Source organism: Cenococcum geophilum (assembly GCF_001692895.1).
Source record: "Cenococcum geophilum 1.58 unplaced genomic scaffold K441scaffold_56, whole genome shotgun sequence".
NCBI lineage: Eukaryota > Fungi > Ascomycota > Dothideomycetes > Gloniales > Gloniaceae > Cenococcum > Cenococcum geophilum.
The window spans coordinates 192,759-336,937 of record NW_027137614.1 but is presented as its reverse complement, the minus strand read 5'-3'; the positions used below and the strand labels follow the sequence as shown (position 1 = coordinate 336,937).

Genomic DNA, 144,179 nt, shown 5'->3' with positions numbered 1-144,179 from the left:
CTAGAGAAGCCTGTTTAGGTAAAGGGCTATAACGGCCAAGCTAGTCGGCCTATTACCCACGTCTTAAAGTTATATATTACTCTTAACAGATAACGCTAATATAGCATCCCCTTTTGCATCCTAGACCTAGGGTCCTATAATATAATCCTTAGACGAAAATAGATGTCCTATTTTAATATTTGGTTAAACGTATAAAAAAGACGGTTTATTTAGCTAGAGGATAGACTAAGGTTGCCCTTCTTTATTAAGGAGATCCGAACTAACTACAAGACACTAGCTGTAAGGGGTAACCCTACCTACTAGCAGGATATCCGGGCCCGTAACCTAGCCTTTACCTAAGAAAACGCCCGCCGTAAAGCTAGAAAGAATTCTATACTAATAAAGATACTCTCCTAAAGCGCTACGTTTAAAGAGGACTCTACGTACAAAAGCGGGACAGATAATAACGTCTAAATTGCACAGATTTAACCGTTATGGAAAAGAACGTATTAATAGGATATAAGGGATAACCTCCGAAAGATGCAATAGAAACTAAAAGAAGTAATAATAACGCTAGTACCCCAGAAGTCCCTAAAGTTATATACGCCCCTATTATTAGTTAACCCCCCTACCGTAGAAATCGCCGTAATTAGCGCTATAGCGTTCCACTTTAATATATACTAGAAGGATAATGAGGTCTTTATAATAAGCCTATATAAGATTAACCAAATTATTAATAATAGAGAGGAAAGGCTAGATAAGGAAACTGATAAGGAACTAGTTAAACGCCTTCTTTCTACCATTTATATAGGCTATAAGAATGCATTTTTAAAGGCGGCCTTAAATAAGTTACCCCCCTACCAGACATACAATTATAAGATTTAATTAAAGGCCAATAACTCGCTAGGCTATAGCCCCCTCTGCTATTAATTAACGGATAAGCTAAAAGCAATAAAGTAGTACTTAATTAATAACCTAGATAAAGGGTTTATCGAGCTAAGTTAAGCCCCTTTTACTTCCCCTATCCTATTTATAAAAAAGCCTAATAGAGGCCTTTNTTTTTATATTAACTATTAAAAGCTAAACGCTATTACTTAAAAGGACCGGTATCCTATTCCTTTAATAAATAAGACCCTTACACGTCTAAGCCAGGCAAAGATCTTTACTAAACTTAATATCCGCTAAGCTTTTTACCAAATTAGAATAGACCCTGTATTTAAAGATTTAATAACGTTCTATACCTGCTATAGTTCCTATAAATATAAAGTTCTTTTTTTTAAACTAATAAACGGACTAACTACGTACCAAAGGTATATAAATAACGTTCTTTTTAATTACCTTAACAAATTCTATATGGCATACCTAGACGACATTCTTATATACTTAGATAACGAACTTAAGTATTAAGTTTATATTAAGAAGGTTCTAGAGAGGCTACGGAACGCGGGCTTATAAGTTAATATTAAGAAATATAAGTTTAGGGTAAAACGTATAAAATACCTTAGGTTTATTATAACTATAGAAGGAATTAAGGTTAACCCTAAGAAGGTAAAAGCAATCCGTAACTAAAAGCCCCCTTATATAGTAAAAGGAATCCAGTCCTTTCTTAGTTTTTATAATTTCTACCGCTAGTTTATCCGTAACTACGGAATTATAGCAAAACCTCTTATACAACTAACTAGGAAGGATACGCCTTTTATCTTTAATAATAGCTATATAGAGGCCTTTAAAGAGGTAAAGAATTGGCTTATCTCTTCCCTAATCCTTTATTACTATAACCTAAACCTTAAATTAATGCTAGAAATAGACGCCTCTAATAGGGTTATAGCGGGAATCCTATTACAATTATATCCAGACGGCGAATGGTACCCTATAGCTTTCTTCTTAAAGATAATAGACCTAGCTAAGTATAACTATAAAGTACATAATAAAGAAATGCTAGCTATTATTTAATTACTCTCCTAATAGCGCGTAGAGCTTAAAGGTACGAACTTCCGGATTAAAATATATATAGATTATAAAGCCCTAGAGTACTTTATAACTATAAAGCAGCTTATAGGGTAATAAGCCTAGTAGGCCAAAATACTCTCCTAATTCTTTTTTACAATTATATATCGTTCTGGTAAGTAAAACTCTAAGGCTAATACCCTAACCCAAAGAGAATAAGACGTAGGACCCTAAGATAAGCTAAAGACCTAATATTAGATGCGCGCCCTCCTCTATCTAGAATAGCTTAACCTACGGATCCTTAAGGAGCTAGACTCCTAGCAAAACGAGCTAGTACTAATAGAGGAGTCCTTAGAAGAGCTAATAGGGCTAATTAACTACCTCCTAACTATAAACCGCACGGCTAACGCCCTAAGGGCCCTCCGCGAATAAGCCGTAAAAGAAGACCCCAATTTTAAGATAGAGGAAGGATTGCTCCTATACTAGAAGCGGCTTATAGTCCCTAATATTAATAATCTATAAACCGAACTAATCTATAAAGCTTATTACCAAGTCTTTACAGCACACCCTAGCAAGAATAAGACCTGTAAAATTATTAACTGCCGCTACTACTAGCTAAGAATAGTTGCGGATATTAATTAATATATATAGAACTGCGAAGACTACTAGAGAGCTATAATCCCACGGGATAAGACCCCAGAACTACTTAAGCCACTCCTAATACTAGAGCGCCCTTAGTAGTATATCTTTATAGACTTCTATAAACTACCTAGGGACCGTAACAGATACGATATGGTTATAGTTATAGTTAACCGCTTTAGTAAACGCCCGTTTTTAATTCCATGTTATAAGAACATTAATGCTAAAGAGGTAGCCTGGCTATATATCTATTACGTCTACTAAATCTATAAACTACTAGATACTATTATATCCAATTATAGGCTATAGTTTATATTAGCCTTCTAAAATAAGTTTACCCGGATCCTAGGTATTAAGCTAAAGCTTTCTACGGCTTATTACCCCTAGATAGACGGTTAGATAGAGATTATAAATTAGTACCTAGACTAAAGGCTTAGGCCCTTTATTAACTATTTCCAGGATAACTAGTCTAAACTACTACCCTTAATAGACTACGCGCAAGCAACTCTACCCTATAACTCTATAGGGTTTGCCCCAATTTAGCTAGAAATAGGATACTTACCCCGTATAAGCTTTAACTGGAAAAGGCTAGAAGAACTCTAGACTATATAAGAGAAGCTATTCTATACTAAGGCCTAACAGTACGCCAAATAATTAGAGGAGGCCTAGATGGTAGCCCGTAAGAACCTAGAAAAAGCTTAAAGGTTAATAAAATAGTAGGCGAATAAACACCGTTAAGAGCCTAATTTTGCCCCTAGCGATATAGTCTAGGTTATAATAAGAAATTAGAGGACTAAACGACCTAGCTATAAGCTGGACTATTAAATAGTAGGACCGTATAAGGTTCTTAAAAAGATAGGCAACTTGTATAAGATAAAGCTCCTAGACTTAATTAGGGTTCACCCTATCTTCTCGCTAGATAAGTTATAGAAAGCTGTAAACGACCTATTACCTAGACAAAAGAATAAGCCTCCCCTACTAGTTTAAGTAAACGGTAATAACGAATAGAAGGTTAATAAAATACTGGCCTATAAGATAGTACGGGGAGCGCTAAAATACCGTATTTAATGGAAGGGCTATAATTCTAACCTAACCTAGTACCCTATATAGAACTTTATAGGCTGCTCCTAGAAGCTTAAAAAATTCTATAACTAATACCCTAATACGCCTAGACCCCTAAAGTACCTAGATAAATGGATGGAATGCTAGTATAATAAAGATAATAAGTTACCGGAAGAATATAGGGACAAAAACGCCCTAAAGCCCTAATATAGCTGTCTGCTAAATTCTGCCATATTTTACCGTTTTCTACCAGTACTATAAAATTTCAGATATCCAGGAACTTTAACCACCAGTTGAAGTTATCTAATTAGTTAGATCTGTGCCAAGACTTTTAGCGGCTACTCTTTCTAGCCTAGTGCTTCTACTTAGCCTATAATCGCCCTTTATACTTAGTTAGGATAGACTTATATCCCCTTTATCTCCTTATCTTATATTTTTATAATCCTATATTTATAAGCTTAGTACTACCCTATTTTTTCTAACTAAGCCTAAGGGCAGGCTTTCTTTTAAAGAGGGGGGTGATNTAACGGCGCTATCGCANNTTACCTGCCAAATTNTGCCATATTCTGCNGACCTGCGATTNGCCCGCCNAAAGCTAGCGCCTTNGCGGCTCACCCTATATATTTGTTTACATCGGTCCTAGCGACCCCTTTTCCTTCTCTTTAGCTTAGTATCTTTGTAATATAGCATTCGTTCAAGCTTTGGTTTAGAGGTATTTATTTAAGCCGTGACATATATTATATAGACAGAGATAAATCCTTAAGGGAAAAAGGAGGAGTCTGTGTGCGAGGTAGGAAGGGTTTTCCCTAGGTTGCCCTATACCTTATACCTATATAACTATCTACTTAGGTTTTACCTAATAATGCCCTCCCCCTTTAAAAAGGGTCGTCCCTAATCCTTTATATACTTAAGCCTTAATAAAACCCTATAAAAAACCCTAGTAAGGAAAAAATTTGGAGGGGAAAGAGCGTCTTAATTTTGCGTATAGAGAGATAGGTGGTACATATGCGCGGCGCGAAGATGTTAAGAAACTTTAACCGGCGGTTAAAGTTGTCTAATTAGTCAGATTTACCTTACTAAAACTCCCCTATATTTAACCGAGCTAGTAGCGATTTTATATACCCGGTATAGAAAATCCTAATTAGTCTATTTAATAGGTAGAGCTAGTAGAGCTTAATACCGTTACCTAAATTTAGTAGACTAGAAATATTCTAAAAGCTTATTTACGTAGGTAGGTCGCTAGTACCTCGCGGGTTAGTTATAGGTTATTTATATACAGCTAGATTTATAGACGGTAAGGCTATATACCTATTAAACCCGCTACTAACCCTGCTTTAGCCTTATGCTATACCGGTATAGCGCCGTATATACTTTATAGGTAGGTTATAGGTTACTTATATATAGCTAGGTTTAGGACGGCAAGGCTATATACCTGTTAAATCCGCTACTAACCTATACTTTAGCCTTACGCGTTATCTGTATAGTATATATATAGAATAGTATAAGTTATTAGTATAGGTTACTACTAGTGGGTTACTAGTAAGTTATAGACCCCGGTTAAATAGACCCTAGTTATAAACGGGCCTATTTTCTAATATATAAGTAATCTGCTTAGCTAATATAGAGTAACGGATTAGGTCTAAGAAGGGTGCTTTCTAAATTAAGCTTTATTGCCGGTATATGCCGTAGCCTTACCTATAAGTTACTAGCATCGCCAGGTTACATTAGAGTGTGGCTTATATAGGATATTAATAAATTAAAACTTTACCCTATATATACGCCGCAGTTCTTATAGTAATTGTTACTTATTCTTTAATCCCTTAGGACGTCCTTTACTCTACTTTAATATAGGTTATATTTTAACAGCAGCGCTTACTTTTCGCCTGCGCTTCGGCTATAAGGCTAGGGTGTTCCGCTTACGGTACTTATCTAATAGTTATTAATAATTCTTAAGTTCTATCTTGTATTTCTATTTATTATACTTATTTAGCCATCCTAGCTATTTAATAAGGTACTATGGTTATCTAGCACAATCCTAGTAGGCGATAATTACTTTTACTTCCCAGCTGCCTTCCTTAAGCTCTTTTACTGCTAGGGGTTAAAACCTAGGGCGTGACCTATAAGGCTCTAGTAGGGAGATATAGAAGACTAGATAGAGCTATGCTATAGCGGGTGGAAGCTCTAGCTTATATACTTGCTGCCTTACGCGCTCTAGGATCTAAAACGGTTCTATAAACTTATAGTTAAGCTTTTTATAGGGACGTTTTGTGCGGATATTCTTAAAGGAGAGTAGGACTCGTTTACTAACGGCGAAATGCTTGGCTAGATAGTGACGATTATAGTATTTTACCTAAAGCTATTAGGCGTGCATTATTAACGCCGCCGCTGCCTTATATATAATGCGCAGGCATTATAGATACGTCTTTACTAGTTTAACATTTGTTAACTTAAACTCTTCCCTACCTTACTAGGCGTCTTAAACGCCGTCTAGGACTTTGTCCGGGATATTTAGTAGCTAGCTATAGGCGAGCTTAATAAGGGAACGCTTTATTATAGTATGGACCTTAGAGTTATAGGTAAAGGCTACTTCTTTAAGTAGGGAGGCCTAATTAAACTGTTTCTAGTTCGTAAATATATATAGGTATACCTTAAGCTCCTAGTTCTAATGCTTTGTCTAACTATCTATTTGCGGGTAAAATGCGGTACTAAGTTTATATTAAACGCGGAGATAGTAGTATATAGTGCTTTAGTACTCGCTTGTAAATATACTACCCCTATTAAAGATAATATTATTTAGAGGCCCTATTTACGTAAAGACTCTAAATAAAAGTTCTGCGAGTTGCGTAGCATTAATTATCTTACGCATTAGATAGTAGCGTATTAGCTTTATAAAACGGTCTATAAGGATAAGAACGGAGTTATACTCTATGCTATTAGGAGTTTTAGACTTTAGGAAATCCATAATAAAGTTAAGTAAATAATACTACTAGGCTTGGGTAGGGGCCTAGAGAGGCTACAGCTTACTATAGGGTTTATAGCGGCGCGATTTAGAGCGTTAGTAGGTATTACAATTATCTAGGTATTTACGGAGGTCCTAGGTAAGGCCGTTCTAAGTATACTTTCGCGCAATTACCTTAAAGGTATAGTTAAAACCATAGTGGCCGCCTATAGGATTGTTATAATTCCACTTAAGGATCTCCTATTATAATAGTATGCAATTCGGCACCTAGACCTTATTATTTTACCTTAAAAGTCCTTAATTATTAAGGGTATAGTCCTTATTACCGGCAGGAACTCATTTTTAGGTTAACTGATTATATATAAAGCGTATAAAGGCGTCCCTTTTTTATACTCTATAAATAAAATTAACTAGTAACTTAGGGGGGTGTTCCATAAACGCCGTTTTGGCTAAAGTAGCTACTACTACCTTTTACCATGGCACAAGACTCTGTATAAAGTCGGTGCTAGCGAAGTAACATATAATACGTAGGTAACTCGCTAGGTTATTACGGGGGACCATAGCCTGGGCTAAGGGGTCTTCCTGTAACCGACTACAGTACCCTGCCAAAACACTACCTTGTCTTGTCTCGTATCACCATATACACCTTAACTCGCTCACCGACTCGGCCACTGACTTGGTTAATTACCCCTTATTTCCTATGCCTTCTTTATATATATATACCACTTAATTTCCATAGATTTACAATTAAGTCGCTCGTTTAATTCCCACACACTGCAAAGCTTACACTTCCTTAGGGTTAAGCGCCATTAGGCCAGTCGAAGTAGTCTTAAAAAGAATGGTAAGACGCTCTAGTCCGCTAGCGCTAAGTTTATAAGGGTCGCTCGTATACTACACGTATACTACTCGCTAGTATAATATAGTAGCACTAGGGCCGCCCATAAGGCCTATAACCCGTAACTTTTACTACAATATAGGCAGTATAATATTAAGGAGTATCCTCTTACTACTATTTTTAAAGCCTTTAGCATAATCTAGGCGCTAGGATAGTATATTAGCAGGATTTGCTTTACCTAGCTTATATTTAATCTTAAAATTAAACTTAGCTAGTTCCTTAGCGTATTAGGCCTAGCGAGCAGATAAGCTCTTAGTGGTTATAAAGTACCTAAGATTATTATAATTGTAGAGCACGCGTGTTATATACGCGGCGTATTTAAGGTAATAGCGCTACGTCTTAAAGCATTACACTATAGCGAGTAGTTCTTTATTATACGTATTATACTATACTTCTAGGCTAGTAAGCTTCTAACTATAATAAGTGATTAGGTGCTAGTAGAGTTAATCTTTTTACCCTAAAGGCTACAGAAGTATACCGCTATAGGTATAGTTAGAAGCGTTAGTAATTACTATTAGGGGTAAATTAGGGTTAAAGTAGCAAAGTAGAGGAGCCTATATAAACGTAGCGCATAGCTTATAGAATACCTACTACGCGTTATCAGGCTAGGACTAAGGTTAATACCATTTAGTAGGCCCTTTTAACTTATATCTCTTCTTCTTCTCCCTATCTAACATTAGGTTGCGATATGCCTATATAAGATATACGTATAGGGGGTATATAGTATTTAAGTAGTTCCAGATAAATCGCCTATAGAAGTTAGTAAAGCTAAGAAAGATTTAGATATCCCTATAGGACTTAGGCTTAGGCTATTCCTTAATAGCTTTTACGCGGTTAGGGTCTATTATAATACCCCTAAGGGTAATAATAAAGCCTAGGAACTTAACGTTCTTAGGATAAAAGATGTATTTTAATAGTTTGGTATATAGGCCCTAAGCGTAAAGCTGTCGCAGTACCTGCTTAATATACTCGACGTACTTATCCTCGTTATTTAAGTAGATAAGAATATTATCTAGGTAAACTACGTAAATAGCATCTACTAGGGTTTCTAGAGCTTTATAAATATAGCTCTAAAAAGTTATAGGGGCGTTAGCAAGATTAAAGGGCATTATTAGGTACTTAAAGTAACCGTAGCGTGTCTTAAATACGGTCTTCCATTTATCTCCCTTTTTAATATAAATTCTATAGTACGTATTATAAAGATCTAGCTTTATAAATATCTTCGCATAGTTAAGCCTATTAAAGAGTTCGCCAACTAGCGGTAGGGGGTACCGATTTTTAATTATAATCTTATTTAGGCGTCTGTAGTTAATATATAGCCGTATTATACCGTCTGCTTTTAGTATAAAGAGAATAGGCGCTCTAGTAGGCGACTTACTAGGCCTAATCTAGCCCTTTTTAAGAGCACTATCTAGGTACTCTTATAAAATCTATAACTCTTTCTATAAGAGGTTATAAAGGGGCATTTACGGTAGCGTCTTGCCTTCTTTTAAGTTAATTGCATAGTTATATTTAGAGTTCTATAGTAGTATACTTACTAGCTTATTAGAGAAGATATTAATTTCCTTCTTATATATATCTAGTAGGCTAGGGGCTATAGAGGTTAAAGCGACTATTATATAGTTGTATACTTCTAGAAGCTAGTAAAGAAAAGGGTGTAGCCAACATGCGTTTTATAGGTATACTCGCACTAAGAGTATATATAGCTCTACTATAGTATACTTAATAGTTTTGGGTTTTTAATCACCTCTCCCTTATATGTAGGTGATCTACGCCGGCACTAGAGGGTCTTTATAAATACTTGCTGCCAGTAACGGCAGGTCCTCTACTATATTTATAACCAGTATCTCTACATCTAAAGGGTCTGCACAGGTACTCGCTGCTAGTAATAATAGGTCCTCTATTATATTCATAACTAGCGTAAAGAGGAAGTCTTCTAGCTATAGCGAATAGACTATTTCGCTAGCCTTAATATCTACTAAGAGAGCGTTAAGGGTAACTATTTAGAGGCGTTTAGGGTCTAAAGTACCCTAAATAAACTATCTAGAACGGAAGCTAATTAATAGATCTATTTTCACAAGCTAATCCTATTTAAGAACTATATTATAACCATTAAATAAGCCGCCCTAAAAGGTCTGCGGGCTAATAGTGCAAAAGGTACCCTAGGAGTCGCTAGTGGTAACTATTAGATTATAAGTATCTTAGATTATTATCTAGTTGCTATTAAGGAAACGTATAATAGGTTTATATAAATATAGCGTGTGGTATATAGGTAGGTTAAACCTACGGACGATATCTTAATTAATAAGGTTAATTTAGCACTTATTATTATATAAAGCATATAGGCGGACTTCGCCCTAGGGCGTATCCATCGCAATATATACTATAATGCGTTTCTTCTCTCCCTCTATATTAGGCCCTAGTTGCAGTTAAGAGAGATACGCTACTAGGGCTTTAGGTTTTCTAAAGGCCGAGCTAACTTCTCTTTATTAGCCTGCTTTTAGTATTCCTTATAGTAGCTGCCTACGGTTCTTTAACTTACTTACGTAGCACTAGCGTTTAGGGGGTCCCCTAAGCCATCCAGCTTTTAGGTGATCTCCTTAGAAGTTTACTTAAAAAAGCGTCGCCCTTTTTAGGTTCTGTTCCCTAAGCCTAAGTCTATAGAGCCTATACTGCGACCGCGCTTTATACGCGATAATTTGCCGCTGCTACTTACGCAATCTTCCGCGAGCTTTATAGTATTAAGTAATTACTCTATATAGCGGATTTCGTTAAAGAGGTCTTTAGCGGTTCTTACCCGTTAGGCAAAGTTCTGGCGGAAGAGCTTTACTTATAGGTAGGCTAGGAGATATAAGAACTAAAAGTCTACCTATTATTTAGGATTAATAAAGGGGGTATATAAGAAGAGGTCCTCTAAGCTACGCATATAGGTTAGGAAGACGTTAAACCTTTAGTTCTCCTTTATAACAGCTGTATAGTATATTATAGCGTTATTAAAGTGTCTTACTATAGGGTTCCTAATCTAGTCTTGGACTATAGTCTTAAATTTATTCTATAGTAAAGGACCCTTATTCTTAGTGCCTAACCGGCGATAAACTAGTTAGGTAATTGTCTTCTTTTTTATAAAACCTTTAATGGCCTAGCGCGTGCGTTGCTTATAGTTATAGTTAGCGTTATTAACCTTAAATCGGTTCTTAACTGCGGCAATCTACCAGTTAAAATGCTGTTAAGTAGTACCGCTAATATTAGGTAGTAACTTCTTAACTAGGGCGTTGAGATTTATTCGGCGTATGCGTTTGCTATATAACTTATACTCTTTACTAAAGAGGCAACGGGAGGGCTTTATTAAATTAATAATGCTCCGTAAGTTAGCTATTTTCTTAGCTAGCTTATCTAGCTCCTTTATATTAGCGGTATTAGGTAGGACGCTAGTAATCTTACTAAGCTTCTATTAAGCCTAGGTATATAAGTTAAACTAGTCTCTAGCGTTTATAGATGTCTAATTATTTTAAGATTTAAAAAATGGCTTAGATGCTACTAGTATACTTTTAGCGGTTTCGTCTGCACTAGATCCTAAGGCGTTCTGCGGTTGCATTACTAGCGTATTACTATCGGGTACAGGCGTCGGTTTTCTTTTTAGAGGTATTATAGAAAAATTAAACCGGCTATCCTCCTAAGGGGATTGGTAAGGATTTAAATATAAGGTAAGGATGTGGATAAGGAGTCCAATAATAGAATAATAGGTATATTGTATAGACAGAGACAAATCCTTAAGGGAAAAAGGAGGAGTCTATATATAAGGTAGGAAGGGTTTTCCCTAGGCATATGTAAAGCACGTGCCTTACAGGCGAGTCACCCCTAGGTCGCCCTAGGGTCGCCCATACCTTACACCTATATAACTATCTACTTAGGTTTTACCTAATAGTTAATAAAAGAAGAAGTACAGAGGTTAATTAAAGGTAAATATCCGCGCTGCTAATTTTATTAAATTAGCTTACTAATAAATAATCGCCGCTATAACTTACCTTAGTAAAAATTAACCACCTTATATACGCTTATTTGTAACGCGTAAATCCTTTATAGTTAAGTTACTACTAATTAAAGTAAGTGGGCGCCGTCTAGTTAACTTATAAAGTAACATTAATATAGAATTACTACTTAATTAAGGTGCTAGAGAGGGGTTATAAGTAGATATTAGGTTTACTTAGTAAGCGGATTTCTTACTTTTAGAGTGCGCAGATATATCCTTTTGTTTTCTCTTACTATAAGGTAAATCTAATATTGGCTAAAAGGCTTAAGGTATAGTAGCCTAAGAAAAACGGATAATATCTAGTTAAGAGGATTATAAGACACTTAAACTAAATAGCTAATATAATATAGGTTCTATGGGTTTTAGGAGCTTTTAGTATAAACTTTAATATCTCTCTAGATAAGAATCTAATGGACTATTTAAATACGCATATAGAGATCGACACTTAACACCTAAATATTAATTAGAGCTCTACCCTAGTCTTAGTTAAGTTAATAAATAAGTAAAACGCCAAGGAATATTAAATATTAACCTGCTAAAGCTATATCATATCTAAAACTAAGGGTAGAGATTAAGCACTAGGCTATAGGTTCTAAGCTACGCCTAATTTAGAGAGCGGAGATTAAATATTAGACTATAAATTCTAAGCCGCACCCAATTTGGAAGGTGGGGATTAAACATTAGCACGTGAATTCTAAACTACGCCCAGTTTAGAGGGCGGAGATTAAGTATTAGCCTATAAACCCTAAGCCTTAAAGTTTCCTAGGAGCGGAGATTTAGTATTATAACTTAAATCCTAAGCCTTAGGTTTCTCTAGGAGCGGAGATTTAATACTATATTACGATTTCTAAATTTCTAAATTTCCTACTACCTAGGAACTAGTGCTATATTATAAATCTTAAACTTTAAAACCTTTCGTAATTAGAGATTTAGTGCTATATTACAAATATTAAACCTTAGGCTTATCTAAAAGTTAAGACTTAGTATTACACTATAAGCTCTAATACTTAAACTGCCCTAAGGATTTAGATTTAATGCTGTGCTATAAGCTTTAATATCCGGATTGCTTTAAGGGCTAAGACCTAATACTGCGCTATAAGCTCTAATATCCGGATTATTCTAAGGGTTAAGATATAAAGTTACCTTATAAGCTATAATACCTAGCCTACCCTAGAGACTAGTTTCTAATGCTATAGTATAGGCTTAGATATCCAGGAGCTATAGGGAGTTAATATCTATTATTATAGTATAGACCCTAATATCTAAGAGGCCAATACTTAATACCTAATAATAACTGACGCTAATTGTTGCCCTAGGGATGTTAATACCTAGCCTAACTTTAAGATCCTAGATATCCGCCCTATATTAAAAACTAAACCTAACCGTCACGTTACTAGGACTGGTATCCGTTATAGAATATTAGTATACTTAGCCTAGAGGTGTTTTACTAGCTAGGGTTTAAGCTAGCTAGCTATACGTTCCTGCTAGATATAGGCTAAGAAGGTAATAGTGTCGGCAGCCCCATATACGGATTTTCGGCGGATATCAATTAAGGTAGCTAGGCTACTTATATTTACAGACGTTAAGCTACTAATACTATACGCCTCTCCGCTACCCTAGACTGTGGTAATATCCGCTCTACGCTATTTTTTAATTTACTTACTAATGCTAATAGCTAAATCTCTACCTAATTTGCCTTTTTTACCTCGGCTTAAATAAAGGCAATAAACTTATTTAGATTATTACTAAGCTAATTATAATTTTAATTAGGTAGGTTTTTCTTAAGCGCCTTATGGCTAGTTATATACTAGGCGCAGCTATAAAGGGCGGTAATTTGCTTATTGGATATAACGTAGCTTAAGGTCGGATTCCAAATAGTATACTAATATTTCTTCTCCATCTAGTTATAGAACTAGTTTTTTATGCTTATAGTAAAGGCCTTTTAGTGCATTTTTCTTGGAATCCCCTCTATATACGGCTTACGGATATTAAACTCTTTAAAAGCCTGTAAAGTAGGATTATAGTTAGAGTAATAACCCTAACTACTAGTAGATGGAGACTATTCCTTATAGTTCTCCAATATAATCTTTTATAAGCAGCCCTTTTCCTTATTTATAAGAGTATATATATAATAGGAGAGAGCTGCTCTTTTCTTAGCTTTAGTCTTTAGGCGCTACACTAGCTTCTTTAGTAGAATATCCATAAGTAGAACTACGGATGTTCCACCCAGACTAAGCTCTTACCCTATATTAGATGCGGACGGATTAAAATCAGCATTACTATATATAGACACTTTTAAAGATATATTGCTAGTAAAATTAGTAGCCCTATCTTCTTATAATACCTATTACTTAACACAATATTTGCGGCTAAGTTGGCTTAGCTAAGATTGGAAGGCTCTATTAGTATAACCGCGATTTTTGGCTAGCCTAGTAATATCCTTATATGGACCTTTATACTAATCCTTAATTAAAAATATTGCCTTACCTATTTAACTACTACCACGAGCACCGCGTCTAAGTTATTATCATATTATATTAATGGACTTATCTTTATATATGCAATACTACGTAATATAGTTAATATTAGGAATATTAGCGCTATAGGTAAGCGCGTTAGAGGAAAGCAGAATATAGATTTCTGAGTTAGGTTTTCTAAACTCCTTATATAGTCTATCTTTATCTATAATAGCTAATAATGTATAATAAAGCTAAATAGCTCTTTTAGCTTACGCTTCCTGGTACCTATAATATACCAACTATAAATAAATTAAGTTCCTGCCTAGTAATATTAGGTCCTTTAAATTAAGAAAGATAATTATCTTTAGAATTTGGTGGGGAGTTAGCGTGTATTAAATTCTCTACTTAGTGGATATAGCGGTATACGCGCGGTTTATAACAAAATATAAGCTCTTAAAGGATTTCTTACTTCCCCGTTTAATGTATTCTCTAATAATTAATAGATCTGGCCGGTTAATTAATATCCGTACTATATTAATATTTTTTTAAAAGCCCGCTAACTCTTAAACAATCTTAAATGTTATATTGTTAAATATTATAGTATAAGTAAATTAAGGCTTTCGCCCTAATAATAACTGCACTTTCTATAGCTATATATACGAATTCCAGAATAAACCCCCCTAATTAGCTATAAGGTATACCTTATTAATTACTACTAAGCTAATATACGTATAAAAGGTAGGGTTAGTAGGAGTCTTATAGAACCTTTCGCCAACTAATAACTCTAGCGATATTAAAATATAGGTATATACTCTAATGCGGATTTCCCGTAAAAGATATATAGATATTATCTTGGCGTATATATAAACCGGCCTTATTTTAGGAAGCTCCTTAATCTTTACCTTCTACTCTATACTAATCGCATTAAGTAGTAAGATAATAATTACTACTAAGGCCCAAAGAAGACATAGTATTACTTATATTATTATACTCTTGCTAAATAAGGTTTTTATAATAAGTATTATATCTTTTTTCTTAAATAGTAGCTACCTAAGGGCTTTAAGCTGCTCCGCACGTCCGTAATATAGATATAAAAAAGCAATAGCCTTACTAACCTTGCTTAGCTACCGGGCCTTGCTCTCTCTATAAAGCGTAAAAAGCTAATCTTAAAGGTCCTATAGCCGTCGCTCTTAATCTATTTTATAACTCCTTTAAGTTTAATTATCTAACACCTAATACGGCCGCGGCTGCTCTAGCACCTTATTTAACTTCCTTCCTCTCCGCTTAGTAGGTTTTAGTGTCGGTATATAGTAGATTTGCTTAGATATTTATAACTTAATAGTTAGCACACGATAAGGTTTTAGTAGGTGTTATATACTATAACGCGGATGCTATATATCCGCTAGGCTATAATAGGTTCTTTAAAGTAGCTATTATAGATTTATATAGGTTTTATATATATTAGCTAGCGTTTAATAAAGTTATATATAGTCGCAGAATTGCTAATAACGCGTTTTTTTTTAAATAAAAATAATCATAAGACCTAAAAATACCTAAGTAATAAAAATAATATATTCTAAAAGCCTACGTTCTATTATATAATTGATTAACTTTTAGGGAAGGATATAAAATACTGGTGTTGAGTTATTTTAATATCCGCAACCTCCGCAACGCGGATATTGCTAAAAAACTAAGAAACGTTGGAAATGTGGCTTAGACGTAATTCTGGTGGTTTTGCATAAACGTAGTTAGTAAGCTTGCGGACTGATTGAAAATCCGCACTAATAGAATTTATCTCGGTCCCAGACGATCAACCAATTATAAGCTGCTTACATAACAGATTAATTATCTTATGTTGTTGTCGTCTAGTATACGGTTCGGAAATTTATTAGTCCCTCGCGCCGATTTGTATATAATTCTTATATAAACTCACGCGCCATACTAAATCCTTTAGCTATTAATTAACAACGAACTAACGCCTTTATAAATAATCGGCCAACGTTATGTTCTAGAACTTTATAGGGCAATTCTAATGCTACTAAAATTATTGCGAACGGCCTAGTGGTTACTACTACATTTTGCCTTAAATAAGCGAATCTCCTCTTTAAAGCTCTGCTTAAAACTCTACTACTATTAATTAATAACAAACTAACGCCTTTATAAATAATCGGCCAACGTTATATTCTAGAGCTTTATAAGGCAATTCTAATGCTACCAAAATTATTATAAACGGCGTTATGGTTACTGCTACATTTTACCTTAAATATTACCACTAAAATAGTAAATATTTAGCNAGAGCTATTAACCATTACCAATCCTTAACATTTAACCTCCTATATTAATATTTATAGTAGATAAATACCTAAATAGCTAATGTATTGTATCTAGACTAACTCTGGGCCTTATTACCTGCTTTATTGCTCTTCCGCTGCCTGCATAAACGCCTNCACGAAAGCCTGCACGAAAGCCTGCACGAAGCCTGCACGAAGCCTACACGACGTCTGCACGAACGCCTGCACGAATACAAACTCTATATAAAGCTCTGCACAAGGCTCTACACGAGGCTCTGCTTAAAGCTCCGGTCGAAGCTCTAGTCGAAGCTCTAGTCGAAGCTCTGGTCGAAGCTCTGGTCGAAGCTGTAGTCGAAGCTCTGGTCGAAGCTCTGGCCGAAGCTCTAGCCGAAGCTCTGCTCGAAGCTCTGCTCAAAGCTCTGCTCGAAGCTCTGCTCGAAGCTCTATACAAGGCTCTGCTCAAAGCTCTGCACAAGGCTCTGCTCGAAGCTTTACTCAAAACCTTATATAGAGCTTTAAAGCTCTACTAATACAGCACTAATATACTACGAAGGTTCTATAATTAGCTATATAACTACCTTATATAATTATTATTATTATTCTTATTTATTGGCCAAAGTCCCCTTTTAGGTCTATTAGGAAAAAGCCCTATAAGCGGGAAAAATCCTAAGTATTTCCTTTTAGCTAGTCCTATTTGGTTCCGCCTTTACCTAGCTAGTATATCTTTATATCTTCTAGTCTACCTTATATACTATACTTCCTAGGTATATTAGAAAATCTAAAAGGAGTAGTAAAAGGGTTTAGAAATTCGCTAGTAAGCCGCCTATAGCTAGGCGGGGGTATTTAGTCCTTAAGGGGCTAGAATAGGGCGTATTATTTAGTATCCTCCTATTAGATCTTATATGCTATTTAAAACTACTAAAGAATTCCTTAGCCTATAAGCTTTTTACTACTATTTATAAGCTCCTACTTATAGAGAGTATCTAAGTAATATTATTTTATCCTACGCTAGTAAGTAGCTAGTCCCTTATTAAGCGGTAGCTATAAAATAGTAGTATATAATATACTAACTAAATAGGCCACCGGTATATATATATTAAGGTAACTAAAAAGTAGTCTATATAGGCCTAATAGGGATTTAGATTAGACGTTAACTAATAAATAAATATTATTATATATTAAAGTAAGATATTTAGAATATAGATATTAGCTATATATTTAGACCTAGGACCTTTATCTATAGTAGAAAAACGGCTATAGATTTTACCCTCGTTAGTCCTTTATATAAAAAAAGAGCTAGTATTAACTATAGGGTATTGTTTATATTAACTTAATAATATAAGTGTAAGGGATATTATTGCGGACACCTTGGGTTACCCTTAGGATAACCCCCGGACGCCCCTTAGATGGTCGCCAGTCACGTGCTAGAGGTACGTGCCTGTAGTATATAGTCTTTACAATCCCAAAGGCCTTACCTCCTTAAGGATTCGTCTCTCTTACTAATCTATCTTGTTCTAATCGTGTCCTTATAGCCCCCTGTCTATAAGATCCCCTTACATTTAAATCCTTCCTACTCTTTTTTAGAAGGGCAGTCGGCTTTAAGGACCAGATTGTTTATTTATATTATTTATTTATAACTACTATCTTCCCTTAAAATTTCGCGATAACCTAAACGGAAACTCTACGGATACTTTATGGAAAGCTGTCGCGTAAAGGCAGGAAGGTCCCTCCGATAGCGAGAGATTGCGATAATATAACCCTCTGGGCAAGACGGCTAAATAAGCCCTAATACCCAGATGCTCTAGGAGCTTGAAGACTCTTATATACCTACGGTTACCGGTAACGCTAAGGAAAATATAGATACCCTTTATAACGGTCGTAATACTACTAAAAAGCAGCCGGAACCCCTCTGGCCCTACCTAAGCTAATTGGAAGATTAAGCGCCAGAGGCGACTTTAAGATCTTCCCCTAAGCCAGAAATGCCAAAGAAATACACTAATATATTTAACTAGGGAACCAACCAGAACCCTCCCGGAAGACCACCGGCCTATAATTGGCATAGTGGCGGTATATAGACTGCTTACGAGCTAAGTGGGCCTACCCCTTTAGGTAATTTAAGCTAATTACTAACTTAAGACCTAAGCCCCGTTAGGAAGCCTATACTAGCTACTAGTACTAACACTACCTTTATAGCAGGAGCCTCCCTAGGCCTAAGTTTGGAAGGTTAAGAGCCCTATACTAATCTTCTTTAAAATAAATATTGGGAAGCTATTATAAGGCTCTTAGAAGCTATACGGGAGGAAGCCACTAATAAATATATTAGAACCCTCTAAGGGTAAATTTAGATCTAGTAGGGTCTAATCTAAGCTAGACAAATTCTTTTATAACCTAGTTAAGGCTAAGGGCTTCCTAGGGGCTACCTAGTACCTACCTAAGAAGGTATGGAAGACTTAGAGAGGCACCTATATAATAAACGGAAAAAGGATATAGACTGACTGGCCAAGGCCTTTAATAGTCTAGAACTTCGTTATAGACCCAACGCCCAATAGCTGGACGATTGGGTTCGCGAGGTAGATAACTTCTTTAAGATGCTAATAATATGAGATAATACTAAAGAGCGTATACGCTAGATTATTAGTAAGATTAAAGACCGATTACTAAACTAGATCGCGCTTAATTAACTTAATAAAGAGTAAATTATAATATGGCTATAGCTATAGACCTTCCTAAAGGGTTAAACTTAAGATTTATATATTATATAATATAATAATATAGAATAATTCTGGAATGATACGCAGCTAGACCGTTAAGACTTCCGCTAGTTTATAAACTTTATAGAAACTCGTGCTTAATAAATAAATCTAGAGCCCTTTAAAAACAAGGACGGCAGCGTCTACAAGAAAAAGAAGATTGGATTTATCTAGGCTAGAATTAAGCTAGTAATTTATAACGAAATAAAGCGTATAGGAGCCCTACCGCGGATTACTGTATATGCGGATTTTAAATAAGCGGTTCTAAACGCTGAGGATACGGTAAGGAACCAGACCTCTTCTAGTAGGAAGCTAAGGGGTTACTAAAAGTATAGGCACTCTAGTAGTAACGTAGGGCAGACCTAACCTTTAAAGAAGCCGTTCTTAAAGAGAACTTTAAAAGGGTTAAAGTTAGGAACCTTAAATAACGGGAAAGACTTTTAGGGCTAACCTAACACCTATCTGGCACCTTTATGGGAATACTTTAAGAAGTTAAGAGAAAACTCCGAAGGTAGATCCTATTGGAAAAACAAGTAGGGCGATAACCGCACTAACAATCTAAAAAAAGAAAAGCCCTAGTTACGGACCTCTCCTAGCTATAACTAGGGTAAGATATAGAAGGAGAGACTCTCTATATTACTATTAAGCTAGAAATAACACTCCCTATAGGTAAAGTATAATAGTTCTAAGTATTATATAACAGCGGCGCTAAAATCAATCTTATATAATATGATTTGGTAAAAGAGTATAAACTTATCCCATTATAAAGGTAGCGGAAACCTATTGTAGGCTTTCTAAATAAGTATTAGATTAAACTATATAGTGCCTATAAGCTTATAGTATTAGTGGCCGACATATATAACTACACTAAGGTAGTTGGCCCGCAACCCTTCTAGGCGGCTGACTTTATAGGTTATAACCTTATCCTCGGATACCCTTAGCTAGCGGAAGTAGATTTTAAAATACGCTTTAAAACTAGAGCCTTTAAATAGTAGAATAATAAAGATTTAAAAGGGCGTATATTACTAATAAGCCTAAAGGATATCCTAGAGAATATAGCCCTAGGTAAAATAGTGTACGCTCTATACCTAAAGGAGTATTAGATCTAACCCTTATTTGGTAATAAGATAGGTATAGAGCCTAGTATAGGTAATAACCCCTTTATAATGGAGACCCTATAGGGAACTGCCGGACAGGTTACGGAGACATTATAGGAAGGCGGCGATCTTAAGGATCTTATGAGATACTTTAACCGCTACGGATTACTCTGGCTTAAGCAATATACGGAGAGTATGCTACGGCACCTTAAACGCTGCGTTAAGGAGTTCCCTACCCTCTACTAGCTACTGTATGAAACGGTTTAACGTATAGTGGTAACTATGTATAAGTAACCACTATAGCGTATGACGCTGCCTATAAGCATCCTAAGGGAGCTCCGGGACCTACTTGATAATAACGTAGAGGATAAACGCGACCCCGATTTATTAAATATCCCAGTAGGCCTAAGGGACTTACTAAGGGTATTTTTGGGTAGGAGAGTAAAAGTCCTACCGCAGAACTTGGAGTATGATTATGTAATTAATCTAGAAGAAGGTAAATAACCGCTGAATTTTTCTATCTACAACCTCTCGCGTAAAGAGCTTAAGATCCTATAGGAGTACCTTAATGGGTTACTGAAAAAGGGGTAGATCTGGCCCAGTAAGTCGCCATTAGGCGTACTAATCCTCTTCGTCCTAAAACCAGATAGAACTATAAGGCTATGCGTAGACTATCGCGGTCTTAATAAGATTACAATTAAGAACCGTTACCTACTACTACTAGTTAGTGAAATGCTAGATTGACTATCTAGGGCGAAGATCTTTACGAAGCTAGATCTATAAGACGCCTACTATAGGCTCCGTATCAAAGAAGGGGATAAATAGAAGACCGCTTTTAAGACCTAATACGGCCACTTTAAGTATCTAGTAATGCCTTTTAGGCTAGCTAATGCGCCTATAATATTCTAATTGTATATTTACAGAGCCTTAGGGGGACTAGTCGACCGCATATATGTTGTTTATTTAGATAACATCTTGATCTACTTAGAAGACGAGGATTAATACGAATAATATGTCCGCGAAGTGCTGGAACGTTTAGATAATTAGGGCCTCTACGCTAAGGCGTTAAAGTATGTCTTTAATACTAAGTAGGTCGAGTTTTTAGGTTATATTGTGACGCCTATAGGTGTAGTTATAGACCTAGTACGGGTGTAGATAATTTAGGAGTGGCCGGAGCCAGAGAGCTATTAGGATATTTAAGTGTTCCTAGGCTTTGCCAATTTCTATAGGCGCTTTATCTATAACTATTTAGACGTTGCCTAATACCTATCTAACTATATTATAAAAGCTTCCCGAGACCCGACCTAAGGAGCAAAAAGCTTAAAGGTGGTAAGGAAGAAAACTAAAAAGGGACTAACTAAATAGTATAAGCTATGGTTATAGCCCAGAAAGGTTTAAGAGGCCTTTTAAGAACTTCGCGTAAAGTTTATGAAAGCTCTATTGCTGCGGCATTTTAACCCAGATCAGCTATTAATGATAATTACTAATATATCGAATTTTGCCTTTGCCGGTATCCTGTTATAACCTAATAGGCATCCGGACGCTACCTAGCTCTATTAGAGACTAGTAGCATTTTATAGTAGAAAATTCCAGGGACCTAAAGTTAGGTATTATACCCATAATAAGGAACTGCTGGCTATAGTTAACTGCTTTAAATAGTGGCGACACTACCTTAAGCACGCAAGCTATACCACTCGTATACTCTTAGATTACTATAATTTACGCTACTTTATAACTATAAAGAAGCTTATACCTTAATAAGCCAAATAGGTAGAGGAGCTTGCGCGATTTAATTTTAAGATTAAATATAAACTAGGGGAAAACAACCCTGTTAATAGACCGTTACGACGGCTAGACTATACTAAAGGCTTTAAAATAGAAGAAGGAAAACAGATAATAGATATCTTACTCCCTATATTATAGAATAAGCTCTAGGTATAGGATACTTAAGCACCTATAGCTCTATGTACTAAGTCTTAGGCGGTATAAGCCCTATTAGTTTCTACTAATGTTCTAGCTAGTACCCAGTCCGTTACTAATAAGGGTTTAAATATACCTAAATAGGACGTCCCTAATATATTCTCGGAACCTAGTAATATACTATCTCTAATTACTAAGCTATCCCCTTAAATAAATAGCGAAGCTATAAAGTAATTGGAACTTAGAGCCCTATAATAACTAAAGGACTTTAACCTTATAGCGGCCTTCCTAATATATGTGTATTAAAGAGTTGCAAGATCTATAGTACTATCTAGTCTTATACTTAAAGCAGTACGGGATAAAATAGCTTTTACCTAGGAACTATCTAAAGGGTTAACGGATCTCATCTATAAGGTGTAACGGAGGGATGCTTCCTATGCTATTCTTAATACGGAAGTAGACCGGAAACGTGACGGAAAAAAAGCTATTAGGCGCTACTATTAGGAACTAGACCCAATAGGCCTACTACGTAAAGGTGGTAAGGTTTAGGTGCTATAAGAAGCAAATCTATAATAGAAGATTCTTATAAAGAATTACGATAATCCTCTGGGCGGCCACTATAGTTAAGTAAAGACAGTAGAATTATTTTAGCGTAAATACTATTAGCTAAGGCTTAATTAGGAAGTAAAGGAGTACATTAGCTATTGTAAGAAGTGTTAAGTATATAAGATCCGTAGGCATAAGCTATAGGGTCTACTTAAATTAGTTCCCCCTGCTAGTAAGCTATGGTAATATTACGCTATGGACTTTATTACGGATCTCCCGCTATCTAAAGATAGCCAAGGACAAACATACGATTCGGTCCTCGTACTTATTAATAGGTTTTTAAAGTACGTCTAATACCTTCCCGTTAATAAGACAATTAATGTATAAGAGCTCGCCAACCTAATTAAGAAGAAATACTTTCTTCGTCAGGAAAACGGGAGGGTGGTAGGGGCTAGCCAGGGGCTAGCCCGGGGCTGGCCCGGGGNCATTTCAGCTGGATCCGCTGATCTGCTTATGTATACTTATTTACGCTAGCCCGGGGCTAGCCCGGGGCCATATTAGCAACATTAGCACATTTTATACGTTTTGTACGTTTTATACATTTTATACGTTTTATATATTTTATATAATATTTCCTATAGCTGCAATATGTATAATTATAATAAAATTCAAAATTTAAAATTTAAAATTAATAGTAGCTATAAGGGATATCTCTCGCAGAGTCTCCAAATCGTCAATTGGCGGCGTTCCCGATGATCTGCCGGCCATGTACTGATTTCCTAACTAGGCCTAGTGCCTGTCCTACCTGTCCTGCCTGTCCTCCCTGTCCTACCTATCCTACCTGTCCTACCGTCTGACCGTCCTACTTGTTTGTGCCTACCTGTCTATGCCTGCCGGTCGTGCCTACTTGTCTATGCCTACCTGTCTGTATCTGTAATTCGGGGGAGAGATCGGCCAGATCAAAGGCTCTGCTTGATTTGATTGCGATTAATTATATTAATTCGAATCGTTCTCTCTGGGCGTTCGCTGGCTGTACGTTTGAACGGTGGTCGTCTGGGGTGCCTCCCTAAGAGGCCTTGATTCGATTTGATTTGGTAATGGGATGATATCGAGGCTCTAGTTCGATTCGATCGATCGATTGAATTGATCGTGGTGTTTGCTGGCTGGTCGTTTAAACGATTATCGTCTGGCTCTGGCGACGGTCGTCTGGTTCTGGCGACGGTCGTCTGGTTCTGGCGACGGTCGTCTGGTTCTGGCGACGGTCGTCTGGTTCTGGCGACGGTCGTCTGGTTCTGGCGACGTCGTCTGGTTCTGGCGACGGTCGTCTGGTTCTGGCGACGGTCGTCTGGTTCTGGCGACGGTCGTCTGGTTCTGGCGACGGTCGTCTGGTTCTGGCGACGGTCGTCTGGTTCTGGCGACGGTCGTCTGGTTCTGGCGACGGTCGTCTGGTTCTGGTCACAGTCCTCTAGCTACCGTTCTGGTGCCTCCCTAAGTAGGGAGGATGTAAGGAAGGAAGGAAGGGTAAAGGTGGCATTTAGGTGTACAAGGGGTATGCAAAGGCACGTGTAGAGGCTGTCGGGAATATAGCGGGGACCCGATGGTACTTCGGACGATTTAGATNATAAGGAAAATCAAAGTCCTGCTAGGAGCCTACTAGGAAGCCTGCTAGGAGCCTGCCCGGAGGCCTTTAGGATTTTAATACCCTAATAGCAATAAATACAATAATAGTAATAATATTTATTTTATAGCTATAAGCTAGCATAGTGCTAGCGTATAGCTCTAGGGCTTAGCTAATATGGCTAAAAGCTAGCCCTAGGCTAGGGGGGGTTAGCTAATATAGCTAAAAGCTAGCCCTAGGCTAGGGGGGGTTAGTTAATATGGCTAAAAGCTGGCCCCGGGCTAGGGGGGGTTGGCTAATATGGCGGAAAGCTAGCCCCGGGCCCTAAAAACACTTTTAGCGAAACCAAATTTCCTGCGCCACTTCCCGTTTTCCTGACGTTAAAGTAGATTAGCCGCACTCTATTATTACTAATAGGGGCAGCGTCTTTATAAGTTAGTACTAGTTGGATCTATACTTCTATTTAAAGATAGACTACCAGTATAGTATGGCTTTCTATTTATAGACGGATAGGCAAACGGAACGCTAGAACTAGGAACTGGAGTCTTACCTATAGATATATTTAAACTACCAGTAAGATAACTAGTGTAAGCTACTTTTATACGCGGAGTACGCTTATAATTTAAAGTAATATGCATTATATAAGTATGCACTAATCTAGATTACCTATAGCGTTTAACTATTTAGGTTTAATAGTATACCTAACGATTATTGGCTAAGGCCGTATAATTAGTTATAGGATCCTACTAGGAAGTTTAAGGATATTTATTAAAGAGTATAAGGATACCTTTAGGAATAGGAGGAGTAATAGAAGTATGCAAAGCAGAGCCTATAAGATGCCTAAGAGTAGTAAAAACTTTAGTATAACCGTAAGCACTAGGATAAGTATTTCGGAGTAGGCAATAAGGTTTTATTACGTTTAATAAATATTAAAACCCGTTGACTATTAAAGAAGCTCGATATAAGATACCTAGGTCCCTTTTAAGTTAAGGAACGAATTGGTAAGCTAGCCTATTGTCTCTAGCTACCCCTATCTATGGCCTATATACATCTAGTGTTTTATATAAACCTACTAGAGCTATAGTATAGACTACTACCAGAAAAGAACTTCCGTCTAGGTCTAATTAAACACCCTAAAGTAGTAGGCGAGCGGTATAAGGTTAAAGCTATACTACGCTATAAGTCTATTAAGAATAAGCTTTAATTTAAAGTTAAATGGCTAGGCTAGCCCACTAAGGACTCTATATAGGAACTAGAGGATTACCTTAATTATTATAAAGATATTCTAAAAGAATATTGGGACTAAGGTCCATAATCTATAAGTTATAGAAAGCGCTCTAATACTATGGTGTTATCGCGACCTATAAAGAAAGCTCGCAAAAAGAGTAAATAGGTTAAATTGGATATGGAATGGATAGGCTCTGGAAACTATAGGGATAGGGCTACAGCCTAAGGCAGGACGGGTCCTTAGCCTTTTTACATATATAGCATAGAGTTAATAGGGCATTTTGCTAGAATTGTATTCCTATTTATTAATCTATATTAGGAATATTATTTCTAGAGCTTCTAAGCCCTTTCTAAAAGCCTTATAAGGCCTTCCTAAGCACCTAATCGAGGTCCTTAATTGCTACTATATACAAGAACGAATCCTAAAAGTCTAAACCACAAATGCCTAACCTAAAAAGCCACTACGCCTTATTATTAGGAGTAGGATTAGTATCTATTGGGCTACTAAGTGATAGCTAACGAGAATGGGATTTAGATGCCTTAGTAGGTATATAAGTAGGTATAAAAACAGGGGCAGGATAATGAGGTGTAGCTAGAGTAGAGACTCTTAAACGCTTAATACTAATATTAGGTCTAAACCAATACCAACAAAGCTCTTACAGCGTAAGCTTATAGTTAATAAAGACACGCTTAAGCCTAAAATGAATAGAGACGTTAGCTGGCTGGCATAGTCCAGAACTACTAAGACCTTGCTACGGTAACTGTTAGTTACCTATTTGGTAGGTATCCGAAGGGTAACCTACCTAATAACGCATTATATTATGCTCTTTTAAAACTTGACGCGTATACGCAAACTCCTTCCTGTGGTAGACAGTAACCTTCTTCTTATTACCCCTATCTTTTACCCTATCCTTAGTATACTAACCTTGCTCTCGCATTAGGCATTACTAGCTAGCTTGCTAGGAATTATAGGCAGTGTAGATGGCCGTGGCATAGTCTTAAATTNNGNTAAGTNGTTTAGTATTTACGCTGGAATAAGAGAGAGCCCGGGCGATNTAGTAGTTAAGGANATTAAAGGAACGTNGCCACTTAGGCCTAGGCTATTAAAGCTTAAAGTTAGTAATGGAAATCTATTAAGAATAGAAAAGCTTACCTTAATATAACTGCCGCTCTTAGTACGTATGCATTGATTATAAGGACTGAAGGTATTAGATCTAACGTAGTACGTCTTATTATAAGCCTCTAGAATCCTATTATTAGATTTCTAGTTTTTTGAAAATATGTAGGCAAAATTATTTAGGTAGGACTAGCACCAGTTACGAGTTAGTGGAGGTTAGGGTTCTATATATAAAGGTAGGGCTAGGATACGCTGTAGAATCTGCTTAGAAGAGTAGTTAGTAGGAGAACGAAGAGGTATATTAAATTATTAATGGAAAAGAAGAAAATCTTAATAATATATTAAAGATACGTCTAAAATTAGATAAAGGTTGATGATAGGAAAGTGAGGTGTTAAGGAAAAGGAGCTGCTTAATAAGCAAAGGTGTCCTTATACTTTACTATCTAATACCCTTCTAGCGAATAGCCGCAACCTTGCTGATATAACTCCGTTATAATAGCGCTATTTAGAAGGAAGGAAATACGCGTATAAGTTATTTAACTATTACTTTCTTATAAAAACTAACTACGCGGCCAGGGGAAGGCAATTAAGACGTTAAATTAAAGACGTATATAGGTTAAATTAGACCTAAAATAATACTATAGTATTAAAGAATAACGTTATAGACGTTCTTGACAATTGTATAATAGCTATAATTGCTATCGCAAAATGTCCCTATTTGCTAGGTAGTAGAGCTACGCTAAATATACGGCACAGGACTATTAAATTTAAAACTATATACACCAAATCTTAAGAGACAAGTCTCTTTAACTAACTAATTAATACCTTAACCGCATTTAATAGCCTAAGGGCAAATGCGGGAGTAATGCGTTAGTGACGTAGAGGATTATAAGAAAAGGATTATAAGAAAGAATTATAGACTATATCTTAGTAGTTAAAGACGACGGCAAGCTAAGGCTCTATACGTTAAATCCTATACTAAAAGGTTTTATAGAACTATATTGGAACACCAAATTGCCTATAACACTTATAATTAATTATAGACCGGTATAAAGGCTTAGAAGCAGAGTTGTATAAAAATCCCTATATTAGCCTAGGTAGTTACTGGCATACTTCTAGTAGACTTCCGATAGGTCTCCTAGTAATCCTCGCGTTTTTTCTCCAGTCACGTTTTTCCCTTATTAAGGTTTTTCAGGAGTTTAAAGTAGGGGTTAGATAGATAGATGATATACAGCGGCATACCAACACCTCTCCGACATCTCTTTAAACCTCTTCCAGGACGAGCCCTTATAATCTCCCTACCGCAAGGTAATGCATCGGCAAAATATGGTACCCTACCAATGGCCTCAATGGTTGGTGGTTGACGCAATTGGCGTGCAGTTGAGGGCATTTGGCAACTCGTGTTTTTTTGACACGCAGCCTGCGCGCAGCCTGCGCGCAACCTGCCAGCAATCTGCGCATTTGGCAACTATAATTATATTTACCTCTTTTAAATAAATAAAAGCTACTTTAAGGCTATTTATAATGCTAGCAAAATAAATATTATTATTTTAGATAATTTAATATAATATAGCAATGGTTCTCTTCTACCTATCTACCTATTGACTTACCTACCTGCCTATCTACCTACCTGCCTGCATCGCGTACCTGTCTACATCGCGTACCTCTGCATTGCCTGCCTGTCTGCATTGCCTACCTGTCTGCATCGCCTACCTGTCTGCATCGCCTACCTGTTTGCATCTGCCTACCTGTCTATATCTGCCTACCCGTCAGCATCTGCCTACCTGTCTGCATCTGCCTACCCGTCAGCATCTCCCTGTTTGTGCCTACCTGTCTGTGCTGCCTTGATTCGATCGATCGATCGAATCGTTTATAGTGTTCGCTGGCTAGTCGTTGTCGTCTGGCTCTGGCGACGGTCGTGTGGTTCTGGTAACGGTCGTCTGGTTCTAGCGACGGTCGTCTGGCTCTGGCGACGGTCGTGTGGTTCTGGTAACGGTCGTCTGGTTCTGGCGACGGTCGTCTCGTTCTGGCGACGGTCGTCTGGTTCTGGTAACGGTCGTCTAGTTCTGGCGACGGTCGTCTCCTACCTGCCTGCCTACCTGCCTACCTACCCTACCTACCTACCTACTACCTACCTACCCTACCTACCTACCTACCTACCTAGCCTGCCTGGCCTGCTGCCTGCCTGTGTCAGTGATGATTCAATTTTGGGGAGGGGTCGGCCCGATTGAAGGCCCTGATTACATTCAAACGGTGGTCGTCTAGGGTGCCTCCCTAGGAGGCCTTGATTCGATTCGGTGACGGGCAATATTAAAGCTCGGTTCAATTCGATCAATCAATATATATTGAATCATTCGTGGTGTTTGCTAGCTGGTCATTCAAACGGTCGTCGTCTGGTTCTGGCAATGTGGCGATCGGGGGCCAACCGTAAGAAGGGGGGGGCAATGTAAGGGATATTATTGCGGACACCTCGGGTTGCCCTCAGGACACCCCCAGACGCCCCTCAGATAGTCGCCGGTCACGTGCCGGAGGCACGTGCCTATAGTATATAAGTCTCCACGATCCAGAGGCCCTTACCTCCTTATGGATTTGTCTCTCTCACTAATCTATCTTATTCCAATCGTGTCCTTATAGCCCCCTGTCTACAAGATCCCCTTATAATAAGTAAGTTATATCCAGGGGCACGAAATACGTATAGTATCGTATACTCTTTGTAACGGCGCTATTGCACGTTACCTGCCAAATTCTGCCATATTCTGCCGACCTGCGATTGGCCGCCCAAAGCTAGCGCCTTAGCGGCTCACCCCTATATTATTTTGTTTAATATTAGCCTAGTAACCCCTTTCCTTCTCTTTAGCTTAGTATCTTCGTAATACAGCATTATTTAAGCTTTGGTTTAAAGGCATTTATTTAAGCCGTAACATTATACTAAGCTCTCCCTACCTTGCCTGGGAATAATATCCCACCCTAAAGAAACTTCGTCTGCAACGACGTATTAACGCGCTATACTTAGACACTAAAACAACTCTACATTACCTGGGAAGGCCTAGATAATATCCTACCTTATAAGCCAGATAGGACTAGACCTATACCCCTAGAATTAAAACTAAAGCGTATAATACTAATAAACCTTAGGAAGCTAACGATGGCACCTAAAGCAAGCTTATTTAAGAGAGCTGCCTCTACCTAAGAGGAACCTAAGATCCAATTAGGATTAGAAATTAAAGATAATAATAACGTTATAGACGTACGCGAGCAGATTTATGCCCTTATAGCCAGCTAAAAAGCTAATTGTCTTAAAGTAAGAAATATATAAGAGACCCTATAAGAGATCCTAGAAAGCCTTACGGCCCTATAAAATAGCCTAGCTTCCCCTTCTTAAAGCCCTAGCCGACCTATTTACTCTACTAAATATAATATACTAGGGAGTACGGATACAATAATAAAGTAATTAAAGTCCGTTAAGCTCCCTAACCCCCTACTACTATTTAATAAAATAAACCCTACCTTTAAGAATTAGAGGATTTAAGTACGAGAAAAGCTTCGCGTTAACTATAACTATTTCCTTTCTAAAGAAGCCAAAATACTCTACCTCTTTAGTTAAACTACTGGGGACGCCTAACGGCACCTTTAAGCTAAGTTTAAGGACGACTCCCCTATCTAATTTATATCCGTTAATAAGATAATATAGCACCTAGCGGCTATTTATATTAACCCAAATAAAGTATAGAATGCCCGTTATAACTATAATCGCCTAATAATAAAACTAAACTAACCCTTTACTAAATTCTAAACTTAATTCCTATACCTTATAGGAGAAGGCTAGGTCCCCCTTAAGAACTATTAATTAGACCTATATAATAAGCTAATAATCTAGCTATAAGAAAAGATCGCTGTAACCTTAGATAACCTACTAACCCATAAAAAACTCGTAGCTTATTGCCTATTATTAGACTTAGAACTAAAGCGGATTAACACCTACCCTAATTAGCAGAAGCGACTCTATAATAATCGGAACTTGCTAGCTATACCTATAGGAGCTAAAGCAGGAAGATAAGTTATAACTACTCTTTTACTAAAGGCGGTTATAACTATATACTAGCGAGCCTCGCCTAACTAGTTATATACCACACCATTAACTAGTATTTACCGCAATACTCCAATTAACCCTACCTCGGCTATATGCTTTAACTGCAATAAATAGGGTTACTTTATTTTATCCTACCTGGAGCTAAAAGATATAGGCGATATTAAGGAGATAGAGGAAGAAGAAATGTTAGATAAGTTAGGAAAAGAGAAACCCTAGGGAAAGACTCCCCCCTAGGGTACCTATTAATCTTAAAGAGATTAATCTTAGTTAGTTAATAGGTAGAAAGCATTTTACATTTCTATATATAGTATCTTAAAATAGATATAAAGTTAATATAACCGCCCTTATTAACACTAGAGCAAATAGCTTTGCCTTTATAAATACTGCCTATATAAATAATGTTACTAAGTTTCTAAATACAGAAGCCATCTAACTAGAGAAGCCTATCTAGGTAAAAGGCTATAACGGCTAAGCTAGTTAGCTTGTTACCCACGTCTTATCGCTTTTAACGGATGACGCTAATATAGTATCCCCTTTTGCATCTTAGACCTAGGGTCTTATAATATAATCCTTAGACAAAAATAGATGTTCTATTTTAATATTTAGTTAAATATACAATAAAGACGGTTTATCTAGCCAGAGGATAGACTAAGGTTGCCCTTCTTTATTAAGGAGATCTAAACTAACCGTAAGACACTAGCCGTAAGGGCTAACCCTACCTACTAGTAGGATGTCTGGGCCCGTAACCTAGCCTTTACCTAAGAAGACGCCCGCCGCGAAGCTGGAAAGAACTCTATACTAATAAAGATACTCTCCTAAAGCGCTATATTTAAAGAGGACTCTATATACGGAAGCGGGACAGATAGTAACATAAACAACGTCTAAATTACACGGATTTAACCAGTATAGAAAAGAACGTATTAATAGGATATAAGGGATAACCTCCGAAAGATATAAGAGGAGCTAAAAGGGGTAACAATAACGCTAGTACCCTAGAAGTCCCTAAAGTCACGTACGCCCCTATTATTAGGCAACCCCCCTATCGTAGACATCGCCGTAATTAGCGCTATAGCGTTCCACTTTAATATATACTAGAAGGACAATAAGGTCTTTATAATAAGCCTATATAAAATTAACCAAATTATTAATAATAGAGAGGAAAGGCTAGCTAAGGAAACCGATAAGGAACTAGTTAAATACCTCCTTCCTACTATTTATATAAACTACAAGGATACATTCTTAAAGGCGGCCTTAAATAAGTTACCCCCCTACCAGACGTATAATTATAAGATTTAATTAAAAGCTAATAACTCGCTAGGCTATAGCCCCCTCTACTATTAATTAACAGATAAGCTAAAAGTAATAAAGTAGTACTTAATTAATAACCTGGATAAAGGGTTTATTAAGCTAAGTTAAGCCCCTTTTACTTCCCCTATTCTATTTATAAAAAAGCCTAATAAAGGCCTTCGTTTTTATATTAACTATTAAAAGCTAAATACTATTACTTAAAAAAACTAGTATCCTATTCCTTTAATTAACGAGACCCTTATACGTCTAAGCTAGGCAAAGATCTTTACTAAACTTAATATCTGCCAAGCTTTTTACCAAATTAGGATAGACCCTGCATCTAAAGATTTAATAATATTCCGTACCTATTATAGTTTCTATAAATATAAAGTTCTTTCTTTTAGACTAATAAACGGACTAGCTACGTACTAAAGGTATATATCTAGACGACATTCTTATATACTCAGACAACAAACTTAAGTATTAAGTTTATATTAAGAAGGTCCTAGAGAGACTACGGAACGCGGGCTTATAAGTTAATATTAAGAAATGCGAGTTTAGGGTAAAACGTATAAAATACCTTAGGTTTATTATAACTATAGAAGGAATTAAAATTAACCCTAAAAAGGTAGAGGTAATTTATAACTAGAAGCCCCCTTATATAGTAAAAGGAATCTAGTCCTTCCTTAGCTTTTGCAACTTCTATTGCTGGTTTATCTATAACTACAGAATTGCGGTAAAACCTCTTATATAACTAACTAGGAAGGATACGCCTTTTATCTTTAATAATAGCTATATAGAAGCCTTTAAAGAGATAAAGGATTGGCTTATCTCTTTCCTAATCCTTTATTACTATAACCCAGACCTTAAATTAATGCTAAAAATAGACGCCTCTAATGGGGTCGTAGTGGAAATCCTATTATAGTTATATCTAAATAGTAAATAGTACCCTATAGCTTTCTTCTTAAAGATAATAGACCTAGCTAAGTATAACTATAAAGTATATAATAAAGAAATGCTAGTTATTATTTAATTACTCTCCTAATAGCGCGTAGAGCTTAAAGGTATAAATTCCCGGATTAAGATATATACAGATTATAAAGCCCTAGAGTACTTTATAACTATAAAGCAGCTTACTAAATAATAGGCTTAGTGGGCCAAAATACTCTTCTAATTCTTTTTTACGATTATATATCGTTCTAGTAAGTAAAACTCTAAGGCTAATACCCTAACCTAAAGAGAATAAGATATAGGACCCTAGGATAAGCTAAAGACCTAATATTAGACACGCGCCCTCCTCTATCTAGAACAGCTCGACCTACAGATCTTTAAGGAGCTAGACTTTTAGTAAAACGAGCTAGCACTAATAGAGGAGTCCTTAGATAAGCTAATAGGGCTAATTAACCGCCTCCTAACTGTAAACCGCACGGCTAATGCCCTAAGGGCCCTTTGTAAATAAGCCGTAAAAAGAGACCCCAATTTTAAGACGGAGGAAGGATTACTCCTATACTAGAAGCGGCTTATAGTCCTTAACGTTAATAATCTATAAACCAAACTAATCCGCGAAGCTTATTACTAAGTCTCTATAGTATACCCTAGCAAGAACAAGACCCATAAAATTATTAACTACTACTACTACTGGCTAAGAATAGTTGCGGATATTAATTAATATATACGGAACTGTAAAGACTGTTAGAGAGCTATAATCCTACGGGATAAGACCCTAGGACTACTTAAGCTACTCCTAATACTAGAGCGCCCTTAGTAGTATATCTTTATAGACTTTTATAAACTACCTAGGGACCGTAACAGATACGATATAGTTATAGTTATAGTTAACCGCTTTAGTAAACGCCCGTTCTTAATTCCCTATTATAAGAACATTAATGCTAAAGAAGTAGCCTAGCTATATATTTATTACGTCTACTAAATCTATAGACTACCAGATACTATTATGTCTAATTATAAGCTATAGTTTATATTAGCCTTCTGGAATAAGTTTACCTAAATCCTAGGTATTAAGCTAAAGCTTTCTACGGCTTATTACCCCCAGATAGACGGTTAGATAGAGATTATAAATTAGTACCTAGACTAGAGGCTTAGGCCCCTCGTTAACTATTTCTAGGATAACTAGTTTAAACTACTACCCTTAATAAACTATGCGCAAGTAACCTTACCCCATAACTTTATAGGGTTTGCCCTAATTTAGCTAGAAATAGGATACTTACCCCGTATAAGCTTTAACTAAAAAAGGCCAGAAGAACCCTAGACTATATAAGAGAAGCTATCCTATACTAAGGCCTAATAGTACGCTAAATAATTAGAGGAGGCTTAGACGGTAGCCTATAAGAACCTAAAAAAAGCTTAAAGGTTAATAGAACAGTAGGCGAATAAACACCGTTAAGAGCCTAATTTTACCCCTAGCAATATAATCTAGGTTATAATAAGGAATTAGAAGACCGAACGACCCAGCTATAAGCTGGACTACTAGATAGCAGGACCATATAAGGTTCTTAAGAAGATAGGTAACTTATATAAGATAAAGCTTTTAGATTTAATTAGGGTTTACTCTATCTTTTTGCCAGATAAGTTACGGAAAGCTATAAACGACCTATTACCTAGATAAAAGAACGAGCCTTCCCTACTAGTTTAAGTAAACGGTGACAGTAAATAGGAGGTTAATAAAATACTAGCCTGTAAGATAGTATGGGGAACGCTAAAATACCGTATCTAATAGAAGGGCTACAATCCTAACCTAACTTAGTACCCTACGTGGAACTTTATAGGCTGCCCCTAAAAGCTTAAAGAATTTTATAACTAATACCCTAATACGCCTGGGCCCCTAAAGTACCTAGATAAATAGATAGAATACTAGTATAATAAAGATAATAAGTTACTAGAAGAATATAGGGATAAAAACGCCCTAAAGCCCTAATACAGCTATCTACCAAATTCTACCATATTCTGCCGTTTTCTGCCAGTACCGTAAAATATTAGATATCTAGGAACTTTAACCGCCGGTTAAAGTTATCTAATTAGTTAGATCCGTGCTAAGACTTTTAACGGCTACTCTTTCTAGCCTAGTGCTTCCACTTAGCCTATAATCGCCCTTTATACTTAGTCTAGACGTACTCTTGTCCCCTTTATCTCCTTATCTTATATTTTATAATCCCACATTTATAAGCCTAGTGCTACCCTATTTCTAACTAAGCCTAAGGGCAGGCTTTCTTCAAAGAGGGGGGTGATATAACGGCGCTATCGCACATTACCTGCCAAATTCTGCCATATTCTGCCGACCTGCAATTGGCCCGCCCAAAGCTAGCGCCTTAGCGGCTCACCCTATATATTTGTTTACATCGGTCCTAGCGACCCCTTTTCCTTCTCTTTAGCTTAGTATCTTCGTAATATAGCATTCGTTTAAGCTTCGGTTTAGAGGCATTTGTTTAAGCCATAACACTCTTTTAAATAGTGGTGACTTTTTCTTTTAATTNTATATAAATAGGAGGAATTTAAGGGGTTTCCTGAGCTNGCTTAGCTNACGTAATTACGTCTATAAATTCTCGTGCGAACTTATATAGACAGGTATTCTATATAGCTACGTCTTATATTTTTACTACCTCCTTCTATTATTACTTCTATTTAAGATCTACCTATCTTATAATTAGTATAGTAAATCTCTATCTATATTAGTAACCTCCTATCCTCTATTACCATTATAATACTCTACTAGTATAACGCTAGGTCTTTATCTAATAAGATAATTATTCCTTATTTCCTTTTCTCTCATTTATTTATAGGTAAAGGCTTCCTAGCTAGTATATTTAGGCATATTACCTCTTTAAGGGGCTATCGCTTCTTATATATATCTCGTTCCTTATATACGTTTTAGTATTTAGTATATATTTCTTCTACTAGGTAGCCTTATACTTATAAACTACTCTCTATATAGTAGTTAAGTTACTATATAAGTCTAATAGTAGAACTACTACTTCGCGTTTAATATAGCGCGTAGTATTCTTCTATAAGGCCCCTATAGTTCTATATAGGCACTAGTTTTATAGCTTAGCTAGTAGCGCTAGTAAGCTTTTACTAGTACCTTTAACCGCCTAGTCCTAAGCCCTAGATTTAGGAGCCGTATAGCATTATTAGCCTTACTACTACTATATATAGTAGGCGTATATATTTAAAAGAGGTCCTTATATTAAGGTAGTTATTTATTAATACTGCTAAAAGTACTACTCCTCCTTATAAGTAGTCTATATAATATTACTTATTCTAGTTTAACCTAGAGTCTACCTAAACCCCTAGGACCTTAAGGGTAGCTTCTAATTTTACTTTATAGCCTTAGATATTTACTATTAAGACTAGGTTACTACTTACCCTTCTTTCCTTATAAAGTAGATTAAGCTAGTAATTATCTTAGACTATATACCTGTACGGATAACGCTTAATATTGCTATATTAGCGTAACAAACCTGCTAAAGATACGTTACTAAGGAAATTTAACTTAAAAAGTATACCTAGGAAGTTACTAATAGGCTAGTAGCTATACCTTAGGTATTACTAGAGAATATCTAAAGGATTATAAGTAACTACTTAAAAGAATATTACCTAAAGTCCTAGCCTAGAAAATAACGCCTACCGTAAATAGTTACTAGAAACGGCCTAACTACTTATAGGCGTAAAAAGGGTAAGGTAATAGTATAGCGTAATAAATAAAGCCTACTACTAATAGAGCTATAAGGCCCTAAAGAATAGGCCTAAGAAGATAATATAAAAGGAGGGTAGAAATAGCTAGCGCTAATTTCTAAAAGAAATTACCTTAAATGTAACGGAACCTTATAGCAGGAACTACGATAGGCTCGTTAATAGGCTAGGTATATAGGAAATGTAAGTATAAAAGTTAACAACGTAATAATAACTGGTGGAGTGGTTGCCTAACAGATTAACTCTAATTATATTCTAAGAATTACTATAAGGAAGGAACTATCTAGATAGGGACTAAGGGTCCTTAAATACACAACCGTACTCCTATAAAATCCTTCTTGTACGTAATATACGTGTATTCTATCTACTCTGTTGCGGATTATATAGATTATACAGATTACATAGATCGCATTATGTGACCTCGGCTACTATTCCTCGTCACATAGTTCTATCGGCTCCATCCTAAACCATGCCTAAATTAACTAACTAGCTTCTTTCGTCTCTTCTCCAAGTAGTCATAACATCGTACTTAAAGCGTCCGTAATATTAAACCCTACTAAACTATATAATAAGGGATTCTAGTATATATTAAAGTAAAATAGGCGAGCTGCTAAAGAGACGCTAGGGGACTTTTACCTATTTATACTTTACTAGATAGAATAGGACTAGTATATAAATAATAATAAGGAAAATATTAAAATATTAGTAGAGGTTCTGTCTATACGAGTAGAGGGTATAAATAGTGTTATTAGATAAATGGCGCAGAGCGTATACGGTAGGGCCGTATGGCGTAGCGTAGGTCACCTAACTACCTACGGCCCAATAGATAGCCCGACCTTTACTACCCCTTTCTTTCTCTTTTAGTAGACAAGATAGAACACAAATAAACCAAGAACTAGAACTAATTGCAATTGTAGTATCCGGGTGATACTAACACTGATTAGTGTTGGTATCACCCGGATACTGCAATTGCAATTAGTTCTAGTTCTTGGTTTATTTGTGTTCTATCTTGTCTACTAAAAGAGAAAGAAAGGGGTAGTAAAGGTCGGGCTATCTATTGGGCCGTAGGTAGTTAGGTGACCTACGCTACGCCATACGGCCCCTACCGCATACGCCATGCGGCCCTACCGCATACGCTCTACGCCATTTATCTAATAACACTATTTATACCCTCTACTCGTACAGACAGGTTCTTTTTAGGCGCGGGCTAAACAGACCTATAGAATATTAGTAGCTAATTCTACCCCTTACCTATTAATATAAGTTATATAATATTAGTAAAAGAAATAAAGGACACTATATAAAAGCTCCCTACNAGNAAANCGTTAAGGCTAAATAAGGCAATTAAAGCTATAGTAAAAGCGGTAGTAATACTATTCGCTAACGTCGTAACTACCTACCTTTAGAGAGGCAAACTACCTAAATACTTTAAAGTAATAACTATAGTCGTCTTATAAAAGGTATAAAAAAAAACTACTCTATTTTAGAAAACTACTAACCCTAAAAAGGCTCTTAAAAAAGATAGTTATAAAACGTATATAAGAAGCGGCAGAAGTATAAAAAAGCTACTACCGTAGATTATAAATAGGCTTAAGAAAGAAAAGATTAACCCTTTTAGCCCTCTTCTTAATTTACCTTTAGTATCTAAGCGGTATAGTAAGCTTACCTAGGATATATTATATCTATACTAAGCCTAAACCTAAGCGGGAATATTTAAATAATATATTATATAAGAGACTTCTATAAATCCTAAGAAATAAAGGCCTATTAAACTAGATTAATAAGTTATCTAAGCCTTCTAATAGGGTGTACTATAAAATTATAATTAAGGGCTATAAAACAAATTAATACTAATACCTATAGTATGTTATATAGGGATTACACTATTTCTAATTCTAATTCTTTCTTTATATCTAAACTACTAGAGATATATAATAATAGCTAGAATAATAGCTATTATAGAATTATAGGGGCCTTAAAAGACACTATATGCCATAATAGAACGTAAAGTAGTAGTACTACTACTAGACGTATATATAGAAGCAACTGCTATATAGAGAGCATCCATAGTATAAGGCCACCTAGTAGAGAAGGAGATATACTAGATAATAGAGCGTATATAAGAAGCAAGGGCCTATAAAGAGGTATCACGCCTAAGCTTATAAGTTAAAAAGCCCTCTATTTATAAGTAGTAGAGAAAGAATAGGAAATATAAAAGCTACTATAATACTTAAGCGCCCGCTAGTAGAGCATTATAATAATAATAGAGGATATAGGGCCACTAGTATAAGTGGAGATCTACTATATACATCGCAAGATAGGTAGATATTAAGTAGAAACGATGCTAAAAGAAAGCGGTAAAAGCATAGAGAGGAACTACGTGGAGCACCCTATAAATAATATTAATTTCTCCCTATATAAAGGATAGATAAAGGCAGAATTTATAGCTGCCTTTCTATTATAGATGTTACGGACGCCTTAAGTACAATATTACGACTACTTAGAGAAGAGTTAGAAGAAGCTAGTTGGTTAAATATAAGCACGGTCTAGGATAGAACCCGTAGAACTATATAACAAGGAATAGTAGCCGAGGGTCACATAAGGTGCTACGTAAGGGACACGAGGAACGAAGGGAACTTACGTACCTTATATATAATACGTAACATACGTAATAAGGAGGATTTCATAGGAGTACAGTTATGTATTTAAGGACCCTTAGTCCCTACCTAGATAGTTCCTTCTTTATAGTAATTCTTAGAATACAATTAGAGTTCATCTATTAGGCAACCACTCCACCAGTTATTATTACGTTATTAACTTACTTATAATACCTATATACCTAGCCCAATAACAAGTTTACTATAGTCCCTACTACAAGGCTCCATTATACAATCACTACCACAGTTACGGTTTCAATAAGTCAAATAACATACTACCAAAAGCAGCCACCACGACGCCATCAACAGCGGCAACTACTTTAAAGTCAGGGGGTGACACCAGTATAGCGGACACTAACTCGCAGCAACCTATAACAGTAGGACAATTATAAAAAATAGTAGATCGATTAACAGAAAATAATACAACACTTAAGAATAGACTTAACGGGATCAGAGCAGCAAAGGTTAAGTTACCTTTAATTAAACGATTCTTAGGAGAAAAATTAAAGCTCAAAGGATTTCTAACACAAATGCATTTCAAAGTCATATAAGAAGGGGCTAAGTTAGCCATAATAATAGACCAGATAGCCTACATAGGACTATTCCTATCGGGTCGGGCACTTAAATAGTTTAAACCCTACTTAACAGAAATACAGACTAACGGAATAACTACTACTAATTAAAAGATACGATTTATATTTTCTAGCTAGGTAGGATTCACGGAACAATTAACACAGATATTTAGGGACCTAAAAGCAACAACTACAGCAGAGAGAAAGCTTTAGAACCTAATATAGTAAACTTCAGCAATCAAGTACACAACGCAGTTTTAAACACTTATAATATAAGTCAAATGGAACAATAAGGCGCTTATAGCACAGTATAAACAAGGACTTAAGGCTAAAGTCCAGAACACAATCATTCTAATAGAAGATGCGGACACCCTAAGGGAATTAATAGATTAAGCGATTAAGATTAATAATAGGATCTTCTAAAGGGAACAAGCTAAGAGGGGTTAGGATAAAGTCCTATAGTTATATAAGACGCAGAGCACGTAACAACCAAAGCTAAATTAGAAATCATAGTACGGCGCAGAGCCAATAGACCTAAGTAGTACTAAAGAAACCCATAAAAGATAGAGTAAGAAACTATAGAAACCTAGAGGTTAAGGATTAAGTAATTATAGGACTAAAAAGCATAGGCTAAACTAAGGATCTTAGCAGCAGAAGACGTTTAAGCGAACTCTATAGCAAAAACAATAGTTTAAAGACGGAGCTTATATAAATTGCGGGAAACAGGGTTATTTCGCTAGAGACTATAAAAGTAGTTAGGGCCACTACGTAGTAAAGGGAACTAGACTAATAGTATATAACATATACGTATAAAGGGATAATAGTGTACTACGGGGAACAAAAGAATATTCAATTAAAAGTTTTGCGTTTTATTATAACAACATATACCAAATTTATAAAGACGCTAAGTATAGTATAAGCTATTAGCTATAAGAGCCAGAGTTAAGGGGACTTAAAAGAACTAAAGAGTTAGATAAAGAATAAGATCGACTCTATAAGCTAGATTAAGATATTACAGCAATATATAGATAAAGATTAGTAACAATAATAATAGAGTCGGAGTACTTATTAATTAATAGCGACAAGGATAGTAAAGGAACTAACTAGGGGTATCTAAACCTTAATAACGCAATAGAAGTAGAAACTAAGACCGCTATAGAGCAAGGTTCAGTAACAGGCATTATAATACCGTTAGATACGGCATCTATCGCTTTATAAAATAAAAGGAGCAATATCTAGAGACAATTAAGCAAGCAGATAACTGCTAGTACTAGCTCACCACTTAATAAAGGTAAAAGGCTAAAGGCTTAAGATTCTTAAGATAAGATAAGAGATAACTAAGATTCTCAAAACAAGATAAGGTATGCTTAGAGACCTATAACAGACAATAACTAATAAAGTAGAGCAGCGGCTCAGTTTAAAAATATATAAATAAGCTTAGGACAAGTGTTCCCAACAGCATAAGACTTTTAAGATAAGATAAGTAAGATCTAGGACTCTTAAGACAAGATAAGGACACTAGTAAAGCCTAGTTAGACTAAGGCTAGAGCTAAGCTTAAAATAGAGGCAAGCTTAGGATTAAAGAATCTAAGGGATTAAGAATTTAGAGTATAAATTAAGACACCTATAAGCAAGAGGTAAGGAGCTTCTTTATAGATTAGAGAATCTACAATATAAATAGCAGTTAGACTAAAAGACAGATATATAGACCTAGAAGACTTACTAGTTAAACAAGATGTTTAAACTAAAGATTAAAAGTTTAATACCAAGATTAAGAAGTAAGAAGACTTTAAGGATCCACTTATAAGATATAAAAAAAGAGAAACTATAGAGGAGTTTAGAGCGAGAATTACCTTATAGTAAGAAAAGAAACTAGATAAGAGATCTAGTATATTAGGACGTATAAGGGACAGGGCACCTATATAAAGAATCACTAATAGGCCGAGAATAGGCACACTAAGAGCTAAGTGGCTTACCAAACTAGAACAAGAAGAGGATCTAGAGATTCCTACTAGGTTTAAAGAACGACACATAAAGGGCTATTACGACGCAGTAATAAGAAAATACTTCCTTATAAACAAGCCGTATACACTTCAGCAGCTATACTAAAAGTAGTATAGACAGCGACATAATAATAAGTAGGAAGATTTCTATATATAGTTAAACAAAAAAGTTATCTAAAACCACCTAATTACGGAAAAAGTAATAAACCATATTAAGGAAGCATTAATTATAACATTAAAGGATCTAGAGGAACAATTAGAGGACTAGAGAAGCAAAAAACGCGTCTTAGTACCTATAAATAAAGTCATAATATTCAAATTAGCACGATAAAGGTTTAAACTCAGAGACAAAAACAAGCTAAGAGTTAACCTAAAGCACCCAGCACACTATACGCTATCATGGATTGCATATATAGATAAAATATACAAAATATACAAGAATCTAAAAGAAAAAAATTAAAAATACCCTACAAAGATATACTAAATAATAGATAAACAACAGTACAGGAATGCCAAGTATATATATAGCTAGCATCCAGCAGAAGTCTAAGAGGAAGAAGACTTAATACTTTAACCAAAAAGATTCCTTATGGAAGAATGCTTAGATAAATAACAATAGTAGAAATGTTTAGAAAATACCTATCTATAGTATATTAAAGACAAAAAACAAACTAGGTATTGGCTAAAGAATAAGCTAAGTATAATAGGATTAAGCAGCTAACAGTTAGGAAAAGTAGAGGCCTACAAAACCAGAGGGAGCTAGTAGTAAAGCCTTAAACCCTTAAAGAAATTTAAGGACAACACCTAAACCTAAGAGTTAAATGGCAAGATTAACAGTTTAAAATATTAGTAGATAGTAGAGCAATAAGAAACTATATCTTACTAGCAGCAGTTAAAAGGATAGGAATACTACATAGGTAGAAAAAGCACCCTTACCTATTAGTAATAATCTTAGGAGATCTGATAGCCTATGGAGGAGGCATTATTAATCTTAAAACAGGACTAATTTAGATAACTATTAAAGGGAGATAAATTAAGATATCTTTTGATATATTACCATTAGGAAATAATAAGGCAGTATTAGGAATACCTTAGTTATAGGAATATAATCTAAAGATTAATTAGGTTATAAGTTAGGTTAATATTAAAAATATATAATGACATAAGATGCGATAATAAACTAAGTTAGTATGGTACTAAGTTAGAGTGATATATAAAGAAACTAATTAAGGATTAAGCTATATACTAAAAAGATACTATAAGTATAGTAAAAAGTTATAGTTACTAGAAAGTAAAAAGCTATTAGATTATATAGTATAGGACTATAAGATAGAGTTAGAACTAGGAACAAGTCTAAGGTTCTACCCAACTTATAAGTTAATAGAAAAAGAGTCATAAGTACTTAAGGAGTTTATCTAGGAAAATCTTTAAAAGGGATATATTAGACTATTACAGTTATTAGCAGGATATCTAGTACTATTTATACCAAAAAAGAATAGAAAACTTAGGCTATATATTAACTATAGATAGTTAAACAGCATTACTAGAAAGGATAGGTATCCTTTACCCTTAATTAGCGAAATCTAAGACAGAATCGGTAATGCGCAAATCTTCACAAAGATAGATCTAAGATGGGCGTACTATTAGATTAAAATTAAGAAAGGCAATAAATAGAAGGCAGCCTTTAGGTTAAAGGAAGGACTATATAAACCATTAGTTATACAATTTAGGCTTATAAATATACCGGCAACGTTTTAGAAACGAATTAATAATATATTAAGAGAGTATTTGGATAAATTTATTATAGTATACCTTAATAATATTATTATCTACTTAATAAGTAAGAAAGAATATAGAGAACACGTTAAATAGGTTTTAAAGAGACTATAAGAAGAATAGATGCTAGTAGCAATTAAAAAATGCAAGTTCTTCACTAGAAAAACCAATTTTGTTAGATTTATTATTAAACCAGGCCAACTTAGTATAGATCTAAAAAAGATTAAGGCTATAGTAAATTAGCAAGAACTAGAAAATATAACGTAATTAAGGTTATTTCTAGGGTTCTGTAATTACTGCAGAAGGTTTATAGCTTAATAGTTAAAGGATATTAAGCTACTTATAAAATTAATAAAGAAGGAAAAACTATAGGTATAGGGAAAGGAATAAAAGAAACTGTTTAAGAAGATTAAATAGTTATTTACCTAGGAACTAGTTCTTAAAATCTATTAACTATAGTTAGAGACAGTAGTTAAAACGGATGCATTAGACTATATACTAGGAGCGTACTTCCTATAGAAATATTAAGATGGATAGCACCTAGTAGCATACTACAGTTAAAAGATAATACTACTAGAACTAAACTATAATATATATAATAAGGAGTTATTAGGTATAGTTATAGCACTAAAGGAATAAAGATTATTCTTACAAGGTATAGAAAAACCATTTATAGTTAAGACAGATTATAAGAACCTAATAGGGTTCCTAATAACGAAAGAACTTAATTATAGATAAGTTAGATGGGCAGAGATACTTACAGAATACTATTTCGAGATTTAGTATACTAAAGGTACAGAGAATATACAAGCAGACGCTCTAAGTAGAAAGGCTAAACTATAAAATAATAAAAAGCCATTAGGGGCTTTATTGCGGAAAGATATAGATAGACTAATTAAATACAATCATCTAAAGATTATAGTACTATAAAAAGAAAAGATCTATAAATTACTAAAAAGTAATTAGAAACAAAAGATCTTAAATATACAAATAGAGGATCTAGACTTAGAGTAGTACGAAAATTAAAAAGCAATATACGTACCAAGAACTATTGCAAAAGAGTTTATTAAGTCATTTTATAAAGGACTAACTTAAGGACATAACAGAGCTATAGGCTTAGTATTAAGACTTTAGGAAGAGTATATTATTAATAGAATTTAGGGACTAGCTAGGCAAGTTACAAAAGAATATTTAAATTACTAAAGAAATAAACTAATAAGGTATAAGCCATATAGAGAGCTACAACCTATTAAAATACTAGAGAGACTATAGGAGGTTATATTATAGGACTTTATTATTAAGTTACTAAAGTCAAAAAACCCTATTACCGGATAAGATTATAATGTAATTCTAGTAATAGTAGACAAGCTTATAAAGTGGGAATACTTTATAGCATACACGGAAGAAATATTAGCGGAAGATATCGCTAAAATCTATATAAAAGAAGTATTTGTAAAACATAGAGCACTAAGTAAGATTATATTAGACAAAGATCTAAGATTCGTAGCAGTATTTTAGGAAATATTCTTAGCAAAGCAAGGAGTTCAAGTAGTAACTTCTACCGCGTATTATCTACAGACAAACAGTTAAATAAAAAGATTAAATTAGACACTAAAATAGTATCTAAGACATTACGTTAATCACGCACAGAATAATTAGGTATCGCTATTACTAGTTATACAGTTTACATACAATATAACACTATAAGAAGAAATGGGTACGTCACTATTTAAGGCGAATTACGGGTATAAGCCAAGAACCTTATTATCGCTACATTAAGTAAAAAAGATAAATAGCACAGCTAAGTAAAGAATAAAGAGTTTAATAAATCTTTATATAGACCTTACGGAAATAGCTAAAGTGGTACAGTAAAGAATAAAAAAGTACTACGATACTAGGAGATCTAAGGGACTAGATCTTAAGGAGGGAGATAAAGTATAGCTACTATACAAAAATTTTAAAAGTCGACGACTAAGCAAGAAGTTAGACTACGTTAGACTAGGACCTTTCAAAATTATACAGAAAATTTCATCAGTTATATTTAAGTTAAACCTACTAGCTAGGATAAAGATCTACCCTATATAGTATATTATAATGCTAAAGCCAGTATACAGAAATATTAAGCTACCGGTCTATAAGGCAGACATATATAGAGGACAAAAGAAAGATAAATAGTAAGTTTTAAAGATCGTTAGTTATAAGGATATAGATAATAAGATATAGTATAAAGTAAAGTAGATAGGCTACAATAAGACTACCTAGGAACTACTAGAAAACCTAAAGAACGCTATAGAAAAGGTATAGGAGTATTAGAAGAGAAAAGGTTATACAATATTAATAAAGAAGAAATACTAAAGAATAAGTTACCTAAAGGGGACCTAGGAAGAGCGACTGCTAAACTACGCAGAGTTATTTCCTTCCCTATTAGAAGAGAATCCGTTCTTTTATTACTAAGTTCCTACAGACCTTATTCTATAAGTTTCTACTCCTTTAAATAAACCTTCTTACGCACTTTCTTAAGACAAAGTAGATAGGTAAACGCCGCAATATAAGCATCCAGGGCCTTCTATTCCGCATCCTAAGAACACTTAAGCTTAATAAAAGCCTACGCTAGGTTGCTATTAAGCTTCGTAGTAGCAGATTAAATACGAGACCCTATAATAAATTACTTAGGGAACTTAGAGGCTATTAAGAGTTATAAAACGCGTATACTTAGCGTTAAAAGTAGAACAAATATCGCAGAATAATTAAACGTTTGCTTTAGTACACTCTAAATAAAAGAAGGGTTGCCAAGATAAAGAACTTACTAACGCAATATAGACCAACCCCTCTTTTAAGCAACAAGAACACGGAGATAGTATTATTTCACTAAGCGACAAAATTGCAGCAATAGTACGAGCACGACGTTGCGCGTGTGAAGAAGAAGAGGCTTTAGGCATTATAAGTAACAATATTAACCAAATTAATTAAACGGATATCACACCTCTAATAAACGACTTAGAGATGCTAGGTATCTTCAAGGACGAAGATAGAGAGGAGGGAGATGGTATTACGGACGCCTTAAGTACGATATTACGACTACTTAGAGAAGAATTAGAAGAAGCTAGTTAGTTAATATAAGCACGGTCCAAAATAGAACCCGTAGAACTATATAACAAGGAATGGTAGCTAAGGTTATATAAGGTGCTACGTAAGGGACGCAAGGAACGAAGGGAACTTACGTACCTTATATATAACACGTATATTACATATAAGGAGGATTTTATAGAAGTATAGTTGTGTATTTAAGGACCCTTAGTCCCTACCTAGATAGTTCCTTCTTTATAGTAATTCTTAGAATACAATTAGAGTTCATCTATTAGGCAACCACTCCACCAGTTATTATTACGTTGTTGACTTACTTATAATACCTACATACCTAGCCCAATAACAAGTCTACCGTAGTCCCTACTATAAGGCTCCGTTATAATAGATAGAGGTCTTAGAACTAAACGTATATCTAGTAAGCATCTATATCCCTAAATACTATATTATACTATACTATACCATACGTATAAATAGCCTATATAGTTAGTACGCTATATAATACTCTTCTATAACTACTATATAGTAAAAGACTAGCTATTTACTAGGGCGGGTATAATTATATTACCTAAATACTATTTATAAGTAGGGGCCTATATAAAACAGTGTAATAGTTTATAGGTTAAGAAGTCCTCTAGTAGTTTTAGATAGCGTATAAGATCTAATAGGAGGACATAGGGGAATACGCCCCTTTTTAGCCCCTTAGGGACTAAACAACCCTACTAAGCTAAAGGCGGCTTATAGGCGACTTACTATACCCTTCTACTACCCCTAAACCTTCTAAAATACCTTAGAAGTATAGTATAAAAGGTAAATATATTATAAAAGGTAAATAGGCTAGGCGTAGGCGGAGCGCGTAAGACTAGCTAAAAGGATACACTTAGGTTTTTCCCTTATTAGGGATTTTTCCTATAAATAGAAGGTAGAAGCCTATATAGACCTAGTAAAGGGACTAAATCGGGCAATAAATAGAATAAATAAATAATAATATAATAGCTAGGATATAATAGTTCTAGAATTTATAGGATAATATAAACTTAATTATATAGGGAAATATAGTAGTAGAAAACTATACTAGGCTAAACCAGGTATATAATAGGTACATTATATAGGCAAAACAATATAGCGCTAAATTTGTATTAGATAATTACTAGCTTATCTACTTTATAAGGGAAAAAAGGGTAAGTAGCGACCTAGCCTTAATAGTAAATATCTAGAGCTGCGAAGTAAAACTAGAAGCTACCCTTAAGGGTTTAAATAAACTCTAGGTTAAACTAAAACAAGTATATTATATAGGCGACTTCTACTCCCTACAACAACACCAAAATAGCAAAAGGAGCTCTTGCTGCACCCGGCCCAAAAAGACCAAAACCAACTAAAAGAACCCTAAAAAACACCTAGAGAATCCCCCTAAGATGTATATATCGCAGGGGAGGCACACGTTAAACAACAGTAGCTCGCACTTGCGCGCGACCGCTAGAACTACGCCTAGCAATAGCCCTCTATAATAAAGACGGGCGAATACCATACTATAAAGCGGAAATACCTCTATTAAGAAGGCATCTAATAAAATATAAAGCCTATTAGACGCGTCTAGTATCTAAAATTGTGGGGGAGTAACTGTTAGCTATAATAAACTAATACAGCTAGTAGAATAGCTCCGCTAGTTTAGTAAACCTTAGGCGCCTCTCTAGTAAACCCTTAATTAAATTCTCTAATGGCTAAGCAAAATTAAAAATAAGTATAACCCCCCCTTACCGGCGAACCGCACCTGGGCCGCTATAGCTACGCTTTTATAGCATAGGGAACCTACCCCCCTTAAGTTAACAACTGGGTATATAATTATAATATAACTAAACACAGAATAAGTAGAGGGGCTTAGGGGATAATTAGAAACAGAAGTCCTTATAGAGATACGTAAAGAGGTCTATAATGCTATTATAGTCCAATACCTTAAGAGCGGAGATATTAGAGTTACCCTAAAGGACTAATAGGTAAAGGAATAAGCTATAAGGGTAGGGGATAGGCTAGGAGAATATATTAGCATTAAAGTACTTTATAAGGATTACCTAGTTAAAGTCCTAGTAGTTCCTATAAGCCTTAGGGTAGAAAAGGGACGCTAGGCAGACAATATAGTAATTATATAGGAGATAGTAAGACAAACGGAACGCCTTATACTAGGACTCGAAATCACCTAAATCTAATAGCTTTAATAGGAAAATACAAACTAAGTATATAATAAGAATAATAAGAGGATATAAGGGTTGCTAAAGACTTACTAGGGAGACACCGGACGAACGCATAGCTCCCTTATTGTTAGTATATATATACTAGGAATGCAAAAACTCTTTATCTAAAAAGGAATAATTATAAATGGCCTTATATATAACACAAGGCTCTATAACCACAGACTACGCCTAAAATAATGCTATCGCTATATATAATGGGGACATACCTAATCTATATACGTAGTATAGGTATGCTGCGGCCACTATACAGGCCCCTACAATATAAGATATTACTTAAATCAAGACTAAATAAAATGCGTAAACTGCTACCGAAGCACATATAAGGCGTAGGAGAGAGAAGACTGTATTAAATATAGGAGATGGAAGGTAAGGGCTTAATAGCTGTGGAAATAACTGTACGCTAGGTTATATGAATAGAAACAATAAGTAATAAGCTAGGGGGACGTAGGCGCCTTCCTAGCGTTTCCTACCTTTAATACTAGAGGGCTAGGCCAGCTATCCTAAGCCTTAATAGGCCAGAAGCGACGCCGTGTAATATTACTAGACTAATTAGGGATATAAGGGTCACAGGGGATATAAGGGGAGGACGCCCCGTAGGAAGACCCCTATAAACAGTAATAGTAGGCTTAAAACCAGAATAATTAAGAATTAGACTTAATGCGGTAAATATAATATTTATAGCCAACCTATAAAGGGTATATAGCTAACTAGTAAGAATAGGGGAAGAACTGGTAATAATAATAGATTTAGATATAGAAGCGCTAATAGGAATATAAAACATGGGAATGGAAAGCTTTATATAAAATAAGTAGTAACTAGGGTATAGATATAAGAGACAGAAGCTCTAAATATCCTAAAGAAAGTAGAAATAAAAGAAGCGAGGAATAAAGGAAAGTTAAAGGACCCTTGCCGGGGGTCCGCTACCTATCTATTATATAATATAACTGCGGCAACACAAACCACCGCCTTACAAGGCCCCTACTAGACAGTTTAGACCTAGAGAAATACTATATCCTTACTATACAAGAACCGTATTATAATACCTTTATATAATTAATATACTGCCCCTAAGGATTCTAGCTTCTATATAAACCAAAAGTAGCTATATACGTGTGCTTTATAATTAGTAAGGCTATTAGCCTATCCTTATAGTTATAGCAGGCAGTTAACCCAGATATTGTAGTTATAATAATCTAAATATATAGGGGACCGGTATAAATTATTAATGTATATAACCCTAGGGTCGAAGGGGTCCTATAAATAGAGAATATTATATTGGTAATAAGCTTACTAGAAACCAAAGGTATAGAGTCTATCTTACTAGGAGACATAAACTTCTACTACCCGCGGTAAGGGGGTATCTATATTGCTATAGATTAATAGTTAAAGTGCCTATTAAGAGCTATAGATATCTAGGGCCTTAAGCTAGCTACCCCCCTAGAAGCAATTATATGGCAATGAGGCACCGCCAGAAGTATAATTAACCTTATATTTATAGATAAAGGCCTATACCAGAGACTTAAAAGGTGCAACCTTAAAGAAGAATAGGCACTTACCCTAGACTATATCCCTATTTAGATATAGCTAGACCTAAATACTAAAGCATAACTAAATAGAAAAAGATATATAATAAGGAAGCTTAAGACAGATAGTTTCCTTAATATAGTTAAATAATAACTTTAAGACCTAGAAGAAATCCACCTAATACTAAACAAGCGAGGCTTATTAGCTACCCCTAAGGAAATTAACCGAAGACTAAAAAGAATCTAGGCAGCAATTAAAAATAGGCTAAAAGAGCACTGCCCGATCTTAAAACCGGGCCCCTATACGCGACACGTATGGTCTATATAATACGCAGTTCTGGTTACTAGCCAATAATAAGTAAAAAGGAAATATATAAGTAGCCACAACCTTAAAAACGAGAGACAATATAAAGACATAAGAAACCAGCTAAAGAATACCCTAAAAAAAGAAGTAAGGAATAACTGGAGACGGTTTATAAACGAGTATACTTTTAACCCGAGCCTCCCCCATAATAAGGGCCTTTAGGCTATGGCGAAATGGGTAAAGAAAAAGGTAGGGCGCTTAGTAGAAGACCTATACCTACCACCCCTATAAAGAGCAGGAGAATTATAGGCTATAAATAATAACGATAAGAAGGTAAAGATCCTTATAGAAAGGTTCTTCCCCTAACTGGCTCTAGTAGACCTTAGTAATATTACAGGCGAAATACCGGTGACTTACCTACGGATTAACAGCGATATAATAATAGAGGAAATGGCTAGAACTATTAGCCGCCTTTTAAATAATATAGTACTAGGACTAGATAGGATTCTAAATAAGGCCCTAAAAACCTATAGGCTACTTATAGCACCTTAGCTTGTAGATATAGCTAGAGCATACTTTACTATAGGCTACTACCCGCAACTCGAAAGATCTATAATAATAGTTGTCCTATAAAAAAAAGGTAAAGCAGATTACTTAATCCCAGGAAGCTACTGCCCTATTGCCTTAGAAAATACCCTTAGCAAGATCTTAGAAAGGGTAATAGCGGAATATATAGTAGACACGGTAGAGGAACACGCCCTATTACTATAAAGCTAAATAGGGGCAAGAAAGAACTACTTAATACTATTAGCACTTACGCTACTCGCTGCCACTATTAAATCTGCATAGGCGATACAAAAGGACTTTGTAATATTAATGCTTAGCCTAGATATTAGTGGTGCCTATAATAATATACCCTATAAGCGTCTCCTGTATATCCTTAGGGTAAAGGGCTTTTTAGAATAGATTATATAATTTATCTAAGGGTTTATAGGCTAGAAAGAAATATTACTAGTCTTTAGCAGATACCAGAGCCCCCCCATTATAGTTACAATAGAAATACCATAAGGATTACCCCTCTCGCCTATACTCTTCCTTTTCTTTATAAGCAACCTGCTTAACTTCTTTAAGGAAGGGGCAACCCAGGGGATAGGCTTTATTAATAATATAAACCTAATTATATATGGGCTAATAGCCATAGAGAATTATAGAATACTAGAGAAAGCCTATAACACTTATATAGAATAGGCAAAATATTATAGAGTCCAATTTTTACTAGAGAAATACTAGCTAATCCATTTTATAAGAAAACGCAACTAATCTGCAGATCTCTAGCATATAATTCGCATTTAAGGCTTTAGGGGTTAACTAGTTTAGGGCCTAAGGGTATTAGGAGTATAGGTAGATAGTAAGCTCTAGTAAAGCGTATATACGGCGTAAGCGGCCCGTAAAGGCCAAGCACAGTATATTGCTTTATCTAGGATTATTAATTCTAGATAGGGTCCATACTTCTAAAGGTTACGCCTATTATATATAGCAGTTGTCTAGCTAACCATAACATATAGATCTAGTATTTGGGCCATTAGAGAAACTAAAAAGGGCCCCCCTAAATCACTCCTTAAACCACTTTAAAAGGTCTAGATAGCCTGCCTTTAAAGTATTATAGGCGGGTATAAGCGAATGGCTATAGTACTACTTAAGAAGGAATCTAATACTCCCCCCCTATAGTTATATATTAAAGCTACTATAATATAAAGGACGTAAAATAAACACAACTCTAATGTTATAAAGTATATTAAGACACGCCTAAGTAAACTATAAAGGAACCCTAGGGTACCCTATAGGAGAATAAACTAACAACCCTAAAGTAGGGAAGAGATATTAGAGAAATAGGTAAAGAAAGTAGAAGAAGAATAGTGCTGCTTTAGGGCCTAGGCCTATATAGAGGAGAAAGGGAGACGCGTAAGAGGTTAGTAAAGATAATAATAAGACAGAGAAAGGAGCTAAAGTAGAATATATAAGAACGCTAGGAAACCATCTACCGTAATATAATACTAGTTGGACTAACGCTAGAGAGGTAAATGGGAGTTAAAGGTATAGAGGCTAACTTAGGCAAGACGAACCTAAGCTATAGCATAGTTAATACTATAGGGGGTAAATACCTAAGGGCTCCGAGAAGGCCTAATAAAGGTAGAAAATATAATAGCAACACTCTTAAGAATAGGAATAATAGGACTAAAAGATTGGCTTTACTAGGTGGGTATTCTAGTAGGTAGCCTAAGATATAAATATAGCTTAGCTAAGACAGACACCAAAACACAAGTAATACTGCTATGCCCCCACGCACCAATTAAGAAATAATACTCTTAGCAGCTGGCACAGAGAAACTATATACACTACTCTTAACCGTATAAAAGGCCTTAAGGCGGTACCTAGTGGCTTATTAGTTAAAATATGCTAAATAGTTCCGGGTTTATAAGGAAATAGTAATAGAGGCAAGAGGTAGGCGAGCAGCAGGTGCCCCTAGTAACTCTATAGTAGTAGAGTAATAGTTTATAATACAAGCGCGTCCGTAGCTTATTAGCGGCAGCAGAGTTCCCAAGGAGGTTAAAAGTAAGGTAGTAGAGCAGCTATAGGCGACTTAAGGCGTTAAGTAGGCGAGTCCTAAAAGGCGGGGAATGGATATAGGGTTTTCTATTTTCTTAAATAGAGTTTTCTCCCATATGTAAATAAGGAGTAGTCTAAGGGCCTAATAGGATCTAAATCGGACGTTAAGTAGATAAATTATTATTTATTATATAGGCGACTTATAAGAAGTAGTAGTATTTGGTTAGTATTATAAATTAATACACCTTAATATAAGGACCCTCTTTTAAATATATACGCCTACTAAATATAGTTAGTAGTAAGGGATAAAATACTATACGGGCTCCTAAATCTAGGGCTAGGACTAGCGGTAAGGTACTAGTAAAAAGCTTACTAGCGCTACTAGCTAAGCTAAAAACTAGTGCCTATATAGGAACTATAGGGCTATAAAAGAATACTACCGCTATATTAAAACGCGAAGTAGTAGTTCTCTACTAGACTTATATAGAATTAACTACTATATAAGAGAGTATTATAGTATAAGGCTACCTAGTAGAAGAAATATATACTAAATACTAAATATATAATAAGGAATAAGATATATATATAGAAGCGATAGCTCTAAAGAGGGTAATAGCCGTTAAATATACTAGCTTAGGAGCTACTACCTAATAAGTAGTAAAGAAGAAAAGGAAATATAGAAACTATTAGCTTACTAGGCGGAGACCTAACGCTATACTTATTAGAGCGCTTATAAATGTAATAAGGATAAAAGGTTACTAATATAAAATTAACTAACACTTTATAATAGGTAGATCTTAGAATAAAAGCGTAAATATGAGGAGGTAGCGAAAATATAATGACGCAGCTATAAAAGAACGCCTATAGTTCTAATAAGGTAAAATCTAAATTGCCTTTATCTACATCCAATATTGTAGACCGTGTTTAGCTAGCTTACATGTATAGCTAGTAAGCATCTAGTATTTTAAATACTTTTCTTAATATAGCTATACGGGTGATGCCTATTTGTTAGAATCTATCTATCTACGCTATCATTTCATACCCGCAGCTCACGTGCGCTTAGGTACTACTATCTGGTTTGTTAGCTTTTGCAAGTCAGGATAACAATGATCCCTACAACTTCAGTAGTAGATGCCTATTTCCGGCCTACTACATGCTTAAACGCTAGGAAGTTTAATTAGCTAAGTCCATTATACGATACTAATAGAGTATACTAAACGGTACAATTAATTTAATGCCACATTATAAGCTCTAAATACTCCATACCTAGTTGTGAGGTATGTAGCGAATACTTTGATGATCTTCTTACTTATCCCTCCCTTAAACTTCTTATATCTAAAATAACCTAAATATAGTATATACGACGTTAGACCTAAAGTATAAAGTCTATATAGTTTGGTAAGAGGTAGTTATAATAATCTACAGTTAAGGAAATACTTAGGGGTTTCCTCTTAATAGGAAAAAGCAGGCCTATATAAAAGGGAAAATCCTAAGTATTCCTTTTATTAGTTTCATATTTTTATCTTTACATATCTGAATCTTTCTTTATAATCTTTCGACTACGTCTATAGTAGTTATCTTATACTTCTTTATGTAGATGTAGAATATCTAGAGGGGGGTAGCAGTATGAGTAATGTATGAGTACTATCTACAGCTAGTAACATATAGTTATCTAAGGGGCTAAAGGCCATCCTTATCTATCTTACCGCTTAGACCTTACAGTACGTATACATTTAAGTAACTTCTATACCCTACATGAGGGCTCTATAATGGATTAGTAGTCCCTATCTAGTGGTAGTTTAGTATCTTCTAACCTTATACTAATTAAGATACACTATTTCATTACTTACGTGTCACGTATTTAAAGTATTATATGGTACTCTCATAACTCCTCACTATCTTCTAAGTATTAAGTACGTATATTAGACTAGTATAGCTATTATTTATAGACTGTTCAGGTAGCTCAATTCCTTCTATAGTGTAGAGACTTCTTAGTTCTGCATTTATGCCTATACGGAGCACTATTATATAGGGATGTTTAAGTTTAGTATAGGGCGCATTCTAGTATTGGCGTATGCGGGGTCTTATATTACTTACTACTCGTTATATAACGCGCTATTAAGGTACCTATTTGTAATAAGTAAGTAGATACTAGATACCGCTAGTCAAGCTGAGTATATAGCGTTACTAACTGAATAGGCTATCTGTACGCTGTATTTAAGGGTATTAGTATTTCGAATATATGCCTTATTTCACTTACTAGCTCTCATACTATTTAGGCTAAAATCTCTATCTATAGTAGGGAAGGCGGATATTTTTTTTTTTTTATTTTTTTTTTTTTAGATTTAGCCTTCATCTTGTCTCTCTGTTATATAGTATGATTATTAGTCTTAACTATATGGAGTACGTATTAGTACCTATATAGCTACGTCTTATGTGTTCATATTTTACTAACCTCCTTCTCATTCTCGTTCTTCTCTTTAACGGTCTCCCTATTTTTTTATAAGTCATTACGTAGCTCTTCTACTAGTATCGCGCTAAGGTCCTCCACCTAGTAAGAGGCTTAATAGTTCACTTTTTTTTTTTTTTTTTTTTTTTTTTTTTTATTTCTTTCTTTCTTTTACTACCTTATAAGGGTAGGCGGGCGCTTCCATAGCTAGCTGATAGCATTCTAGGGTTATTCCCCTTTTAAGGCGGCTCTCAGAGACCTTATCATACGTTTTCGTAATTGTTCAAGCAGTATATTTTTCCTATACTTTTTCAAGTAGCTCTTATTACTTATAAACTATTTTCTCTATATTTTAGTAAGTATTATTATATATTATACGTTACTGTAACGTGGCCCGCCTCACTCGCCATACGGCCCAAAAAGACTGAGAAGTGCTTGGCGAACTTGTCGGCAAGCGGGCGGGACCTAATATATTATACTCTTACAAATTGCCTCTCTTCCTCTGCGCGCTCGCCCCGAGCGCTCGCAGGGATTCCTCTGTGCCGCCCGTTCTCGGGCCCTCACAGGGATCAAACGCCAAGAGTATCACTATATTAGTTAGTCCCCAGTAACATAAGCAATCGGACTCAGCCGACCCGCCTCATCCGCACGGATGCGTGTTTAGACTGTACTAGAGTAAAGTAACCGCTGGGGGATCGAACCCACAACACCTGGCCCCGGTAAGTTCGCAAGGCACAATTGTAACGTGGCCCGCCTCCACGTCGCATACGGCCAAAAAGACTGAGAGTGCTGCGAACTTGTCGCAGCGCGGCGGGACCTAATATATATACTCTTACATCTACTAGTGAACTACTACTTTATATTCTAGTATAGCGGCGTAATATTCTCTTATAAACCCTATAGTTCTATTATAGGTACTGATTTTATTAGCTTAGCTAATAGCGCTAAGGAGCTTTTTATTAATACCTTCTACTTATTTCCTAGCCCTAGATCTAGGAGCGTATAGTATTATTAGCCTTACTATAAATAAATTAATAAATATCTATATAATTTCCTATATAATTATTCTATAATTTTATAATTTAATTACTAGTATAAAAATATATATTATACGCCTATATATTTATATAAAGCTATATAAGGCTCTACACAAAGCTCCGCTCGAAGCTCTACTTAAAGCTCTACTCGAAGCTCTACTTAAAGCTCTACTCGAAGCTCTGCTTAAAGCTCTGCTTAAGCTCCTCAAAGCTCTGCACAAGGCTCTGCTCGAAGCTCTGCACGAGGGCTCTGCACGAAGCTCTGCACGAGGCTCTGCACGAAGCTCTGCACGAGGCTCTGCACGAAGCTCTGCACGAGGCTCTGCACGAAGCTCTGCACGAAGCTCTGCACGAAGCTCTGCACGAAGCTCTGCACGAAGCTCTGCACGAAGCTCTGCAGAAGCTCTGCACGAAGCTCTACGCGGAGCTCTGCGTAGGGCTCTGCGTAAGCCTCTACTAAAGCTCTACATAAGCTTTATTAAAGCTCTGCGCGAGGCTCTACCTAAAGCTTACCCCCTTCTATAAAGCAAATCTATACCTACTAGTAGTCCTTAGTTATTATTTAAAGCTGGCTCGTTGGTTTGGGTACTCTGGCTGCGGTAGGAAGAGGTCGTGGAAAGGTGCGGCTGCTACGACTCGGGGGGCGTCGGCGCGACGACGAGATAACGAATTGGAATCGGGGCAAATCGGGCAACGTAGTCTTCTTCGCCAGGTTTGATTTGGTAATTCTAGCCATTAGGAATAGCTTAGGGAGCTGTGGAAGTTAAGACAATTTGGCTTAAAGTAGGTATATATAGGCCTAAATACCCCGCGCGGGACTAATAAAAATCCGAACCGTGTACCAGACCTTCTAACGAAGGTCTTGCCAAAAGCGGCTAGCGGCTTGGCAAGGTAAGCCTTGGCAAGAAGGTCTGGGAGCGAGACAAAATAGAATCACGTCTGAGCTTGCTGAGGTAAGCGCCAAGGTACCGCTGCTCGTTAGGTCTGCACAAGATCCTTACTACTTATCTCTACTCTCTAGTTGGTATATTTTAGAAGAAAACAAGGCCGATTGCGAATCTAAGAGTAGTTCCAACGAGAGTTCTAGGTCTGAGGATACTAAAGATGATGCGGTTACTACGGGCGTGAATCGGAATCAACTCGGAAGTAGAAGTCTCACTCCCTGGTCACGTGCAGCTCTCTTTCGGCTAAGCCTGCTGCCTACGGCCATAGCCGCCCCGTTCAGCCATGACGTCTCACTCCGCCGCGGCCAAGGACGGGCAAATAAGTCCTGTCCGCCTCGCCACAATGAAAGCAAGTAAGGCTTCCCCCGAACCTTTCGTCTCCCACATTTCGATACTCCAAACCTGTCTTTCTGCCATTCTTGATTGGAATGTTCTCCAAAGGCATCCTTCACCTTACCTCCATTCTACTCGCCGCGTTCACGATGGGTGGTGGATGCAGCAACAATCAAGTTCCATTCTCAATGTCGACTGAGAAATACGAAGCCCCTCTTCATTATTGCGAGGACGCACCCGGTGAGATTGTCTCAGGTAGCTACCTGGTTGAGCTCCGGCCTGGCCATTCGTTTGATCAACATTGTGTCGCTGTCGGTACCGATGTGCGTCCATATCTGCGAAAAATTCTCAGCGCATTCCAAGATCGGGTTGTCTACACCTGCGAAAACGTTAGCGATGAGCTCATGAACGCCATTCGAGCGGATCGGGGAGTCCAGTTAGTGCAATGTGATTGGAGTCCTGGTGCCACACTAGAAGCTGTTGCAGGAGCAGCTAAGGTAGAAACAAAATTGCCTGATGGATCTCACGACTCTTCCCATTGACAATTTTTGCAATATATAAAAGACGAAACAAGCATCATCTCAACATCAACCCAACCTCTTCGAGTGCCAGTGAATGTACAAAGGAACCCAACAAGCAGAGCTAGAGCCTAAGGATGACCTCCATCTCGGATACGCTACCTGACTCCCAAAACTATATTCTAATGCTCGATATAAGGTGCCGCTAATTCTATTAAGGGTCATGGCAGGTGGTTCAGGCGTATCTCAGCTTATTCTCTTGAAGCGTCAAATTGTAAGAAGAGGCTTTGGATACGGTATATTTACAGCACTAGGTTCTTACGCACCGCAAGCGGAGCTTTTCCACACTGCATCAGCCTCGAAGGTCCCCAGCACGAGAAAATTGCCCCCATGTGGTCCGTATCAGAAACTTACCCCCTATTTCTTCCATTTATGATATATATACTTAGTTCATCGAATGACTTGAGATTCTATCTTTAGTGAAACCCTCCATGAAACCAGACAGCAATAATCAGTTATATAAGGCGCCAAGAGCGCCAAGAAAGATTAAAAAATATTTTAAAAAATAACGGCCTCGCAATAACTTTAAATATGCTTTAGTTAAAGTTAAAGAGATAAAATTGCCAAAATTACCTAATATAATCGTAATCGACCCCTCGGGTTATGTTATATAGTTATTGCCACGTCCCGATTCTTCCGTCATGCTTCTGCCTACGTTGTTCGAATGACTGGCCTTCAGAATCCTGACTGAAAAGTCGTCCGTATAAATACGAGTGAAGATTCTGCATAATTTGCTTCAAGGTCTTCAATTATCAACTTCAAATATTCTCTCGCCGTTCCGTCATGAAATTAATCACACTCCTACTGCTGAACCTAGGCGGCTTAGTATCGGGATTAGAAAAGGCAAGACCAAGGGCCGCACGACCAGCTGTTTACCACCGATTCGAAGCTGCTCACGAACCATTGATCAAAGATGAATACCTTGTCATGTTGCGCGATGATCATCCACTCAAGGACCACTTCTCTTTCATAAGGACAAATCTTTCGGAAACTGCAAGTTATTTTCATCCTTATAGCAATATTAATGGCTATTGCGTCCGAGTCGATGAGCGCACAATGCACGATCGCATTCGATATGATCCAGGCGTTCGCTTCGTCGAGCACAACAGGGAATTTAACCCACGACCGGACTGGGATGTAGAGACCGCGAGACCCGCGAAAGGCCTCTCACCTCCTGATCTCGAAAGGAGGTGGAAAGTGTGGGAAGATTGGTGGCACTGGGTTATAGCTATGTCAACGTCATGGGGCCAAAATGACAGGGTCAAAGAAGACGAGTGGGTAATTGATAGTGTATGGTCATTCTAGATCCTATGCATTTGGTGATATAAGCTGACTATTCCTCACTAGGATATGCTTAAGGAGAGCGGGAAAGGCGTTGATATGTACATTTTGGACACAGGTATTCGGATCACCCATAATCAGCTCGGCTATATTAATAAACCGCGGAACTTCCGAAATAAATACGTTAATGAAGAATTTGTAAGCTAGCACACAGGCCTTCAGAGGTAGAGACACTGATCTGTTCAATTGGCGTGCAGGACGACACGGAGGGACACGGAACTAATGTAAGCATAATGCATCCCTACCGTGGTCTTTATTCTAATACGCTTCAGGTTGCGGGAATGGCTTTCAGGGTATCACCTTGGATCCAACTTATCAATGTCAAGATTCTAGGGAGAGGAGGAACATACGACCGCATCGCCCAAGGTAAATTAGACAACTTACACGCATAACAGTATTAATTCATTATAGCTATCGATGATGTCACTGACGATCATCTGGAGCTCCGCCGATTGAAGGTTGGTGGCGCTCTCGTTCCCAGTTCTTCTTTCGTTTGTCGAAGCTAACAGTTAAGCAGCCCAAGGGATGGAAGGGGTCTGTGATCAATATGTCATGGAAAGTGAGTGCGACGCCTCAGCTCCAAGCAATCCTTAAAAAAGCTAGCGACGCAGGAATATCCCTGGTATCTTCCGCAGGCAATAGCAATGAGCCGCTTGGAACCATTCCATGCGGGTTCGTCTTTTCCCTTTTTTTCCAACTACCGTGACAACGTTACCCTTTTCGCACCGGGAGAGGACGTTTGGACAGCGTCTCATGAAGGAGACGACGAATTCGCCTATGTAGATGGCACAAGTTTTGCTTCTCCTGTAGTAGCTGGGACAATTGCCATATTTATTGGCTACGAGGGCATAATAGACGACGTTAAGAAAGTCCAGGATCGCCTGAGGGACAACTGGCAGAGAAACGTCCTCAACAGTCTTCCAGGCCACAACCCCATCCCGAATATCCTTGCGAACACGGGACTCCACAATCCAAAAAGGGAAGTGTATCATCCTTACTATGGCCCTGAGGGTCGAGAACTCGCCGATGAAGGTGTCGAGCAGGCAAATGGTAGGTTTGATTCCCAGACTTGCGGTAGTAGACTTACGACGCGCTCAGGTGCAATACCCGGAGGGTCTGCTTCGCCAGCATCAACACTTGGGCTCATAGGTGAGCCGTTCATTCCCGCATTCACACTCGCTATCTCGCCAAGGGTGGACACCAGAGCAACACCAGTTGCCGCTTCGCAGGTAGTGCCGAGCCCAACCAATAACCCGCCCCAGTGATGGAACTGGATTGGAGGTTATTTGGAGCTCCGGATGGAATACCCCTTTCACCAAATTTAGATTGATTGATTTGATTGGTAGAGTGGCGTGGATTGAAGCTGGTGGAGCTCCTGGAGCTCCACAGCTTATACCTCTTCGGGAGAAGAATTAAGCGTCCAGTGGTTAGTGCGCGATAAATAGCCAATTAGTAGTGCTCCTTATGGCAGGACGTCTAAAAATTATAGTCTCAACCACCTAATATTTGACTCGTGCCCATCGCCCAGCCCTCACCGCTGCTTGCCTATATCGGCGCTCCTCCCTAGTGTTGTTCACCATGCCCTAGGTATAGCAGCGCCTCTGCCTCTGGTGATATTATCCTCACCCCAAAGTCGATTAATCCGAACACCATCAACACTATAAAGGATGTAGAGATGTTGAACAGAACAATCAGGAATGAGAACTCTGTCTATTGAATGTGGCTCTAGAGCTTCTATATATATATGAGGAAGGGGTAGTAGACTAAGTCGGTGACCGATTCGGTGACCGAGTCAAGGGGTAGGTAACTGAGACAGTAGTAAGGCGGTGGTAAGCAAATCCGATTCAGGTCAACAAAAGGAGTTCCGGCTAAATGGCAAGGTATTTATTCGGTATAGAGCTTTAACGAAGCCAGTACTATACACAAAGCAGCGCACGTTCTTTGGTAGAGTAACTAGCTAATCTAGAAGGCGACGATATTACTAGCGGGGTAGAGGAAGCTGGTAGGGATAGCGATAAGGATAATGATAAGGATTATCGGCGTTAAATTAGTGAGATTCGCACCAACCTTCCTTAACACCAAAAGGTTGCCAAGACTTATATATATATTTACTATTAATGGTATACTCACGCGCTGGACCTCCACCAGCTATTCGCTGGATGGAGTAGATTCGAGCCTTAATCCACTCTGTTCCAATCCATTTCCATCACTGACCCGCCCCAGTAGCAAACTGGCCTTTGAACTATGAAGCTGTTGCCTGTCTGTCGTGTCCAGCAGCCAACATGCCTAGCTGGATTTGCCTCGGGACCAGAATGGATACCGCACCAGCACAGAGATTTTCTCTGGAAGTTGGCGTTTCCGCACGGATGCAACTAGTATCTGGCTTCTGTAGGAGTATACACGGGTTGTAAAAACGACGAATAGATTCCAGGGGCCCCAACGGTAATTTTATCCATTGGTTCCTAACGATACATCCATTCATAAGCAGTGATAATGATTGAATATTTTGAAATCCTTATGAATATATGTCGGAAACGTAAAGCCTTGTGGTGTAGTAAAGGATACTGAGGTGTGTGTATAGTATTAATTGTACGCCGCTTGTTTAAATATATACGCAAGAGCAGATGGTAAGCAATAAGAAGGGGGGTTAGAGGATTCTAAAACAATGTCGACTACAGCAAATCGCTACAACACCATGCCAGGACTGATTATATAGCCTCTACCTATGTATGCAGTATCGCGATTGTTTATTCATATCGCGATAAATCGGCTCTCTTATGAATACGATGCGATAAGTGGCCAACTTATTCATTCATTCATTATTGGGACCCCTGGCGCCGGATATGCAAGCGCATGCGTGATTGAAAAATAAAATAAAACACGGTCGTGTGCGTGGCTGCATCCTTATTAGCGACGAGCCGTGGTGGCATCACTTGTTATTCTTGGAAAAATTAAACGGCCTCTAGATGTGAAGAATTTGTCTCCAAGATTTAGAATCATCGGACATGGCTTGGACTTCAAAGACCAATCGGATGAGGAGGAAGTGCTGCCACATTTGCTATTTTCTCTTGAGCCATAGTAATCCAGTATTCAAAGTTGTGAGAGGACTGTGAATAGATAAGAGACTTATGGTTAGTGAGAAATCATGAAAAATTATCGGTGCCTCAATCCTCCGGCTTGAAACACTCCACATAAGGAAACTGGAAGCATCGGTAATTCTTTAATTCAGCGAGGGGTATATTCTAGGCCAGCGGTAAATTAACACCCCCTAATTGATATGCGGACACCCCCTAACTGATATACGGACACCCCCTCCTCAATTGGTTTAGCTAATACTAGAGCATTTGGCCTTATCGCCGGCATTTTCTAGAATCCTAGTAGTCGCATTCTCTCTTAATAGACACCTATTACCCGTTAAGAATGACAAGTCTATAATAGGCTGCATTCCCTTAATAGTATACATAGATTAACTTGCGGGCAATTTAGTGGGCGTAGAGGATAACCTAATATAAGGTTGAAACGTGTTTTCCGTTAGCTCTCTATAGTCGCAGTAAGTATTAATAGCAGTAATAGTTAGGAGCATGCCGAGACTAAATAGGTCGTCTTTAGGTGAAAATATATATTAATTTAATCCTAGGAAGAAGTAATCTATACTGCTTACGCTTAGAGCCATGTTATACTATTATAGGCTTTACTTATATGTTTATTATACTTTTAGGGAGAGTAGATGCCGCGTAGTATTCTATTCTTTCCTTTTGCAATATAGAAAGTAGACTAACGGTGTAATTAGAAATGTAGGCTGCTATATCCTTAATAATCTATTAGGCTTATTGCGTATAGAGTAATAAATTAAGAAGTATTTACATTAAATAATCTCTAAGATTTAAACCACAGCTCTTTATACCTAAGGAGCCTAAGCTAAAGGTTTAATCCTTATATAATCCGATAGCTATAAACTAGTAGGCTATAAGCTATTGTTTTTAAAACTGTATATTAATGCCTCTACAAGATAGGCTTTATATTTATTATATATAAGGAGTTAGCTTACCGTTAAAGGAGCAATACTAAAGATAATCTATTCCGGTTTTATATTAATATATTAGGTTATAGTTAAGTATTAAAGATCCTCTGATAGGTTTAATGTTTATTAGGTTATAGATACTTCGCCTTAAGCCTATCTCTCTAAAGGCTAAGCCTTTTAATATCGCTATATTAGGTAACAGCCTGTACTTCGTTCTTAGTATAACTATAATCTATATATAACAGATAGAAGGATATAGCGCTATATACTATTGTGCTAAGCTATAAATAATATAAAACAATATAATAGATAAAAACCACATAAAAGCAAAGGCCGCTTTATTATTATTCTGCCTAAGTAATGCTATAGTTAATTGTCTTTTTGTTATAATAAATGCCTAAAGTAATAATGGCGTAGCATTTAGTAATATTCTAAGGCTCCTTAGATTGCAGGCTATACACAGTTTGTATAAAAGGGACTATCTAGTTTATAATAGGTATTATATCTCGCGAGTAGATGGAGTATAGTACTAATATTAAGCACGGCTTATAAAATAAGGATAGATAATTAACTAGGCTTTTTCGCCCTTAATTATAGATTAAACGCGTTATTAGGCGTTTACTAATATAACTATAAATATATAATAGAGTTAATAAAGTCTATATAAAGCTGTTAAACAGCCTTTTTACTTTCGTCTTCTTATACACTAATCTCTACTACTCTTCTTTTTTAGCTTTCTACTATTAAATACAACCCTTCTAAGCTCTAGGAATACGTCTATTATTATAATTAATTAATCTTAATAGAATCCCTTACTTAATATTTAAGTACTTTATCTTTTTTCCACCTAATAAATTAGAACTTATTTAACTAGAGCTAAAGTAAAAGCTTTTAAGATTTGCTAGCTGCTATATCCAACCAAACAATTAAATAATGCTAAAGATAGAATTTAATCTCGCTAACCTTTACGAAAGGAAAGGACTCTATAAAAAGGCTAGCTGGCTCTATTATAACGTTTCTATAGAGGCTATTACAAAAGGAATTATAGATCAATAGTCTCTTCCTCCTATAGTGCTTACTTACTTCAACCCGGAATACATCGATTTTAACGCTCTACTTCCAACACCTAAAGAACTTGAGGAAGAGAAAATAATGCTACTTCGCTAAGAAAGACAAGCTGTTAAAGACTAAAGCTATGTCTTAGAAAATAACCTAAACCGCCTATTATCTTATTTTAGGCTCGCGGAACTCTGTTAGAAGGATATATTAGAAGGAAAAAAGGAAGCGGACTAAATATATAGAAAATTTTATACTTTGGCATTTATAATAGGAATCCCTAATTAGAGAAGGTAGATTAAGACACTTTAGCAGCTTAAATATCGACCTTCACAAGAAACTAGCTAAAGAATACCCTAAAAAAAGAAGCAAGGAATAACTGGAGACGGTTTATAAACGAGCATACTTCTAACCCGAGCCTCCCCCATAACAAGGGCCTTTGGGCTATAGCGAAATAGGTAAAGAAAAAGGCAGGGCGCCTAGCAGAAGACCCACACCTACCACCCCTACGAAGAGTAGGAGAATCACAGGCCATAAACAATAACGATAAGAAGGCAAAGATCCTTACAGAAAGGTTCTTCCCCTAACTAGCTCTAGCAGACCTTAGTAATATTACGGGCAAAACACTGGTAACTCGCCTATGGGTTAACAGCGACATAATAATAGAGGAAATGGCTAGAACCATTAGCCGCCTTTTAAATAATATAGCACTAGGACTAAATAGGATTCCAAATAAGGCCCTAAAAACCTATGGGCCACTTATAGTACCTTAGCTTATAGATGTAGCCAGAGTATACTTTGCTATAGGCTACTACCCATAACTTGGAAGATCTATAACAACGGTTATCTTATAAAAAGAAGGCAAAGTAGATTACTTAATCCCAGAAAGCTACCGCCCTATTGCCTTAAAAAACACCCTTAGCAAGATCTTAAAAAGGGTAATAGCGGAACGTATAGTAGATACGGTAGAGGAACACGCCCTACTACTATAAAGCTAAATAGGGGTAAGAAAGAACCGCTTAACACTATTAGCACTTACGCTACTTACTGCCACCATTAAATCTATATAGGCGATGCGAAAGGACTTTATAGTATTAATACTTAGCCTAAATATTAGTGGTGCCTATAACAATATACCCCATAAGCGTCTCCTGCATATCCTTAGGGCAAAGGGCTTCTTAGAATAGATTATATAATTTATCTAAGGGTTTATAGGCTAGAAAGAAACATTACTAGTCTTTAGCGGATACCAGAGCCCCCCTATTATAGTTGCAACAGGAATACTATAAGAATTACCCCTCTTACCTATACTCTTCCTTTTCTTTATAAGTAACCTACTTAATTTCTTTAAGGAAGGGGTAACCTAGGGGATAGGCTTTATTAATAATATAAACCTAATTATATACGGGCTAATAGCCGTAGAGAATTGTAGAACACTAGAGAAAGCCTATAATACTTATATAGAATAGGTAAAACGTTATAAAGTCTAATTCTTACTAGAGAAATACCAGCTAATCCATTTTATAAGAAAATATAACTAATTTATAGATCTCTAGTATATAATTCGCATTTAAGGCTTTAGGGGTTAACTAGTTTAGGGCCTAAGGGTATTAGGAGTATAGGTAGATAGTAAGCTCCGGTAGAGCGTATATGCGGCGTAAGCGGCCCGTAAAGGCCAAGTATAGTTTATCGCTTTATCCAGGATTGTTAATTCTATATAGGGTCTATACTTCTAAAGGTCACGCCTACTATATATAGCAGTTATTTAGCTAACTATAACATATAGATCTAGTATTTAGGCCATTAGAGAAACTAAGAAGGGCCCCCCTAAATCACTTCTTAAACTACTTTAAAAGGTCTAAATAGCCTACCTTTAGAGTATTATAGGCGGGNATAAGCGAACGGCTATAGTACTGCTTAAGAAGGAATCCAATATTCCCCCCCTATAGTTATATATTAAAGCCGCTGTAATATAAAAGACGCAAAATAAATATAACTCTAATATTATAAAGTACATTAAGACACGCCTAAGTAAACTATAGAGGGACCCTAGGGTGCCCTATAGGAGAACAAACCAACAACCCTAAAGTAGGGAAGAGATATTAGAGAAATAGGTAAAGAAAGCAAAAAAAGAATAGTACCGCTTTAGGGCCTAGGCCTATATAAAGGAAAAAGGGAGATGTGTAAGAGGTTAGTAAAGATAACAGCAAAATAGAGAAAGGAGCTAAAGTAGAATATATAAGAACGCTAGGAAACCATCTACTATAATATAATACTGGTTAGACTAACGCTAGAGAGGTAAATAGAAGTTAAAGGTATAGAGGCTAACTTAGGTAAGATAAACCTAAGCTATAGCATAGTTAACGCTATAGGGGGTAAATACCTAAGGGCTCTGAGAAGGCCTAATAAAGGTAGAAAATATAATAGCAACACTCTTAAGAACAGGAATAATAGGACTAAAAGATTAGCTTTACTAGGTGGGTGTCCTAATAGGTAGCCTAAGATGTAAATGTGGCTAGCTAAAATAGACACCAAAATACGTAATACTGCTATGCCCCCTACGCACCAATTAAGAAATAATGCTCTTAGTAGCTAGCATAGAGAACTATAATATACTGCTCTTAATATAAAAAGGCCTTAAGGCGGTTACCTAGTGGCTTATTAGTTAAAATATGCTAAATTAGTTCCAGGTTATAAGGNAAATGGTAATAGAAGGCAAGGGGGCAAGNAGTAGGTGCCCCNTAGTAACTCTACAGTAGTAGAGTAATAGTTTNTAATACTAGCGCGTCCNTAGGCTTNTTACGGCAGCAGTNGTTCCTAAGGAGGTTAAANAGTAAGGTAGTAGAGCACTATAGGCGACTNGTAGGCGCTAAGTAGGCGAGTCCCAAAAGGCAGGGAGATGGATCACGGGGTTTTCTCATTTTTCTTAAATAGAGTTTTCTCCCTATATGTAAATAAGGAGTAGTCCGCGTGGGCCCAATAGGGATCTAAATCGGACGTTAAGCAATGAATTATTAAATATCGACCTTAATTATACTAGATAGGCATAAAGACTTAATATTCTAGCTTAGATTAATAATTAATAAAATAATACTTATTATCTTAATACGGATTTCTACCTAAACTTATATTTTAAGTCCTAGATTATAGACTTTAGATTTTGTTTTATTAACGCTATAATGCCTTATACCGAGCTTGTATATTCTGCTATATTTCCTTTTATTTATATTTTCTTAGACTGTAATAAGTCAAGCATTTAGCGTAGTTGTTAAAAATACTCGCTAAGCCACAAATTAGTCCTTTCTCGTATCAATGTCTAGATATCTTATTTTAGCATTAATAGATACCTAAAAAGATTTATTATATAAACAGATTCTATATTAATTAAAGTTAAGATAATTTTTAATAGTATTCTAGGGGTATAGTGTTTCTTATTAAGTAGTAGTAGATATTACTTACAACTATATTAACGCTAAAGTTTCTATTATATTAATTAGATTACCCTTTTTAATTAGGACACTATAATAACCGCTAAACTAACTATTATACCCAGTATAAAGTTATTAACATTCTTATACTACTTAGTGGTTATAGCTATAAAAGTAATCCTACTTATCCCTTATAGCATTCTAGCTGTTTCTTTTCCCCTTATTATTATTATTAAGGGAGTATATAGGCTTATTGACCTAATTTACCTAGCCAGTAAGCAGCTATTTATCCCCTTCGATAATAAAAGGTATCTGCGTATTGTCTTACGTAAATTCTTTTAATATATATCCACTAGTGCTATTTATACTATTTACATAAGGAGCGATTGTTACTTTAGCCACTATAAGTTTGGGAAGTATAGGAATTAGAATCTTAACTAGATATAATCCTAGTATAATAAATAATAAAGCTATATTATATACCTAGATAGTACTAATACCTATATTAAATAGAGAAGGATTCGGCTATCTCTCCTAAATATTATAGAAAAAAATATTATATCTAGATTTAACTAAAGAATTTTTTAAAAAAAATAAGCCTCGCAGCTAAAGGATCTAAGAGTGTAAGACGCTAAGACAGTCTAATAACCGTAAAGAGACCGACTAAGCTAATAAGATTAGTTAATTTGAAGAACTCCTTTATAAAGGAGACTGGGAATAAATAGTTATAAGGTAGGGTTAGTAGCACACTATAAGTATTAAAGATAGTGGTAGGAGTTTTAAGATAGACCTCTTCTTGCTACTTAAAGTCAGCTAAAGGAGGTTAAATAACAGAAAAAGATAACTTACTGTGGCAATCCTACTAACAGTATCTATAGAGCTGTTTAAATATCCTTCTGTGACCTACTATAAGAGATTAATAAATTTAGTAAAGAAGAACGAAACCTCTAAATTTTTAAGGAATTGTGTTAATTGAATATCTTTTACTCTAATAACGGATATCTCCGCTGGCAGAGGACTGTTTAGAAGCCCACTACCTACTATATTAGTATTGGGCAATAGAGCGCAGCTAGCAAAGGTTATAAGACAGGGAAATAGCTACAAAGGTTTAAAAAAATATTGCGAAAATACTCGACTAGATTGTTGTTGTTTTAGGGTTTAAATAAAAGAAAAAATAATATACAAACCTTAAGTGGGAGAAAACTTCCCAGCTTTTAGAATTTATTATTTTATAAGGGACCAAAACTGGGACCTTATATCGACAGCGAGGCTAATATAGTTACCCAAAAGCAGGCCTTTAAACAGTCCTACTTTTAGACCCATATATTCAGATATATAGGTATTAGGTAATGTTATAAGACTTAAACTAACTTAAATTCATATTCTTGGCAATTTAAAATCAAACCAAAAATGCATTCGCTCTTATTATCTACTGTTCTTTTTAGTACAGTTTTTACTTACACTTAAAACGAGCAGCTCTCTATAATTAAGAACGGCATTTTTATTAGAAGTAATAGTTATCCTTATAGGTATATATACTGAACAAGCCTAGGTTTTTATAATAATATAATAAAGTACTAGCTACCTCCGCCCCAAGATATAAGTAGGGGAAGGTGGCTCGAGAACTCCTAGTGCGCAGTCGGCGTCTTTCCAGAACAAATAAGTCGAACGAGGTTCATCTCCATCGTACAGTAGCTTTTGTATATCCACAGGTATTACCTCTAGGCATTGTAGAATGTCGGCAATATTGAGGGTGATGCCACAGTCATATGATCTCTCCTGCGCCTTCTACATGCTTATGTGGCTTTAAAGAGCTGAAGAAGAGATCCTTCGTGTAAGTCACGTCACCCAGTGATCTTGTTGGATTGGCGGCAATATGGCGTGGATGGCTGGATCCAATTTGCTTTGGCGGTGGATCTACTAATTTAATTAGTGGCGCGGAGTGGATCTTAAAGCTTTGGAGCTCCTGGAGCGCCAGTTCTATACCCAATTAGAAGAAGGAGGCCGAGGAGGAAGGATCAATAAGGTGTTAAAGCGTGGTGTTGAGCCAATCGGTGGAGCTCGGAGTTTAAAAATAGGAGTGTTTTCTATATAATCTCGGGGAGCCGCCCATATTGCTTTCCTTCCTACATCCTTCCTCCATACGCGATCGCGCTATGGCTCTATTTTGCCTCCCTTAATTATATAGAGCGATATTTTCCTATAAGCCCAGCCGCGCCNACCCGCANAAGCCTCTGCCGCTCGTAAGGCTGTAGNAGCTCTGCCTTAGCCACATATAGTAGTTAGTAAAGCTTAGGGTAAGGGCCTTAAGGAAGAGTTTAACGCAATCGGGGGCTTTAAGGTAGAGGGTGCACTTAGCGATAAGGTAAAAGTTATTAAGGANGATAAGATTATAGAGGNACGCTTAAAGGGAGGTNGTAAGCAAATCTAGTACCCTTTTTAGTAAGTTCAACTACACTCTACTCCTTAATTATAACACTAAGCCTATGCTAAGACTTACTATATATAGTATATATCTACACTGGAGCGCCGTGGCGATCCTGGCGGCAAATCGTCTTTTTGGTGGATGGCGTGGATTTGGCCTCAGATCCACGCCACGCCAATCCAACAAGATCACTGACGTCACCTGATATGTCGCCAGATATTAGAACCATATATGCCGGCTTAGAATCAAGCCTTGTCCCAACTAGAATTGGGTTCGCCGCCAAGTCTTGCACGATGTTGTTAAGACATTTGTAATCACCAAAGATGCTATCCCATAGCATTTGATGAGATTCTCGATTTGATAGATGGGTGATGTTAGGGATATCCGCTCCGTTAGCCAAACAGCTTAGCTCTGCATCCAGTTGGAAATTTGTGTGAGTATTTTCTGCCATCGTTACAGATAGTTTTTGTGCTTCCCATGTGTAAAATGGCAGCAATAAATAAGAACAAGAAGAAGTAGAAGTGGCCCGATTCTAGGACCTGGGGAAGATCGCATCCCTGGAAGGTCCCATTTTTGGTCCTCTTTGTGTTTAGGGGTTAGAGACGGGAGCCCATTCGAACATCATTTTCAGGTCTCAAGAAGTAACCTCCCCCGGTGTGGCGGAGAACACGGTGATCCGGAACAACTTGACTTCAGAGCACAACAGATTCCGCACACATTATAATATTATTATACCACAGTTAACAATGGGATCTCTAATAATTTCTTCATAACTCAGTCTTTTAGATTGGAATTTTACAAAAGCGTAGTCGTCTTATCGTTCAGACTTCAAAGGTGGCATCCAAACGATGCAACCAAAACTCGTCGCCACAACACCACCTTCCTTGTTTTATTATTTTTCAATACATCACTAGCAGTAGATCGAGTTCAAACATCGCGTGCGCTATTAAGCAAAGCATCGCCAATTATGTGGATGTTGCAGAAAGCAATTCCCTCACACAGGTTGATCCGCCAGCACCTTTTCGGCACATTGCAGTCGGCTTACGGCATATAAGTATCATACGCTACACCGCCTTCACTAATTGTCTTATTGATAAGGTTTCACGTACTTATTGATCTAACCACTTTTAGCCGACGCCAGCTGCCCTTTGTGCCGGAACGCACCACCGACCAATCAACACTGTGCAACTTGGACTGCTAAAGTCATCAAGGCGAGCCAACGTCGACTTGTATGGAAGATACTGATATTTGACACAGAAGTACGGGAGTGACGCGACGCCTATTAAGCCTTAATTCTATTAATTGACATTGTCAGGATGAAACTTTGCTTTTCACGTGGTGAACGAGAGCAGGACAACTGGACAAGGCGCCAAGCTACCAAGTTACAAGATCTTGCGAGATCACTCCACCTTGCCGCCATGCGACTCCCCAACGCCTGCAATTCTATCAACTCACAATAACATCATCAGCTACCAACGGTTACTAGTCAGCATGGACTGCTCAGATTCCCCCTTTGAAGGCAGATGCCGATTCGGCTGCTGCCAGAACGCGGAGGTTCAGGGTTCAGAACAACTCGAAGTCGGCGATGGGATAACGGCAGCTCACACTGATGAGGAGGCTGGAGGAGAATATGTGCAGGGCTTTGGTCGCAGAGAGAATTCAAGCGGTGAAACGGATAGAATGGTCAAAGGAGGTAATTATGACAAAACTCCCACCAAGGATACAACCAAAGACGGATGTGCTTCGAACTGCTGTTCAAGCCTCCTTATGGCAACGGCTAAGGGAGAGAAGAGTTCGTCTATCCGTCACGTAGACGCTAATGTGGACGCTGGCTGCTATGGTAGCACGTCGACCCTAGATAAGGATAATACCACCGGCAAGGAGAACACTTTGACCTTTTCAAACGTGGCCAACAAATGTGATGTTAGTCGCGGCTCTAAATTCGTTGATTCCGAGGCTCAAGCAGTTGAGGGAACCCCTATCATCGTCGAAGAGATAGCGGTCAAGGCCGAAGGATTCCAGACAAGAGGATATCAAGACAAGTGCTGTTCGTCTGAAAATATGCCTCTTCCCGCCGTCTCCTGTGAACCCAATTGCTGCGAAGATGTGCTGGAAATGCAGGCTGCGAAGCAAGTCACAGCAGTTTCATGTAACAATGGAGATTTGGACTGCTGCGCCGGGAAGAAAGCGCCTTGTTGCAATGGTAAATACTTATTATGTCTTCGTTCTTACAAATCTGTCTAACTGTGCTATAGAGTCATGCATTGATCGCATAACTGCTCGTGAGTGCGAGAAGAACTTGAAGAGTACGTTTTACCAAAGACTACAGTTGGTAAGATTATGTGTATTGACACAACCTAGATTGCAAGAGAACACGATCTAAGACTGCCTTCCCTACTCCATTACCTGAAGTGGCCAACGAATGCTGCCCTAATGGCATCAGTACTCGCCAATTTTATCGAGATATACTCAAGAGCTTAGGCTGTCTCTGTCGCACCCTCAAAAGCCGCGGTGAGCCTCCATGCTGCGCCCCTCCACCTCGGTCTACACTTGATTTAGCAAGGGTAATTGCCAATCGATCGGGGAAGCGATCTACGCATACACAATGTAGCCCAAAGTCAGCTCGAGCAGCCGCGACAAAATGTGATTCGGTTGACAACCCATGTGGTAGCTCATGCTGCGAAGCCGAAGAGGCTAGCTCTGACAAGGCGACCACTAAAGAAATCGAGTCATCTGCGCCGCATCTGGAGAGCGGACTTCCAAACTCTAGCCACGTGATTCTCAGCGTATCCGGCATGACCTGCAGTGGCTGCGAGAACAAGCTTCAACGATCCTTGGCAACCATCGAAGCTATTCAGAACCTTAAGACAAGCCTTGTCCTCTGTCGAGCTGAATTCGACTTGGACTTGCGCTCAGAGTCCGTGGGTAACGTCATTCGCCAGATGGAACGGATGATGGAATTCAAATTCGAAGAGATCAGGCAAGAAGGCTCTGAAATTGAGGCATGCCCATCGAATCTCCAAGAATTCGTTCGACAGGAGCTGCCAAAGGGTGTTCTATCCATCAAAGCTGTCGACAGAACCACAGCAAGGATATGGTTCGATCCTAGTGTTGTCGGAGCTCGGGACCTTGTCGAGCACAGCTTCCGCGCTCCTCTGAAGCTAGCACCAATCAAACCTGATCCAGGTCTTGCAGCTGGTAGCAAACATGTTTGTCACGTCGGCCTCATGACACTGCTCTCAGCCATTTTGACGATCCCGGTTCTTATTCTTGCTTGGGCTCCAATTCATGAGCGTCCGATTGTATACGGCAGCGTCTCACTTGTACTGGCAACGCTTGTCCAATTCGTTGTAGCCGGACCATTTTATCTGACTGCACTGAAGAGCCTCATTTTCTCACGTATGATCGAGATGGATCTACTAATCGTCATCAGTACAAGCGCAGCATACATTTTTTCTGTCATCTCCTTCGGCTACGCCGTTGCCGGCGATCCCTTCCCTACCGGGGAGTTTTTTGAGACTAGCACTCTACTTGTTACTCTTATTATGGTTGGGAGATTCGTCAGTGCCCTAGCACGCCAGAAAGCGATTGAGTCTGTTTCTGTACGCTCCTTACAGACTCCTACAGCTGTCATAGTCAGTGAGCAAAACTCATCACAGAGAGAGATGGATGCCCGGCTCCTCCAGTATGGTGACTTGTTCCGCGTTGCTCCAGAGTTGCGAGTCCCAACCGATGGCACAGTTGTGTCTGGTATATCCGAGATCGACGAGTCCATGATTACTGGCGAGTCTCTATCGGTGGAAAAGAAGCCAGGCTCCGTTGTGATCGCCGGCTCAATCAATGGTTCTGGCGTTCTCACCATTCGACTGAGTCGCCTGCCAGGCAGCAACACCATCAGCACTATAGCGAGTATGGTTGACGAAGCAAAGCTTTCTAAGCCAAAGGTTCAAGAGGTCGCCGACAAAGTTGCAAGCTTTTTTGTGCCTACTGCCATTGCGCTTGGTCTAATCAGTTTTCTGATTTGGATACCGATCAGTACGAAGGTCCGCGGTTACGCTGTTTCACGAGCAGTCATCGAAGCATTGACTTATGGTATCACCGTCATCATCGTGTCTTGTCCCTGTGCAATTGGGCTTGCTGTTCCAATGGTTGTTATGATTGCTGGTGGTGTAGCAGCGAAACATGGCTGCATCTTCAAAACAGCAACTACGATTGAAGTTGCAAGGAAGACATCGCATGTGGTTTTCGATAAGACTGGCACTTTGACACAAGGCAAGATGACGGTGACAGCAAGCAAATACTTTGAGAGCGAGCAAGACAACGAGGCATTCACTACAGGTGCAGTGCTCTTGCTGCTGTCGAACATCAAACATCCTGTGGCTACAGCAGTCAGGATGCATCTAGAGAACCAGACTACGCCCGGTGCTGCAGCCTTGAATGTCACTGCACTTGCCGGCAAAGGCGTCGAAGGTAATGTCAATGGCCGGGATGTCAAAGCGGGCAACTCACGCTGGCTTGGTCTCGGCGACCACCCTAAGGTACAAAGTTATCTTTCACAAGGCTACACCACGTTCTGCGTCACCATTAACAACCACTTGAGTGCAGTATTTGGTCTGGAGGATGTGCTGCGGCCTGATGCTGCTAGCACCGTCTCTGAGCTCCAGCAACGAGGCATCTCAGTCTCCATTGTTAGCGGTGATGATGAAGGACCTGTTTCAGCCCTAGCACGCCAACTCAGCATCACAAGCTATAAATCTAGATGTACGCCCGGAGACAAGCAGCAATTCATGAAGGACCTTAATCCTCTCGGCAAGTCCACAACAATATTCTGTGGCGACGGCACAAACGACGCCGTTGCTCTTGCTCAAGCCACAGTCGGCGTGCACGTGAACGAAGGGACGGATGTCGCGCAGAGCGCTGCGGATGTGGTTCTTATACGGTCTTCACTTAAGGATATTCTAACCCTTATCGACCTTTCTAGGGCAACGATGTGGCGGATCGCATTCAATTTCGGCTGGGCGTTCGTGTACAACACAGTTGCCATTCTACTCGCTTCGGGGGCACTTGTTAATGCAAGGATTCCACCGCAGTATGCTGGGTTAGGCGAGCTTGTTTCAGTCCTGCCGGTTATTACTATTGCGGTGCAACTGAGGTGGGCAAAGTTTCAGAAGACAGGCTAAGAACTAGTAAGGATAAGATTCGCAATATCTCGCACAATGGAGACTTCAGGTGAAAATTCTTGCATATCCGGGTCGATAGTGCGCTGTGAATTAGTCTCTTACTCTACAGTGACAGCTCGCAGGTCGCACAGGTCGCGCAATTACTCAATAACTTGATTCATCTCAGAATTGAAGAATAGAACAATAACTCCCTATCCCATCTGCCTCGATTTGCTGCTCTGCAACCTCCAACTCGCTCCTGCGTGTCTTTTTAATCGGCGCTGTTACTGCTTCAGAGCCTCTACGCTTCCGACCAGGTTTCCCTTACACCACAGAAGCTTTTTTCGCATATATCCTTAATGCGCCATTTAGTAACTGATCTATCGGTCGCCAGCACTGCATTTATCAACTTTATCATCAGGGATGCATATAACTACTCTATTAGTTACATAAGTTATGATTACTATATAATCTAACTAATCATAATCAATATAATCACCTAGGGTAAGAACAGGTAGGAATAGAATATAGTAATAAAGCTTTAGTGTTAAGAAAGTTATTTATTAATTTTCCCACTATAGTCGGCGCTAACCAAAAAGCGCTGAGCCAGCTGTTTTATATATAAAAAACGTCCGTGCGGGCTTTCTTAAAAAAAGTTAATATGTACGTGTATATTAACTAGAGTTCCATTTTAATCACCATTTACCTGCATTTACACCTACTTACCTAATTAGGAAATTAGTATGTAATCAATGTAATCGATCAGAATCAGGTGTGGTGATTTTATAATAAAAATCAATGGGCTGATTACGATTACGTTGATTATATGCATCCCTGTTTATCATTTTCCGACTGCACCGTACCAACAAAGACCGAGTACTGCGCCTATTACAATAGCAAGCGGTGGTGGTACCTTGAACCATGCACTTTCAGCATAGGTGACTGCGGTCACAACCACCCACCATGGGTTAAGAGCAAGACTTTGGCCGCTACTCACTCTGGGAGTCAAGTAGCCGATTTCCCAGAGTCTGTATACAGCAGTGAATACCAACCCAACAGCAGTGGCGTTGACTCCTCGAAGCACATTCAAAACCCATTGCTTTGTCCGCATAACATGCCAAAACCCTTGCACAGCCACGGCGAGTGCCAAACCGGGAAAGAATATCCCAATAAAAGCGATAAGAGAACCGAAAATCGTGGGATATTGAGTTCGCTGCAAGGTCAGAGCTCCCAGGTATACCGCAAAATTGAAGTTGGGTCCTGGAAATGATTGAATAATCGCAAGTCCTAAGAGGAAGTCACGACTTGAAACCCATCCTGGATCAACAACGTAAGAACGAAGGAGTGGGATAACAACCGGTCCTCCACCAAAGATTATTGTACCTGCAAGGTACATATTGGCGAACAGAGAAAAGCTAAGCGGTAGTGAATGTAATAGGGCACGGACAATAATTACTGCAGTAAAGGAAGCTAACCAGATAATCAGCTACTGAACGTGAGGAGCAGGAAACGATACTTACCAAAGAACACTATAACAATGAGGATTCCCACCCGAATCCGTATCGTATGCGCTTTTTGGAGTGTCGTATCTGGTAGTGCGTGGGTAGAGCTCTCCGCCCTAGTATCTAACGGGGCCTGAGATGGCTGCGTAGATGAAGAAGCGTTGATCCTCCGATGAGTCAAATCCAGTGGAGATGAATTTTCTTCTAACGCAATAACATTATCTTGAGCTATGTCCTCAGCTGAGCCATTGGATGAGCTTTCGTGGCGACGACGCGCTTTCAATCTAAATAGCAGTGGCTTCAAGTGGCCATCCCATAGAAAGGTGGCTAGACCTCCAATGACCATAAGAACCGGAAAGTACCATAATGCATTATAACAGACGCCTGCGCATGCACCAAAGATAACAAGTATCCGCGTAATATCGTCCTTAATCGCCCTCTCTGCCAACTGGACGGCTGCTAAGGCCATGCACCAAAGATAACAAGTATCCGCGTAATATCGTCCTTAATCGCCCTCTCTGCCAACTGGACGGCTGCTAAGGCGATTATTCCTACGGTCGAAGCATTGAGGCCTGAAAGTAGTGCGTATACAGGAGGTGGGAGGACTTCGTTTATTCGTTGTACTCCGAGAGACAGGCCGTACATTGCCAGGGCCCCTGGAAAACTGTAGTATATATATTAGCGCCGTAGCCATTTCGAGTGTGATAGTTTAGTGAGAATAATATGGGTTGACGATACCTCCAAAGGAAGAAGACAAAAAGCGCGGGAAGAAAGCCGGCATGCAGTAGGGTGATACAAAACAACATTTTGGTGCTTCCTGGTCCTGGCAGCCCCTGGCAAACAGCAAATAGTTCCTGATACTAGCAGCTGTAATTAGTCGTTTGCATTGTTTGAGCATGACTGCAGCTTACAGTTTGTTCATCAATCCACTTGCTTCCGCCCTTTCCTTCAACGAAACGATTATATATAATTTGGAAGTGGACAGGCGGTCCACCAAAGGCCGTTAAGCCGAGATCCCACGTGCGTAGAAAGACTTCGATGAGCCTGGTTGACAATGAATTGTTCTGATACGTTGAATCCAGTTCGTCACGCTTGCGGCTGAGGAGGGCCCTCAGCGCTTTAAGCGAACGACGGAGCTCCAATGCTGGTGTCATTATATCTGCTGTCGGCTGTTGTTGACAGAAAATGGGTCGAGGTGGTAGATATTCAAAGTGGTTAATGCTGCCAAGGTATGGCGTCAGTTCCGCCAAGTGAACAGGTTCTACAAGCGAAGCGCGGTCGACGCCAGAAAACCAGAGCAAAGGCGAGCGTCGGTAGAGTTCGTGCGGACTTCTCCAGATTGCATTTGATTATAATGCATATACTATCGCGCGGAGAACACGACAGCAAGTCAAACTCTGTATCGTACAGTGACAGCCTGCGAAAGACTGCGCAAGTTCCCTATCAAACCCGATCTGTATTAGATTTGGAAAACAGAACAGTAATTCCTCAAATCCTCTGCCTCAATTTCCTGCTCCGCAACCTCGAGCTCGCTTTTTCGTGTTCTTTTTACCTGCACTGCCGCTGCTGCTTCCCTTTTGCGCTTGCGACCAGGCTTCCCTTTTGCGACAGAAGCATCAAGCTTTGCTTGCGCTTCGACAATATCCTCATAACTCATAACTTTTGCCTTTCCAAGTATTGTTGACCGCGTCGATCGGCGACAATTGCTTTCGTTGTTCTGTTCGAATAGAAGTCGATTCTCTTCGAGAAGGAGGGCGCATTCGGCGAAGGAATTCTGGGCGGCATTAACTAGCTTCTGCAAGCGCCGTTTACTTAGCTCGTCGAGCATGTGAGTATCCTGTTCGATTAGGCTACGAAGTGAGGTAAGAGCCTCTGCTGTCACTGGCGTTTGGAGTACTTCATTTTGGGAACGAAGTTCTGCCTTCACCTTGCCTTTCTGAGGGATGTCTTCTGTTAGTGGCTTCTGGATGGTGTAGACGACCCTATCTGGGTTGAATGGACGTAGGCCTGCTTTCAACCAACCCGCCCTCTTCGGGTACGATAAAACTGGCCCATTTGGCACGTACGCAACCCCAAAAATCAAGACCACATATATTAGATCTAATACCTCGTCATTTGACCGTCTAATCGTCTACATTCATGAAACCGCTTTGTGTACCACTCGTACTGCTTCTGAACCTTCTTTTGGTCTAGCTCCTCCTTAAATATACGTGTAAAGTGAACAATTCGACGATTATTTTAAGTGGGTTGCGCACGTGCCAAATGGGCCAGTTTTATCGTACCCGAAGAGCCCGCCTTAATATTTCGGGAGGTGAGCGTCTTTTGCCGAGCAGGGCAATAGAGGGACGTAAAATGCTGCTTGCCGATCGTGCTTGCACCTCCCCGATACAGTCGTTCAACCTCTTCACGGTATGCAGTCTTCAGTGGCCCAAAGACTCCGACGTCGCAGGGCCGGAGCTTGTGGGAGGTGTGCGAGGGAATACGGCAGAGGATGTTATTCTCAAAACAAAACTTCATAACTTCGAGCGACTCATGCGTCCCAAAGCCGTCACAAATAAGGATTCGTGGTTTCTGGTTTGCTAGTGGCCTAGTTTGAGGGTCGAACACACGTTTTGATCCACTCCAAGCTGATCTTCGAATCGGTATACCCAGACTCGGAGCACGCGTAATGCCATCCGGGGGTGGGATACGTGGTCCAGTTGCTTCGATGGGTCGTGGCTGGCCAGGTGATCATCGGAAGGAGAGACCTACCGTCTGCAGAAATACACTCGATCGCAGTTACCACTGTCCGCTTGACGCCTGCGCCTCTGTAAGCCCGCAGATCGTCCTTACCTACAAGGACCTTTAGGGAGCCGAGTATGCTCAACATGACTCCCGTTTCATCCATGTTGTAGACATTCTCCAGCAGAATGACCGGATCATGTAACTCCTTTCCAATCACCTTAAACCAGTGGGTGACCTTGTCATAGATATTCTTATCGTGCCGATTCCAGTCCAGCGCCTTGACTCTTTTTGATTTGAGCTCTGGGTGGCGTTTGTAGAAGGCCTGAGGCCAGTTCTTGCCAGTAAAAATAGAGAATCTCATGAAGTCCCGTGCCTCCAATTTACCACCTTTCCAATTTCTATAGTTTCTCCATGCGTTACCCACGGCAAAATAATATTCCAACAAGATATTCATAAACCCTTCAATCTTGGGACTGTAAAGCAAGTTGAGTGCTTTAACCGACCGGAATGCAAATATGATCGCCTGGTTTAGAGTCTCCTTTTGGGAACCGAGATATCCTTGTTCCATTTTGAAAAACTTGTTCTGGTTCTTCCAGCGGCCTGTGATTCTAAATACATTATCGTAGCAAGCAGGCCCGCTTGCAACAGCTTCTCTACAGAGATAGCTAAACATTCCCGGCGCGGATTGAGATGATGAGGACTCGAGCCCTAGGTGTTTCTTTACGCCTCTTGAGTCAAATACAATGAGAATATAGACAAAGAGATCTTATGAGAGCTTTCGATTTCGCAATGTCATAGCTCAGTGCAGGAGCTCGAGATGAAAATGTGACTTCCTTGTGGAAAGGCTGCACAAGTGCGCGGTTGAGAGAGCTCGTGAAGCTATGAGGGTTTTTGGAGTTCTTGGTAAATTTGGAGTATAATGCTGTGCAATTAGGAGCCCGAAATTTGTCTTCGCTACACCATATTGAGGTGTCCAGAAGTGCGGAGTTTATCTCGTAGATTAAGACCTTCGAATCCTTGACCGAACTAGAGCACATGAGTCTGGTCGATGACATCTGCAGCCTGTACGAGTAATCCGTATCATTGGGTTCATTGATTTTCGTTGTTTCATCATCAGCGGGCCCCAGACAACTGAACCCCAACAGCTGACTTGCTAATGATTTACATCATCTCGACCCGGGCCGCACTCTTCAAGATCATCTTGGTGGATACAGATTGCGACAGTCCAGATATCTTGTCCAAGTACAACAACGTACATACTGAATCGCATTCCGGAATCTCTAAGGATCCATGTCCCTTTCGCTCATAGGAAACTTCGTATCTGTTGTCAGGATCACTCTAGCTGTGAGAAAATGTACCTATTTCGAGGCGCCTTACATCGCCTTGTAATTCGCAGATGCAAGGAAAGCGGATTGCCGTCATGCACTGGGGGGCAATTCTAAGATGCGAGTAACATCTTGTCTCGAGAAGGACTCATGCTAGTGGAGGCTTGCAGAATTTGAAGGCCAAGTTCCAAAGCTAAACTTTGAGGTGGGAAACCCCGAAAGTGTATTTGACTTTCCGTTGTGCTGACAGTTCGGTCATCTTGGCTGATTAAATAAAGAGCTGACGGTCATACTAAGTGGGGCTTACTCGATCGAGTCGTATTTTCCCGGTAAGCCCTAAGAGGCTCTGGATGGAGATGAGCGTGCGGCTGAGTGGAGTTGAGAATCTAGCCAAAAGCTACCTCAGCCACCACATGCAGCCGCAGGGTCGAACGCGTGACAATCTAACAAGCGTACGAATGAATCAAGAAAAAGTAGAAGTTATTTTGGCGGCGGGCTACGCTTCTAATACCTCTATGGTTGAGAAAGAATAGTGCCGGAAAAGACCGGAAGAACTGAGATTGAGGACGAAGCGCCCTGTCCTGCAGGGTCGAAAATGCCTACTTACAGGACTTGCCGGGTAAGATTCACATCCATCGCTACAAAATTGTACAATGTGAGACGTCACGGCGTCTCCGTCGCCCACCGTGCCTCCCTCCTGGGTCTCGGTCTCGGTCTCGGTCTCGATCCCTATCCCTATCCCGACGGTGTCTGTAGCTGTCTCGATGATCGTAGTCCCTCGCCCTCGACAATTCCATGTCCCTGACGATGATCTGCCTGCAGAGATCTACAAAGACTTCGTCAACATTTGCCCGTCTCCTGGCGCTTGTCTCATAGTATGGACATCCTCCCCAGCTTTGTGACACTGCGAATGCCCGCGCACGCGACACTGCCCTATCCTCCTCAAGGTCCGATTTATTGCCCACAAGCACGATCGGTACCCTCATATCATCTTTTATTCGTATTATCTGGTCTCGTAATTCGGCAAGTTCGTGAAGGGAGGTCATAGACGTTATGCTGAACACCAAGAGAAATCCTTGGCCGGTTTTCATGTAAAGTTCTCTGAACTAAATCAGTGGGGGGTGTGGTAGATCGGGTAAGGTCGCAGGATACCTCATCGCAGCTAAACTAGGGTCAGCTCTTGCTAAACAGCGCGTCCCAAGAGACAGGACTCACTAAATTGCTCTGTCCCGGCAGTGTCCAAAATCTCCAGGATGACCTGTCGGCCCTGTGCATGGGAATCAATACGCGACTTGGGGCACCCAGTGAAGTGGTATTGGGTACTAACGTCTACTACGATCGCTTTTCGATACGAATCCTCGATCGTAGGGTCATAGCTTTCTATCCACACATTTTGAACAAACTGTGCTTCGAAGGTTCAGTAGATAACCCTTAGGCCTGAGATGGTTGAGTGGTAGAAAGACATACCAGTCAGACAGCTTTTTCCAACTCCGCCTGGAGCGTTCATCCGTTAGCGTTGGCGACTCTAACCCGGCGCGTTCCTAGGAAGACTTACCGGAACCCAAAACCACTATATGGTATTCTCTTTGCGACATGCCTCAGGTCAAAGTGTTGGTAGGACAGGTGGTAAGGAAAGCCGCGCGCGTTATATTGCTGCCACCAGCCGCGGGGACACGCCACAAGTGGCCAAGGCGGATCAAAGTCGCCGTTCGCTTCTCAATGGCCAACTAGAGGTGTATAGTGGTACGAGAGGTGAGGACAATATGGGTGTTGCTATTGCTAAGCGTGTGTCTAGATTTCAATTATGGCTTGGAGAAAACAGTGATGCGTGTTTGCGCTGCGAAAGCCACCAGCCAGGCTACGGGACTGGTAAGCCATATTGTTTAGGTTGAGCCGGGTCTTCTACAGGTTGCATGGGGGTGATCGCCAGAGCTTCAATGTGGGATAAACTGCGGTTGCGAATGGGGGTGGATTCCAGACTCACCTCCAAGATGCGTTTGGGCGTTGAGAGAAAAAAAAGGATCGTGGGCTTATCGATTACATAGCCGGTCAAGGTGAGGAGATTCTTCAATAGCTCAAGCAACAATAACAATTTCGGGCTCTGCTTGAGAGGGAGACTGAGGGGCAACTTTGGAGAGGGTGCCGCTGCATAATTAATACCTCTCAAGACTGCTTGGGCTTCTTCGGCCACGCCTCGATCGAGCTTTGAGCCTTGACATAATTGCTTGGCCTAGGTAGTGCGGGATCACAGGCGACAATGCCTGCAACGATGCGCTGGACCTGGAGGTTATTGCTGGCAGTAGCTGGAGGAGGCCTAGAGCCAAAGCCAAGGCCAGGCATGATTTGCCATGGGGGTTTTTGCAATGCGTAGAGCGCACGCGGGTGCACATTGGACTAGATCAGTTTAGCTAGTTGCCCGATACAGGCGAAACTTCTTAGTACGGTATGGGTTTTGGCGCCAAATGTATCGTAATACCAATGGTATTGTTGTATCAAGAGTCACGTGCAGGATGAATAAGCAGTAAAAACTTACTAAAAAGTAGATCTAAAGCCTAAAGGATATAGATTTTCCTCCTTACGGGCCAGATATACCCCTTCCTATACAACTAGTTATACTGATATTGGTGGTTTAACGATATCGTCAAAAGTCAGATAATCGCTAATTACACCACAAAGTCCTGATTAGGGTATGTAAGATCGTAATACAAAATATATCGTTATATACCCATTATATACCTGTTATATACACCCGTTATCGTAATAAAGAGTTTTGCCTGTACAAGCAGCTTTCATCATCGGCTTGGGGAATAATGCTTCCCCTGTGCGGCGCCAACGAAGAAGCAGAGGCCGTCTCTCGGCGCTACCGGCAGCATGGCTTAGCAGCTCCGGATGCAAGACCGATCCTAACAATTGGGACTCGACCGACGATAGCCAAGCTCCAATGCCCACGTCGTTGGATCCTGGAGGGATCCTAGGCGCGCTCTTTGACGCCTTATCAAGAATGGCTTGACTCTGCAAAGCCTGCAGAGCCGGGCAAGACCACGAGTAGCCGACACCCACGGGCCAGTCACCCAGACGAGTCAGCCTCCCAAAACACCAAAATTTGATAACTTTAGCCTTTTAAATAAAATTTAAAATATAACTACTTGTAAATAAAACAAAAATTAATTTAATTAAATATATTTAAGCAATAATATTAAATATAAAAGTTTAGAAAAAAATTATTAAAAGAAATTATAAAACTAAAACTTATATTTAAGCTATATATATAATAATAAACTTATTTTTAAATTTTTAAATAAATATTTATAATAGTGGGTTTAGTGGATGGCTCGCCTAGGTGGCTGACTCGTTTTAGTGGCTGTTACGTTTTGCACTGCATTTTCCGCCGCTGGCCACGCCAGAGTGCCACGCGATGATTAGCTACAATGGGCCCAATTCGCAATCCATAATGTCAACCATCAGGGGTGCTCGCATTGAAACAAGAGGAGGGCTGAATTCAACAGGAAGCTGACAAACGTGGTAATCAGAACTTTTGGAATAGGTGACGTCTTGCGGTGAGCGTAAGGCAGATGAGAGGCTTGCTGCTTTGCATGCTGCTTGAACGGACAGGGCGAAGGGCGAGAGAAAAAACGAGTGGCTGAGTCAGACAGCGGGCCGAACCTCTTCCGACATCCCGCTGCCACAGTCGCTGAAACGGCGGACGTAGGAGCTCTGAACCTTGAGGAGCTGCTTCATCTAGACCATTCACTGTGAACGATGCGGCTTCATGCTGTGCTGGGCTCTGCCGCATTTCTGGTCGCCAGGACCGTCGCCATTTTCGCCGACGATGCTTACCACATTGATTATCACCACCCTCTTCTAGGCTTTCCGAAACAGGATGCTACTTTCTTCCAGCAGCCCTACGCAGGCTCAAAAGCCTCCCTCATCTATACCCTCTCGGACAAGCTAGTCATTGGTGCGGTGAACCCGAAGGATGGCTCTATTGTCTGGCGGCAAACCTTATCGCCCTCTCCGAACGGCACGGACGGATTTCTGAGGGCTGGGGAGGGACAGGATACTATAGTAAGCGCGGTGGGCGGTGAGATCACAGCATGGAGCGCGTCGGATGGAAGATTTGCGTGGCAGGCTGCCTTTGCCGGCGCGACGGCGAAAGATTTGGAGATACTAGAGCTTGAGGATGGTAAATCAGAAAGGGATACGAAGGACGTTGTCGTCCTTCTCAGTGGTGGTATTCACGGGGTTAAGAGATTAGATGGCAAGACTGGAGCTGTGAAGTGGACCTATCTGGACAACAGGTAGCTTAGGCTCCTCACTTATCTCTCTAAGGAAAATGGGCTAATTGGCACTCCAGTGGAGACTCTCCGTTCCAAGTCTCCATATCCGCTACGAGCATCAACTACATCTCGCTTCACTCAACCATGTTAGGAGGCTTGAAGATTAAAGTTACTTCTGTCAATCCATTAACTGGTCAGAAGCTCGACCAGTATACCCTGAACTCAGATGGCGAGGCCGCGTCCCCCGACTCCATTCTCTTCGCCGGGGCAAACTCTGCATCTCCAATCCTTGCATGGACCGACAAATCACATAAAGTCTTGAAGATAAACATAATCGGTAGCAAGAGCATATCAACCTTCAATGTTCCTAGGGCTGCTGGCGAAGAAGTACAAAAAATTGTTTTGCACGCCCCGCACCGGATAAATTCTCTCTCGCATTTTCTTGTCCAGTATCAGACAGCCAACGCTCATTCGGCTGAAGTCTTCCATGCTGATTTGAAGACACACGTAATATCGAAGGCTTACACCCTTCCCGACTTGGCAGGCAAGGGGGCTTTTACCACAAGCACGACCGATGCTAATGTCTATTTCACGAGGATAACATCGGATGAGACCATTGTCGTATCTTCTGTGTCGCATGGCATCCTTGGGCGTTGGCCAACCAAGGAACCAGGCTCACCCAAAGAACTCTATCCCCTTCACGGCGTGTCGGAGGTCGTTGTTCGATCAGGTTCTGCTCATGCAGTCAGGTCTGCCTTGCTATTGTCGGATGGACAATGGGTACTTATTCGTAACGGAGAATTCGTATGGACTCGGCCAGAATTACTAGCAGGAGCCGTAACTGCTGTGTGGGCAGAGCTCCCTGAGGAAGAAACGCTCGCACAAGAACTAGCCATTGAAGGCCATGAGAATGTTCTCGCTGCCTACATACATAGGGTCAGAAGGCACATAAGAGACCTCGAGCATTTTCCAGCGTGGCTCCAGGGCCTTCCAGTACGAATTCTTGCTAATTTTGTCGGAAAATCTTCAGGCGCTTCTGCTAGTGAAGTCCAACAGGACACTTTCGGGTTCCGTAAACTCGTAATTATTGCCACGGATAATAACCATTTGGTCGGACTCGATGTCGGCAATGCTGGCCGTATGGTATGGAACATTGACCTTGCCAAACTCGCCCCTGGAATTACATTCGACAATCCTACATTGAGCATTTCACAGGGATATTTCGAGGTGAAGCAGAAAGGGCTCGAAACCCCACTTCTTATCAATTCAACCACTGGAAACACTTTAGCCGCGGGAACGGTCAAAGCGGAATCAGATAGATTACCCGAAGAGCAAACTTTGGTTTCTTATGAGCTGGTTGATGGAGAATTGAAAGGCTTCCTTCGTAATCAAAAGGCTTCGGACCCGATTTGGAAATTTGTTCCTCCAAACGGAGAGCGCATCGTTGGTGTTACCGCAAGACCAGTTAACGATCCAGTAGCTTCCATTGGAAAGGTCCTAGGCGACCGAAGAGTACTCTACAAGTATCTCAATCCTAACCTTGTTCTTGTTACCACAATACTCGACACTCCCCGGGCAGCATCCTTATATCTTTTGGATTCTGCTTCCGGAAACCTTCTATATGCCGCTGCGCATAGCCATGTTGATATTTCTCGAACAATCCCATCAGCGCTGTCGGAGAACTGGTTCAGTTATTCCATCACCCTAGACTCATCTTTCGAAAATCCTTCTCGAGGGTATCAGCTTGTAGTGGCAGAACTGTTTGAATCTTCAATTCCAAATGATCGCGGTCCGCTTGGTGCTGCGACAAACTCCTCCAGTATACAACCTTCTACTGCCTCAGATGACGCAGCAAAGCCATACGTTGTTTCTCAAACTTATCACATTCCGGAGGAGATCTCGCACATGACTGTCACACAAACTCGCCAAGGCATCACCTCACGCCAGCTCCTAATCACACTCCCGGAATCTAATTCAATTGTTGGGATACCACGTCACATCATTGATCCCCGAAGGCCGGTGGGAAGAGACCCCACGGCAGCGGAAGTCAGCGAGGGCCTTTCCAAATACTCGCCAGTCATCCAGTTTGATCCGAAGTGGTACTTGAATCACAAAATGGAATTATTCGGAGTTAAAAAGATCACCACTAGTCCAGCTCTGCTAGAAAGTACGAGTCTAGTCTTCGCTTACGGACTGGATATTTTCGGGACTAGAGTTGCCCCGAGTTTTGCATTTGATATGCTAGGGAAGGGCTTTAACAAGCTTCAGATGCTTGCAACTGTTGCTGCATTAGGTGTCGGTGTTCTGTTTGTGGCGCCCCTGGTAAGTTATTGTTCCGTTTATTATATATAATTACTAATCGCTTACATGTTGTAGGTTCGGAGGAAGCAAATCAATTCTCTGTGGCAGATGCCTTAGATTAGGTGCTTATATCACTTTTATAAAATGCATAGATGTCTTTTTGGGTCTGCCTTGCTTAAATGTCAGCTCTATTGTTTAGTGAAGAATGATTATATGCTGACAGGTGAGATGGCCTAAATTTTGCCAAGGGCCACCCACTTCTCGCAGCTAGCAACGCATTAACAGCAGAATCATTGATCCGCAATTGCATCATCACTCAGCGAAAGCTCTTATCTCCGAACCGTAATTCCGCCTCGCACTCATTATTAAGTCAAGGTCCTGCGTAAGGGCTTTCCCACTCATCCTTAACTCCAGCAAAATCCGACCAGTCAAATTGTGAAAAGAAAGCTTCGTGGTGTGCCTTAACGAATATCAACATCCTCAATTGTTACCGAACTACTTTGTAGTACCACCTAGAACTATCTATCCAAAATTTGAAACGCAAACTCTTCGATTATATCTCTACGATGACAGACCAGACAAAATACTCAAACAAACTCCGCAACAACTGCGTCTTATAATCGGAGGTAGCAGTGGCATTGGCTACGGTGTCGCAGAAGCCTGCCTCGAGCTCGGTTGCACCGTCATCATATCCTCAGCCTCAGCCTCCCGCATCGCCGCGTCTATCTCCTCACTAGAAGAGGCCTATCCTAGCGCTAGGTCTCGGATTTCTGGCTACGCGTGCGACCTCGGCAACCATGAGACTCTTGATTCAAACATCGTCTCACTCTTCGAGAAGGCCGTGCAAGAGGCCGATGGGCAGCTTGACCATGCGGTCTACACGGCTGGCGACGCACTAAGCATTACTCCGCTCGAAAAAACTACACTAGAAAAGATACAGCAAGCCGGTATGGTCCGGTTCAATGCACCGCTCATCGTAGCGCGCGAAGCTGCAAAGTATCTCGAGAAATCAAATACGTCATCATATACTATCACGACCGGCTCGGTGAGCGAGAAACCGCACCAGGATTGGGTAATAGTCGGCTGCTATGCAGGCAGCAATCACACTATGGCGCGGGGCTTAGCGCTGGACATGAAGCCTATCCGGGTAAACGCAGTGAGTCCTGGGGCAGTAGACACAACATTGTGGAAGATGCCGGACCAAGAGAAACAGGAGGCGTTTAGGAAATGGGAGACTAAAATGGCAATTGGCAGGGTGGGCCAGGTCGAGGATGTAGCTGAGGCGTATCTGTACTGCATGAAATCGGAATCTAACGGGAAGTGTTACTAGTACCAACGGTGGGGCCTTACTTATTTAGAATCCTGTATGTGTCTTGGGCAGTCGCAAACACAGGCTTTGGGTATTTTCATGTGCTCCTCTAGTGATGCGCAATATACGACTAATCTAGGACATCGTTTGAACATCTATTTCATTCAAGGAACTGGGCGTTGCAGCCCAAAGCTTGCGCAAGTCGAGGTGAGTGATATAAACTTTGATCTAGGATAATCTTGCATAGGTATTGAAGAGAGCCTAGGGAGCCTTGAACCGTTTTGCCTCCTGTCAGGCCACTTCCAGTTGATTATCTCCCTTCTAAGAAGGCATCAGTACGAAGTAGCAAGAGGTAGCAAGCAAATGTAGGATTTGATACCTATTTAACCCAATGCAGAGCAAGAGCGTACAGACACTCGTCCAGTTCTGTGAAGTGCGAGGTGCATACGAACTGCACACCAATCCCAGGCCGGGACAAAGAGCGACCCATTTCATCAATGCCACGCCATACATGCCTTAGAGAGGTCTTTGAAGGCATTCAGAGCAGATTGTTTTCGGCAATAATTGAACAAACTCATACCTAGAACCGAACATCAGTAGGGCAGTATAAATTTAGTTCGTTAAGTTAGGCCTAGTAAGCTATTTAAGGCCACTACTAGTTGCCCCCTAATTACTGCACGCACCCCCCCCCCCTGTGTTTAACTTGTTTACGCCCAAATCGCGAAAATTAAAGTGCTAAAATATAACACTTGTAATACTTTTAAGATCGTCTTAAGTTAACAAATAGGACTATAGAGTGCTCTGCGAGGCGCTGTAAGAACTAGATTAGGTGCTGCTGCCTCTATTTAACGTCTGTAGATCGCCTCTACAGGCACTCCCGCGCTTGCGCCCACGCCCGCGATTACGCCCGCGCACCCGCGGGTAGTGTAGCCAGTATTTCGCTCGAATGCCGAGAGCTCCCGCTGAGCAGAGGTATCGGAGGTCTGGGTTAGGCTTGGCATAACCTTGGGTTACGCACGACCCCCTAAGGTCCGCGATATATCGTCCAAATATTACCCCCCCCCTTTGGTGGTGGCCCCTACTTTTTAGACGCGTTTTTGAGGCCTAGGTTAGTACTAGGTTAGTATAGAGGGCCTTAGCGCGCCTTTGACCTCACCGTCGCCTTAATGATCTATTTTCCAACCCTCTCCTGTTCTTATGCCCGCGCTAGCTTATATAGGGCTTCTAATTTTATATAGAAAGGCCTACTGTAATTATAATTGTATAATATAGAGCCCTCTTCTTCTTCTTCTCCTTTAATATTTACGTGTTTGGTGGCTTTATTTACCCGCGCCGTACTTACGCGTCTCCCCCTTACCTTTTATGGATATAGAGTCTTTTAAGAATCTCCTTACCCTATAGTCTACTTTACGGTTAACGGAAGCCCCCTTAGCCTTCTTCCCCTATAGCCTTTAGAGCGAATTTAAGGCCTAGATAGCACGGCTATATAATATTTATAAGGCCTAGCGCTTAAAGAATACTATAAGGGCGTATGAGCTAAAGTAGAAAGAGTGGGAAGACTAGTATACGAGACTGGAAGGTAATATGGACGGCGCCTAGGTAATAGAAGATAAGCTTTACCTATTTTTAGAGCAGTAAGTTGTTAACTAAGAATTATAGGCTGCTGGCTATTAAAAACGGAAGTTAAAATGGAAAGAGATGTGGAAAGATGGTAAGTGGGTAAAGAAAAGGTAGAAGACAGTTGAGCGGGTAGGGCAGCTAGGGGGGAAGGTAGCTGTAGGGGCAGCTATAGGGGCAGCCGTAGGTATAGGGGAGGAAGTTATAAAGGAGGAAGGGGAGATATGGGATGAGGAGGCCTTAGATGCCCTATTTAATAAGATAGTTTAATACTTAGTTGTAAATAGCTACGTCTCCGCTATTACTAAGCTTTATACGTGGTAGTTAGAAGGTAAGACCTTGTAGCCGCTATGGGGGGTAAAGCTCTTAGTAGTACTAGATAGCGTCTGCTGTGATAAGGACTGGATTTAACGCGTTAACTTTATTAATTAAGGCCTATTTATAATTACTAGCGGCTATAACATTAAAGGGCTTAAAAAGGCGATTACTTGGTGCTAGGAGACGGGCTCTAAGATNCTAGGTTTAGTTAAGTCTTACCTTTAAACTGCAGCTAAGCATTTATTAGGTTTGTATATACCCTATCTAGTCTATACGGCTGTCGTTTTCTAACCCGTTCCTTAGGCTATACTACTATTACCCGTGGTAAAAGTAGACGAGATGTTTAGCTTACTAACCTTATCCTTATTAAACTAGAGAATAAAGGGCCTAAACTGGATAAGTTAGCGCCGTATATAATTATATTAATAATATAAGGGAAGTAGAATTAGTATGGTAAGGTTAAGTATATAGGCTGTATACGGAACGCTAACCCTATCCTTTACCCCCTCTCTATAGTAGCCTTCTACTTCTTTAATTACTAGGGTAAAGACGGCATTAAGAGCTTTCTATCCTTTTAGCAGCTGGAGGACTACTATAACCTATACGTCTTCCCTAGTAGTATTAAAGTACCGTAACGGCCGCTAAGCTATTATATGTAGTTTAAATGGAATAAAAAGATGTTCTAGGGGGTAGGAATTTACTTAAAGGAGAAAACCTATAGCGCCTATAAGCAGAGCGTCTAATATGCTAAGCTTAGCGGCGTTAAGGAGACCTAAATTAGATGGGCCGGACGCTGGAATACGGATATAATAATAGGAGCCTACCTTAGCTATCTACCCTATGCGTTTATGCGGTCGATTGCTAGCTTCCTAAAGGAAGAAAAGGGCTACTTTCTCCCCTATATACGGGAGGTGCCGGAGGAGGCCCTCTATTTAAAGATATAGCCTAAGACTAATATCTAGCTAAAACGTATAGAGGCCTACTACCTAGGTAGGGCCGATAATAAGGTTATATGGCTTAACCTTACGGGCTTAGGATTTCTACGCCTCCTCTATACGCTTAGGGTAATTCTATTATAAGACTTAGTAATTCTACGCAAGTAGTTCCCGCTCTACCCCCTATAAAAGGACCCCCTCTTTGGCTGCAAGGAATACTAGAGGTTTACTATACGGGTAGAAAGCTCGCTGGTTAACGTAGTTACGCTAGATAAGCTAATAATGCGGAAATACTAGCCCGCCTATAAGGCTGTAGCTAAGCTAAGATATAAGGCCGCGATCTCTAAGATAAAAGGGGTTTAATTACGCGTGTAAATAATCTTAGAACGCCTTAGCGAAATAGAAAGGTTATTAGTATTATTCGCACCTATATAGATCTAGTAAGGGAAGATGGGTATCTAGATAGGGCCTATGGAGTCTATATGTCCACCTTTAGGCGAGCCCGTGCCGTCTACTATAACGTCTACTATATCCGCGCCGCCTGCTTGGCTGTTTATAATATCCGTACTGCCTACTTAGCTGCTGTTTATAATATCCGCACCGTCCGCTTAGCCGTCTATAATATCCGCACTATTTGCTTAGCCGTCTATAATATCCGTACCATCCGCTTAGCCGTCTATAATATCCGCACCGCCCGCTTAGCCGTCTACTATATCCGTATTGCCCCTACTAGCGCAGGTATAAGCTAATACTTAACTATTTCTTCTATTTATTCTTAACCCGTAGGCGCCGCTAAGGAAATATAAAATGCTTTAAGGCGGTAATTCGGTCTTCTAGCTTTGGACTAAGTGGACTTTAGGGCTAGCAGGTGGGCCGTTAATTAAAGCTCTTAATTGCTACTGGGGGGCACGCTAGTAGGTTAACGGCGAGGCTATGTTCTATAGCCGTCGCCGTAGGATTATTAAGGATATAAGATGGCGCGTAAAAGACGGTATGGTAAGAGATAAGAGATAGGCTATTAACTAGCTAGAACAGCTACGAGGCCGGTATTCTTTAGATTGGCTTTATAAGAATATCTAGGGCAGGGGAGGCTCCCTCTTAAGTAGTAGATAATACCTATTTTACTATAGTAACCAAGACGCCTTAATATAGGACTATACTTGTAACTAAGACGTCTTAATATAGGACTGCACTGTAGTAACTAAGACGCCTTAATATATAACTGCACTGCAGTAACTAAGACGCCTTAATATAGAACTGCACTACAGTAACCAAAACGCCTTAATATATGACTGCACTGCATTAACTAAGACGCCTTAATATAGGACTATACTATAGTAACCGAGACGTCTTAATATAGGACTGTACTATAGTAACTAAGACGCCTTAATGTAGGAATAGAGCCCGTTTAGGTGTTATAAATTTAGAGTAACATTACGCGACCGTCCAGAAGTACCGATTTAACACAAATTATGTACCTTTTCGCCCAAAATCGCGTGCGAAAGTACTTGGGGGCGGTCGCTGCGCGACCTCGTGCGGGGTTCGGGCGCGTTATTAGCAGGGGTGGCCCTAACCTCGTATTAACCCGGGTCGTAACCGCGCCAAATCAGCCCCCCCGATATGTGATAGATATGAGTGGCCAGCCTTGCATGCTATGCGCGCAGCATGCATCTATTGGAGACTATCAGCCACAAATATTGAGAGATCATCGAAAAGGCTACTTTAGAAGGCTGATTCCAGACGTATAATCAAACCATTTGAACCAATCACCCACCACACTAACATGCCTATAAAAGATCCCAAACGCAAAATGTTAGTATATTAGGACTCGATTCGTCTGCCGCGTCGTGCGGGGGGGAGACATTGAAGCGTGCAAGTCTCCAACCCCAGCGAATAAAGGTGCTGTCGATCGGAAGTCCGTGCACCGATTGTAAGAAAAGGAAGACTCGTGTGTAGATTGATCTATGAAGAAAAGAGACTATTTATACATAAGGTATGAGTCACAGGTCGATGACCGAGTCGGTGACCGAGTCAAGGGTAAGACGGTAATAAGTAACTCCGATTCAGCTCGACAGGTGCTAAAGGACTACCTGGGTCTGACTCCTCTTCTTCCGTCATATACAACCAATCGCCAGATTCAGGCAGCGATTCCTGGTCACTATTACTCTCCTGCGCAGAATATACGCATGGTGGCGAAGGATATTCTTCCCCGGGCTCAGCGAATAAATATACCCAGCAACCACTCGGAGAAATAAGTCGAAAATCGTATGACTTTTGCACTACTAGCGAAGCAGCAGCAAGCCGTGCCATGGCATTGCCACGAGCGCGCACGATGCAGCCGGAAAGTGGCAGGTCAAGGAACTCAATCCAACTATCCACAGAAACGAGGGGCTTTGCGATTGTAGTATCTGCGCGTTAATTCTCGGTATGCTGGCAACCGCTTTGTTTAGACGCGCTTTGCCACGAAGATTGAGCTTTTATTACATTGAGATCTGCCATCCACTTTCCGCGATCATGCAAGGAGATGGCCGCCTCTACAAAGAACTGTTGAAGTGGGTTCCAGTTAGCGTGTATTGCTTCTTGTCGGGTGGAACCTCTGACACTCTTCTATATAATTGTCGCTTCCCCACCCTCTTAGATATATATGCTTAATAAAAATAATTATTAAACTATACCTATTTTAACAGGTTATAAGCCCAGAGACGCTTCTATCGCGCAGCAACCTGTATACTACGTCTTAAGATACACCTTAGATATACGCACTCTAGATATTTTAGACATGCGCACTCCAGACACTTTACACTCTAGACACTTCGGATATACACACTCTAGACTTTTTAGATATGCGTACTCTAGATACTTTACACTCTAGACACTTCGGATATATATACTCTAGACATTTTAGACATGCGCACTCTAGATACTTTACACTCTAGACACTTCGGATATACGCACTCTAGACTTTTTAGACATACGCACTCCAGATACTTTATACTTTAGATACTTCAGATATACACATTCTAGACATTTTAGATATACGCACTCCAGACACTTTATACTCTAGACATTTTAAATATATATACTCTAGACACCTTAAATATACGCACTCTAGATATTTCGGATATTTGGATATACGCACTCTAATTTAGACATACGCACTCTAGAAATTTTAGACATTCTATTAATCGAGATTAGCTTTTCTTACTATGTCTTAGTTGCCTGTTACTATCTATTAACCTTAAATTAGGTTTTCTATTAATGTCTTAGTTACCTATTACTATCACTATTCCTAGTGCCATTATTATTATCATTATTATCGTTATTAGTTATTAAATCCTTAGCACTACACTAAATACTAAAAAGGTAATAGTATATAAGCCAAAGAATATTATTTCCTACCTTTTTACTAAAACACTTGCTTCTCTCTTATAAGTTATTATAGCAATTAAATACTCTAAGTCCAATATTAATCTCTCTAATATTTAGACACTTAAAAGCCCTACAGACTATAAGAAGTAGAAGAAAGGTACCAGGTAGTGGCTAATTAAGAATAACTTTAATTTAGACGCTCTAGTTAACCTAGGAGCCAGACTAGCCATAAACCAACTTTAGGTTAAGAGAGACGCTTATAATAAACTTATTAAAACTTATTAGGCGGATCTTAAAGCTTAAAAGAGAAAGCAACTTAAGGGAATAAACTGCATCTCTATAACCTATAGTACTCGCAGATAGAACCTTATTAAAGACTATATCGAAATTAAGAATATAATAAAAATCTTACACGCGGAATTTAAGCCAAAAGGAGACGCAACACACGCTAAAATATGCGCTAAATAGTGAAACCTTACTCTCGCAAACTATAAGAACGTTAAAGAATACGTTATTAAATTTAAGGAGATATACTTAGACCTTAAGACCTAAAACCATACTATAGACCGAATAAACCTACTCTCTAAGTTTATTAATGGTCTCAGTCCTGCTTTTAACAGCTAGTAAGAATTATTTTACCTTACACACTCCCTTACTAACGAGACCCTTACTCTCTTAAAAGTTTAGGGCCTTACCCATATACAAGAGCAACTTATGCTCTAAAGTTAACTAGTAGCTTTCTAAGTACACACAAATTAAGCCTCTTACCGCTAGCAGTATTACAATTAGTAAGGCTAATAATAATATAATAGACTATATTGTAGGCCATATAAACGCGCTGGCTACTAGGAAGACAGATACTAGATCCTTTAACCCCACTTAAAGGAGATCTAGCAAAAGAAAAACCCTAAGAAAGCTGTAGAGATGGATACGCGCTCTACTTATAAAAGGGACTTTAGAAAATAATAAAGAGCCCATTAGAGCAACTCCTTATTAGGATCTATATTATTACCTATAGCACTATTAATAACAACAATAAATGGCAAGCCTCTTACTAAATTAAGGCAATATATAAAAATGGCTATTTAATTAACTATAGTCTAGCAACAAATAAGGTAGCTATAAAAGCTTTAACTCTATAGCAAGCTAACTAGGCTATAATTGCACCTTAATAATCGTAGCCGAAACTCCTGTATTTCCGATTATATTAGACGTTCTTTACCACAGATCCATTTACTCTTATATTATTTTTTATTTATTCCCTTTAGACTCTTTATAGCCGGTATACTATTCTTCTTTTATAGTCTTTTACTGCTTATACAGATTGCCCTTTAACCTTTACTATTAGCATAGAAACTATTAGCCTACGTATATAACCTATAGAAGAACTTACGCTACTTTACACATAACCTACTTTGCTAACTATACCTTATTGCCTATTAGTGGCGGGTTTCCTATATTATTCGCATTCCTCCTCGCTCCTATACCTCCAAACTTACTAGATAACTTTATTTTATAGCTAAACTAAATATTAACCTTTCCTCTGCAATTATTATTAATACTAAGTATACTTAGCACATGTTTCGGTCAAGAGAGCTATTTATTACCTATTAAGATCTTTAAGCTAATAAGAAGATTATTATCTCCGGAATTAGAGAAACGTGTCTCTAGTTAATAGGAAAGGAAGATATATACTTAAGACTTATAGTTCTAAGAGTTAAAAGAGAGCTTATTCTTACTAACATCCTTTACGTCCCTAATTTATAAGCCAACCTAGTATCTAGTTTACAGCTTATCGATAATTAAGTTTATCTTTATCTATCTAACCTTAGATGCGATTTTCTCTATAACTTAGAGCTTATAGCTTACGCGTTTCGTAAGTCCGGCCTCTTCTTTCTCTATACTTAGGCTGACTATTAAGAAGGGCTTATAGCCTTTATAGTTGGCTATTAAACCAGCCATATATTATATAGCAGCTCACGAAACCCAGCCAAGAGGTTATGGCATAAAAGGCTCAGTTATATTAGCCCCTAGAACTTATAAAAGCTCTAAAGAATATTAAAAGGGATAGACTTTACTCACTTACTAAACCTTTACGACTGCACCTATAAAGCCTACCTATGTAACAGAATGCACGATATTATATATTGGGATTCTCTTATTAACTATAATACTAAGCCTTACGAAGTCATATTCTCTAATATTAAAGGACCTATAAAAGTAGCTAGCTATAATAGATTAAGATATTTTATTACTTTTTAAGATAAAGTTAATAAAATAAGTAAAGTCTATCTAATAAAGTATAAGGCTAAAGTCCTATTCTATTTTTAATAATATTAAGCAAAGGTTAAACAACAAGGAAGTCTTATCTTACGGCTATATAGTAATGGCGGAGGAGAATATCTTAGATATGCTTTTTAGCTAGAACTTGCAAATAAGGGAATTTAGTTCTTATACTCGACCCTAAAGAGTTAATAATAAAATAAAGCCTTAAAACGACTTAATCGCATAATATATAACCGAGCCTTTACCTTTATAAATAATTACTTACTTCCTAAGAACTTCTAGCCAGAAGTAGTTAAGCATACTAACTTTATACAAAATATCCTCCCTATTAAATCGTTGGAAATACAAACCCCCTATAAAATAGAGCAAGGCGAAGTCTTTAATTACTCCTAAATTTACACCTTTAGGTGCGATATCTAGTACAGGGCCGGCAGTTAGAAGAAGTTTAGCTCTTATATAGATGAGAAGGTAAGATTAGGGAACCTTATTAGCTTTAAGGGTAAATATATTATTTAAATTTAAGATAAAGAGATAGGACGGCTTATACGTGCCTTAGCTGTCCACTTCTAAGAGACTGTTTTAACAGTTCCTAGTAGTAATAAGCGTTAAATTTAAGAATAATATGTTAAATATAACTCCAATACTCTAGATATTAACGCTTAATTTAAGGGAGAAGAAGTTCCACCTAATTACGCTACCCGATGTAAACAGTATTAAGAAGAGAAATAGCTCCTTAAGAAAGCTTAAAAATTAAAGCGCCTTGCTACTAATAAGACACCCCTACGGAAGTCAAAACGTCTAGCAGCTACTAATAGGCCTTAACTACCTCTTAAGTATCGCAATTCTGTCGACATTAGAGAAAACCCACCTATTGCAGCATTCTTAGCGCTTGCCTACTTCTTAACCCCTTCCTTTAAACACCTCTATACTATACTTAGTAACTCCCCTATAGCTAAACCTTATAAGCTAAGGTTATAGAAACAATCTACCCTTAATATTAATAATAATAAATAGTACTCCACTAGTAAAGACGAAATCAGCTTTTATAAAGTAAATAACACCTAGACACTTATTAACTAACCTCTTAATTATAAAGTTCTTAACGCCTAATAGGTTTTTAAGCATAAGCGGGATAGTAAAGGAAGGATTATATAATATAAGGTAAGGTAGGTAGTAAAGGGTTATAAATAATAAGCTAGGGTTAACTTTAATAAGACCTTCGCGTTTGTTGTGAAACCTATAAGCTATAAAGCGCTCTTTGCTATCGCAGCTATATAAGACCTTAAGATTAAATAAATAGATATTAAGACCGCTTTCCTTTACGGAAGCGTTAAGGAGGAGATCTACGTTAATCAACCTAAAGGTTTTAATAATAGAACTAGACGGGTTTATTGTCTAAACAAAGCACTTTACGGTCTTAAATAGTCGCCTTAAGTTTGGCATTAAACGCTCTCAGAGTTCCTTATAAATGCTAGTTTTAAACCCCTTAACTCTAACTCTTTAGTCTTCGCTAAAGGTTCCATATATATTATAGTCTACGTTAATAACCTCCTACTTATTAAACCAGATATTATTAACATTAAGATTATTAAAGCTTAACTTAGCGGACGCTTTAGCATAACCAATCTAGGCCCTATTACTTATTACCTTAGTATAAAAGTAACTTAAGATTAATAACTCCGTAAACTACGGCTTAGCCAATTCTCTTACCTTAAAGAGGCTATTTATAGCGCTAGTCTTTAAAACTGTTCCCCTTACCTTACGCCAATAGGAACCTCTTGTCTTTAACTAGCAGCGGTAGATTATTAGGCTAACTCTATATTTAAGACTTAATACTAATCGCTAGTTGGCACCCTAATATACGCTATGCTCAATACTTAACCTAATATCGCCTTCGCCGTCTCCCTTATTAGTCGCTTTACTTCTAATCCCAATAAGTCTTATATACAAGCTATTCTTTAAATACTTTCCTACTTATGCGGTACACTTAACCTCTAACTTATCCTCTAAGGAAAGATATAAGCGCTTCGGGGGTTTATAAACTCTAGCTAGGCAGATAATTTAGAAACTTAAAGATTAACGTTAGGATTTGTGTTTAATATTAGAAGCGGTGCAATTAGCTAGTCCTTAAAGCGCCAACCTACGGTGGCACTTTTAACCTATAAAGCAGAGTATATAGCACAGACAGTTATAGTAAAAGAAGCTATTTAGTTACGACAACTCCTTTAAAAACTATCTCTAACTAATAAATCCCCTTACATAACAATTATTTACGCCAATAATTAAGGTGCTATTGCTCTTATAAAAGACCCTAAGTTTTATGCTTAAACTAAGCATATTACTCTCCAATATTACTTTATTTAGAAGAAGATTATAAACGGAGATATTAAGCTAGAATATATACAAACAAGTTAATAAATAGCTGATGGTTTCACTAAGGCACTGCTAAAAGATGCATTCTATGCATTTAGAGATGCTTTAGGTTTAGAGAGATATTAACGTCTCTTATGACCTTCATATTGTTACCTATATTTAGCTTAAGGGGGGCTATTAAAGTAGGTTCTAGTTAGCGTGTATTGCTTCTTATCGGGTGGAACCTCTGACACTCTTCTATATAATTGTCGCTTCCCCACCCTCTTAGATATGTATGCTCAATAAAAATAATTATTAAACTATACCTATTTTAACAAGAACGCCTTATGATCGCGCGCCCCATAGACGCCAACGTCTATCGGAAACTCGTATCCAGTTAAGGAAAGATGAAGTGAAGTAGCAGCAAAACTGTCTTGAAATTTCCCATCGAAGTTTTCGTGCGCAACGACTTTCCAAGAATGGCAATAAATCTGCAGTATCTTCGGTTCTGCTGGTGGAATCAGTATGGAAAACATGGGCTTGCCAATGTTGCCAGTAATACGCTTCACCGGAATTGCTGGGATCTCCGCCATAGGATCGAGCAGCAGCCGGCTTGCAACAAATATGGAATTGTCACTGCAAATTACCACTGCGTCTACGAGCTTTGAAGGGTCGAGCTCCAAAAAACCTGTTTCAAATAGCGTGATGCAACTGAACACCTCGGGTAGAGGAACTGTACCATCGGGGCACCTTTTCTCTCGAAGAGACTTCCACCATGTCGACTGCAGTTGCTTGGGGGTAACATTCAAGTTAACCTTTGCGCCCGGTAAACTCGAGTAGATCTGATGGGCTACGAACAAAGCCTCGAAAGACTCCAAATACTCCGAAAACTCGTGGCGATAGCTTTCCAAGCAGAGGCGGTTAGCAAGTTGCGCTACTTCCAAAAGGCCCGTCTTAAGGCAATAGAAGATGTCTTTGACCCGTAAGTGATTGTGCTTGGGTAACCGTTTGGAAGATTTTGACTTGGATTTCCTCTCCCGGTTGGCGGGAAGATAAATGGCTGCTGGATGACCACACAGAAACTCGAAGGGAGCAGGCTTCCCGCCGGGGCCTGGTGGGATCATAACATAACTATCATTAAGTTGGTTAATTGGAAGGTGATACTTAGGTGGATCTGCGACCCAATGGAAGTCTCTTGCTGTTGGTATCCCTTAGCACGACAATTCGGGTCCGTAGGTTATCGATAAGAACTAACCAATAGAATCAATTAGATCAAGGCTCTGTGACCATACACGTACTTTTGATTTTGGTGTTCGCGCATGGGCCACTTCGTCTACGGACCCTAACGTGCTAAGGGATAGTGAAGTTGCCGTCTCGAGGTCTTTTTCTAGTAATGGCATGCTGGGGTGCCAGATATGTATATTTTATGTTGCTATGCTGATGTTCTGAGTATTCAATGATAGCTTCCTGAATGTCGTGGCTGGAGAAGGTTGCTCGCGACCATTTTCGAAGAAACGCTATCTTTTGCTGAACTTTTTCTGGCCGGAAAGTACTCAAAAGAGCTTCAAAATTGGTAAAGCTAAAAAAAGGAAAAGGATGTAAGCGATGCACAGCAATCAAATCTCAAGCGGGAAATCATGCTCATCCATTTGACCAACATGATTTGACTCCTTGACTTAGTTGAGCGTTTTGAAAGAGTATTCACTACGCTCTCGCTAAGCATATTAATAACCTGGAGAGGTGTTTCTAGATCCTGATCTAGTAATCGCCAGCTACTGAGAACGCTTCCTAGAGCAACGAAAATGAACTGATCAAAGGTGACTTGTGATTCCACAAGCCCAGTGTGTCAAGTTGCCACTGTTGGATCTCCATAATATCGCATATGAGCTAAGGGAAGGGACCAGTAAATGCCATTGTCAGCTTCGTCTGGTTTGTTTTGCAGTCCTATGGTTGTGATTTCCCCAAGGCTAATCAATGGATCAGATTGTTTTTGTCGACCTGAATCAGGTTATCTTGTCACCGACTCAGCTACCTCCCATTGAGTTAGTCATTGACTCGGTCACCTACCCCTTGTTTCCATTGCCACCCCCCTACCCCCGTCTCGTTCTCATTTCCTACACCTTTCTCATGTATATATAGAGGCTCTAGAGCCACCATTCAATAGACAGAGTCATCATTCTTTTCTTACAATCGGTGCACGGACTACCGATCGACAATTTTGTATGGTGAGATTCTGTTGAACGGTGCAGTCAAGAAGGAGAACTCTGTCAAATTAATGTAGGCTGTTGAGCCTCAATATATACAGTCAAGTCAAATGGCCAAGACACCCCTGGTCTATACCCACAAAGGAAACAGGACGACGATCGCAATTAGCGCGTCGTTCGACAGATTCGTCATTTACGACAGATATATCAGGATATAAATGCCAAGATGAGGGCCCTAAAGGGACTTCTCCGCTTTGTATTCGCTGTCCTCGGCCTTTGATAAGGTTCTCCAGTGCCAACAATGCTCTAGTCCAGGAATCAATTATAGCAGTATGTAAAGTTGGTCCTGGTGCGCTGCCTCTTGCGGTTTGGCGGGGCCCTCGACTGCCTTTTCCGGTATCGCGCCTTGTCGCTCCGTCTTTTTTCCGGCCCTGCTGCTTTTGCAACTTCTATTAAGGCCCACCACTTTCGTAGCTTGAGAAGATGATTAGAGTCAGAAGGGAGCATGTCATGCCGCGATGACTTACTAGGTAGGTTCCCACCGAGCATCTTCATCGAGACCCCAATGATTGTGCCAGCCGAGCACGTGAACCACGAACCTGGAATTAGATTCCCAAGGCCTAAGTAGGATCTACAAGGGGGCAACCTGAGCGGGCCAACCGCGCTCCCTGCTAGTTTAGTGGCGTTATAGCCGTGTGTACACTATTTTCATAGGATATCATTATAATGCCACTAAAACTAGCAGGGAGCGCAGTTGGCCCGCTCAGGTAGCCCCCTTGTAGGCTCGATGTTAGATGCGCTACACCGCCCTTCTATTCTTAGAAAAATACTGTATTCTATGAACTTACCCCTTCGCGTAGCAAAATGCGATTTTTGATTGGGGCGTATTTAGCGTCCTGCTTTAGCTAGCACACCTCGGTTAGGCAAAAATCGACCTCATGGAAGGATGCTTTAAAAGGCCACTATAAAAAGGTCATCAAATATATATTTTTAAGGAAGCTAGGCAGGAAGTCGTGATACATAACGTCATAGTTGTACGTTCCTGGCCCTTTGGCTAGGCCTCCTCAATATCCTCACTTAGCACCACCTGCCGCACAGCTGCTAGAACCACTAAAGCCTCTAGAGGCTATACAACTATTGCCGCCAAGCTATCGTGTGTATATTGCGTCGTTTGGAAGGATTGTGGATAAGATTCCCAGGCTTCAGGTACTTTTGGAGGCTTTAGAGGCTTCGAAGCCGAAGACGCACGACGTTATTTAGGCGGCATAAGGATGATATTTTGTAGAGGATTTAATGGTTAAATAGAGGGCGATAATATCGAAGCTTTTCAATTAACTATACCACCAAATATTCTATATATAGGCTTCCTGGCCACGTTGCTGCTGTTTACTGTAATATTTAAGCGCCAGCACCCCTGCCGCCGAGCAATCGCACCGACCAGGGGCTTAAACACCAAGTCAATGGTACAGAGCCTCTAGATTGGCTTGAGAGGCTTGCATATACGAAAGTGCAAGAAATCTTGCTACACGAAGGGATCTGACACCCATCTCACTTGCGCGACACCCTTAAAGAGAAACGCGAGTAGCAGTCTCTCTCGGAACATTTGTAACTGACGATCAGCTCTTGTATTCGTTGTTACTATCAACCGTTAATCCTGCTACCTGCGGCAAACCCAAGCCACAAAATCTTTGCTCGCTTGGCCGAAAGGTATGCTAGACTTTCACGCAATGCGTTCAGATTCGAGTGTGAGCTTGAACCCTCATCAGCTGAAGCCCAAGAAGCACCAATATCGTCTTGTTTAAGGAGCACGTTCTTTGTTAGTTTATTGTGATTGGTTGCTTGCGTCTTCTCGGCCTTGCGCCGCTTCCAGCGCCTCCAATCATAAAATCTTCCCTCGACTGAGAATATTGGCTCCAAGAACTTCCACCATGCACTCCTCATCAACAGCCCCACGGTTGAGAACCTACGCCCAGGCGCATGGCTTTCTTGATATTTCCCCTATGTTCCACTCACCGGAATTTAAGATGCCGCGGATAGATGTTCTCATATATTCTACTTCTCTCAGGTCTCACATAAATACTTTATTTACGTTGGGCCGCAATATGAGCCAGTCACTATGTGCTTCTTTAATCCCCACTACCATCGGTGTTGGTGGAGCTGTCTTAGTAGAAGAATTCTGCTGGTTTTGTTTATGATAGCTTGCGCAGACGCGAGGAAGAGCAAATACTTCAATCGCGACACTTGTCAGCAAGAGATCCTGGACATGCAAAAATTACCCAACTTTACTACCAAGAATACTCCTGATTACTTCCGCCAAGCAGCTAACGGTAGCTTGTATAATGGCCCAAGCAATTTAACAGTTACGCTAAAAGGATGCAACGAGTTTTGCGGACCTCCTTCTCGATACTGGGATACTGGACCCAGAATTACCACCTGGATTATTCCGGTTCTTCTCCTCTTAAGCAATATAGAGCTCTCTCCTATCGACAAAAAGAGATTCATGACAGTTGTTCACGCCCTTGGAGATCCAATCGACTCTTTTTGGTCCCTTATCCACAAGATCTATATTTGGCACCGTTTATACCTAATCGGATTGTCCAAGAGTCCAGAGGTTGATGGCACATCGCCGGCGGAATCCATATCGGATTCAGCATTGGCGACCGTGAGGACCAGACACGAAAGAGCTAGGATTATTGCGACTGTTCTTGCAGGTTTTGAGGAGATATCCGGCGCGAAGATTAATTCTGAAGATTACTATCATATGATTCTATATCAACTAGGCCGCATTGGAGAAGAGGATGAAGATAAACAGAAATTTAAAGAGTGGTGCCATGCAGCCCGTGTCCTAGCCGATGCTCGCACTAATGAGTTCCTTCGAACCTGTCTAGCTATATTCGTCTACATCTTCGGACTTATTGCGGCTTTTATTCCCTCAGTTGGAGGGGGCAACACATCCCCTCCTGGAGGGCGTATCGGGAGCGCCTTATATCTATCATGGCTTGTTCCACTTGCGCTCCTATCAAACGTTATCGGTGGATTTACTTCCCGCCGCACTTGTCTCACCATTATGAGAATCTTCGTGACGGCTACCACTCGTCCAGCTCAAATTGAGACCGCAATCACGGAAATAGCTCCAATTCATACCACAATGCTTGAGGGCGAAATCCCGCCAACTACTGTCGGTGGTCATACGGCGAATGATCGATCGAACAATCTGCGCGAAATAGACGAAATTGTTCCTGTGCATATAGGCGAACCAGCCGCTATCGTTGAATCCGATACTCCCGGCCTGGGCCCACGTAGGACAAATATTCAAGACACAGCCATCCAAATCGCTTCTGTCCCGAATTCTGTGTCCAGTACCAACAACGATAACGCCCAACACATTGGGTGGCAAGGTCAGCTCCGCTTGGAAGCTCTAACCGAGGTAAAGACCACGCTCATTGATAAAACGCCCTGGGATGGATACTTTGGATCACTCCAATGGTTGGGAGCGATCTATACCTATCGGCCATGGAAGGTCCTCTACCTTGACATTAATCATACCACGCATTCGCATCGCAGGAATGTCATAATGGTGCTAAGTGGAGTTTTTCCAATCGCAGTTAGCATGATTGGTGCCTTTGTCATTATCTGGTATGCTGTGCCAGTTGGATTTAGCTGCCGTCACTCTTGGGTAATTGGGATCTTTGTTCTCTGGATACTCAGCGTTACTTTTACCTCGCTGCTCTATATTTATTTTAAGAGCCGCTATACTGGGCATACCTTATGGAAAATTGTGCTTATTAAGGACGGTTTTGTTAGTGGATTAAGTATTTTAATGATATTCTTGTCAACTGGCGGTCTTTTCAACAACTGTTATTGTTGGAGTGCGTATTGGATGCGCGGAGGCAACGCATACGTACCACTGAACACAGACTCCCAGTACAAAGAAAACGCTCTCCATATATACTCTGTTGTCGTGGCTACTGTAATGGGCACTCAAATTCTCTTCTTTTTGGGCATTATATTGTGGTGGAGACATGGCCTTCAACTTGTCAGGTGGACTGAGTCGCGACGGCGTGGGGAATGGAAGCATGAGATGAGCAAGGATCTGATCTACACCGATGACACGTTTCTACTCTTCTGGTATCGGAGCGACCAGCTGAAGCGAGAAGAGGATTTAAGGCTCGAAAACCATAGGAGGTATAGTTCGGCTAATGGGACACCATTCCGCCCTTAGCTCTTAAAATTGTATCTTACTTGAATATACGACTCTAGCCGAGACTTTGACTTCGAATCAGTTTCCTCGAACGAAACGGGAGATCTTTAGAGAAGTGTTAGATTTTATATAGTAGAGAGAGTAAGTACGTAGTATCACCTAATCTAAACATACACTGCAAAGTAATTATGGATTTTTATAACTGTACTTAATAAATTTGGGTTCCTCATTAAGATGAGACTAGTCCTAAGAACGAAAAGCTACTAAAGAAGAGATGTCTATCATTTAAAGTCTAGCAAGAAATTCTACGCCTAACAGTGTTCCTCGGAAGTTTAGGAACCGACTATAAGCTTCTAGTGCTTTCGGCAGGAATCTGTTTAATAGCGCATTGACTTCGCCGACGATGTAGCCCTATCCCTTAACCCGTCAGCGTCCCCGGAGTAGGTGGTCCGTGCGGGTACGTCGTACTCTAAGCTTCGCAGTGGTTGGATTCTATAGCTCTAATTGGCTAGCTCTTATCGATAACACGGGGACAAAATCTAACGGGTTAAGGGATAAATTTAGAACATTGTTTTCCAAGGTCAAGATAGGTGTCCAAGTAGACGAGCCAACCAGAGGCTCTAGATCAAATGGAGTCTTGGCAAACTTAAAGTTCGGATTCTATCCCAAATTATTATAATACATCTTAAATATGCCATATTATTGACTTAATCGTGATTAGGTTAAGTTGAGGTGTTCCTGCTAACAAGGTCCTTCGCAGAGCGGTGCGAAGCTATGTAGATTCTATAGTGGAGACTGATTCATATTTTGGTGTTCGCGCACGGGCCATATCTATTGGACGCCTTGACAGCGCATGGGATATACCAATAGTTCCGAAATAAATTAATTCTCGGATAGGTACCAATGGATATAATCTTCGGGGTTTATATTAAGAGCAACGAAAATTAATATATGCGACGGACGGCCGGCCTATATGCATAACTCTACCACGAAGCTAGTTACACGCGTAACTGGAGTAGAAGAGAAGTCGCTGAACAAAGGTATCTCGTGTGTGGAAACCTTTAAAATGCTGCGACTCGGAGCCGAACGAAGGATCTCGCGGATGGAATGCTGTAACTCAGGGCCGAACGAATGATTTGATATGCTTTTAGAGGAGGGATTAGTTAAGCTCACTTGGTTTAAAAGCTCGGCTCACGTGTCCGATACCGCCGGTCGCGCCAAGTAAAAGGGGATGAGCTTACCACGAGGTGAATTAGCGAGTTTTTAGCGTGTGAAGTGCGACCTCCACCAGAATCAAAAGTACGCGTATGATCACGGAGCCTTGGTCCTATTGATTCTATTGGCTGGCTCTTATCGATAACCGTAGGACCCTACCAGCAGAAGAGATAGATTCGTTCTTCGTGACGACTCCCACCTTATGGAACCTACACCATCATACACTTGCGTCCCGTGTGACAGAATGTTATTAGCCACCACAATCTTACAAAGGCATCGCCTTTCTGCCGATAGCATCCTGCTTACATTCTCCCTTTTAAGTACTCATTAAGCATCCACAACCACCCTCGGCATGCATGGATCCTATCAGCTTCAGTGCAAGTGTTATTGCTATATTGCAATTGACTGGTACGACCATTTCGCTATTAAATGGTAAAATCTGCTCCCAAAGAACGAGCGAGATGTGCAGTTGAAGTTCCGAATATACAATCTCCTGACACAATTCAGATGTAAACTAGAAGATTTGAAAGCTGAAGATCCGTGGTTCAAGCGCATTCTTGGACTCGGTAGAGAAAATAGGCCTTTCGACCAGGTCAAGCTCGCTCTGGAGAATTTGTGAGCGAAACTATCTCCAGAAAAAAAGTATCGGATGCAATGTTTTATGGAGCATTAAAAGACCGAGACTAACAGCATACTCTCCCACATCGACCGCACGACCAGCTGGACCGAACGAATTGTTGAGGCTATTTGGAACTCGCTTGCGGAGTCATGGAGGCCTGCGATGCTATGGCCTGTAACGGATATTGGGCTGGATCTTGGTATGGAAAACATGGGGCAACTAGCACTCTGACCACAATTCTACTACCAGTGGGTGTATAGTTGTTTATTGAGAAAATGTGTGCATCCCAAGTCATGGAAGGACTCAGGAATAAACTGTCGTTACCCCAGGTCAGTAATCAAACAATCAAACTCATCCATAATTGGGGCTGAACTAGTCTGTATTTATTCCTGAGTAATGGCGTGATAGTCGCACTCAACATACTCATTGCCTACACAAAGCACAAGAAAGTACCCTCCTTCTCCCTTAAAAGCAGGTTCTATGCCACAGGAGGCTTCATTCCTCAAGCGCACTAACGACTCTTGGAGGACTCCACCCATGGTCAAATTTACAGTAGACTCCCTTCGCTGAGTTCCTTAACACGCGAACCATGCTCTCCACCTTCCTTGCCTCCTTTTCCTGCTCTATCCACCGTCTAAGGTAGTGGTCACCTAGAGGCTTCAGTTCGTTCTGGGGCAAATCTCCAGACTCTTGCAGATTGCGGAGATAACCCAGTAGTTCAAAGGCGATAAGGGCTGCCGGCATGTTTCTGATGGCTGGGATGTCGTGCGGGACCCACCCCTGGCTGACATTAATGTACTCGACCTGTCGCCAACTGCCATTCCAGTCCGGACCGGGAGCAACGTGGTGTTCAACCCAGTCATCGGAATCTTGGCCTTGAGGGTTGTCCAAATTTGGGCCTAGAAAAGGGTAGGAGGTTGACGGGGTCGGGTTCTCGTCTGGCGTCGAGTTCTTCAGCCACTGCGACATGGGCGGCACACCCCAAGTAAGTGCTTGGTGCCAGGCACAACCTTCAAGATCTAGCCATTTCAAGCAGTAGGTATTGCTGCTTAACCTGCGTAGGATGTTGGCTGCTTCGTGCCAATCGTTGTCCATGGCTGAGTAAAACGAAGTCCCTCCCAGACTCACCGGCCTGGAATGCTTACTGACCATAGAGGCTGTTGTAGCATTCGGGGTCAAAGATGGGTTTGGCCAATATGCCAAGGAAAGGTGTGTTAGCGTTTTTAAATTTGTTGATAGAGAGAGCAGCTGCGCCCAGGATGCCCATGTCCCTGGATTGGCGAGAGATAGGCGAGTAATGTAAGGGAAGCGAGAGGAGCTCAATGATTTCGATATGGTTGGCGTAAAAATATCGACTTCATCCTCCCATGACTCGACTACTTCGGCTGTCACCTTTTTCTTTCCCTTATTCTTAGATATATCCAGGCTATCTAATGCCTCGGGAAGATTAGTCGGCCGAGGACGTGTCATGTACTTTGTGAGATCTGCCAGTGTGAATCTCTCATTCAATAAGCCGATCAGGTCTAGCTGCTCTAACTCGTCACCACCAGTACCACCGGTGAGTTCATTCTCGTCCAAGAAAAGCAATTTGAACGATCTTAAGTCCAGGCAGTCATCAGGGCCATATACAGAAATGTAGCTAAGCAATGCTTCCTTCAGCGGAATGGGTAACGTCGCCAGGCAGTACTGCTCATATTCTACAAGCCACTCCCAATTTGTTGCCAGTGTTTTCAAAGTTTGGTGAACTAAACTTCGCTCAGGTGGTAGCATCTGTTCGAAAATTGGTCATAAACTCTCTACAAGAATGAATGTGCTCGGGTCTTCCTTGGTTACATCTAGGCTTGACAAGTAGATGGCCTCTAGACAACCGAAGCTGCAAGCGCGAACATACCTTGAATCCATCATTCAGAGTAGCAAGCAAGCTAAACTTAACTGGTATATAGCCGCTCTGACCTGCCACAGCCGGCCTTTCATTCAACCCTCGAATTTGCGGTGGCACATATCTACTTCGATGTGACCAACTAGTTGGTGCCGCAGGTCCTGGCGGAGGACGTCTTGTGCGAGATAATTCTGTACGGCGGGCACCTCGCTTTGGCAGAGGAGGGTCAACCTCTGGTATATTCAAAATATGTCGCAGCGCTGGGGGAACGGTGCGTTGTGTTACCACGTCTGTGATTTCATTCCATCTCTCTGTACTGGGCCTCGGCGCTTGCTCTCGGCGTAGGTGGTTTATTCGGTCGTTGACAGTTCTAGGCGTAGAAGGAGCCGTCGAGGGAGAGGATCTGGAGCTTTCCAAGGATGGATGGACGTAGGTGCTCGGAGCTTTCGTAAAGATGGACTGATGCTTCTTTGGCATAGCTTTATTCAAAAAGCCGTCCCTTTATACAGTAGAAAGGGGTGGCTCTGAGGAGCAGAAGGAAACTCAGAATCTCGGCTCGGAAGAATGAGTGTTTAGTATGCGTCGGCTGAATGAGTCAGTGATCCCAAGCTAAGAGTAGCAATGAGGTAGAAATCAAAGCTAGTGTTAGTCTTGAATCTAAGAAGCGAGTTTCCCCTGCGACCTGCGGAACTGGTCCGACGGAGAGTTAGAGAAGATTACATTGTTCGTCTTTCGTGATGAGCGGAAGTTGGAGGTGGCGTGCCACGCCGTGGGTGGTTACCTCAGCAGGCTCAGACGCGATTCCGTTGGTGCGGATTTTTAATCGGTCCGCAAGCTGACTAACTACATTTGTGCTGCACCATCGGAATCACGTCTGAGGCACTTTCACTTATCTCAGTTGACTCAGACCGATATTTTGGCTTAAGCGTTCGCTTAAGTTAAATGTGGCTACTAATGCGTATTCTGTATGGGCAAAGGCGTGGAACCGCCGACCTGCTTCCGGTGGCTCCATCAGTGACCACGCTCAGCTTCCGGCGACAGCTTTTCCGAGACCACGCCGAACTGCACGCCGAACGAACTCGTCCTCAAGCTGCCACCAACTCCGGCAGAGACCGAAAACCGACATACGCCTCAGTCTTGAAGACCCCCTTAAGATCCCACCCTCAGTAGCTCGACCCTCAATCACCACCGCTTACTCTATGGTCACCATCCTTACCGACAACCCCGTTAGCCAACACTAATCCTTATAGTAGAAGACCTACTCAAACGTTTCCACAACAAACCGTCACCGTTAACCCAATTCAGCAAGCGATATATAAGTGTACAACACCTAGCCATAACAGAAACGCACTCTCTTTCGACATTTCTACTCTCAGCGCTCCCAGCATTCACTATGTTCCTGTCAGACATACAAGGAGGACACTTTAACAGTTGCACATCGTATCGAGGAACAGGGAGATATGATTCATCTTTGGTATTTACACTGAAAAAATGGCTATAAAGGGCAGAAGGAATATCACAGGCCACAACGAGGTTTAAAGCTCGTACATGTAGCTGTACACTTAAAGTAGATAGACAAGGATAAGCCGTAGTAGTGGTAGCCTGCATATCCCGAAAAGGGAGGAGTCGGGGTAAATAAAATAACCAACCTGCCGACCGACTGTGCGGGTGGGCCCCTAAAGAGGTGTTAAAACTAGGAATTTCAGCCTCTTCCAAGCGAATCCATCACTCCACCACTAGGCCCGCAAGACGGGCCTCAGCATTATTTCGTCTACCCTGTTATAAGCCAAGGAGAAATAGACCGAGTGAAGGCATGCTGAAGAGGGATTTAAATAGCCGTGTGGGCGATGAGAAGGTAGGAGATGATACGGACGTTGTTGATATGCTCCTGGCGAAGTGGACAACTCTTCCTGTTACGTTCATGAAATAGTGCTATAAGATATTTTTTATTGTAAGACTATTATATTATGTATAGCTCCTTCCTGAGAGATGTTAATGCGGTTCTAGTGTAACAGGAGTGTTTCTTTTTAGTGGATTTTTAGACACTTTGGAAATCACTACGGGCTGTTGGAACGACATTCTTAAGCAATTAATGTGGTGGTAGTCTACATCTATTGCCTCTGCTATTTACAGCCACCAAATCGTACCGTTTCCCAACCACTGTATCCAAACCGTTCTTAAAAATTGACCTTATTGCAAACCCTTCCTGTTATTCAGCATTTCTACGCCCATTTCCCTTAGTTTAAATTTCTGGATCTTTCCGCTTGCAGTCTTGGGATAGTTGTCCACCCAGAAGACATACTTCGGCACTATAGCAGGTCGTGATACATTAGCAAAGCAGGTCCCACTAGTTCGTAATAGATCGGCTTTCACTTACCCAAATGATGACTTAACTTGTCTCTGACCCATACCCTGATTTCATCTGTGCCGACCTTCTTTCCTTCATGCGTAATAACAAATGCAGCCACGACTTCGCCGTACCGCTCGTCTGGCAGCCCGACGACCGAAACATCGGAAACAGCGGGATGGGCGAAGAGACAATTCTCGACTTCAAGCGGGTGAATGTTCTCCCCACCTTTGATGATAAGGTCTTTGATACGACCAGTGATTTTGACATAGCCTTCCGCATCCATGGATGCTTCATCACCGGTCTAAGTCACCCTACTCAGCAACTGTGGTTATCGAAAACCCAAGAGGTGACCCTCCATGAACACTGCTGACGATAAAGAAAGGTCAAATCATTAGTACTTACATGCATCCATACCCTCCCTTCTGAGTCTGACACTAGCACTTCTTTCGTCTTCTTCTCGTCACCCCAGTATCCCTTCATAACACTGTACCCACTAACCGCCAATTCACCTCTCTCACCAACGCCTAAGACTCTTGTCCAGTCAGACGGATCTACTACCTTAGCCATAATATGAGGCAGAAGCCGACCCACACTGTCAATTCTCTTGTCGATTGGGTCATCTGTCGTTGTCATCACGCTCACGGGACTTGTCTCCGTCATTCCATAGCAAATCGTTAATTCCGCCAAATTGAGCGTTTTGTGTAACTTTCGCATCAGCTCAGCAGGTATTGAAGATCCAGCAGCGATACCCGTACGTAGGCATTGGAAACCGTCATACGGAACTGCGCCAGAGGAGAGAAGCTCGAGCTCTGCGACGAACATGGTTGGCACGCCGTAGAGAGCCGTGCAGCAGTATTCGCGGACAGACTGGAGGGCAGCAACCGCATCGAAAGCTTCAGTAGGGAAGACGATGCAGCTACCGTGGGTCGCCGTTGCCATGTATCCTAGGATGCAGCCGAAGCAGCTGAGGGAAGATTAAGCTGTAGCTCGGACGAGCAGGAAGAGTCAGAGGCTTACTGGAACAGCGGTGGTGGGCAGCATACGACGTCATCAGGGGTGAGGAGCATCCTGTCGCCTATGCTATTTCCATTATTTAAGATGGACCTATGTGTCAAGCATGCTGCTTTCGGCATTGAAGTCGTTCCAGAGGTGAACTGAATATTAACGATATCGTTCCGATCTAGGCCTTGGTCTTGCAGAGATCTCCCGGGGCCTCCATCTTCTAAGACGTTCTCATAAAGTGTAGTACATTTGTACTCCTTTGTGTCTATTCTCACATTCGAATTATTAACTATTACCACGCTCTGGAGAGACGGGACTAGCTCCGATTTTAGATTATGACCTCGTAAGTCTGGTATCAATTGCGTAAGAAGCGGAATATTGGAACGAGGGTCTTTCCGTGGGAGATTTGTTTCCGTGCCGATAACAAGCTGGGAGACATCGAGGTGGTTCAGGGCGGCGATGACTTGCGGGGAATTGAAGGCTGGATTCAGAGGAACCTTTTGCGAAATTAGAAATTGAATAGCCTAGAAAGTGTTTAGAGAGCTTACCAAGATAGCTCCGAGCTTGAAGAGAGCATATGTAATCTTGTCGGCCTAATTAGTCCTGTCCATCCATACATTGACCGGAAGACCATACGGTTGCGAATTCAATGTTGTTTCCCAAGGATACAGCAACTCGGTTACCTTTTTGTACTCCGAGATTCTTTAGCCCTCTCGCCAAAGAATTGCTGTTTTGGTCGAGCGCATCGTATGTCAGTCGCGTCTGCTGGTGTCTCGATATCACCCTAAGGAAATATCAGCGAACTACCCCGGATACAACTTCGTCCGGTATCTTACGCAGGCCTATCTCCATATTTTGAGACCACAGAAGCAAAATGTTCGCCAACAGTCTGTTCAAGTAACGGAGGCTTTGTGGGCCGTCAGCTATTCCGCTTTTCTCCAATCGGATCTCCGACACTTACTTCCGAAGGGCCCACACTAAATGCCTGGGTAAGAAGGTCCCGTCGATAGCTCTTGAGTGGAGAACATGCCCAAGCTCGTCGACTCACCAGAGTGCGGAGCATTATTTCCTTGTCGAGACATGGAATCAAGAAGTGAAGGTACACTTCCATAGATTGGCTAACGGGCGGTACCGCTGGGCAGGGTAGCTGCGGGTGATCTACACGCGCGCGGTTGGCGTGGGGATTCTCGGGTGGTTGAGAGAGGCTTTGAGAATGTAGTAAGCTTCGTATTATTGACAACCTTTAAGCAACGTCGAATTATTCAGACCATTGGAATCGGAACTCATTTTCGAACCTCCTGTTGATATTTCAACTTCAAGCCCCTTACTCGATACCCTCAATATCTTGACCTTTGCGCTGATTAAGGGATTCCGATATCGTTCACCACCTTTTCAACCATGATAAATATACGTCATTTGAATGTGTTTCGGCGGTATACAAAACATGCGCAGCAGGGCCGAGATAGCTATTACAGTAAAACCTCTTTAGTACAATACCGTTTGTTCAGCCCAAGCGTGTCGTAATATCAGGGGTATCGCTGTATTTAGAACTTATATAGGGCGCTGCTCATCGTACACCCCCGAATTGCTACGCATACACACCCTTCCTAAGCAGGCTTCGCTCCTTCCTGTTCAGGTTAGAACATCACGTGGGGTTGACTTGTTTACATCTGCATCAGTGCGCGACGGTCGCGCGCCCATAACGTGAGCGATAGGGTTATGACAGTCGGCATACTAGTACAAAGCATCGCATAGCATCATAATATTACTAGGGTAGTATAAAGCCTTATCATTATATAAAAGAGGCTCTATATTAATATTTTATGGTATTTCAGGTGGTTTGCACAATGTTGGTCCGTGCACAAGGTGGCCCGACACGTTAAGTCATAACCGTCTAACCCGGTTAATCAGCATCGCCCTCGGTAACCATTAGGCTGACACTTCTGCCTGGTGTTGTTTTGAAGCACCATTACTTATATAATGATCTCATTGAAACCACCTCTTATTCAATTCTACTGCCAATTACAGTAATCATGGATTCTCAATCTCCTCTCACGAAAGTTCCCCTTGAGATTCTCCTTCTCATTACAGCTTATCTTCCCACCCGCGATCTTTGTTCGCTGCGTCGGACCTGCATGCACATCGAGACGTCGCTGTCTAAGACCTTTTTCAGAGAGTTCTTCACCAAGAAGCAGTTTATGCTCTCCGAGGAGAGTCTCCAGGCTTTGGTCGACATATCTAACCACCCAAGACTGTCACAATGCCTCAGTCACGTCATCATCGGCTTGGATAACTACGAAAACTGTTGCAAGGCATCTAATTTTGGTCGAACTCTACGCACACCTCGGTTCTGCACCGGGCGCGCTGATCAATTCACCTTCCTTAGCACGGGTCAAGATCGGGAAATGCTTGCCCAAGCTTTCCGAAATCTACCCAATCTCCAAACAATAGGCTTGAGGAACTTCAACTCTAGAGGCCGCGTCCGTGATGGCTGTGAATGGACCAGCTACGGTGCTACCACTATCTTTCAAGAAACAGGACTCCGTTTGATCAATGATCATCGTCTGCCTGCATCAGACGAACAAACACGCTTTGCCGCTCGGGCATTTTCTACCATTCTTTACGCACTTGGCCAATCGGGAGCCAAGCCGCACACCTTCGAGGTCCTTTTGCGACAGCGACGCTTAGGGCTCAATGATAATGCCTTCAATATACCCAAGTTCCTTGAGCCTTCGGTTACGCCTGTCCTATCTAACCTCAAGTCACTTCTTTTGGTTCTTGATCTTTCAAGTGAGCCCATGTTGCTCGCTACAGGTGACGACGATAGCCCAGACGTCACGCGTCCTGATTATCTCCTAAGGCAGTTTCTCTGCCGCACTCCGAATCTCACCCACCTCCGCCTCAACGTCCAGAATGCGCAGCCGCCTCGCGCCGAGGATTTCTTGCTCTGGCTGAGTCGTCCCGTGACGCAAGTCGATTCTATTAACTCGTCTTCGGGCCCTCCGATACCCAAGTCTCCAGACCTGGTTGCGTTATCCCAGCTCCGACGGCTAGATTTCGGCATGATTCTCGTGTCGCCGCGCACTCTGCTTGCTGCTATCCACAAGTTTAAGCCGACGCTTCGGGCGCTCAGTCTTTGGAAGATAACCCTCTGCCCTCAAGATCAACAGCATCACCGCAATCCGAGAGCCAATATGTGGGCTGAGTTTTTCGGTCAACTCTCCGACCTAGATTATATCTCCGTTGGCTATCTTTCGCAGGTGCTTCGAGACCAGACCCAGCATGTCAAGTTCAAGCTTCCGGCGGACCAGTCTGGGGAAATGAGCCTCACAAAGGAGTACTCTGGGTACGATATGAGGCATTTTCCCGATAATCTCGTATCGGATATGGTTATTGACTGGCCAGAAGCCTCTAGCGATAGTGAGGACGGTATGTTATCCTCTTTTTGCCTTAAGTCCTCTAAGCGTGACAATGACCACAATTTTTTAGATTCCATATCAGATGACGAGGACGGGACGGATGACGGCGAGTGAAAAACAGGACACCTGTATCCTCCGGGGGTTGGGAGTCATTTGCATTGATGATCTCAGGGATGGATTGACATAGTAAACCAGCGAAAGTGTCGTTGCAGGCTTTTGCAGTAGATTTTTGTGGCTATTCAGGTAATAAAGGGCTTGTTTGGGCTTTACGATATTTGGGGGGGGGGGTTTCATCTTAGATGATGTGGAAACCACTTTTGTATTGTTCGACGGCTCTATGAAAGCTTTACCTAAGGACTTTTCCTCACTTAACACTAAGACAAAGGGGTTTAAACCCCTTTCCAGTGATGCAGTAATGATTATTCTAGTCTTCAGAATAGACCTCGCTCTTAGACGGTTACCCAGAGTACGCCTAACTAACAATGCCTTGCCCAACATCACTCTCGTTAGCCATATTGATTTGCCGTCCTTAGTCCTACAGCTGCTCCTGGACCACTTCTACAAAAGTATCTTGATACTCATCCACACAATCCAGTATCTAAACCTTGTGAACGGAGTTGAGATGAAATAGCTACGAAACATATTATATTGGGTCTATGCTTGGAGTAGAGCAAAACAACGATGATCATGCTGTAAATTAAACCTGGATGCCTCGCCTCCCGGCTCCCATTCAGGAATACATCCAGCCGATTATCTCGTTTTCATATCTTGATTCTAAGGAGATATCGAAGTCGAACTTGGGAGATGTCGTAGCAGATATACTCGTTGTACAAAAGTCCAGCATTTGGAACATCGGTAGGTCCTGGCGCGGTCGCCGTGTCAGGCTGTAAAGGGCAGGAGTCAGTCAGGGAATATAAAAAGGGACCAAGTAAAGTTTTGAAATACCATGAGAACCCCTGCTAAGGACGGGTGCACACACTTCGCATCCTTCCATGCCTTGGGGCCAGTCATGCCTTGGCCCAACGTCGATAACATGCCTTTGCTCTTGGCATCTTCGCCGGCATTGTAAGAGGCGGACGTCAGCGATTGTATGGGGTTGCCTAATTCTGCCTCACATAGAAGAAGGAGAGCGTGGCCGTTGGAGATGTACGGGCAACAGTAGTTGGCTGACTTGGAGGACATATCTGCAAGGTAGATGCCTTTTCCGAACATGTATCCTGATACCGGCGCCTCTGGTGGAGCGATGCGCAGCCCTTGGCTAAGAATCCCAGCGAAGTTTGTACAACGGGAGCCATGCCATAGCAGACGTCGGTCACGAGACGTGCTGGCAAAGTTGCTTTTTTCGAACTGTTCTTTTTCTCCTTGACGTTCAATCCTGAAAATTTGCTGAATGCTGCAGTTGAGATTGTGGGTTGCGCCTCGAGTGCTCAGCAAATAATTCTCCAACTCGGCAAATTCGGTGCCGCTAGGATCAAGAGGGGCCATCTCTTGCATTCCGAGCCCTTGAAACTGCCTGTCTAAGTGATGGATTTTCTTGACGTCCTGTTGTTTGGTCTTCATGATGAGAGCTGCATCCTTCATATCTCCTAGGCTCTCCAGAAGTTCTATTTCTTTCTTAAGCATATCCGGAGATCGAATGATGGGTGGTCGATTACGACCAAACACGTGGGGAATGACGGTGTAGTAAAGGTTCGAAAGATGCTCAGTGGCAGCACCCAGAGGCATGCCATAGTGAGCGGCCAATGTGTGGTCATCCAGAAGAGCAGAGAGGTCCTTGAGGGTTTGGAAACCTCGACTGATTGTGGCTTTGCTGAGCTTTCCGAGAGGGAGCTTGTTCGCATCGTAGTTGAGATCACTCATTGTTGCGGCAAAGTATTGTTGATTGAAAATTAGCTCCATTAATTGCTGAGTTGCGGGATGAATCGTGGGCTCAGGAGTCCCCGGCTCGTCCTGAGTTGCGTCTTTGGTCCCATCCATTCTGCCGGCGCCGGCATCATCTTCATCATCAGAGTCAGGGTTGTAGTTACGTTCGATAAAAGCGTATTTGCCAGGCTTAGGGTCATTTCTCCGGTCAGTCCATCTGAGGCCGGACTTGTCCTTGAACTTCTTATCGAACAGTTGGAGGGCATTGTGTAGAGTCCCATCGCCAAGATCTGCGCTCTGGCCATGTTCGCCAACTCGGCCCCATCTGGTCCAGGTCTTGCAATCTCCATTGGTGGGATTTCGAAGAATCTGCAGCAAGTTAGCAAGGTTCGAAAATATCTTGGAAAATGGCAAGAACCTGAATGCGATAAAACTTATTGTTGTTGGCAGTTGCGTTGGCTTGGTTTAAGGAAGCATCATAAATAACACTGTTTTCATCAATGTAGACTTCGTAGGTGGTGAGAGGACAGCCTTCGTCGAGCGGAATCTTGACATTAGATGATTTGACAATCAGTCCGTCCGCGATTTGGTCGCTCTTGACTTTGGTCTTGGAACCATTGACAGTCTTCTGCTTCTTGAGTCGAGACCTCGCATTCTCATCAGCAGAGCTGTCCGGTGAAGCATTTCGCTTTGGAGGACCGTTCGATTGCGAAGGGACATCGGCAGGCGATGATGTGAAGAGATAGGCTTTCTCGGCCACCTTAGACGTTGCTGAGAGGCAATGCTCGATCCATGCAAGGCTGACAATGTGCAGATTATGCTCCCGAGCAGCATTCACTTTGGTAGACGATTTGTCGTAGTCACGTTGGGTCGTGACGAGATGGGTAGTGTCGTCGGTGATCGATTTGGTTATGAAACCCCCAAGGGATGTAATTTGACCTTGAATTGCAGCATGAGTAGTGCCTGTAAAAGTGCCACTTAGTGCAATGTGGCACCCAATCAGTAGCTGTGGTGTGGCTGTCTTGGAACCCTTCCTAGGCATTTTGGTCTACGGGTACGTAGTATTGCTCGGGGCCTCAGTGAGGATGTCTAATATCAGTAGAATCAGTAGAGAAGGAGAAAGAAAGGAATTAGGAAATGAATGGAGGACGAGAGAACGGGTGCATGGAGATTATCACGTGTTATAGGCAACAATGCTGCTAAAGTTTATCTCATGGATTGTTTGTGTGGGCATACTGCTCCTTATCCAAACGAATCTTCCACGGAGGGTCTGAGAGCTTATGGTCCTAGCTTTGGTGGTACCCAAGCCCAAAATACACCCAAAACTTATCTTTTCACTGCCGTATCTCGTCCCTTATTTAGCGTCTAATTATTATGAAAAAACTATAAAGTGGGAGTTCTTTAGCTTCTCCATCTAATGCATCCAATAACAACGTTGTAGCGATATTTTATAAAAAGCTGGATATGGGCAGTCGGTCGGGTTATGGCCAAAATCCGTCTAAAATCTACTTAAGTCGTAACATCAGACCCCAGACACCCCCCCCCCCCCCAAGCGAGACAGTTTATCTTTAAATAATACCCCCCTAATAAATAATATGTTAGTAGGGGGTACTTGGGCAGTCTCTTTGAGCTCAGCGACGTGTCACGTGACAGCGCGCGGGCCATCGTGTAGATACCTTCTCGGGGCCTTCAAGCCCCTGAGATTCTTCCTCATAGAGCATCATATGTATCATTCCCATCAGCCTGCTCAGCGTCTGACATAATATAATTAAAAAAACCCATTAATATAATTATTTAATATATAGAAAATAAATTTATATAATAAAACCGCTAGGTAGCGAAATGCCTGCTGAATCTAGAGGTTGTGACCGTAATTTTTAGGGTTTTTTTTTTCAAAAACCCAGTCTGCGTCCCACCCTAAACTCCTTTGCAGTCATCCGCAAAAGATCGTGGACTCGCTTAAGCCCACGAACAGCCCCACCAAAATTTGTATGAAATGCAATGTAACGCATTTAATCCACTACTTATTGCCTAAAATGGGCGGGGGGCTCGCGCCTAAGGTTGTATATCGAATTAGGGTTAGAATTAAAGCTGGTAAGAAGGTGTTAGCTATTGCGAGGGCTATTAACGTATCTTATACGACCGTTTATAAGCAGGAAACGCGTGTAGACGCATGTGGAGGTGTCGGACGGACAAGTCACTCATAAGAACTCCGTCGATTAAAGCTGGCTCTAGAAGCTCTCTATATACATGAGGTCGGGGCAAAGGACTGACGACGACACTGACGACGACACTGACGACGATTTGGAACTATTACTCAATCGCCACCAGGTCGACATTGCCACTTAGTCGGTGATAGGTAATGAATAGGTAATAGAAAATAGATAGTAAGACATACAATGGCAAGAAACAGGGTGTAAGTCATAAGGTGGTACTTGACAGTGACCTTAACGTTTAATATACCCCCCTAGCTGCTTAGTTAAGACTAAGTAGCTAAATAGAAAATAGAAAAAGTTATAATACTAATTTAGTATTAAGTTAAAGAAATCCATATAGTTGCCTTATCTAATATTATCCAGATTAAATTAAATTAGATCCTTAATATTAATAAGATTTAATTATTAAATAAAGGCTTCGTGCTTCTGGCGCGGTAGGGCCTTTATTAAGCCGTCTGCGACTATTATAGCGGTAGGTATCTAGTTAATTTTAATTCAACTATTACGTACTTCTTAGCGTAGCTAGTAGTAGTATATATTAATATGTTAAAGCTTTATAGAGAGCTCTTTTCTGTCCTTTATAAGTAGTTTAATTATCTATAAATTATTATAGCTAATTATTTATTCCTTATCTAAGGATAATTTAATTTCCTTAAAGAAGCAACTCTACTAAATTAACTTAGTTCCTGCATGGGATAGAGCCATAAGCTTTACCTCTATGCTTAACTTTATTACTAGCGTCTGCTTTATAGAGCGCTAATTAATTACTCTTCTAAATAGGGTAAATAAATATCCTTCCGTACTACGTCTGCTTATTAAATTATCTCTAAACGCCGCGTTACTTACCCCTATAAAGGCTTAACTCCCTATATTTTAACCTAAGTATTTAATCGCAAGTGTCCTTATCTAATAGAGGTAGGTAATTACTTAATAGGCCGCGGCATTATATAGAGGTAAGGGGTTTTATAGAAACTCTAATAGCTTACTTAAAGCTCTAGCTATATTAGGTCTTATAATATAGGTTATATAAAGTAGTAATCTAACTATCCTTTAGTAGATGTAAATCTCCTACTTTAAAGCTTCCTCTAGGTTAGGTAGGAGCTTATTAGTGCTTATAGGTATACTAACTAAGTGTATATTAGTTAGGTAAAATATATTAGCAATTTTCTTAATATAGGAGTCTTAACAGAGCTATAACTTTCTTTAACTTCTATCTCTTAAGACTTAAATTCCTAGGAACTAGAATAGTTTACCTAGGTTCTTTATCTTATACTTCTTTATAAATGCTTCCTTAAAGCTTTAAAGCTCTAATTAATTTTCTTTAGTAAAGGCGACGTAGATATCGTCTACGTAGAAGAATATAATTAGTAAGTTATTATAGTAGAAATACGGCTCTCTACTAATAGGCTTTAACCCTAATTTAATAAGTTAATTACTAAAGTTATTATACTAAAGACGTAGCAATTGTTAAATTCTATAGAGAGCTCTACGTAGTAGTAGATATTTACCCTTAATAGTAAATCTATCTAGATACTTAATGTAGACTATCTTATTAATTAGGCTATTTATAAACGCGTTAACAGCGTTACCTTACTAAATATCTAAATTAAATACTGCGATGATTGCTATAAGAGCTCTAAAGACTCTAGCTGCTAGAGTTACTATATAGGTGTCCTTATAGATTAATTCTTATAGGTTACCTCTAATATAAAGTCTATTACGGCTTATATAAATACCTCTGAACCAAAGCTTATAGAATGCTGTATTACAAAGATACTAAGCTAAAGAGAAGGAAAAGGGGTTGCTAGGGCCGGTGTAAACAAATATATAGGGTAAGCCGCTAAGGCGCTAGCTTTGGGCGGGCTAATTATAAATCGGTAGAATATAGCAGAATTTATTAGGTAACGTGCGATAGCGCCGATAGCGCCGTTACATCACCCCCCTCTTTAAAAGAAAGCCTGCCTTTAGGCTTAGTTAGAAATAGGGTAGTACTAGGCTTATAAACGTAGGATTATAAAAAAAAATATAAGATAAGGAGATAAAGGGGATATAAGTATGTCCAGACTAAGTACAAAGGGCGATTGTAGGCTAAGTGGAAGCACTAGGCTAGAAAGAGTAGCTGCTAAAAGTCTTGGCACGGATCTAGCTAATTAGATAACTTTAACCGGCGGTTAAAGTTCCTAGATATTTAAAATTTTATAGTACTGGTAGAAAACGGCAGTATATAGCAGAATTTGACAGACAGCTACATTAGGGCTTTAGGGCGTTTTTGTCCCTATATTCTTCTAGTAACTTATTGTCTTTATTATACTAGTATTCCATCTATTTATTTAGGTACTTTAGGGGTCTAGGTATATTAGGGTATTAATTATAAAACTCTTTAAGCTTCTAGGGGCAGCCTATAAAGTTCTACGTAAGGTACTAGGTTGGGTTAGAATTATAGCCCTTTTATTAAATACGGTATTTTAGCGTTCCCCATACTATCTTATAGGCTAGTATTTTATTAACCTCCTATTTATTATCACCGTTTACTTAAACTAGTAGGGGAGGCTCGTTCTTTTATCTAGGTAATAGGTCGTTTACAGCTTTCTATAACTTATTTAATAAGAAGATAGAATAAACCCTAATTAAATCTGGGAGCTTTATTTTGTATAAGTTATCTATCTTTTTAAGAACCTTATACGGTCCTACTATTTAGTAGTCCAGCTTACGGCTAGGTCGTTTAGTCTTTAAATTCCTTATTATAACCTAGACCATATTACTAGGGGCAAAGTTAGGCTCTTAATAGTGTTTATTTGCCTGCTGTTTTATTAACCTCTAAGCTTTTTTTAGGTTCTTATGGGCTACCATCTAGGCTTCCTCTAATTATTTAGCGTACTATTAGGCCTTAGTATAGGATAGCTTCTTTTATACAGTCTAGGGTTCTTCTAGCCTTTTCTAGTTAAAGCTTATATAGGGTAAGTATCCCATTTTTAGCTAAATTAGGGCAAACCCTATAGAGTTATAGGGTAGGGTTACTTACGCGTAGTCTATTAAGGGTAGTAGTTTAGACTAGTTGTCCTAGAAATAGTTAATAAAGGGCCTAAGCCTCTAGTTTAGGTACTAATTTATAATCTCCGTCTAACCGTCTATCTAGAGGTAATAAGCCGTAAAAAGCTTTAGCTTAATACTTAGGATCTAGGTAAACTTATTCTAGAAGGCCGATATAAACTATAGCCTATAATTAGATATAATAGTATCTAGTAGTCTATAGATTTAGTAGACGTAATAGATATATAGCTAGGCTACCTTTTTAGCATTAATATTCTTATAACAGGGAATTAAGAACGGGCGTTTACTAAAGCAGTTAACTATAACTATAACTATATCGTATCCGTTACGGTCTATAGGTAGTTTATAAAAGTCTATAAAGATATACTACTAAGGGCGCTTTAGTATTAGGAGTGGCTTAAGTAGTCCTAGGGTCTTATCCCGTGGGATTATAGCTCTTTAGCAGTCTTTATAGTTCTATATATATTAATTAATATCCACAACCATTCTCGGCTAGTAGTAGCGGCAGTTAATAATTTTACGGGTCTTATTCTTACTAGAATATACCGTAGAGATTTAGCAATAAGCTTCGCGGATTAATTTAGTCTATAGGTTATTAATATTAGGGACTATAAGCCGCTTCTAGTATAGGAGCAATCCTTCCTCTGTTTTAAAATTAGGGTCTTTTTTTACAGCTTATTTGCGGAGGGCCCTTAAGGCGTTAGCCGTGCGGTTTATAGTTAAAAGGCAGTTAATTAGCCCTATTAGCTTATCTAAAGACTCCTTTATTAGTGCTAGCTCGTTTTACTAGAAGTCTAGCTCCTTAAGAATTTATAGGTTAAGCTATTCTAGATAGAGGAGGGCACACGTCTAATATTAGGTCTTTAGCTTATCCTAGGGTCCTATATCTTATTCTCTTTGGGTTAAGGTATTAGCCTTAGAGTTTTACTTACTAAAATAATATATAATCGTAAAGAAGAATTGGGAGAGTATTTTGGCCCATTAGGCTTATTATTTAGTAAGCTACTTTATAGTTATAAAGTACTCTAAAGCTTTATAATCTATATATATCTTAATCCAGGAGTTTATACCTTTAAGCTCTATACACTATTAAGAAAGTAATTAAATAATAACTAGTATTTCTTTATTATGTACTTTATAGTTATACTTAGCTAGGTTTATTATCTTTAAGAAGAAAGTAATAGAGTACTATTTACTATCTAGATATAATTATAATAAGATTCCCGCTATAACCCTATTAGAGGCATCCGTTTCTAGCATTAATTTAAGGTCTAGGTTATAGTAATAAAGAATTAGGGAAGAGATAAGCTAATTCTTTATTTCTTTAAAGGCTTTTATATAGCTATTATTAAAGGTAAAAAGCGTATCCTTCCTAGTTAGTTATATAAGAGGTTTTACTATAATTCCGTAGTTATAGATAAACTAGTAGTAGAAGTTATAAAAGCTAAGGAAGGATTAGATTTCTTTTACTATATAGGGGGGCTTCTAATTATAGATTACCTCTACCTTCTTAGGGTTAACCTTAATTCCTTCTATAGTCGCGATAAACCTAAGGTATTTTATACGTTTTACCCTAAACTTATATTTCTTAATATTAACTTATAAGCCCGCGTTCCGTAGTCTCTCCAGGACCTTTTTAATATAAACTTAATACTTAAGTTCGTCGTTTAAGTATATAAGAATGTTGTCTAGGTATGCCGTATAGAATTCGTTAAGGTAATTAAAAAGAACGTTATTTATATACCTTTGGTACGTAGCCAGTCCGTTTATTAGTCTAAAAAGAAAAACTTTATATTTATAGGAACTATAACGGGTATAAAATGTTATTAAATCTTTAGATATTGGGTCTATCCTAATTTAGTAGAAAGCTTAGCGGATATTAAGTTTAGTAAAGATCTTTACCTAGCTTAGACGTGTAAGGGTTTTATTAATTAAAGGAATAGAATACTAGTCCTTTTAAGTAATAGCGTTTAGCTTTTAATAGTTAATATAAAAATAAAGGCCTCTATTAGGCTTTTTTATAAACAGAATAGGGGAAGTAAAAGGGGCTTAACTTAGCTCGATAAACCCTTTATCTAGGTTATTAATTAAGTACTACTTTATTACTTTTAGCTTATCCATTAATTAATAGTAGAGGGGGCTATAGCCTAGTAAGTTATTGGCTTCTAATTAAATCTTATAATCGTATATCTGGTAAGGGGGTAACTTATCTAAGGCCGCTTTTAAGAATACATCCTTATAATCTGTATAAATAGTAAAAAGAAGGCGTTTAACAAGTTCCTTATCGGTTTCCTTAGCTAGCCTTTCCTCTCTATTATTAATAATTTGGTTAATCTTATATAGGCTTATTATAAAGACCTTATTGTCCTTCTGGTATATATTAAAGTAGAACACTATAGCACTAATTACAGCGATATCTATAGTGGGGGGTTTGCCTAATAATAGGGGGGTATATAACTTTAGGGACTTCTAGGGTACTAGCGTTATTATTACTCCTTTTAGCTCCTATTATATCTTTTAGAGGTTATCCCTTATATCCTATTAATATGTTCTTTTCTATACCGGTTAAATTTATATAATTTAGATATTGTCTATATTACTATCTGTCCCACTTTTATATATAAAGTCCTTTTTAAACGTAGCGCTTTAGGAGAGTATCTTTATTAGTATAGAGTTCTTTCTAGCTTCGCGGCGGGCGTTTTTTTAGGTAAAGGCTAGGTTACGGGCCTGGACATCCTACTAGTAAATAAGGTTAGCCCTTACAGCTAATATCTTGCAGTTAGTTTAGATCTCTCTAATAAAAAAGGGTAACCTTAGTCTATCCTCTAGCTAAATAAACTATCTTTATTATATATTTAACTAAATATTAAAATAGGACATCTATTTTCGTCTAAGGATTATATTATAGGACCCTAGGTCTAGAATGCAAAAGGGGATACTATATTAGTGTTGTCCGTTAAGAGCAATATATAACTTTAAGATGTAGGTAATGGGCTAACTAGCTTGTCCGTTATAGCCTTTTACCTAGATAGGCTTCTCTAGTTAAATAGCTTCTATATTTAGAAACTTAGTAATATTATTTATATAGGCAGTATTTATAAAGGCGAAGCTATTTACTTTAGTATTAATAAGGGCAGTTATATTAACTCTATATCTATTTTAAGATACTATATATAGAACTATAAAATGCTTTCTTTAGGTGCTCTTCAAGGTATTATTACATTATAAGTAACTCTTCTCGCGACATACTATATAATGGGCTAAACTTTAGCATTATACCAGGTTCAAGTTCTATCTTAAAATCGTACTCATCTTAATACAGGGGTAGTTAGTCCGTAAATTATCTCTTAAATATATTAATTAGATTATAATATTCTTTAGGTATAAGAGGTCGGGGGTTAATATATTGCTTTGGTTTTAACGCCTTCTTAATATCTTCCAGTGTTATAATAAAGATCTTATAATCTGGTTTTCTTGCTAACAAATAAAAGGGTGCGGCTTATATTATACAAATTTTAAGAGGTTTTAATATATTATCTTCGCATTCCTTACCACGATTAGCAGTTATAACTTTATTATATTAGTTTAAGGTTTATAGCAAGGGCAATTTATATTGTATTAAATTTAAATAGTTATATACATATTTATAGGGCAAGTAGTATTTTAAGTAATAACTTTAGCAGTAGGTTATACGGAATTTTAGTATTTCTTTAACCTAGCTAATTAAAGGGTTATATTGTTTTAGCTATCTATATCTAAGTATTACCTTATAATACTTTAAGGGTATTACAAATAGGGAAATATATTTAAGGTATTTACCTATCCACATCTTTATAAGAGCGTAGTACGTTAGTTCACCGTATATTAAAGGCTTACTATTAAAGCCTTATAGGCCTTAGGGCTTATTAAGTTTCTTTAAATTTAAGTATTAAGTTTTTGCGTAGTTTATATTAATAAAGCCCATACTAGTGGCTCCGCTATCTATTAGGATTTATACTTCCTTCCATTTTCTAAGTATTTAAATTTCGCTAAGTACATTAAGGGAGTCGTGTCGTATATCAGCGCTAGAAGAGCCTAGATACTTATACTCTTCCACTTCTTATTTTAAGGCGCGACTTAGCCCTAGAATAATTTATTTTCCAAGTTAACTAAAGGCAAGATGCTTTATAGCAACTAAGTATAATTTATAAAACAAGTACGACTTAAGGACTAAAAGGAGCTACGGCGGACCTTTTTAAAAGGGTAAGTTTAGCAATCCCTTTAAATATATCCCTTTTTTCCATATCTAAAATATTCTCTATTTGCGGCTCATATTCTTTATTTATTAATTCCTAAGAGTATATAGGATCGGGTGGCATTAAGGTCTATAGGGTTATATATAGGGCTTTTAGGTCTTAGAAACGGATCGCGCTTTAAAGTATATACCGGTTTTATAGAGTTTTAAATATAAGATATGGTTGGCTTTAGGGAACGAGTCTATTTATTATATTAAAAGTCCTTATTAATTCGTTAACATATTATAGCAAATTTGGGTAAGTCCTTTAGCAGTTCTCTACCTACTAACTATACTCTAATTTTATCTAAAATAGCTTAGCAGAGAGCAGTAACTCTAGCGGCTTTATTCTAATCCAGTTCACTAATAAGGCCTAAAAATTCCGAAAAAAAGCTGGTAAAGTCTTAGTTCCGTTATTATAGGTTTTTAAGTTTAGTAATAGCTGTATATTTACAGCTAGCGTTATTATACATTCATTCTAGTAGAGAGATAAAGATTTTAAAATTAATAAAGGTGCTATTANNGAAGAATAGGTCNATAGTTTATATAGCGTCTTTANTTAAANNNGATATTCTATAGCTAATCTTNCTAGCTTTANTAGGGTATTAGTTATAGTTTGTTAAAAGTTTAAGACGGAGCTTAGTTATAAAGGGATATAGGTTATTTTAATTTCTATTAAACATTAGAGGGTCGGGGAGCTTTTTAGATTTTATAGTAGGTACCGGGTTTATTGTAGGTATAGGTTAAGCTACTATTACTAATTTAGGGTTCGTATTCGATAGGTTAAATTCGCATACAGTTATTTTAATTTCATTTATAGGTGTTACTGTTAGGGTCTCTAACGTGAGTACTTTAGCGTTATAGAGTTCTTTACATATTACTTTAATTAATTACTAATACTAAGCTTCTAGTATAGTTCGTTACTAGGCCAAGGCATCCATAAAGGACTATTATATTATAGTCATTTATTCCCTAACTAGGGCCATAATAGTTAACGTAGCGGATTTAAGTTTATTTGCCATTTTAAGGGTATTAATATTAACGCAACATAATATAAGGGCGCGAAGGGACTTTAGGGAAGATTTAAAGGAATAATATAAATTCTATCTAAATCTAAGGGTATATAGCTCTCGCTAAGAACAAGACGTTGCGTAAAGAAAAGAAAGGAATAACAAGAGAATTATATAATTAAATAGTCAGGGGCTTAGTGGTCAATGCGTACACATATACGCACACGGTCTTTAACGGACTTCGGTAATTCGATTAATCTAGCAGATTTTGGTCAAAGCGTCGGAATTCATCTATTAAGTATTTCACCGAGACATTCCTACTATAACTAGGCTAGTCCCGTTACATTTCCCAACTTATTAAACGTTTCTCCTTCCTCTATCTCCTTAATATCGCCTATATCCTTTAGCTCCGGGCAAAATAAGGCAAAGTAACCCTCCTTATTATAGTTATAGCATATAGCCAAGGTAGAGTTAATTAGAGTATTGCAGCAAATATTAGTTAATGGCGTAATACATAACTAGTTAGGCGTTGCTCGCTAGTACGTAGTTATAACCACTTTTAGTATAAAAGTAATCGTAACTTATCTTTCTACTCTAGCTCCTATAAATATAGCTAGCGAGTTCCAATCGCTATAGAGTTGCTTCTACTAATTAGAATAGGCTTTAATCCGCTTTAGTTCTAAGTCTAATAATAGGCAATAAGCTGCGAGTCTGTTATAAGTTAGTAGGTTATCTAAGGTTATAGCAATCTTCTCTTATAGCTAAATTATTAGCTTATCGTATAGGTCTAATCGGTAGTTCTTAAGGGAAACCTAGCCTTCTTCCGTAAGGTGTAGGAATTAAGTCTAAAATTTAGTAAAGAGTTAGTTTAGTTTTATTATTAGGTAATTATAGTTATACTAGGCATTTTATTCTTTGTTTAGGTTAATATAGATAGCCGCTAGGTACTATATTATCTTATTAATAGATATAAATTAGACAGGGGAATTATCCTTAAACTTGGCTTAGAGGTGCTGTTAGGCGTCCCTAGTGGTTCGGCTAAAGAGGTAGAGTATTTTAGCTTCTTTAGAAAGGAAATAGTTATAATTAACGCGGAGCTTTCCTTATACTTAAATCCTCTAATTCTTAAAAGTAGGGTCTATCCTATTAAATAGTAATAGGGGGTTAGGGGGCTTAATAGACTTTAATTACTTTATTATTATATCTATACTCCCTAGTATATTATATTTAGTAAAGTAACTAGGTTAGCTAGGGCTTTAAAAAGGGAAAGCTAGGCTATTTTATAGGGCTGTAAGGCTTTTTAGGATCTCTTATAGAGTCTCTTATATATTTCTTACTTTAAAATAATCGGCTTTCTAGCTAGCTATAAGGGCGCGAATCTACTTACGTACATCTACAACGTTATTATTATCTTTAATTTCTAATCCTAATTAGATCTTAGGTTCCTCTTAAGTAAAAGTAGCTCTCTTAAATAAGCTTACTTTAAGTGCCATTATTAGCTTCCTAAGGTTTATTAGTATTATACGCTTTAGTTTTAATTCCGGGGGTATAGATCCAGTCCTATCTGGCTTATAAGGTAGAATATTATTAAGGCCTTCCTAGGTAAGGTAGAGTTGTTTTAGTATCTAAGTATAGCGCGTTAACGCGTCATTGCAGACGAAGTTTTTTTTGGGGTAGGATATTATTAAGGCCTTCCTAGGCAAGGTAGGGTAAGCTTAGTATAATGTTACGGCTTATATAAATGCCTCTAAACTAAAGCTTATAGAATACTATATTACGAAGATACTAAGCTAAAGAGAAGGAAAAGGGGTTGCTAAGGCCGGTGTAAATAAATATATAGGGTGAGCCGCTAAGGCGCTAGCTTTGGGCGGGCTAATTGCAGGTCGGCAGAATATGGCAGAATTTGATAGGTAACGTGCGATAGCGCCGATAGCGCCGTTACAAAGTCAGGCTTTAAATTTTATTAGGTATCTATTAGTGTCCGTTTTATATATAAATACCTATATAATAGGTACCGTTTTAATAAATAGTATCTTATTTACGGCTTTAAACGTTTTACAATTATCTAGGTCTATATACTCCTTTATAGTAGCTGCTAAGAACTTTACTTTATATTAGTAAATTAGTAGCTCCTTCTAATTCTTAGGCAGAGGTAGAAGCTTATTATAATATATTTTCCTTTAATATTTAAGCCCTGTATAAAAGGCTGCTTAAAATGGTTAGAAGGTGTTTACTTCTTTAAGGTAAGTTAAATAAGCTTTATTTTGCTTTATTGGCTTCTTTAATTTTCTTCCTTATATAATATTGTTACAAGATACGGGAATGGAAAGCTCTACACAAAATGAGTAGTAACCAGGGTATAAACACAAGAGACAGAAGTTCTGAATATCCTAGAGAAAGTAGAAATAGAAGAAGCGAGGAACGAAGGAGAGGCGAAGGACCCTTGCCGGGGGTCCGCCACCTATCCATTATATAGTACAACTGCGGCAACACAAACCACCGTCTTGCAAGGCCTTTACTAGACAGTCTAGACCCAGAGAAACACCATATCCTTGCCATATAAGAGCCGTACTATAATACCTATATATAATCAATATACTGCCCCTAAGGATTCCAGCTCCTATATGAACTAAAAGCAGCTATACGCGTATACTTTATAATTAGTAAGGCTATCAGCCTATCCTTATAGTTATAGCAGGCAGTTAACCTAGATATTGCAGTTGTAATAATCTAGATATATAGGGGACCGGTACAAATCATTAATGTGTATAACCCTAGGGTTAAAGGAGTCCCACAAACAGAGAATATTATATCAGTAATAAGCTTGCTAGAAACCGAAGGTATAGAGTCTATCCTATTAGGAGACATAAACCTCTACCACCCGTGGTGGGGGGGTATCCATATTGCTGCTAATTAATAGGTAGAGTGCCTACTAAGAGCTATAGACACCTGGGGCCTTAAGTTGGCTACCCCCCTAGGAGCAACTATATAGTAATGAGGAACCTCTAGAAGTATAATTAACCTTATATTTATGGACGAAGGCCTATACTAGAGACTTAAAAGGTATAACCCTAAAGAAGAATAGGCACTTGCCTTAGACTATATCCCTATCTAGATACAGCTAGATTTGGATATTAAGGCGTAACTAAGTAGTAAAAGATACGCAATAAGGAAGCTTAAGATAGACAGTTTCCTTAATATAGTTAAATAACAACTCTAAGACCTAGAAGAAATCCACCTAATTCCAAACAAGCGAGGCTTATTAGCCACCCCTAAGGAAATTAACTAAAGACTAAAAAGGATCTAGGTAGCAATTAAAAATAGGCTAGAAGAGTACTGCCCGGTCTTAAAACCGGGCCCCTATGCGTAATACGCATGGTCCGTATAATATACAGTTCTTATTACTAGCTAACGACGAGCAAGAAGGAAATATATAAGCAGCTATAACCCTAAAGACGAGAGACGATATAAAGACACGAGAAACTAGTTAAAGAATACCCTAAAGAAAGAAGTAAGGAACAACTGGAGACGGTTTATAAACGAGCACACTTTTAACCCGAGCCTCCCCTATAATAAGGGCCTTTGGGCTATAGCAAAATGGGTAAAGAAAAAGGTAGGGCGCTTAGCAGAAGACCTATACCTACCACCCCTATAAAGAGTAGGGGAATTATAGGCTATTAATAACAACGATAAGAAGGCAAAGATCCTTATAGAGAGGTTTTTCCCCCAACCGGCTCCGGTAGACCTCAGCGACATCACAGGTAAAACACCGGTGACTCGCCTAAGGGTCAACAGCGACATAACAACAGAGGAAATGGCTAGAACTATTAGCCACCTTTTAAATAATATAGTACTAGGACTAGATAGGATTCTAAATAAGGCCTTAAAAACCTATAAACTATTTATAGCACCCTAGCTTATAAATATAGCTAGGGCATACTTTGCTATAGGCTACTACCTACAACTCGGAAGATCTATAATGACGGTTGTTTTATAGAAAGAAGGTAAAGCAAATTACTTAATCCCAGGAAGCTACCGCCCTATTGCCTTAGAAAACACCCTTAGTAAGATCTTAGAAAAGGTAATAGCGGACTATATAATAGACACGGCTAAGGAATACAACCTACTACCACAAAGCTAAATGGGGGCAAGAAAGAACCGCTTAACACTATTAGCACTTACGCTACTTACTGCCACTATTAAATCCGTATGGGCGATGCGAAGAGACTTTATAGTATTAATACTTAGCCTAGATATTAGCGGCGCCTATAATAATATACCCTATAAGCGTCTCCTATACATCCTTAGGGCAAAAGGCTTCCTAGAATAGATTATACAATTTATTTAAGGGTTTATAGGTTAGAAAGAAATATTACTAGTCTTTAGCGGATACTAGAGCCCCCCTATCACAGTTATAACAGAAATACCACAAGAATTACCCCTCTTACCTATACTCTTCCTTTTCTTTATAAGCAACCTACTTAACTTTTTCAAGGAAGGGGCGACCTAAGGGATAGGCTTCGTTAATAATATAAACCTAATTACATATAGGCTAATAGCCGTAGAGAATTGCAGAATACTAGAGAAAGCTTATAATACCTATATAGAATAGGCAAGACGATATANAGTCTAATTCTTACNANAGAAATACCAGNTAATCTACTTTATAAGAAAACGCAACCAATTTATAGATCTCTAGTATATAATTCGCATCTAAGGCTTTAGGGGTTAACTAGTTTAGGGCCTAAGGGTATTAGGAGTATAGGTAGATAGCAAGCTCCGGTAGAGCGTATATACAGCGCAAGCGGCCCGTAAGGGCTAAATATAGTACATCGCATTATCTAGGATCGTTAATTCTATATAGGGTCTATGCTTTTAGAGGTCACGCCTACTATATACAGCAGTTATCTGGCCAACTATACGTATAGGTCTAGTATTTGGGCCATTAGAGAATCTAAGAAAGGCCCCCTTAAATTGCTCCTTAAACCACTTCAAAAGGTCTAAACAGCCTACCTCTGAAGTATAATAGGCGGATATAAGCGAATGGCCACAGCACTACTTAAAAAGGAAGCTAATATTCCCCCCCTATAACTATATATTAAAGCCGCTGTAATATAAAGGGCGTAAAATAAACGTAACTCTAATATCACAAAGTATATCAAGACACGCCTAAATAAACTATAGAGGGACCCTAGGGCGCCCTATAGGAGAATAAACTAACAACCCTAAAGTAGGGAAGATATATTAGAGAAATAGGTAAAGAAAGTAGAAGAAGAATAGTGCTGCTTTAGGGCCTAGGCCTATATAGAGGAGGAAGGGAGACGTGTAAGAGGCTAGTAAAAACAACAGTAAGAGAGAGAAAGGAGCTAAAGTAGAGCATAAAAGAACGCTAGGAAACTATCTACCGCAATATAATACTGGCTGAATTAACGCTAGAGAGGCGTATAGGAGTTAAAGGTATAGAGGCTAACTAAGGCAAGAGGAACCTAAGCCGTAGCATAGTTAATGCCATAGGGGGTAAATACTCTAGGGCTCCAAGAAGGCCTAACAAAGGCAAAAAATATAATAGCAACACTCTTAAGAACAGAAATAATAGGACTAAAAGACTAGCTCTACTAGGTAGGTATCCTAATAGGTAGCCTAAGATGTAAATATAGCTAGCTAAAACAGACACCAAAATATATAATACTATTATGCCCCTTACGCACCAACCAAGAAATAATACTCTTAGTAGCTGGCACAGAAAACTATAACATACTACTCTTAATATAAAAAGGCCTTAAGGCGGTTACCCAGTGGCTTATTAACCAAAATGTATTAAACCAGTTCTGGGTTACAAGGGAAATAGCAATAAAGGGCAAAAGGGGCGAGCAACGGGCGCCCCCTAATAACTCTACAGTAGTAGAGTAAAGTTTGCGATACTAGCGTATCCGTAGGCTTATTACGGCAGCAGTGGTTCCTAAGGAGGTCAAAAAGTAAGGTAGTAGAGCACTATAGGTGACTCGCAGGCGCCTTATAGGCGCCCTATAGGCGAGTCCCAAAAGGCGGGGAGATAGATTATAGGGTTTTCTTAAATAGAGTTTTCTCCCCATATGTATATAAGGAGTAGTCCGTGTAGGCCTAATAGGGATCCGAATCGGACGTTAAGCAATAAATAATAATAATATATAATATTGTTCTTAGAGACCTTAGCTAAGTTCTTTTTCCTTAACTTCTCTAGGTTAATTTTAATGTACTTAAAACTAGGGCGTTAATAGGTTAATAAAGCGGAGGATCTAGAGGTACTTAGTGTGCTTAAGGATTCTATATTAATAGGAATCAATTAAGGCTCTAGCGTTAATTTTAGTATAGGAAGGCTAGGTAGATTGGTTTTAAAGGTATCTACTATAATTACGTCATCGCCTTAAGTATCTAGCTCCTTACGGTCCTAATTTTTACAAGAATCTACGCGTTAATTTTTATTATTTTTAACTTAAATTTTATCTGGAATCTTATTATCTTTACTTATATTATCTGCTAGGTCTTCCTAGAGCGTCCTATTAGGGTTAATTATATTAATTACTTCTAGTATTTAATTAGCTTTCTCCTAAAGCAAATTTACTAGATTTAGCTAGCTATTATTATAAACGAGTTGTTTATTAAATATAACGTCTCTTATATAAATTACCTTCCCTTTACTTAGTATATATATTTAAAAGATATTTGTTAAATTATACCCTATTAGATACCTAATATGGGCTCTAGGAGTAAGCTTTTAGGTATAAAGAATATTATATTTAAGTAGGTATGCTCTATAGCCGTAGGCATATAAGTAAGCTATATTTAGCTTAGTTAGTAAGAGACCTATTACTAATTAAAGCTTTTTAAAGGGCGTCTTTTAGTTAAGCCGTTGGCTTAGTGTTCTATTTATTATATACACTATTACTTTAAAGACTTTAGGCCAGAGTTCTTCTAGTAGTTATACTTTAATTTGCATATATTAAGACTTTATTATAATTACCCCCCTAAAACGTTTTATAAGACTATTCTATTCTAGTATACTTAGAGCTAAGTACTCTACTGTAATACCCTTTTTAGCTATTTAGTTATCGAACTTATTTCTAAGCGATAACTTGTTATTAATATAAATTATAGCAACTTTAAAGCTGTAGCGTTGCTTAATTATATTATAATACTTAATAATTGCTTAGGTAGTTAATAACTTCTACGCAAATATCTTAACCTTATTTATTTATGTTAGATTATTAAGAAAATATATTACGTATTTATATTTATTATAGGCTTTAATTTCCTAAATTAAATCTATGTATATACGGTAGAAGGGCCTTATTACCTTATTTATAGGTATCCTTCTTAATATAATCTTATAAGCTTTGCTAGCTATATAGGTCTTATATTTAATTATTATAGGGCCTTACAGAATCGCCTTAGTCACTTCCTTAGGTAATTGCTTAATAGTAGTACTTCCTATATATCCGAGTTAACTATGCTAAAGTCGTCCGTCTACCTTTTAATTTGGTAAAGGTTCCGTTAATTTAGTCGTAAAGAATGCGTCCTCCGTCCTTGGCTTTAATTTGTTATATTTAAGGGTTATCTAACTATAGTAATATCTACAATATACAAACTTCTCGCCACCATGACGGTAAAGGTAGTTGCCCTTATTATGCCAAAAGACACCTTTTTTATTAAGTCTTTAATTATAGATTAGATTTATGTAAAATCCTAATATATACGCAGCCTTATTTAGATAAATCTTCTACTTTCCTAATAGGGTAATAATTGTAACTTTAGCTATTCTAAAGCCTTTAATAGTTTCTATATTAGATCCTATATATAACTAATTACTAGCTAGTTAGATATTACCTATAAATTTTACTTAGTTATTAATAATATATAGGGTTATTATAGGGTTAAAAATTATACTATTACGGAGAGTGTAATTAGATATAATATAAGCTCTAGCTTAATTAACTGCAAAGCTTCTATGTAGTTTACTAGGTAAGCTCTTCTACTCTATATTCTCTATATTTTCTAACTTCTTATTAGATAAGGCTTGGCTCCTTAATTAGTTAATTAAGGCCTTAAATTTAGATAAAGCCTTAGCAAGCTTCTGCTCTACTAACTATATTTTTAAGTTATTTAGTTTTTAACCTAATGGTTAAATTAACTTAATAAGATAGAAGCATTTCCTTTATAGGTATAGCAATCTATATAGGCACGGCTTTGTCTATTCCTTATCTAACCTTTTTAAAGATTTAGCTTCTGGTTTAGTTTCTAATTTAGGCTTATTAATTAGCTCTCTTTTAAAGCTTGCTATATAGGAGCCCTACTAGCTCCTTGCCTTTTAAGCTAAGTCTAATTAATAATAATTTTAATAGACCTTAATAATAACTTAAAGGGTAGGTAGTTTTTCCTTCTTCCTCTTAAGGTTCTATAATTTGTTTTTCTAGTATTTTAACTATCCTAATAAGATAGATTTAACGGTATATATAAAGTCCTTAACTAGTTAATCGCTATCTACCTTAGGTAGTTTAACCTTCTTATAGTTATTATATACCTTCTCCTACTTACGGAGCTACTTTTTAATATTCTAACTCTTTAGGGCTTTCTTTATTTTTAAATATTAGGTAGCTAGATTAACCTTTTAAGCGTTATTGGTTAGAGTAACTACCTACTTAAGTAATATAAAGATATTGTAGACGGTATTTCCTTTAAAGGTATAGTTAATATAGTTATAGGAAATAGTGCTAATAATATAGGTGCGTAAAGACTTAAGGGCTGCTTCCTTTTTCTTATACCGCTTATAAGCACGGTTATAATATTTTTGTAAAGCTTAAAGCTCTTCCTTTTTGCCTTTATTAAAGGCTAAAAACGTAGTCTTCTAAGGATTAATAACTAATGGTAATGGCTCTAACCGTAAATCTTTATAAAGATAAATCTAAGATAGGCGTACCATCAGATTAGGATTAAAGAAGGCGACGAGTGGGGAGCAGCCTTTAGGTTAAAGGAAGGGCTATATAAACTATTGGTTATACAATTCGGGCTTATAAACGCACTAGCGACATTCTAGAAACGTATTAACAATATATTGGAAGAACACTTAGATGAATTTATTATGGCATATCTTAACGATATTATCATCTACTTAATAACTAAGGAAGAGTACGAAAAACACGTTAAATAGGTCTTAAAGAGACTATAAGAAGAACAAATGCTAGTAGTAATTAAGAAATGCGAGTTCTTTACCAGGAAGACCAATTTTATCAGATTTATTATTAAACTAGGCCAACTTAGTATAGATCCAAAAAAGATTAAAGCTATAGTAAATTAGCAAGAACTAAAGAACGTTACGCAGTTAAGATTATTCCTAGGGTTTTGTAATTACTGTAGACGGTTTATAGCGCAATAGTTAAAGGATATTAAACTATTTACGCAATTAATAAAGAAAAAAGAACTATGGGCATAGGGAGAGGAACAATAAAAATTATTTAAGGAAGTTAAAAAGTTATTTACCTAGGAGCTAGTTCTTAAAATCTATTAACTAGGGCTAGAAACGGTTATAAAAACGGATATATTAGACTTTATACTAGGGGCGTGCTTTATATAAAAATATTAAGATAGATAGCACTTAGTAGCATATTATAGTCGGAAGATAACACTACTAAAGTTAAACTATGACATCTATAACAAAGAGTTATTAGGTATAGTTACAGCACTAAAGGAATAGAGAGCATTCTTATAAGGTATAGAGAAACTATTTATAGTTAAGATAGATTATAAGAACCTAATAGGATTCCTAATAATAAAGGAACTTAACTAAAGATAGGTTAGATAGGCAGAGATACTTATAGAATACTATTTTAAGATTTAGTATATTAAGGGAACAGATAATATATAAGCAGACGCTCTAAGTTAAAAGGCTAAACTATAAAATAATAAAAAGCTATTAGGGGCTTTACTGCGAAAAGATATAGATAGACTAATTAGGTATAATTATCCAAAAATTATAGTAACTTAAGAAAAACTAGATAGAATTTACGAGTTACTAGAGAGCTTTTAGGTATAAAGAATTCTAAAAGTATAACTAGAAGATCTATAGATGGATATATATAAAAATTAAGAGGTAAGGTATATCCTAAAAAGCATAGCAGAATACTTTATAGAAGATTTCTGTAGGGGATTAACTTAAGGACATAATAGAGCTACGGGCTTAGTGTTAGGACTCTAAGAGGAGTACATTATTAATGGAATTTAGGGCTTAGCATAAAAAGTTATAAAAGAATATCTAGATTGCTAGAGGAATAAACTAATAAGGCATAAACTATATAAAGGGCTACAACCTATTAAAATACCAGAAAGACTATAGGAGGTTATATTATAGGACTTTATTATTAAGTTACTAAAGTTAAGAGACCCTATTACCGGATAAGATTATAACACAATCTTAGTAATAATAGATAAGCTTATAAAGTGGAGATACTTTATAGCATGCATAGAAGAAATATTAGTAGAAGATATCGCTAGAATCTATATTAAGGAAGTATTTATAAGACATAGAGTACTAAGCAAGATTATATTAGATAGATATTTAAGATTTATAGTAGTATTTTAGGAGATATTCTTAGCGGAACAAGGAGTTAAAGTAGTAACTTTTACTATATATTATCCGCAGACAGATAGTTATACGGAAAGATTAAATTAGATACTAGAACAGTACCTAAGATATTATATTAATTACGCGCAGAATAATTAGGTATTATTGTTACTAGTTATATAGTTTATATATAATATAACACTATAAAAAGGAATAGGTATATTACTATTTAAGGCAAATTATAGATATAAGCTAAGGATATTATTATTATTATTATTATTATTATTACGGTAAGTAAAGAAAATAAGTAACACAGCTAAAGAAAAAATAAAGAAATTAATAAATCTTTATATAGACCTTATAGAATTAGTAAAGAAAGTAGAAGAGAGAATAAAAAAGTACTATAATACTAAGAGATCTAAGGGACTAGATCTTAAGGAGGGAGATAAAGTATGGCTACTATATAAAAATTTTAAAAGTTAATAACTAAGTAAGAAGTTAGACTACGTTAGACTAAAACCTTTTAAAATTAAGTAAAGGATTTTACTAGTTATATTTAAGTTAAACCTACTAGCCAAAATAAAGATCTACCCTATATAGTATATTATAATACTAGAGCTAGTATATAGGAATATTAAGCCATTAGCCTATAAAGCAGACACGTATAAAAGATAGGAAGAAGATAAATAGTAAGTTTTAAAGGTTGTTTGTTATAAAGACGTTAACGGCGAAATATAGTATAAAGTAAAGTAGATAGGCTATAATAAGACTACCTAGGAGCTATTAGAAAATCTAAAAAACGCTATAGAAAAGGTATAGGAATATTGGAAGAAATTAAGTTAGGCAGTATTAATAAAAAAGGATCGCTAAAAAATAAGTTACCTAAGGGGGACCTAAAAAGAGCAGTTACTAAATTACTTAGATCTATTTCCTTCTTAGCCAGAAGAGGATCCGTTCTTTTATTACTAAGTTCCTATAAACCTTATTCTATAAGTTTCTACTCCTTAAAATAGACCTTCTTATAACCCTTTTTAAGACGGATTAACTAAGCGAATGCCGTAAGGTAAGACTTAAGGGCCTATTACTAAGCATTAGCGGCCTTCCGTTTAGCGTTATAAGAATAGTATAACTCCGCTAGAGTAATAAACAGTTTATTATCTAGCCGCGTAGTAATAGATTAAATATAAGACCTTAAAATAAATTAGTTAAGGAACTAAATAACTATTAAGAGTAATAGGTTATATATATTTAGCATTAGAGATAAAGCAAACATCGTAAGACAAATAAATATTTGCTTTAATACACTCTAAATAAGAGGACGGTTATTATAAAAATAGGCTTACCAATATAATATAAACTAGCCCCTCTTTTAAACAGTAAGAATATAGAGATAGTATAATCTCACTAAGAGACAATATTATAGCAATAGTGCGAGTACAACGAGCAGTTAAAGAGGAAGAAATTGCTTTAGGTATAATAAGCAATAATATTAACTAAATTAATTAAACGGATATTACACCTCTAGTAAACAACTTGGAGATATTAGAAATCTTTAAGGACGAAGATAGAAAGGAGGGAGATAGTATTACAGACGCTTTAAGTATAATATTATAACTACTTAGAAAAGAGTTGGAAGAAGCTAGTTAGTTAATTTAGGCATAGTCCAGAATAGAGCCAATAGAGCTATATAACGAGGAATAGTAACTAAAGTTATATAACGTAATTTATATAATCTATAGGATTTATATAATCCATAATAGAGTAGATAGAGTATATATATATTATATATAAGAAGGATTTTATAGGAGTACAGTTATATATTTAAGGACCCTTAGTCCCTACCTAGATAGTTCCTTCCTTATAGTAATTCTTAGAATACAATTAGAGTTAATCTATTGGGCAACTACTCTACCAGTTATTATTATATTATTAACTTTAATTTGCATTACCTATACACCTAGCCTAATAATAAGCCTATCGTAGTACCTGCTATAAGGTTCCGTTATACTTTAGAAACTATAGGGATAGGGCTATAGCCTAAGGTAGAATAGGTCCTTAGCCTTTTTACATATATAGTATAGAAGGGCTCAATGAAATCGGCCTCTATACCTCCACGCGGTGGAGCCCGGGAACCTAGCAGCTACTATTAATATTCCATTTGGATTGTGTTAATAGACTACCAGAGCAAACGCAGAGACGTATATACGGCTGCGCAGCGACGTGGTGGTGGGGTGAAATTTTTTTACTGGGGGGTAAGCCCTAGTAAAAAGTTTGAATATAGCTACCATGTCTATTATACACATTCGGTCATTCGAATTAATAAGCAATTATCCCTCCGGCGTACCCCCTTCCTCCTACAAATACTATATATACTGTATAGCAACCATACACATACGCAAACAATCCGCGCCCTAAGCGTAGTAGACGCCCCCTATTTTAACATTACCTGGCAACCTAGGTATCTAGTTATAGGGACTGGTCCCCCCTAGATACTAGAGCGTCCTCCTATACCTTATGAATAGGTGCAAGGGCCTAGGTTTAGGCCCTAGGGCAAAAGCGATACCAAGTTATATACACCCCGTTATAGAAACCTTTTAATAAAGGAATGGATAAGAGACCTTAGTATACAGGCCCAGGCGGAGCGCAAGCGTTATTATTAGGAGATATTTACAGGAGACTTGGAAAAGGAGCTAGGGACAGGCATACGACTTTATATAGACAATATATAGACGTGGCAAAAATGGTTTAAGTGGCAGACGGGGCAAGATAGGCATTATGGACACTCTTACGGAGTCTTAGAGCAGTAACCTGACGGTGTTTTTCCTCTTATTAATGTAGTACGGATGCTACCTGGAAGTATTACCTCTCATATTTCCCCTAGAGGTTTTTTATACACTAAAAAAAATGGGGTTTTTCTTAGATAAGGAGGTTTTTCCCATAGGAATTAGTCTGTGTGGACCCATTAGGGGGACCAGGTCGGACGGTAAATTGAATCTATTATTATATAGTATAGAATTAATAGGGTATTTTACTAGAACTGCATTCCTATTAATTAATCTATACTAGAAATATTGTTTTTAGGGCTTCTAGGCCCTTTCTAAAAGCCTTTTAAGGCCTTTTTAAGCACCTTAATTAAGGTCCTTAATTATAACGATATATAAGAATAAATCCTAAATACCTAATCTAAAAAGCCACTATACCTTATCCTTAGGAGTAGGATTAGTATCTATCGGGCTACTAAGTAATGGTTAACAAGAATAAGATCTAGACCCCTTAGTAGGGGTATAAGTAGGCATAAAAATAGGGGTAGGATAATAAGGTATAGCTAGGGCAGAGATCCTTAAACGCTTAATACTATTATTAACGAAGCTCTTATAGCGTAAGCTTATAGTTAATAAAGATACGCTTAAGCCTAGAATAAATAGAGATATTAGCTAGCTGGTATAAACTAAAACCACTAAGACCTTACTACGGTAACTATTAGTTACCTATCCGCTAGGTACCCGAAGGGTAACCTACTTAATAACGCATTATATTATGCTCTTTTAAAACTTAATATATATATATAAACTCCTTCCTATAGTAGACGGCAACCTTCTTCTTATTATCTATATTTCTTACCTTATCCTTAGTATACTAATCTTACTCTTATATTAAGCGTTACTAGCTAGCTTACTAAGAGTTATAGGCAGTATAGATGGCTATAGTATAATCTTAAATTCGACCTAAATATTTAGCATTAGCGCTTAAATAGGAGAGAGCCTGGGCGATATAGTAGTTAAGGATATTAAAGGAACGTCGC

The 144,179-nt window shown here is 39.0% G+C and overlaps 14 protein-coding genes across 14 annotated transcripts; 8 read left to right on the top strand and 6 right to left on the bottom strand.

Annotated features, from left to right (window-relative positions):
• Positions 1-58,274: 58,274 nt before the first annotated feature.
• K441DRAFT_667551 (uncharacterized protein) lies at positions 58,275-58,714 on the top strand. The gene has a single exon (XM_067649861.1). It carries the CDS (start codon positions 58,308-58,310, stop codon positions 58,698-58,700), a length of 393 nt encoding a protein of 130 aa, XP_067498947.1. The 5' UTR covers positions 58,275-58,307; the 3' UTR covers positions 58,701-58,714.
• Positions 58,715-58,800: 86 nt separating this feature from the next.
• K441DRAFT_277582 (uncharacterized protein) lies at positions 58,801-59,382 on the top strand. Its single transcript, XM_067640910.1, has 2 exons — positions 58,801-59,071; positions 59,157-59,382. The coding sequence occupies exons 1-2, from the start codon at positions 58,900-58,902 to the stop codon at positions 59,243-59,245; spliced, it is 261 nt and encodes an 86-aa protein (XP_067498946.1). The 5' UTR covers positions 58,801-58,899; the 3' UTR covers positions 59,246-59,382.
• A 137-nt stretch (positions 59,383-59,519) lies between these two features.
• On the top strand, positions 59,520-61,310 carry K441DRAFT_681063 (subtilisin-like protein; the record flags this gene model as incomplete). Its single annotated transcript, XM_067651428.1, has 9 exons — positions 59,520-60,026; positions 60,084-60,215; positions 60,275-60,301; positions 60,350-60,443; positions 60,489-60,535; positions 60,595-60,636; positions 60,713-61,127; positions 61,176-61,226; positions 61,270-61,310. 9 exons carry the CDS (start codon positions 59,520-59,522, stop codon positions 61,308-61,310), a joined length of 1,356 nt encoding a protein of 451 aa, XP_067498945.1.
• An 11,812-nt stretch (positions 61,311-73,122) lies between these two features.
• On the top strand, positions 73,123-76,187 carry K441DRAFT_583806 (copper-translocating P-t; the record flags this gene model as incomplete). Its single annotated transcript, XM_067644515.1, has 3 exons — positions 73,123-73,210; positions 73,263-73,317; positions 73,379-76,187. 3 exons carry the CDS (start codon positions 73,123-73,125, stop codon positions 76,185-76,187), a joined length of 2,952 nt encoding a protein of 983 aa, XP_067498944.1.
• Positions 76,188-76,664: 477 nt separating this feature from the next.
• On the bottom strand, positions 76,665-78,964 carry K441DRAFT_667544 (putative chromate ion transporter). Its single transcript, XM_067649860.1, has 5 exons — positions 78,580-78,964; positions 78,407-78,528; positions 78,202-78,332; positions 77,687-78,124; positions 76,665-77,636 (listed from the first exon to the last, which is right to left on the bottom strand). The coding sequence occupies exons 1-5, from the start codon at positions 78,820-78,822 to the stop codon at positions 77,008-77,010; spliced, it is 1,563 nt and encodes a 520-aa protein (XP_067498943.1). The 5' UTR covers positions 78,823-78,964; the 3' UTR covers positions 76,665-77,007.
• A 1,291-nt stretch (positions 78,965-80,255) lies between these two features.
• K441DRAFT_583655 (DDE-domain-containing protein) lies at positions 80,256-80,753 on the bottom strand (the record flags this gene model as incomplete). The annotated part of the gene is made up of 1 exon (XM_067644506.1): positions 80,256-80,753. One exon carries the CDS (start codon positions 80,751-80,753, stop codon positions 80,256-80,258), a length of 498 nt encoding a protein of 165 aa, XP_067498942.1.
• A 1,450-nt stretch (positions 80,754-82,203) lies between these two features.
• K441DRAFT_667542 (ras-domain-containing protein) lies at positions 82,204-83,570 on the bottom strand. Its single transcript, XM_067649859.1, has 6 exons — positions 83,273-83,570; positions 83,185-83,211; positions 83,045-83,124; positions 82,933-82,984; positions 82,870-82,879; positions 82,204-82,818 (listed from the first exon to the last, which is right to left on the bottom strand). Exons 1-6 carry the CDS (start codon positions 83,310-83,312, stop codon positions 82,356-82,358), a joined length of 672 nt encoding a protein of 223 aa, XP_067498941.1. The 5' UTR covers positions 83,313-83,570; the 3' UTR covers positions 82,204-82,355.
• A 1,906-nt stretch (positions 83,571-85,476) lies between these two features.
• On the top strand, positions 85,477-88,412 carry K441DRAFT_583837 (DUF1620-domain-containing protein; the record flags this gene model as incomplete). Its single annotated transcript, XM_067644518.1, has 3 exons — positions 85,477-86,015; positions 86,072-88,316; positions 88,371-88,412. 3 exons carry the CDS (start codon positions 85,477-85,479, stop codon positions 88,410-88,412), a joined length of 2,826 nt encoding a protein of 941 aa, XP_067498940.1.
• Positions 88,413-88,474: 62 nt separating this feature from the next.
• On the top strand, positions 88,475-89,625 carry K441DRAFT_689989 (NAD(P)-binding protein; the record flags this gene model as incomplete). The annotated part of the gene is made up of 2 exons (XM_067652349.1): positions 88,475-88,488; positions 88,869-89,625. 2 exons carry the CDS (start codon positions 88,475-88,477, stop codon positions 89,623-89,625), a joined length of 771 nt encoding a protein of 256 aa, XP_067498939.1.
• A 15,410-nt stretch (positions 89,626-105,035) lies between these two features.
• Positions 105,036-106,439, top strand: K441DRAFT_440380 (uncharacterized protein; the record flags this gene model as incomplete). Its single annotated transcript, XM_067641669.1, has 2 exons — positions 105,036-105,764; positions 106,089-106,439. Coding segments are annotated over 2 exons (1,080 nt in total), but the record flags the coding sequence as incomplete, so codon positions are not given.
• Positions 106,440-108,978: 2,539 nt separating this feature from the next.
• K441DRAFT_667540 (uncharacterized protein) lies at positions 108,979-111,335 on the bottom strand. Its single transcript, XM_067649858.1, has 2 exons — positions 110,612-111,335; positions 108,979-110,490 (listed from the first exon to the last, which is right to left on the bottom strand). Exons 1-2 carry the CDS (start codon positions 111,074-111,076, stop codon positions 109,216-109,218), a joined length of 1,740 nt encoding a protein of 579 aa, XP_067498937.1. The 5' UTR covers positions 111,077-111,335; the 3' UTR covers positions 108,979-109,215.
• Positions 111,336-112,693: 1,358 nt separating this feature from the next.
• On the bottom strand, positions 112,694-115,046 carry K441DRAFT_644836 (acyl-CoA synthetase/AMP-acid ligase-like protein II). Its single transcript, XM_067646773.1, has 8 exons — positions 114,913-115,046; positions 114,788-114,858; positions 114,588-114,735; positions 114,500-114,535; positions 113,967-114,448; positions 113,352-113,913; positions 112,977-113,250; positions 112,694-112,908 (listed from the first exon to the last, which is right to left on the bottom strand). Exons 1-8 carry the CDS (start codon positions 115,012-115,014, stop codon positions 112,790-112,792), a joined length of 1,794 nt encoding a protein of 597 aa, XP_067498936.1. The 5' UTR covers positions 115,015-115,046; the 3' UTR covers positions 112,694-112,789.
• Positions 115,047-115,984: 938 nt separating this feature from the next.
• K441DRAFT_619442 (uncharacterized protein) lies at positions 115,985-117,494 on the top strand (the record flags this gene model as incomplete). Its single annotated transcript, XM_067645877.1, has 1 exon — positions 115,985-117,494. One exon carries the CDS (start codon positions 115,985-115,987, stop codon positions 117,482-117,484), a length of 1,500 nt encoding a protein of 499 aa, XP_067498935.1. The 3' UTR covers positions 117,485-117,494.
• Positions 117,495-118,131: 637 nt separating this feature from the next.
• On the bottom strand, positions 118,132-120,444 carry K441DRAFT_644829 (PARP-domain-containing protein; the record flags this gene model as incomplete). The annotated part of the gene is made up of 3 exons (XM_067646772.1): positions 119,652-120,444; positions 118,316-119,602; positions 118,132-118,254 (listed from the first exon to the last, which is right to left on the bottom strand). The coding sequence occupies exons 1-3, from the start codon at positions 120,273-120,275 to the stop codon at positions 118,132-118,134; spliced, it is 2,034 nt and encodes a 677-aa protein (XP_067498934.1). The 5' UTR covers positions 120,276-120,444.
• Positions 120,445-144,179: the final 23,735 nt, after the last annotated feature.

Bases quoted from the DNA above. Each gene is read 5' to 3' on its own strand.
- K441DRAFT_667551 (XM_067649861.1), top strand. From the start codon at position 58,308: ATGGGTGGTGGATGCAGCAACAATCAAGTTCCATTCTCAATGTCGACT.
- K441DRAFT_277582 (XM_067640910.1), top strand. From the start codon at position 58,900: ATGGCAGGTGGTTCAGGCGTATCTCAGCTTATTCTCTTGAAGCGTCAA. The intron at 59,072-59,156 runs GTCCGTATCAGA...TTCTATCTTTAG, and splicing joins GAGAAAATTGCCCCCATGTG to TGAAACCCTCCATGAAACCA.
- K441DRAFT_667544 (XM_067649860.1), bottom strand. From the start codon at position 78,822: ATGACACCAGCATTGGAGCTCCGTCGTTCGCTTAAAGCGCTGAGGGCC. The intron at 78,529-78,579 runs GTAAGCTGCAGT...TACAGCTGCTAG, and splicing joins AGTGGATTGATGAACAAACT to TATCAGGAACTATTTGCTGT. The intron at 78,333-78,406 runs GTATCGTCAACC...TATATACTACAG, and splicing joins TTTGTCTTCTTCCTTTGGAG to TTTTCCAGGGGCCCTGGCAA.
- K441DRAFT_667542 (XM_067649859.1), bottom strand. From the start codon at position 83,312: ATGTCGCAAAGAGAATACCATATAGTGGTTTTGGGTTCCG. The intron at 83,212-83,272 runs GTAAGTCTTCCT...TGAACGCTCCAG, and splicing joins TATAGTGGTTTTGGGTTCCG to GCGGAGTTGGAAAAAGCTGT. The intron at 82,985-83,044 runs GTTAGTACCCAA...TCCCATGCACAG, and splicing joins GAAAAGCGATCGTAGTAGAC to GGCCGACAGGTCATCCTGGA.
- K441DRAFT_667540 (XM_067649858.1), bottom strand. From the start codon at position 111,076: ATGCCAAAGAAGCATCAGTCCATCTTTACGAAAGCTCCGAGCACCTAC. The intron at 110,491-110,611 runs GTATGTTCGCGC...ATTTTCGAACAG, and splicing joins CTCTGAATGATGGATTCAAG to ATGCTACCACCTGAGCGAAG.
- K441DRAFT_644836 (XM_067646773.1), bottom strand. From the start codon at position 115,014: ATGCTCCGCACTCTGGTGAGTCGACGAGCTTGGGCATGTTCTCCACTC. The intron at 114,736-114,787 runs GTAAGATACCGG...ATATTTCCTTAG, and splicing joins AAATATGGAGATAGGCCTGC to GGTGATATCGAGACACCAGC. The intron at 112,909-112,976 runs GTAAGTGAAAGC...GACCTGCTATAG, and splicing joins CAAGTTAAGTCATCATTTGG to TGCCGAAGTATGTCTTCTGG.